The 144179-nt window shown below is 39.9% G+C and overlaps 4 protein-coding genes and 1 long non-coding RNA gene across 9 annotated transcripts; 2 read left to right on the forward strand and 3 right to left on the reverse strand.

Annotated features, from left to right (window-relative positions):
* The first annotated feature begins 645 nt into the window (after positions 1-645).
* On the forward strand, positions 646-36729 carry LOC120324718 (collagen alpha-1(XXVIII) chain-like). The gene is made up of 8 exons (XM_039388605.1): positions 646-652; positions 10513-10580; positions 19636-19704; positions 20664-20732; positions 25471-25539; positions 27442-27522; positions 27613-27648; positions 36454-36729. Exons 4-8 carry the CDS (start codon positions 20670-20672, stop codon positions 36505-36507), a joined length of 303 nt encoding a protein of 100 aa, XP_039244539.1. The 5' UTR covers positions 646-652; positions 10513-10580; positions 19636-19704; positions 20664-20669; the 3' UTR covers positions 36508-36729.
* A 46-nt stretch (positions 36730-36775) lies between these two features.
* C1GALT1 (core 1 synthase, glycoprotein-N-acetylgalactosamine 3-beta-galactosyltransferase 1) lies at positions 36776-54104 on the reverse strand. 3 transcript variants are annotated; one of them, XM_039388603.1, is made up of 4 exons: positions 54001-54104; positions 47901-48140; positions 45516-46183; positions 36776-37173 (listed from the first exon to the last, which is right to left on the reverse strand). In XM_039388603.1, exons 2-4 carry the CDS (start codon positions 48121-48123, stop codon positions 36988-36990), a joined length of 1077 nt encoding a protein of 358 aa, XP_039244537.1. In that variant the 5' UTR covers positions 48124-48140; positions 54001-54104; the 3' UTR covers positions 36776-36987. The 3 variants fall into 3 exon arrangements, with proteins under 3 accessions (XP_039244537.1, XP_027604878.1, XP_027604879.1); XM_027749077.2 differs by lacking the exon at positions 36776-37173 and adding an exon at positions 39686-44161 and having other exon boundaries at positions 54001-54103; XM_027749078.2 differs by lacking the exons at positions 36776-37173; positions 54001-54104 and adding exons at positions 39686-44161; positions 53199-53354.
* Positions 54105-64657: 10553 nt separating this feature from the next.
* Positions 64658-81814, forward strand: ASNS (asparagine synthetase (glutamine-hydrolyzing)). 2 transcript variants are annotated; one of them, XM_027749073.2, is made up of 12 exons: positions 64658-64800; positions 66542-66824; positions 69921-70158; positions 71599-71784; positions 72095-72196; positions 74293-74420; positions 75193-75319; positions 76674-76780; positions 77108-77208; positions 78561-78642; positions 78902-79057; positions 80337-80641. In XM_027749073.2, exons 2-12 carry the CDS (start codon positions 66576-66578, stop codon positions 80544-80546), a joined length of 1686 nt encoding a protein of 561 aa, XP_027604874.1. In that variant the 5' UTR covers positions 64658-64800; positions 66542-66575; the 3' UTR covers positions 80547-80641. The 2 variants fall into 2 exon arrangements, with proteins under 2 accessions (XP_027604874.1, XP_027604871.2); XM_027749070.2 differs by lacking the exon at positions 64658-64800 and having other exon boundaries at positions 66320-66824; positions 80337-81814.
* A 10155-nt stretch (positions 81815-91969) lies between these two features.
* TAC1 (tachykinin precursor 1) lies at positions 91970-98239 on the reverse strand. 2 transcript variants are annotated; one of them, XM_027749202.2, is made up of 6 exons: positions 98166-98239; positions 97335-97472; positions 97125-97221; positions 96490-96513; positions 94780-94833; positions 91970-92599 (listed from the first exon to the last, which is right to left on the reverse strand). In XM_027749202.2, the coding sequence occupies exons 2-6, from the start codon at positions 97455-97457 to the stop codon at positions 92550-92552; spliced, it is 348 nt and encodes a 115-aa protein (XP_027605003.1). In that variant the 5' UTR covers positions 97458-97472; positions 98166-98239; the 3' UTR covers positions 91970-92549. The 2 variants fall into 2 exon arrangements, with proteins under 2 accessions (XP_027605003.1, XP_027605004.1); XM_027749203.2 differs by lacking the exon at positions 94780-94833.
* Positions 98240-107577: 9338 nt separating this feature from the next.
* Positions 107578-133586, reverse strand: LOC120324727. Its single transcript, XR_005566245.1, has 3 exons — positions 133511-133586; positions 110410-110507; positions 107578-108041 (listed from the first exon to the last, which is right to left on the reverse strand). It is a non-coding gene; the product is annotated as an uncharacterized LOC120324727 (long non-coding RNA).
* Between the last annotated feature and the right edge of the window lie 10593 nt (positions 133587-144179).

The following is a 144179-nucleotide window of genomic DNA, read 5'->3' on the forward strand; positions in this document are numbered from 1 at the left end:
AAGCTGAACTTCCATTGATGTTTAGATGATTTTGACTTGTTGGCATGAATGAAATTCAGTAGCTGAAAAAATTACTACCATTGCTACCGGAAATGAAATAGCAGCTTCTAAGTCAACTCTTTCTGGCAAATATTAAAAGTAATGCCTTGATTAGTTTGTTCAACCAGTGAGGGGTTAGTGTCCAGTCAACAACTCCAGTTAGGCGTTTTTGGCTGACCATTCCTTAAGTCCTAGATGTTTGACTTGGCAAGTAAATTATGATCATATAATATTGTTCTTGTGCACAGAATAATAATCAGCATTCAATGATATTTTTACTCACTGAATAAATATAAAATTATTTAATACAAACACAAGATTTAAGAAGTAGGTGGGGAATTTTGAAAGAAATTTGAAATACTTATTTTATGAGTAGAAAATTTGATGTCTCTATAGAACAATTAGCCTACTAGGAACAATAACCTTTATTTGAACAAAAATATTGTTTATCTTTAATATTTTCACAAACTATTTGGTCCATTTTGCAGAATAAAGAATTTACTGAAGTATGCAGATATAACGATTTATTCTTCTTTAATGGTCTGATACAGGTCTGCCAGGACCCAAAGGAGAGACAGGAATGAAGGGAGATCCTGGGCAGTCAGGGAAAAAGGTAAAGAAATATATTTTAGCACATGTGAAAGGTGTATGAAAATGGTGATGAAAGAACTAACGATCATTTGCAGCTATGGAATGGTAAGGAGTTCATCCTGAAGGAAGGCACGTGCCAATACTTTTGCCAGGGATAAGAGACTGGGTGGGAAGTTTCCAACAAACTAACAGTGGTTACTATCTGAATCAGCAACTGATTTAGCTGCCCTGCCTTTTGTGGGCTATTGCTTAGTGTTAAATTTCTTCTTGGACAAAAGAGAGCTCATGTCTTTAGCCTATTCCTTATGGCCTGTTCAGATTTTTCCTGACACCAAGAAGTCATGCTCAATTTGATGTGACTTATAGCATCTAGCATGGTGGTGAGCTGTGGCTGAAACTTGTCAGCCTGGTACAGGAACCAGCAGAAACAGCTGAAACCAGAGCTGCTTTATTTTTTTTCAAGGGAAATTCTGACGTTTTAGGAGAAACTCTGCACTGGGAAAAAGGAATATAGATTCGAAATGGTAAACAGTAATTTAGAGGGGTGCAAAACAGAGTGCCCAAAATAGTAAATTTAGAGTAAGTTAAATGCAGGCTTTTAATTTTACTCTTTCCAAAAAGAATGAGCTGCTGAGTGAGCAAAAGTCAGTGATTTCTGATTTGGCTGATTTCAAACTGCTGCTGAGCATCCAGGTGTCTCCAAACTCTGCTACTATGCAGCTCTTATGTGAGGGTAGCAGCTGGCCGACATGTAGAATTGATGAACTAAACATAAGTTGGAGTAAGCAAATCAGCATTTTTGACTGTGTTCAGAAAATATCTGAAAAGCTGTGATAAATATATTTTAAGAATGCAGCTTTGCTTTTTTTTCATCTAAAAGTGCAAACACCAGTTTGACAAGCTACAGGCTTGGAAGGCAGTAAGCCTTCCACTGTGAGAAAATATGTAGCATTCTGTTGCTCCTTAATAATTTTTTTAAAGTTTGCTCAAGAATTTAGATCCCAGTGTATCAGAAGTGAAATATCAGAATTAAGAGTAAATGTTGGGTTAAAGTTACAAGTGGTTTTTGTATTTGGGAATGCTGGGTGGTTTTTTCTCTTGCATATTGCCTTCATTCTGGTGATTTACTTGGTGCTGTCACCTTCACTGTTGTATGCCATTAAAAGTAAAAATAGTAGGACTGAGCTGCTACCCTCGGTATTCAGGACTGTGCACAGAACAGCATGATGCCTGAAGTGAGTAGCATGGGGAAATTATGGCAGTTTGCAGGTGTGAAGCTGTCTCATAGAAGTGGGATCCAGACTGATGCCTATCAACAACAGGCATCACTTTCATCAACAGCTCATATCAGAAATGGATTTTAACCTTGTTTTAATCTACTTTTCACTCTCTGAATTACCTACAGGCATCCTGATATTCTAATCTGATTTACATTGTTCAAAATATTTTGTAGGTCAAGTTCCTTAATAGAATGCTCTATGCGGGCTATTTGTGAATTATTTGAAATAATGTTCCTGGCAAATATTTGCAGCCTGGATTGGCCATTGGCTACAGGCTTGTCTAAAACTACTGCTTTTTAAAAGTTGTTTTCCTTAGAATTGGTCAAGCAAGACCTTTTCTTATTGATGCAATTGCAAATGGTACTGTCACAAATGTCTGTGAAAAAAAGGAATATGGATGCAGGAGAGCAGAAGGGGCCTAAAAGACAAAATACTTTATTTTTTACAGGGAAAAAAAATTAACTAGATCTTTACTGACATTTTTGAGGAAAGTGTTTATGCAAGCACTGTTTCTTGTAAGTCTGTTGATTCAATAAAATTAGCTACATGAACAGTAATTAAGCACTTAATATCTCTTAGGGGGAAATGGGAGATCAAGGTCCAAGAGGCCCAGAAGGACCCTCTGGCAAAGGAGATGTAGGTCAAAAGCTATGGCTTGACATGCACACTGGAAAAATATTACAAACTTTAGAAGGACCTATTTTACAAGAATTTGGATTCTGACCTACTTTTTCATTCATTACATCTTAAGTAGCTACTCTGTTTTAACTGATGATTTAATAGGATTTAAGACAGAGCAATGTGTTCCATAGCTTGAACAAGTGCAGCAAAATCAGACTATAAACATAGAACCTAAAGTTAATAGGGCATTGAATCATTAACTTCCTTTTATAGTATTTTGTGAGTAAATATCACTCTGCATGATAAGGAAATTGAAATAATGCAAGTGTTCTGGTTATTCCATTAGCTTTGTAAGATGGACACAAGAAATTAATTAAAGCTAAAAAAGTCAAATACACAGTTCAACCAATAGTTATTTAAAAAATGAAACTTGGACCAGGTTTCACAAGAACAGTAAGTTGATTTAAGTTTTTTCCCCAATATTGCCTATTTTTCAGGTAGATCTATATGTAGATATTTTCAGTTCAGAAAGTGAAACCGTCTGTTTAAATCTAGATTATACCATTTGTAACAGGGTGACCCAGGAGAGAGAGGACCCCCTGGACCAGCTGGATCATCTATTCAGGGACCTGCTGGACCAAAGGTGATTATCTGATATGCATTTCCTGGAGACCAGAGATTGGAAAGTTTCTAGTGCACATTTCTATCAAAATTAAAAGAATTTAACTTTAAAAAGTTAAAATTCCATGTTGTAGTCACAAAAAGATTGAATTTCAGAAATAAGAACTAAAAAGCAGTAAAAATTAACGAAGAGTGTTTGGAGTCCATTTAACAGCATGCTGAACTTGATGCATAGTTATTGTCTCCTGAAGCCGTTTGTTTAAAATAAAAGATCCTGATTAGATTTCTGTTGTGCAATGAATCACTTTGAAGTTTTTTTTTTCCAAATTTACTATGCATTTTTTTTCTTAGAATATGGCATTAAAACCCTGTAAGAATGTGTCTGTGTATAGTTCTAAGGAGTTATATGCTGAACTAGATGATTTTTTTTTTTGGAGATGGATGTTTGTATGTTACTTCAAGGGAACACCTGTAGGTACTGCTTGAAATGAAATGACATATAAAGATAGCTAGGGCTACGTCCATCTCATTTTCTCTATGGAGAAAATGTACCTGACATGAGTGGGAGTTGGCCTGCTGAGTAAAATAGGTGGGTTCAGCAACAGTAACTCTGACTTTGAAGGTTTTAAAAACGTTTGAAAATTCACTGCTATTTTACTTACTCTTGTTATAATACGTCAGGTAACTTCAACTTTAAGTGATGCTTTTCAGCTTTGGCATTAGTTTTTAGAGTGGATGAACCACTAACGTACATCCTATCACTCTGAAGTAATTTCATCCCCATTTTTCTTCTTCCTTAAAAATATATGTGCACCCACACACAAGTAAATGAGGGTATTGCACATACAATATACTCAATCTGGCTATAGGACACCACAGAGGGCTATGATGTGGTTTGTGCTTGTTTGTGCATGGAGGAGAAAGAAAGAAGGGAATGCAAAAAGCTCAGTGTACACCTGGAGTAAAAAGGCAAACACAGAGAAGCAAGGAGACGTGGGGTGCTCATATCTCCTATAATGGTTTCAAACCATAATAATGTGCCAAATTTTATGTGAGGAAAATACAAGTGGCATGCTGTAAGGCATGACTTCTGTGAAGACAGGTTTCACTACAGTGGTCTCCCTTCTTCACATTTTTCTGGTTGCTGTGACATTTTTTGATAGACCAGTAAGCAAGTGAAGATTGTTCACTGATAAAAGCCATGCTGAAAAATAACAGCTTTTCATACTTTATTGCCTTTTTCACTATGATTTTATTCTGTTCAATACAGTTCATATCACTTTTATAGCAGATGGACCATGATCCAAAATTCACTGAGGTCTGTAGGAGTTTTTCCAAACCCTTTACTGAATTTTAGAGCAGTGCTTATATGTGCAGTGGCTGATGAGAGAAAACAAGTGTTTTGGGTAATTATAAAATGCAAGTTGATTTTTAGAAAATATTCAAAACTTTGCGTCTTTAGCTCCATAATAATTTCTCTGTTTAGACAAATATCTACTGTGTTTCTGTGTTGATAGTAATAGGCTACACAAGTTTGTTTTCTCTTTCCACCATGGAAGTACAATGATAAGTAGTAATTGTGTTCCTGAAACATCCCGGTATGTGCAGCAGAAAAGAAAGACATTGTAAACTTCTAATGTGAGGAATGTTTTTCAAAGCTGGGAGTTACCATGGTCTGAGGTCTTTTTTGGGGACATCTCTAAGTATTTGAGGTAGTAGTGGGTGATTGCCAGTGGTTTTAACTCCTGGACAGCCATGGTCCAGGAATGGCCTGAAGTTGTGTCAGGGGAGATTGAGGTTGGATATTAGTAAAAGGTTCTTCACCCAGAGGGTGGTTGAAAACTGGAACAGGCTCCCCAAGGAAGTGGTCACCACACCAAGCCTGACAGAGTTCAAGAAGCATTTGGATGATACGTGGTGTGACTCATGGGGGTGGTCCTGTGCAGGGTCAGGAGTTGGACTTTTTGATCCTTGTGGGTCCCTTCCAACTTGGCCTGTTCTGTGATTCTGTGATTGGAAGTTTATTTATTTTAAGCTACACCCACATTTGGGGGCTGGAGTTTTATTTCCCTTGACAACCATTATGCTGTTACTAATATGGAGATAGTAACATTAGAAAGCTCTTTTTTCTAATATTTCTTTGTCATGGTTACAGCTGCTCAGTGATTTTGATAGAATATTTGATCTGCATTCTCTAGTGAATGTTTCCTGAAATACTGCCTGTCCTTCTCACTAGTGTGAAAAATTGCAAATGTTTCATTGAAAACTGAAATTTTCTTCGTAAGATCCTTAATGTAAAGTGAAACATCTGTTGCCATAGATTAAACACTAGAAGGAGACAAATTTTGCTCTGTGAAGGGATAACGTAAGGAACATGAATTCTAAGCCAGATTGCTTTCCAGGAAAGCCACTGACAGAGCTAAGATTACCAAACAGTTGTACTGGATAATATTTGAGGAAAACTCAAGTTTCTCCCTGAATCTTCAGACTGTGGAGCTTGCAATTTTGAAATGCTGCACCATTGCATTTATAGGCTTTCTAAACATACTCTGTGTCAGCACTTGTCTGAATTTCCTTGCTGTTCTCTATGTGCTTTGGTAGAAACGAAGTTGTGCAGCCTTGCTGATGTGAGCAAAAGCAGGCAGAAGCCACAGGTGCATCTGGCCCCTGAAACTGAATTATAATATTCAACCTTCAGTTGGAAACTAAACCCATCAAGTTATTCATCAAGGCAGAACAAAATCTTTGACATAGTTGCAGAGAAACAAAAGTATAAGACAGGTCAGAATCAAGGTAGTAAAATATTCCTCTAGAAATACTGATTTCATATTACCTAACTCAAGAATTGTCACTGTCAGAAACAATTGAATACTCGTTCTTTTCTGTAAAACTTTGGAAATTAAAGCTGAATATAATGAATATAATTTTGAATTTGTTTCTTTTTGGATAGGGGGATCCTGGACCCAAGGGGTCACGGGGAGAGAATGGACTTCCTGGAAATTCAATAATGGGACCAACAGTAGGAGTTTTTAGACAAAAGATGGAAAGTAAATAAACATGAGACAAATGCAAAACTCTTGTGAAAATATACACACCACTTGAATGACTTTTTTTAGATAGGAACTCACCAATTCTTCAACTTTTCCATCACTCCAGGTTAAGTCTGTTTTTAAAATAAACTTATTATCTTTTCAAAGAAGAAACACAAAATAGTTTAAATGACTAGTCCAGTATACCTCACCCTGGAAGCTTCCCACAGGAAGTCTTCATTAGGAAGGTAGTTCTTCAAATTCATCTCCACCTGTCATTATCTCATGTGGTCTTTTATAGCTCTCTGTGGGCAATATGCTCTTTACTGAGTATAAACTAAGAGATAATAGTTATTTTAATGGTATTTCAGTATAACAGTATTTCAGTATTATCAACCTTGCATATTCAAAAGCATAAGTAAGACCTAATGTAAAGAATTTTAAAAATAGATCTTTTGAAAGTACTGCTTTGTATGTATATTACAGAACAGGATTTACTTGGTTATCTCCTTACAGCCTTAACATCAACACCAAGAATGAAGTACAGTAGACTGTAGCAGGATTGCTGTGCTCACTGTTCTAGCCTTTAGTGGTTAAATGACAAGATCAACACACAAGTGAAAGACCAGAGATGAAACTGAGGATCCAGTATTAACACAGAGACTGCATGCTTTACAAAAGTAGGAGAATGAAAAGTTCTCTTCTGTAGTGCACATGAGTTTGTACAAAGGCTGCTGGAAGAATAAGGTAAGATCAAGGACCATCCTCTTGCCATTGAGAAAAAACTTAGAATTTAGATTAATTTACAAGAGAATGACATTTATGGTGTTTTATCACTGTTGAACAGTAAATTGAAATTTTCAAGGAATGGTTCTCTCTCTCCTGTTTCTTAAGTGGTAATAGTAGTTCAGGGTGATTTTTAGGTACATAAAGTTATGACAGCTTTTTCTCCTTGAATAATGCATTACAGTTAGCATGGAATTTGGCTGATATTTTAACACCAAGTTACCGAAACCCTTAAGTAGGATTTTTCCTTGACTCCTTGGAATTGCCTTTCATTTAACTAATCAGAATAATAAGGCAGCATTAGACAACCATGCCCCTCACCTTTCTACATTATTTAAGAGCAAACTGAAAAGAGCAGTCCCTAGAACTGATCCTAAGTCCTCTACTGCAAAACCTGAATATATTTCCTTTTACTTTGCAGCTTTCACCTCCTCCCCTTTAACACAGTTTATATCATATTGTATTTCTATCAGTTGTGATCTGGGTTGGAACTTTCTATAAGCCTTCTACCACTTGTCATAAGAGAATAGTTCAAGGAAAGGTACCATTCTTGTGATCTCCTTTCCAGACTGAAACCAGGAACTTTCTTTGTAAACCTAATTTTTTTTTCTTTTCTTTTCTTTCCACATTTATCATGTCTGCATATAAAATATTCTGCTCAATTCCACTGTTTCACTTTGTGGAAATATAGATGATAGACCCAAATTCAGAAACCAATTAGTTTATGTGTACCGAACACAATGTAATTCAAAATAAAGCACTTAATGCAATAACTTTTTTGTGATAACATCTTAGGAATAGCAATAGTGCTTTACGCCTGGTTTGCCAAATTTCTATCAGTACACCTACACCTACCAGAGAATGCTGCATAGCACACTGAATCACACACACTTACTAGCATTCTTTTTTGATTTTAAAAACCACTAGATTTATTTACTATGTCTATGATCTAGAATATTAAAGTGTTTTTCTTATACAAAGAAGTGATGAACATGACTTAATTGCCCAGTCATATATTTAATCAATTAGGTTTTGTTATGGCAGCTGATTTTTTCTTAGTAATGACCATGGACGCAAGATTTATGTTTGCATACTTTTTTTTCTTTGAAAGAGTGTAGAAGCAACTATCTCTATATTACTACTTTAGAAAATTACTTTAAAACCTCCCTGGAAAGGCTGAAAAATAGATGAATTCATTCAGCAGGCCATCTGCGACATCAGTGGCACTTGCATTTTTGCCAGTGCACCAACTTTGAGTCACTGTGACTGTCTGTTCCAGACATCACAAAATTCTTTGAAGAAGTAATCACAGAATTGCTCCTAGGCCCTCTCTTGTGTATTTTCAGTGTAACTATTAAAAAAAAAAAAAACTAACAAAATAATCTGGACTAGAGAACTGTTTCTTACATAATATTTGGGTGTAGATTTGACTTAAGTAGATTTTTAGCATTTATAGCTATAAATGGCAAAACCAGACACTTGACAAAATCCCAGTTCTTACAGAAGGGAATGTGTTAACATGTATTTGGTATTTACAGTGGTCTCTTAAGATTAAATGAAAACATCTGTTCGGCCATTTCTTACTGTAGTGAGATTAGAAGTAAAAGCAGATATGAACCCATGGGCAGACATGAGCCCATGATCCAGGTTTTCCTTTATTATTAAATAAATTTTTATTAAACATTTCTAAAACATTTCACATTTTATCCAGAGTTTAAGAACTGTGGATATTAAGAATCATGAAGAGGTAAAATTGACTTTCCATTATAAAGTTAAACCTAGAAGCACGCTCATTGTTTAAATTTTCACAGAGCTGGACCAGAATTTCATCATTTGAAAATTAGAAAACATGAAGAAACATCTTCCAGGGCTGACACAGTTTGAATCTCGTGGTCAGGGTCTGTTTAAAATCTTCCAGTTAAATGATCCTGTTGGATTTGAGAATAGAAATGATTCATACAGGAGTGACTTATTATGTAAAATTTTCTTAAACATAAGGCATGCTTGCATCCCTATTCCAAATCTCATCTTAAGGTAATTTCAAGGTTTCATCTTAACCAGAACATTGGGTCTACCTTGTGTTTCTTCATTTACCTACCTCCTCACCCAAACCTGCAATATATATCTTTAGAAGACCCAAAGCAGCTCTTCCATTCTTCTGACAGGACTAAATTGGTTAATAAGATCTGATTATTTGTATCTATGGTAGAGACATTCATGGGACAGGAAATTTGGACCCAAAGTCTGTTTTTGTTGGATATCTAACTAGAGTACGAGTTGATTTATTCTCCAGCTATGGACACTGTATTCAGACAGACCAGCTGCTAAGATCTGAGCTGCTAACAGGACTCCATTCTTGGTTTCTTGAAGTATTATGTTGTTGCAGAAATTCACAGATGCATTGCAAGGATGAAGCAGCAGTTTCCAGTCATTCATAGTTTCATTTTTCTAGTTATTTACTTTTACTGGAACAGACAGGGAAATATTTGCTATTGGTATGTAATTATTCTTGAGGGTATATTATGTGTATGTATATTGAAAATAGGAGTTGTTTACAACACTCTACAACACGCTTTTGTAGAGTCTATTAACAGTTCTTGGCTCTGTGGGACTGAGTGAAAGGCATGCACTTCTCTCTGTATGGCCATATCCATACCATGCTTAGGAGTGAGGTGGATGTGTGACCTACAAGCATCAATAGGGATTTCTGATTGCCAGTGCTGTCATGTGAACATCTACAGTACAGACCAACAGCATATCTTGACAGATGCCTGAAAGTAATGTTTTCTTTCTCGGTTCTGTGAAGAACAGTCTATTGGAAGCTCAGTTAATTTTCCCGTAAAATGTCAGGAAAACAATCAGTGGAATGAGGAAAGAGGAGAAGTTTGCTGTTTGCTTCTCTTCTGGCCATGAAAGGAAGCATTGAGGTTTTGCAGATGCACAAATCTTTAGTGGAAGTCAGTAGAAAAGTCAACAGAAGGAGCGACTGTCTCTTGATACAGAGCATTTTAGGCTGAACTAAGAGAAATTATCTCTTTATTATAACTGGTTGTACTTCTTTCTTTTACTATTTTCCCTTGTCAAATGCAGTTTTGCATTACTGTATGAGAGAACCAATGTGATTACCTGTAAGTGCAAAATATGCAACATATAACTTAAGGCTGCTATATAATGTTTCAGTATTGTTCAGTTCATTTCTCAAATGTTAGTACTTACCCCCAAATTCATAAAAGTTTGAGTTTTTAAAAATGAATTTAGCTTTGTACTGGCTGAAGATAAAGTCAGTGTTCTGGAGATTTCTCTCTACAATTAAGAATCTAGAAATTAATAATTTCCTAATAAGAACTCCTATTCTTCTAAGATCTCAATTCAAGCAATTTAAACAATTAAAAAAGCACAAACATTCCCAGACTTTGCGAACAAATTGCAAGAGCTGGTAACTGCTAGTCTATATTTCCAAAAAGATGTTAAATAGTTTCCTTACGTATTTTTAATATTTGTTACATTGTGAAGATCCATTTACTGGCATGATTTCTGACTTTAAGGGAACCCAGGACTACCTGGACCACCTGGACCCCCTGGAGCAAAAGGTGATTGTCACAAAGGTGAAGCTGTAAGTACAATTTTAATTCTGTACTTTGTGTTCTACTAGAAAAAAGAAAATTACTATGTGATAACTCAATATTTATCTGCTTAGATTTAGTTACTTAACTAAGTGCAATTAATCTTCCTTTAGCTAATTTAAATGCTTTATGTATATTTTGAAGTCCTTTCCTGTCCTAGATACAGTGCCAGTTCTACAGGCAGTCAGAACTGGATATAAACGTTCTCATTTCAGCACAATGAAAGGTATACCATGTAATTCTATGAAAATCTTTATGACTGCTTATACATGTTTAATATAATCAGTGCTTTGAATTCTTTTCCCTCCCTCCCTTTTCTTTACTGTTTTATGTTGAAGATTTCTAATACCATCTGCTTGGTCAAATTTTGCAGTTTCAATTCCTTGGGTTTTCAGCTGCTTTTCATACTGGGAGGTTAAATCCTCTTATCCGAAGATTTTCTATCTCTTGCTTTTCTGATGGTTGTCTCCAGAGGGGGTTAATGCAGCTGTTCCAGCTGCCAAATTCCATTACAAGGACATATCCTAAATTTCAGCCATCCAAACTATACGGACGTGTTTACCAACCTCTCACTAGAAAGTGAAAATACTGTTGCTGTCCTTCAACCACCAAGTCAAAATTCCACTAGCATTATTTTTTTTTGTGTCTCTAATCCAGCTTTATTTCAAACTACAATGATGCAGGCACTCACAAATGCACTGAGGTGGGGCCTGAGTGCTTTCAAATAAATCATGACTCAGCTCCAATTTCCTACCGTTCAAACTGTTCATGGAAAGATCTTTTGGGATCAAAATTAGTTCGTAAGGCACTCACTCAGAATTCCCGGTGTAATGTCACATACCTGACACATGTCATGTAATGAGTAAAGGTTCTGTTGTGCTGTAACACACATCTTTTCCCTGCTGTTCTGTGCCCAATGATCTGGAAAGACCAACTTCATAAACCACTGGCCAACATGGACAAGATTTATGTAGCTGTCTCTGTAGCATGGTGGGGCAAAGACATCTGCCTTATGAATGCTGAAAGAGAGGCTGGGAGTGCCTCCAACAGTGTGAAAGGCAGCTGAAGGGGCTGATGAATTGAGCGGGGAGTTCAGGAGAACAGACTATCAAACATAAATGCACCCAAGTCTGTTAGGGTGTCGTGACTTAAACCATGGAAATTAAGCACCATGCAGGCTGCTTGCTCAATCCCTCCTTTCTTCCCCCCCAACCCCAGTGGAATGGGGAGGAAAATCAAAGTAAAACTTGTATGTTGAGATAAGAACAGCTTAATAATTGAAAATAAAGTAAACTACAATAATAATGGTAAATAATAATAGTAATAATGATAATGAAAAGGAAACAAACGTGGTGCACAAGACAATTGCTCACCACCCACTAACCAATGCCAGGCCCTCCTTCCCGAACCCAGATTGGCCCCAATTCTAGGTAACTCCCCCCAGTTTATACACTGGGCATGACATCCTATGGTGTGGAATATCCTCTTTGGTCAGTTCAGGTCACCTGTCCTGTCTATGCTCCCTCCCACTGGCAGAGCATAAGACAAGGAAAAATGTCATTGACTTGGGATAAACATGATTTAGCTAAAAACCACAACATGAGTGTGTTATCAACAACATTCTCTCATGAATCCAAAACACAGCACTGTAACAGCTACTGAGAAGAAATTAACTGTACCCTAACTGAAACCAGGACACGGGGTTACTTGACCCCCAAATTTAGGTGGGTTAGCTCTGGTATTCCAGTTGTCTGATGTCTGCAGTGTATGAATCATGGAGCATTGTCTGCTTTCTCGCTGTTTTCTCTGAGCTGAGAACAACTCAAATGTTCTTCAGTCAAGAGCTGTACTTTTTTTCAGCCACTCTAATAGTCTTTTTATGTTTCCACCTGGGACTGAGGACGGCTGTTGCTCAGTACACATCAGAAATGTGAAGAAATTCTCTTCTTTGTTGAAGCATATAAGTACTCTTCCCTTAGGACAACTACTGACATGCTTTATTCCTCTGCTGTACCAGGGACCTCCAGGACCAGCAGGCCCAAAAGGTGTGGGAGATGCTAGACCAAAAGTACTTGTACAATAGTAGTACATGCATCTGACTCATAGACAAGGTAGACAAATATCTTCTAAAAATGCAGTAGATTAGAATAAAAAAATATGACACAGTATAGCATTCTCATTTTTCACTTTCCATTTCAGTTAGAAGAAAAGCTTGTGATAAACTTTTCTGCTACGATAGAAACTAGTTCTTGCTTTATCCCCAGACTTGATGCAAATCTGCAGATTTTCCATGCATCCAAAGATCCAGAATGTTTCTAGATGCTGGTGTTTCCATGTGGAAGTAAGATTCCAACACAAGCATGGTGTTGCCTAGTAATTATGCCCTTCCTTTCTCCTGCAGAAGTGCAAAGCACGAGGCCAAAAGGGAGTCAGGGGTTACATGGAACTAGTGAGATATTTTTAAAGTTCCTAGAAATGGATTCCTACGAGAAGACTATACATTTTTATCTAAAATTAATATTTGTTTAGAGACAAAACTCGACAGAGAAAACAAACAAACAAAGAAGCTGACAAAGGGATTAGAAATACAACACTGAAGCACTTCCAAGATTTTTCATAAAACACAGGATAAAATGTTATAAGCAGTATGTCATTCACCTAAAAAGTCACATTTTTACTACTACACTATAAAAAGTCAGAAAAAGAGACTTAAGACTAAAATCATCCAGCAAATTGCTTTAAAATAACCCATGGAATGGTTTTATTAATGATTTCCTCATTACTTATGTGAAATAGAAAACAAGCATCAGGAGAAAACAAAATAAATATTGCCCAAAGAAGTTTTTTCCCAAACAGAAAGAACTTTCAACTTCAATTCCCAGAACATGAGAATTCCTGTTTAAAATAAATTTCAATAACCTCTTAAAAATATCCATAATAAAGGACAAACTTAAAGACATTCATTCTTAGAAGGACTTGACCTTAGAATTACCACAAAGTGGGATCTAAGAAACCTGGCTTTGTGCTTCTATTCTGAATAACCGCTTATCAATATGAGGCATTTCACATCAAGTAATGCAAGGTCCATGACACAAGCTACCAAAGAACTAAAAGTAATGTCAATTATATTATTCAGGATAAACTTATGGAAATGCATATGGCTTAACTAATTAAATTTTTCTGTATGAGATTGTATCTTTTCCAATTTTAGATATCAGACTTTATATGATATAGTCTTATAATACATTTTTGTTGGTACTACAGAAAAATATTTCATTAAAATCTTAGAATCTCATATGAAATTATTATTAATGTTGTTAAAAATGTAACTTATGACTACAAAATGTCTAGGGGCATCATTTTGTCTGGAATTCCTCCTTATTTCCTAAATGTATAATTCTTGAAGGTAATGTTTCTCAAAGAAAAGGAATTGGAAAGTCGTGTCAGGTAATCAAATAAGATGATCTCCCACTATGATGCCATGGTTTAAATATTAAAAACTTCAGAAACATAAATCAGAATTTCAGTGGGACCATAGGAGGCTAATATAAAGAAATTTGACTTAAATCTAAAATCGAAATAAAAGATTACTTTTTAATTGAAAGGAAACCACTAGAATAATTGCAGTGAAATTTCTCACAACAGTAAGTTTTAAAATCAATGCTTGTGTTGTGTTTCTGAAAAATATCACAAATACACAAGTATACAGGAATGCACTGAGGAAAATAGTAGTGCCTGGCTTAAATGTGATATCAGAAAGTGGGCCACAAGTTCCTTTTCTTCTTGTAATCATGAATTCATGGAATTCATGGGCTGTATAATTATTAGAAAAGTTCCAGCTCAGATCATGAATGATGGAAGTACAATAGGGTATCATAAAATGCATTAGAAAGGAGGAGGTAAAAGCTGTAGAGTAAGAGAAAATGTGTCCAGTTTTTGCAGTGGAGGACATGGGATCTAGCCTTTTTATCACAGTTGTTCTTAAACCACTGTAAGTCTTCTGATGAAATGTTGAATATATTTAATTAAATCATAGGTTAGCTATTATAGTACTTACAGTTTCCAATTTTGTCTCTAAGTAATGTAAATTATTGCCAGTTGAAGAGAGTTGGTCACATTCCTTTACAGAGACATCAAGTCCTTGCTTGTTGGTCCCTTCTCCACCCATGAACATAGAAAGTATTACCATTCCTCAAGATCTGCGGAGTGAAGTGTATTCATGGTACTAGTAAAGAGATTTATTGGTAGCATATTTTTATGGAGGAATATGACCTGTGTTGAGTTAGTTGAACATTATCAATTAATAATAAATTTGGCAAAAGGCCTGTTGCTTTGACCTAGATTTGACTGAGCAAAAGTGAAATAGCAGGCACCAAGAGGCGAGGCTCATAATTTCATAGTATTTAATTACAACAGGAAATAGTATAATGGAATATCTAGTAGTAGAAATTCTTATCCTTATCTTAGGCAAAAACAAACTGATAAATAGTTGTCACTATTCTCATGTGCTCCCCATCAGTTCTAAGTCCATCAAGTCATCTCCATTGTCACAAAAACTGTCAGAATTAGGTTGCTTGAAACTAAGAACCAAATTATTGAAAAGCATGTGTTGGAAGGAAGCTGCATTTTCAGGTTCATAGAGCAGGGCCTCCTGTGGCTGTGGGAGCTGGGTGTGATGCAGCCTGAGGAGCAAACCCTCAGCATGTGAGTCAGTTTAGTTTGGACACCACAAGTACAAACTCAGAGTCTTAGCTGATCTGCGTGTGTGTTTTAGGCTCGATTGGAGATGTGCTGTTGATGAGAATCTCCTAATGGACCTATTTACTGTGCTTTGATTTCCAGACCAAAAAGGAGTTTCAGTGGTCCCACAAGCCAGGAAGTGGATTTCCTTCAGATGAAGCTAAACTAGATGATCTGATCTGCAAGTCATGTAGGGTGGAATGTATGTTGTTCTATCCATAGTGAGCAGCTGTAGCTTTTGCAGTGTATGACTGCTGCACAAAAACATGCATTATCCAATGAGATATAACATCTCTGATTTAGTTCTGTGTATCCACACCAGACATAGTATAGAGTGGACTGGAAAAAAAGAAACTAAATATATAAACTTCTCTTTCCCTGATTTTTTGCTTCTGTTCGCCCATATTACATTTTGAATCCTTAATCTCTACATAACTTCTTGGTGTCAAAGATTCCACAAGGAAAGAGAATTTACCTGAATTGCAAGAATTCCACCAGAACTTAGTTCATAAAATGGATGATCTTCTGTTTTTTTCAAATAAAATATAAGTGCACTGGCTACCTCTTATCCCTCCCACATAAAAAAAGTGAATATAAGAACAGCAAAAATCTCTGCATATAAAAAAGAACATTTATTTGATAAAAGAGAGTCATAAATTTACACACTAGTTAATTTGAAATTCCTTTGAGTATCATTATATAGGAATGTTTCACTCATTTGAATCAGAGCTCTGTTCTCTCTGCTTTCAGAAATGGCTCACATATGTGCACACTGCCAGATGGGAATTTTATATATCAGAGGTCAAATTCACATGAAAACAAAATTGTAACATGTGGGATGCATTCAATCCTGGCAGCACCCTATTTTCTGTAGCATTAAAACGGAAGCACATAATGTCAGAATACAATAAAAACTTTGATTTAAAAGCACTGTTGCCAGCTAGGAGGTAGGTTACAGACATTCAAGTGCAAGAGCCCAGCACTAGAAATAGAGCAAATAACTAGACAGCAGAAAGATTATTAAAATCCCTAGCACAGTCCCTAGTGCACGAACATTTGGGCTGGATCCAGTTGCAATATAAACAACCTTTGCAGCTTGGGCCCTGACTATTTGAACTAAAATGTGGAAAGTAGAGGTGTAATATCTTTTTTTATAATATTTTTGTCTTACAAGTACTGTTATATCCATTAGCTGTCACTGCAGTATTGCAGTGTCTGCTGTAATTTTGAGTATCAAATACCTATGCTTTACAGTAAATGAGGTATATATATTTGGAAGCCAAGATTTACTTTTCAGTGACCATTAGGTCATTTTTCTTGAATAAATGGTACAGAACAGACATAGGAATCCCATACTTTACACTGTCTTGACTCAGCTCTTTATTTCTTATTTCAGTGGTGTTTTTCTAGTTCACTGTTTTGCTGATGGTGATAAGCTTGTCTACAAGCACAATGCAAGAAATAAATTAGACCTCATCAAAAACCAGTACTAATCCTTCTTGAAATGAATTCTATGGAGGACAGTTTAGTGTGACACCTTAGAAAAAAGAACTGTTCCACTTCGCAACTCATAAAGCAAATAAAAGTCTTTTTCTTTAAGCCAAGAAATACAGAAAGTTTGAGGATTACTATAAAGCTCTACAAAAGAGCTTTTCAGTGAGACATCTGTTATTAACTAAGCATGTGAGGATAAAATTGGATCCTTCACCTGCAACGACCCTGTGTAAGACTGCGTTACCCATGGGAGGAAGAGTTGGATGACTTCAAGTCACCCTTATGCTCTTTGTGGTCTAGGCTGGTCTAAGAGCAGGTTGTAGGTATATGGAATACTGGACCATAAGGAATCATTTATGTTTGGTAACCTCCCATTCAGCTTCCATCACAGCAGCTCACAGTCAGTCTGTTTCTCAGGGGAGCCCAAGATGCCCTAAAAAGTACTTGTAATGAAAAGTCTTATCTGTATATATCTCTTTGTATCTCTTAGCTATGGCACTTCTAGCAGGTTTCAGAGGGAGGCTTGGGCAAGGAAAGCTTTGGCTGCTCTGTGCAACTTCTGCTCACAAAGAGTTCCACAAACAGCTTAAGGCTGTATTATGGTTGTGGAGACATTGAGTACCAATAAATACTCCTTTGATAACAAATGGCTACATTTGCCTAAACTCTCAGTATTTCCTAATAATGAGACAATCTCAAGGAAATTGTAAGAAAATGCATTACATGTGGAATTGAGAAACTGGACATATTTTAAAACATCAGAAATATCTACCAGTCATCCCACTGCAGAGGGGCATTTCACATCACCATGTACCAGACTAAAGAGCTACAATATTTACATACTTGAGATTGAAATCTTTAAGAGTTTATAGATAAAATTTTGGAAAAAAAATTCAAGGGCATTGCCAATGTCTTGGCTCTTTGCACTGGCAGGGAAGGTGTGATATAAAAACCTTAGGTCATCTGAGAGAGAAATTTCCTCACAACTGAACATGGCAGTCAGTTTAACCCAATCAGCCTGACACAGCAATTTAAAGCTAAGAGCATCCATGTCCCATGCTTATGTCCTGACTCAAACTGGCCAGTCTCCAGTGCTTTGGAAGAAAGAATGGAAATGAAATTCCAAAGCCAAGCGTTGCATCGACAAGGAAAGCATTATAAGCTCAGGGTAGGCCTTAGCCTTTGTATTCAGAGTTCTCACCTCTCCAAATCCCTCAAACCTGAGCATAGTTTGGGCCCTGGTATATTTGCATAAATAGCATATATGTTGGGACCTAGCATGAGAGTATCATAGCCATATATAAAAAAACTCAGATAGGAGTGATGTCTTGCTAGAGATTGAACCTTGGGAATTTCACCTAAAAGCAGCCACTATAATGGCTGTGCACATTCTTCCCGTGAAGTAAAGAAAATCAGTAAAAGATTCTGCTTCTCTCCTTCCTTTTTTATCTGTTTCATATGTTGTTTCATTTCACCTATCACAACTTAAGTGGCATCTGTGATTTGTGTGATTTATACTTGCACCTCTCTCCTAGATCGAATATTCCCTCTGCAAGGCACAGCCCTTTCTACAGTTTTTCCGACTGCAAAAATAAGTACAATGAAGAGTTTTTATAATTTTTTTTATTATTATGTCAATAAATGCAATTTCTTCTGCTCTGTTTTTAATATATTGGATGATCAATAGCTTATCAGTAAATTTCTTTCTTTTGCACTTGCCTGTGCAGTCATAGGTGTAGGGATATCCGGCTAAGCCTGATCCAGAATATTCTGCATTTATAACTCATCTGTTAGGAACTTTTTTTTTCTTTTCAAACTCATGGGAGTTTTCCAGTGATGATTTGTCCAGTGATGATTTGTACAATTATGGACTGAGGAAAACAAAACTGCCTCTTCTGTCCCTGTGCATTCCCGCTATCGCCAGTGTCCCTTGACCCTCATCTCCTTTGCTGGGTTTGTCTGCAGCACAAGGCTCAATGTTACACTCATTTTCCCCTGACTAGACAGCTGCTGCCTTCTCTCTGCCTGGTGGTTAAGGATGAGTCCCTTGTGGGTTTTCTTTGTTTCTCAGTAAAAGCATAGATTGATTCTACTGCCACTACCCAGCCTCCACCTATCACCAAAACTGTTGAGAATGAATATGCTCAAGGTCCATACATTTCTGATGAATTTGGCTGAAATCAACTGATGACTTCTTAATATACTGGAAGAAAAAAAGAGGACCAACACAGACAAGCAGAAGCACAGGCAAAGTATCTCTCAAGCCTCATTTCCTAAAGAAATCAAGCTGAAAGTATTTGTATTAAGGCTTTCTAAGAAAACAAAGGCTATTCTTTTTATTCTTCTATATTAACTCTATTAAAATTCATTTAGTTTTCATAATTGCCTAAGTTTGACAGTTCTGGAAATTAAATGTTTCTAGCGTCAGAACGAGCACAAAATCAGTAAAGGGCATGATCACTATTGTGTCCCACTGGTAAGTTTCCAGTCCATCCTGGTAAACCGCTGCAAAAGATGGTATTGTTTCCAAATGGGTTTGCTTTTCTTTTTTTCTGTACCTGATAAGTTTGCAAAGTAGAGTCCTAGCTCTGTTGGTGATTTTGATCACATGGACCTTCACGTAGAGCATAAATAATGTTGGTGCTGTATTTTGGGTGCCTTTTTTATACCTATCTATGAAGCAGCTGTTTATTCATGTAGCATTTATTTAGCTTGTTTTTTAAACTAATTAGTTTGACTGCTTCGTATGTAGATGGAAGATGTAATAGTTATTAGGTGATAAATGACTGAGATTTCTGTGACTATTTTCAGGGACACCGTGGAATTAGAGGCTGTCCTGGGCCCCTGGGGCGACCAGGAATCGGAACCATTGGTCCCAAGGTTTGTACGATGCTGTGTTGAAGTTTTTGTGCTGTTTTGTGATGCTGGCTGCCAGACTCTGGTCTTTCAGACACCAAAAGATCTTCATTGGTTATTGATTTACATCCATAAAACTGCAAGAGGAATCAAGCATAAAAACATGGTCACTGACCATACACTTCTACCAACTGAATTAGGAAGGGATACCAAGAGGATAAAAATTGCATTTGCAGCTAAACTTTATGAGATTACAGCTGGAAATTGAACAGAGCCATTAGACTGGTTAATCAGTTAAAAGATGCATCTCTTCTGCCGGTATCTATCCTGTTTCCAATATATTCTTTTGTGGTGGAAAATACATTAAATGTGAATTTTTTGTTGCAATTTTTGCTCAATTAAATCAAATCCAATTATATAATTAGTAAAACCATTAGGAAAGAAACATGAAAATAAATTGCTAATTTTATAAGCAAAAACCATGCAACATCTGGGCAATTTTTTCTCCCTGCACTAAAGTGATTTATAATTCAAAAGAGACATACTGAGAAGAAAAGAAATTCTGTACTTACCTGGATTTCTTTATTGCAGGTGTATCCATCAATTATTTTTACAAAGGCAATGAGGAGAAAGATTGTGTATATTTCTCTGCTTTAATTTAATTTAAAAATAGATATGACTTTGTAACTTTTCTAGAATTAGCAGAGTAACAGAAGTCTCCACTGCCCTTTTGTATAAACTGGTATCTGAATTAAGAAACATTGCTATTACCAACCCCTTACAGAAATGCAATAAGCGACAGAGCATTTTCGGATGTGACTGATTTCCTTTGCAATTGCTGCAGCAATTTCAGTACCTTGGTAAATTATACTGACACAGTCTGTTTAATAATAGTAAGTTTGGACTGAGTGTCAAAATGCTACAAATGTGTGACACCCTGTGCTGTTTCCACAAAGCCTTCTTTTTTTGCCTCACTGTTATAGGGTATTATGGGACGGAAAGGCTTGCCTGGTCCACCTGGACTCCCTGGCAACAGCATACAAGGAAGCAAGGTAATACAGCTTAATGTGATATCTATCCAGTTTCTTCTTAAAACTGACTCTTAAGGAGATTGATTGTCTTTTTTCCTCTTTGTCACTGAGTAAGTGAACACCTGCAATATTTCATTTTACTCTTAAGTTTCCTATTAATAAATTAATCTCCCACATACTCTTAATCAGATTTTTATTCACCCAGTTCAAGCAGTCATAACCACAACTTCTCTCCTTATAAAGAGAAACACAAACATGACAACATATTCTGGACATTCAAAGTTATTAAATTGCCTTGTCATAAATGCGTAGAAAAAAATTATTAAAACTGGAGGCTCTAATGAAGAACAACCCAAGTTTCTCCTGTTTTTATTAAATCAGTGTGCTTAAAATTGAGCATATGATGGAATATGTTCCTGGTCAGGGGTGTTGTGCTCAGGTCTTCAAGTCTAGGTTGTCAAACCACCAGGAAGTCAGTAACAGGGGCATTGTTCTAGGCGGGCTAGAAAAAGTGTCTCTCTATACTGCGATTGGCTGTAGACACTAAAGCCTCTGGGGATTTCGTTGACAAACAGGTCTTCAATGGAAAATAATGACATTCTGCAACAAACAAACAAATTTATGAAAATGTATATTGTTTGAAAAATCATCCAGAGGAGAATCTTTCTTTGGTTCTTTGTAGAATTACTTCATACAAGCTTTACCAGAAAAGTACAGATTCCTTTGGAATTTATTTTGTTCAGGACTTGCTTTGATTCCATCTTTAATGTCTTCCATTTTTATATTTCTCTTCAATCATTTCCCTTTTTATTCTGCAGAGACCTTCCTTTTTTCACTATGAGGTGTTTCATAGCACAAAAACATACTTTATTATGTTCTTTCTTTTCCCCTTATTGTATAAGTCACTTTTGCGGGTTCTGATTTATTTTGTTTCCAGGCTTTTCTAGACAGAGATCTCTATGCAGTTAGGAGTCACGACTGTCTAGACATTTGTTTCTGATCCATTTGCAGTTTACCTCTATATTAATTGCTAACAGTAACCACAAAGCTATTATGTATTTTAGTGTGAGAACATAAAATACTTCTTATCTTCTTTTGTCTTCTCCCTTTGTTTGTTGAATCTCTGAAGGCTCTTTGCTTTATTCTTTTGAAAACCAGAAAAATTTCTGTCATCTATAGGAAAACTATTTCCTGCCTGTCTTTAATAACCATTTCTGCTGTATTTCCAGAATCTAATATTTGGGATATATCTTTGTTAATTCTATGAGTATGTGAGGCTATTTATAAAAGCATAATCACCATTCTGAACAGAAATGTTTCAGCAAATGCATCGGATGATACATGAAAAAATAATATAAATAATGTAATATCTTTTCTGTTTGTGAGAAAATATAAACATTACCCAAAATATGCTCGCATCTCTCTATCTACCTATCTATCTATCTATCTACATACGTTTCTCTCTATGTGTTTAGATACACACAGATGTATGTTTGGATGCTATGTTGGCACTTCTATGAATACATATCTAAAGCATACTTTAGAAGTATAGAGACCTCAGTTTCATTATCAAAGTTTTCCAGTGCCAGAGTACAGTTCACTGACACACAGTCAGACAAACGTATGTTTGTAACGTAAGGATGTGGAATTTAGGGATGTTGGAAAGTAACGTGTTCTGGTTATGGAAGGTCTTTGTCATTGGGTTTGAAAACAGAACTGTGATGATGTGGTGGATGAAACTCAGCTGGTGTTGTTTCTGTAGCATCTCATGAGTTGTATGGGTACAGTCTTGCCATTTCAATTTTCTTCCCTTAACAACTGCTTTTAAAAATTATGATTATTTTTATATAATTCTTAGGAATAGCTTATTTCTGAGCAGCTTTGGCAAATTGCTCTAGTGTACCTGTTTCCTCCATATACTGATGCCTGTTGAGCTTCTATCTGTCTATTTTGTCTTTCTGTATCTTCACATGTCAAGATTCATTCTTTTTGGCCACTCTTCATCAGCTTAAAGGTACTATCGTCCTGCATTTGAACTATCAATATCACTCCAAGTATTTTTTTATATATAGTAAGAGATCTCAGTGTGCATATGGTAAGAATGGAATGCCAAAAATGAGATGGTTTTTATGTAACTTTATGTTGATAGCTACTTTTACAGGTTTTCTTTTTTTATGCTTGGTTTCCTTTCAAAACCACAGTCTAGACATTCTCAAATCTGCACTCTGTTTATAGAATGACATTTTTGTGTAGAAGACTGATTATTGATCCATAATATAGCAGGATATTAGGGTCAGGAATTCAAGGGTTTGCATTTTTACCACTTTTTTTTTTTATGGTAAAGCTGATGGTCAAGTTTGAATTTAATTAGGTACATGGATTGAACTGACAAAGCTATAAATATTTTTAAATTAATACAGCATACTTTTAGGGTTTTACTAAATGTTCTGTTATGGCATCTATGGTAAATCCTTCTAATGTTGATTGATTGCACAAGTAGTGGAAGCAGGATTTGGTTCTGCAGTTGACATTTTAAAGGATGAAACTCATATGTGTGTTTGTGAGAAATGTCACTTGTAAAGGCATGAATTTGTTTAGAACAGTAGGTCTGATTCAGTTTTCACTGTCTGAACACCCTCCTAACAATGTCAAATGGGCAGTAACAAACAGCAGCAATAAATCTATAGTTTTATTGGATCTGACATTTATTATTAGTGAAGGACCACTGGAATAAACAGCATATCCTAATTCTGGTTCATATGTATGTGCTCTGCAGACCTGCAAAGGTGTTGGTCAGGAAGCTGTGTGATGGCCCTAGTCAGGAAAGATAGTCAAAGCCACTGCTGAACAGCAAGCCTTGAAACAAGCTGGCACACTGTTTCACTGTGTTTAAAAGCCATTTCCATTAATCCCTAAATGAAGGGCCCAAGAAGCACAGTCCTGCTAAAAAGTGACTTAGAGTAAATTAGATTAAATAGTCACTATGAGTTCCTACAACAGTGCAAAAGAAATTGCTTTGTGCATCCCATTGCCTTAGGAGTATTTCCTATTTGCAGGAAATTTGTTTTTTGCCCCTGGTGGATCAGCTGTGTAAGTTAGTGCACCATAGTTTGTTTTCCAGTCTCCAGAGTCTCCATAATGGTGTCTGAATTTTTGCTGCTGTAAGAAACTGGGGAAAGGAGAACAGGAGTGGTTCTGCTTACAGAGGCAAGAGGCTGGCAGTTAGGAGGTCAGTGATACGTAGCCTGTCACAAGCGGAGTGTTTTAGCTCCCTGAGTTAGGGCTAGTGGACCAAGAGGCTCCCACAGGGCAAGGCTGTAAAGGCAGTGCTCCAGCGGAGATGTGGAGTGTAGTGGGGCCTTTCTATAGCACAAGGTGAGACCACAATGCACCCCTGTGCAAGCAGAAGCTCCCACCTCAGCAGGATCTCAGTCAAATCTGGAATTTGGACAGGGAACACCATCCACGGACGTGACTCATAGTACACTGTGTCTTCAAGCAGCTGCATCTCATTGCCTGACTCTTGGTGAATTCACACATCATGGGATTCAGAAGCCTTTAATGCCAGGAAGAAAAGGTTGACATGGCTGTGCACGTGCAGCTGCTTCTCTACCTGCAGAAATCTGTAAGCCCCTGTCCAGCACACCAGGAATGGTCAGTGGCCAGTCCTGCTGCAGTAGTGCACCTTTGGTAAAGGCTAGAGTCTTGATACTTGGAAACACTTTTGTAATTCTCTGCCCATTAGGAGCAATTCAACCCTTTAGGCCCATCTGTGAGCAGTAATACAAGTATTAGTAATAGATGCTTTAGTGGGACAGTCTGAGAGCTCTTGACTGAAAAACAGAACTGACTAACCTTGGACTTGCATCTCATGGAGTAGGTTTGGTACAGGTGATAACTGCTCCTGACCTCATTGACATTCTCTGGAGTTAGTTTTGGTATCTGCACCAGGCACTGCTGTTATGTGAATTATGTATGTAATATAAATTACGGTGAAGCATTTACGTACCAGGGAATATAATCACCTCTAGCTGTACTTAAAAAATGCATACAGCAGTTGATCTGAAAAAAAAATTTGTGTTACCCTATTAAATAAAGCAAGAAAGTTTTGGAAGCCAGATGCTGTGAAGAGTTTTCTCTGTATTTTATATAACAGCTGTGTTTTATAACGTTGTGTGACCACACTGCTAGCATGGACATGCTTTTCAAGTCTGTGTGCATGCAGCAGGGCATGTGTAACAATCATTACAAACAAATTTGAGCTTTGTAACTAAACTCATACTGTCTTTTGAAGTATCAGCAGAAAGATGTTCAGCTCAGCACACTGTGAAAAGCAGAGATGTCTTCTTATTTACTTAAGAGCAAAAAAATGAAGTCTGGGTGAGATGCTGGATGTGTATTTCCAGAGAACCTTTGTGTTGGATCTTGTTTTACTGCTTGTAGACAGAATGAATAACTGTCTGAGTCTCAGTGAGGTTACTTTTGTATTTCATCTGTTCTAGTGAAATGACAATTTTCATTTAGTTAATCAGGAATAAATTCTTCATTATATACTTTAAAAGGTTTCATGTACGTTCTGAATTATAGCCAATTGCTTATTTCTCCAGTTTCAGACCAATTTTATCTTGAAAATTGTGTGCTTCATTGCACAATACAAATATCTGGCTTTCTCTATGATGCACAATGTTCTAAAGTAAATAGAGACAACATAGATTTTACTTTAATTTTCATTTAAAATTAAATTTCATATTCTGTTCAGGGAGAAAAAGGAAATCAAGGTCTTCAAGGACCGAAGGGATCAATAGGAATTGGCCTTCCTGGACCAAAGGTAAATCCTAGGTTTGTGGTAAGGAAAAAAAAAAAAGGGGGATTTTCTTCCTTTATTCATCATTTGGTGTGACAGGTCTTTGAGGATAAACAGAAGGCAAAGACATTTCCTTGTATAGCTAGCAAGGTAAGTGCCTACTACTCACTGTCAGTTTTGGAGTCTGTGAAAATCCTAATTGTCACTAAGGACCACACTCCAAAGTAGGATCTAAAACAAGGTCATACCTGTTAGCAGGAGAATAATTTTAGTCAAATTATTTATTCAGTTATTTTAAATATTTCTCAGGTATTACAAAATGTCCTTTTATTTGCCAGGCTTTGAAAAAAAACCAAAACACAAAAACTGCTTTTTGACTGTCTCTTACGGACTTTGTTTTGTTTGACTCCTGTTTTTAACTACAATGATTGAAGCCCAAGACTGAATCTTTCCTTACTGAACAACTTTCTTGTTGATATAAAAATTGTGAGAATTTTCTGCACTTACCTATTCACATCTAACAAATTTTGAGCAAAGAGAATTTAAATACTTCTTTTATTTATTAGTGATTCTCAGATGTGCAGCTTCTGAAGGGAGCCGTTTATATTCATCTTGTATATTGATTAGTCTTTGTGATCCAATGTAAATCTCTCCAAGTACTCACTTTTCTGTTTGTTATTAATACAGCAGACTTGTCACACATGAAAAGGAATGGTTTAGTTCAGCAGGAATTTCATATGTATGCCAAATACCAAAGGGATCAGGTTTTAGTATATTTATGTGTAAGAGAGTAGCAGCACCACAGCAGTCAGCAGATTGTATTTGCTTTCCTATTATAATTAATGCTGACATTAACTTTGATGAGGTTAGATTCATGGACAGGTAATGGAAAGTGATATCCTTTGCTTTTGATATTATGATTTTGTGAAATAGAATAGGAACTGCCTTTCAAGAGCTTACTTAGTTGAGACTGGTTTTCTTAAACCAGCTGTGGAGGAGCTACGTACAGTTTTCAGGTTTATACCAGTTTGAATAAGATCAGAATCAGACTGAGAGTCAAAAGAGTTCCTTAAAATAGGTAACAATCACCACAGTGAAGGCTATAACACAGGAGCTACCTATGTGATTCCATTGGCTGGGTAATAATGAGGAATAATATCAACACGGACAGTAATCTAGATAAATTCCTAAGCTTTAAAGTTTCGAGTGGAATGTAAGCTGGTTAGTAACTTCCAGAGAGAAGTAAAAAACCTGTCCTGAACAACATCCTTCTTGAAAAAATGTCTGATTTAGAACCTAAAACTATTTACAGGATGTTTTATACCTGCATCATGTGAAAACTGTCTCATAATATGGAACCCTCCCAGGTTTTGGAAATCAGGAGGTATAGTCAGTTGAGGGAAAAAGTGCAGAATTGCTTCTAAATGTGAAACTATGTATTTTCCAATGGATGTAGCAGTCCAAGCATGCCTTTTCCTTTGTTCTTTGCAAGCTTGCAGTTTTTCATTTGGGTTCTCTACAGAGCTGGTGTGAGTTTCAGCACATTGGCTGATCTGAGGCAGTGACATCTCTCCATAGGTCTGAATCAACATAGGTCCAGTATAAACATTGGTTTAGAGTTCAAGAAAACCAAAGAACAGTAAATATTATATATTCTTGATATTTGCACAAAGATGTCTTTAAGCCCCCCTGCCAAACTGAGATAATTTTCCATAGAAATTTCTTAAAGATTTTTTACTGCCCATTTTGCTTTCTATGAGAGCCTGCTTTCAGATATTCTCTTCATAATACATGAAAGATAAACCAGCCACACACGCAAAAATCAGTAAATTCATCTTAAAAGCTTATCTTACCTCCAGCTCTAACAATCACCAAAACTGTAGTTATGACTGAGTTTATGAGTTTAACACAGTTGGTTTAAATTAGGGAGACTATAGAGATAAAGGTGATCCAGGGAGCAAAGGAGCCAAAGGAGAAATTGGAGACTCAGGACCTCCAGGACCAAAGGTAAAAAGTATTTTCATTTAACTAATTATACACAATAGAAATTAGACAAATTTGGCTTTTGTTAATTTATCTCACTGTACACATTTTCAGGGAACTTGGGGAAGAAAAGGTGAACCTCGTCTTATGGTAAGTATGTAAATGAATTACTTTAACAATTAATTAATTTGAATCAATAGGAGTTTATTTGGGGAAAAATGTTTAAAGGTTATGTGGGCTTACACAAAGTTGTTTATGGGACAATGCATTCCCTGCATTTTTGTAAATAAAGAAATAAATAAATATTTCAGCATTCGTAAAACTAGAACACACAACAAACTACTACAAACAACTACAACACACTACTTCTCTTTTTCAGAGAGAAGAAGTAGTTTAAAAGTTTTAAATTTTTTTTCCAAAAATCTGGCCTTGTTAAGTGAGTTTTAAATTCGAAAAGAAAAAACTGACAGCAGCCCCAGAAAACATCTTGTTCTTATTATACTTAGAACTATTATGATGCTTACTCAAAAAACACCAGAGGGCACAATTAATTTCTGTGAGACATGGAACAGTAAAACTGAAAGATATCACCTTGTACTATGTGTACTATGATGATCCACTTCATTTTATACCTACCAGGAATATTTTACCTTTAGCTGCACCTGGAAACCACAGTAGCAAAGCCCACTGGAATTGCAAGGAAGTCTAGGAATCTGCAGGATTTTCAAATCTGTTTTAATCTTGTGTGCCTGGGCAGTTGCTCTGGGGATGGGATTAGCTGTTGTGTTCAGCTACAGATCTCCGGACAAGGACATACATCTGCCTAAGAAATACTGGGGATAATGAGTTTGGGAATAAATATGAAGATGTAAGTTATGGGTTTGCAATATCTTTGATAATATTTGCTGAAAACCTTTCTGGTAAAGCTGACAAGCTTTAGTAAGTACTAATAGCAACAGTATTTGCTACTTAACAAGGTTTCTAAAAAAAGTTACTCTTTAACATGCATACAAGGAATCTTCTTAATGCAGTTAAACCAGTGCTATAGAGAAGACCACTGCTTTATTTTCCACTTTCATGCAGAGTTGACTAAACTTTCTGTAGCGAAGAGGTAAAAGCAAAGGTTATAAAGCTATTTAAAAGTTGTATGCTGTTTAAATCAGATTATCTCGAAATGAGCATCCTTTTCTGTTCAGATCTTCCTGTGTATCCCCAGACTGCACACTCTTTATATATGCTCTGATATTTAGTAAATCACGAAAAAGCACATAAGTCCCTGCTGAAAGGACCAGTCTTCTCTAAATCTGCATCAGCTGTGACTGGCAGCATTGGCTCCTGTGTCACTCACGCAGCTCTGACTCCTCAAGGGTGTCATGGAGGCAATAAACCAGGAGAGGGCCCTGCTTGCCAAACGTCTGCTTTATTCCCGAGTAGTGTAAAATCACACATCATCATTGCTGAGAGCATTACAGTTTCCACTGGCAAACAAATCCTTTATTTATGTCAAAGGCGAATTTTAAAAGTCAGAATAGTTTAACCATTAAATCCTTACATCTTCTGCTAGACCAGGCCAAATGGTATAAACCACAAAAGCTAAAAGAAGTGAATAACATAGATTTTCCTATAGAACTGATGATTGTAAGATGAATTATTTTTTTGACATCCTTGATTCTAAGAGTTCAGAAGAAAACTTGGAAAATTAACAGGAAAATAGTACCCTATCTGCTCATCACAGAACAGCAGCAGCTTTTCACTTTGAGAAGCTGTACCAGTCTCCTGCTAACAACTATCTAATTGAATTCATCTCCCTTAACCCAGTTCAGTCACTGTCTGTCCCTAGGGCTCATTCAGACTGTTTCATTAACACTGCCTCTGTATTGACCATCCTGCTGTCTGCACTCCTCTATTTCTTCTACATCTACAAATTTCCTCTGTCAGCCTAAATTGACTGAAGGTATGCAACATTTCCTGCACTGCAGTTTTAAGCATCCTTGGAAAACTCTTACCAAGTTTCCTCATTTGGAAGTGGCTGTCAAACACATTCTTTGGAGGGGAAAAAAATTTAAAAAAAAAGAAAAATGCTACTGAGAGCATGACTGATACCAACACTTACATTTTGAAAGAAAAAATTTATGGACAATATAGATTTATTGCAGCATTCCTGCACTTTCTTGTGTGGTTTCTTTCTTAACTTTTTTGGTACCATCTGTACATACAGCACAACCTTCTCAAAGTAGAGTTTAAAGCAAGTTCGCACAGGTAACCTGATGAATTTTTTTTTTTAATTTTTTTTTTAAAGCAAACCAAATAACTCCTCTTCCTCCCTCTCATCATTCAGTGAGAGGGCCAAAGTCTTCATGGGCAGGTGCGTGTGCTGGGACACCCCAGCTCTACCTGCAAGTTAGAGCAACTTTTCTAAGTTCTCTTGATATGAGATGCTGTAGGTCCAGCACTGAGATCTTTGACATCCCCATTACCTACTGTTATTCCTCCTGCAGCTACTTAGCAATCATTATTTGTAATGATTTCACTCTCCTTGGGCTGACTTGCCTCCTGACAGCCAACCACGTCCTGGGGGCCTTCAGGCAAAGCATCGCCAGCCGGTCAAGGGAGGGGATTGTTCTGCTCTGCTCTGCACTGGTGTGGCCTCACCTTGAGTACTTCATGCAGTTTTGGGCACCAAAATATTAAAAAGATATTAAGCTACTAGAGAGCATCCAAAGGAAGGCCACGAGGATGGTGAAGGGTCCAGAGGGGAAGCCATACGAGGAATGGCTGAGGTCACTTGGTCTGTTCAACCTGGAGAAGGGAGACCTCATTGCAGGCTATAACACCCTCAGGAGAGGAAGTAGAGGGGCAGGCACTGATCTCTTCACTCTTGAGACCTGTGACAGGACTTGAGGAAACAGCATGAAGTTGTGTCAGGGGAGGTTTAGGTTGGATATTAGAAAAAGGTCCTTCACCCAGAGGGTGTGGGGCACTGGAACAGACTCCACAGGAAAGTGGTCACCGCACCAAGCCTGACAGAATTCAAGAAGCGTTTGGATGATACTCTTGGGCATATGGTGTGACTCTTGGGGATGGTCCTGTGCAGGGCCAGGAGCTGGACTTGATCCTTGTGGTCCCTTCCAACTCAGCATATTCTGTAATTCTGTGACATTTTACCTTCCCAGTTGCAGAGCTTATCCCAAATCTTCGTTCGCGAAGCCTAGCCATGATGATGATGTAGAGCTTTTCCAGGTGCTGCTGAAGCTGATCTGTAGCAGAACAAGGTTTTGAAATCCCACAGGCAAATATAAGCAGATATCTCAGCTACCATACATGATAGCTCAACAGAGAAATATAAATTATATTTAGTTACTAAATTTTTTACTTGAGACTGCCCTAAATAAAAGGTCTTTACTTCCAGAAGTGGTAGTATATCTTTTCGTAGGGACAGAATCAGATCTAAGCTTCAGGGATAAATGAAACCCAAACTTTGAGCCAAATTCTACTTAAGTGTGACTTTTATTTTTAACCAGGAATATGCAGAAATTCAGCCAAGTGGGTAAGGCTCTAAAATGTAATTCATAGACTTTCTATTTTAGCTTTCTAACGTATATAAGACCTATTTTAGAGCAATTTCTAAGATGAAAGGAGGAGAGTACATTGTCCCACAGTCCCTGCTTTTAGGAGCTGTAACCTCCCTACATATGGACAGGGAGGGAGAAGAGAGATTTTTGCATTTTATTGGCTTTGTAAAAGGGATCCCCAGTTTCTGGCATGGTTGACCCTGGGACACAAAGAAAATCATTTCTTACTGTAAAAATAGTGGTTAATAAGTGCTCTGACAAAACTAAATCTGGCAAGCACAAGGCTCAACATGTGAGTAAGCCCCCCAAAAGAGTTTTGGATTAGCTTTAAAATAACTCAGATAATCCCAGATGCTGCTGGGAGTTTTTTGGCTGGTGCTCTTCTCTCAGCAGCTTAAAGCTTTCAAAAAAAAACCCTGCCAGAGCAGTAAATAAATGAGAAACAATTCATAAAAAGTCCCCAGGATGTGCCTGAGTATGTCCCCTCCCATAGCAGGGATGGGGAAGAGGGGCTGCAGGGGAGAGAAATGCTCAGCACCTGGAAAGCATCAATTCAGAGAAGGATTTCACAGATTTTGTTGTCTAGTTGCTGCCTGCTGGCCCAGGGGTGTCTTGGCCTGGCACACAGGCATGAGTGTGGAGAGCAGGGCAGAGAGGCTGGGGACAGATTTTTCCATGGAAGGCAAATAGCTAGCAATTCTTCCGAATTACATTAATGACATAATTGGCAATTTCAGCTACTTCTTACTTCATTCAGGGCAACTCCCTAGTGCATCATGTTTTCTCAAAGGATAGCTTCTACAAGTCTTAACTACATTGCAAATTAATAGGTAAGATATATTTCTGCTGACCAGAGAGGCTGCATTTTCCAATTAATTAATGCATAATGAGATTCACATATAAAATCTGGGTTTGAAAATCAGTATTTTCATTGCAATGTCCCTCAGAGAACTACAACTGTGATGGCATCAGACCGCACACCACATAGTTGTGCAGATCATAAGTTACTTAAGACACAGGCTGCCAAAATACACAAATCTCTGTAATAAGCAGAAAGTATAGTGATGAGGGTGGTGCCGGAGGCAGCACTGAGCTCTGCCTGAAGGGAATAACTGTTTCAAGTAGAAATTTTAATTTTTCTTATGGATGAACTGTAAATATAGTCGACCAAAAGTCACAGTACTCACTGGATATTCTAGAGCACACAGGTGAACTTGTGTGAGTGAAAACCATCCTTTGAGCAGAGTTGTTGAGAATTTAGCAGTCGTACATCAGGCTTTTTTGAGATTTTTTGACACTCTCAGTGTCGCGTTGGATTTTTTTACAGTTCATAAGCTTGTTGAAACTTTCCTTTTTTCTTTGAAGAGAAAATCACCCAACAAAAGTTCCCTTAAGTAAGTTAAAGTCCACATCAGTAATTTAGGTTATCGTGGAGAAAGGATGTTGTCATGGTCCTCAAGTCAAGCGTTACAGCAGTTGTTGTGTCAGTAAGATATGCTTAAATGATGCAGCTGTAGTACAGGGCCCCAAGGACCACGGTGTTATCCTGCAGTGCCACCAGGAGGAAAACAACAAAATGCCTCTATAAAACAAACAGCAAGACATCAAGAGCTTTTTACAAGCCATATTGCAGTAACAACTTCCAAAACCCTGCTCAGCAGCAGTAGCAGGTTGAGGACTTTTTAAATCATCTCTTAATTCATCTCACAAATTACATTTTCTACCGGCCACTGTAGATACTTCATGCTCCTCGGTCTTCTTGACAAATTCATAAGTTGTCTTACAACTGGTTTAACCTGGACATTGTGTAAACAGGATGTGCTGCAAACCAGATTCTGAGTATTGTAGGCCTAAGATATTTACATAAAGGCAGGAAAACAACTATAAAAAGGGCCTGCATGCACTATACCATACTATTAAAGCCAAAGAGCAACATAGCCCATAGTCACCCCTGCAGAACCCCACTTTGTGTATAACCATTGCAATACTGCTGAATCTAGCAAATCAAGAAAAAATTCTAAAAATAAATAAATAAATAAACAAATAAATAAACAAATAAATAAATAAATAGCTAGCTAAGGGCTCCAGAGTTCATGAGCTGGTGTGCAGGAGGTCTGAGACAGGAATAAAGATTTCAGTCTCTGCTTTTGGATTGTGCCTCTACAGCATGATCCCTCCTGGATACACCCTGGGACACAAGCTGAACCTACCACTCCAATTAGCTCAAACGAGCAGTGCCCCAACACACCTGTGATTCTATGATTCTCTGTAAAGCTTTGTTCTCTGTTACAGCCCTGAGAACAAGGCTTCATTCTGGGAACATCATTTCACTCAACTCTTTTGTTTGTTTGTTGGTTTGTTTTTAATTGGTATACTTTGCACAGGGAAATATTTTTATTTCAATGTATCTTAGACTGTTTTCCATAGCATCCTGTTGCGTAATGGGAGCCCACTCCAGCAGTGCCTATTCATCACACAGCTGCAATGGGAGAGGGCAGCATTAATATCAGATCTAGAAGTTGTGATATAAAACTCATTCCAAAAGTCACATCCGGATTATTCTTACTCTCAGGTGTATGTTGACTTTTCACACTTATGACATGTTAGTAGCACATCTTGGTCTCCAACTTCTCGGTCTCTCAGCTTCCTCATGAAGGGAAGTGGAAGGGCAGGCACTGATCTCTTCTCTGTGGTGACCAGTGACAGGACTTGAGGGAATGGCCTGAAATTGTGTCAGGGGAGGTTTAGGTTCTCCACCCAGAGGGTGGTTGGGCACTGGAACAGGTTCCTCAGGGAAGTGGTCACAGCACCAAGCCTAACAGAGTTGAAGAAGCATTTGGACAATACTCTCAGGTATATGGCGTGATTCTTGAGGCTGTCCTGTGCAGGACCAGGAGTAGGACTTTGATTTTCCTTGTGGATCCCTGCCAACTCAGGACATTCTATGATTCCATGCTCTCCATATCTTTCCAGGTGCTGTATTTGCCAGCTGGTTATCATAGGGTGGCAAGCATTTGTTTGGACATTTCTTCCTGTGGGTCTTGGTGGTTTTGGGATACTGGCTATGTTTCTTCAACAGTGTTTGCTTTAACCAGCTTGCTTCCTGCACTAATAGGAAACAGATGTATTCATGAAACAGCAGTGAAATGCTAAATATGAGCACAATGCTGCTGAACATCAAGGGAAAGTGTTTCTTGCCTTGTTGCATTTGTTTCCTCTATGCATTTGCTTTTTAAGAGTTACAACAAGTAATTCATAAGCACTGGGTTCAAGTTAGGCACAGGTTCTGCAGGCAGCACAGGCCCCACTTTATTACTTCCAAGAAGGAAAAAACATTTTTGATCCTGTTCTCACATTGCCTATGATTGGTTTTTATGGCACTTTTAACAGCAGCTACGTCAAGGCTGTGAGAGATTAGGGGCTTTTGTAACGTAAAAGGGAACTGTGCCAATACCAGGGTTAACCTTCTAGCTCTGCACACCAAGGAAACGTGATCTCATCGTTCAGCAATAGGAACGGTGATTGCACAGGAACAGAGAAGGGGACCCTTACCACCATAAACTCCAGTATGCATTAACCAGGATACAACACTGGAAGGAGGGCAAACTCATCGTATAGTTAGTCACACAATCTAGCTGAACAGTTCCTTTCCCACATGAAGGAAATGGCACTGAGGCAAAAGATAGTTTAATCTTCCATAAAATGGGACAGAAAAGAGATATTTTGTGTAGTACTACTCAGAATAATAAGCAGAACTTTCACAATACCACAGTTCCTCTGGAAGGAAAGGGAGAAATGAAGAGGCATGAAGGGCGAGAGGGGCACCACCCAGCCCTGCTGATGGTCAGGCAAGGGTGCTCTGGGCTGCAGAAGGGAGCAGCATGGACCAACAGGACACAGAGGAGCTGAAGGTAAAACATGCAGGTGCAAAACATCTCCCTGCACAGCTGACAAGACATTTTTAGGATTGTAGGATAATTCAGGTAGGAAAAGATCACAGGAGTCATCTAGTCCGTCCAGGATTCCCACTCTCTACTACTGACTAATTATTAGCATGGGACATTCCCATTCTTCATAACAGCATTTTCTTACCTTATGCTCATCTTAGAGACGATGCAATTATTTATTAAAAAGTCAAAGGACAAGTGGTCCAGCTGAACGTATGTAATTAACTTTGTCTAACTGCAAAAGCCAGAGGACCAGCTAATATTTTTGGTTCATTTATATGCTGCAATAGCTTTATCAGTCTCTCCTGGGCCCAGACATGTAGCCCACAAATATGTTTGGCTAATAGGACACAGCAGCAAATATGTCCTTTTTCCAACCTTGCTTTCTTTTTCTTTTTTTTCATGCTGTTAAACATTTGTAATAGTTTCCTCATTTTACAGTTATGTCAGGAATAAAATTCCTAGATGCCACATGTAAGAATAACTCATGCTCCCTCCACTTCTTTGAGGCTCACAGAGACCAAGCATTCAGGGTGGCAGCTTGCCACCAGTATATATGGATATTTTTAAAAGCCCTGCTTTTTTTTATACCCATAAAATCTACAACTCTGACTCACCAAAAAACCACAAACATGCAGCAATATTGGAACTCTTTGCTGCAGGACTGATCAGTGTGGCAAAGATTAGATCAAACCAGAGAGCCACTACACATCTGCAAGGTACTGGTTCTCAGCTGGTATTGCTAAAAGTTCCTTGATCAAGAAGTGCTGGCCAATGCATGGACTGGCACAACTGGGAATTTTCTGCAATTACAATAAGTTTGTATGAAATAATAAAGGGTCTTGAATCTAACTCTCCTGGAGAAAGTATTAGGAGTTGTACAGTTACTAATGAGATCCAAATGTACTTTTGTATGGTTTTAAAGCAAGAAGATACAGCTGATGTGTGAGACTTCTCCCACTGGAAACAGTGTGAATTTGTGAACACTCAGATCTACATTTGATAAGACAACTTCTGTGTTTGATAAGACAACTTCTGCATTTAAAAATCATGAGGCTTAGCTAAAATGAAACATGGCCAATGACTTTTGGAAATATTTACTTGAATCAGTCTGAACGTAATTTATGAAATTCAGCTTTGGAGGCTGACAAAGATAAAGCTCATAAAGCCCAAGCTTGTTGACAGGGAAATAGTTTAAAAGCAGGATGCTGTTGATTAGACTGACAAATGATGTTCTAATCTTGGTAAACAGACACCGCCTATTCTCTGCTAAAAAACATGGTAGCATTGACAAGTAGGAACAAAAGCTTCCTTGTTCCCATGGAAGGACTGCCAGCTTCTGAACAGGAGAGTTTGCTTTTCTAAACCGTGTCTGAAAATTTGGTTTAGATTTGATTACCCTACCTGTCCTTGAAACACTAACCATATTTCACTAGGATTTCAACAGAACCTACAGTGGAATATGTAAAGCCTGCTGTTTCCAATGGTAAGTGTTCAAATGCTGGTGAAGCACTCTTCTGTGCTGGGAAAAATTTCAGATCCTCAGGTGTGATTTTCATATGATTTATGATTAATCCCTGCAGACTGCTCACCTGGACTACAAATCTAGGATGAATATGGCCTCCAGTTTACAGCCACATCCTCCACTTGAGAGAGAACAGTCAGAGAACAGACATTTAACAGTACTACCATATTTAGTGTAACTTGATTAATAAAACATTCATCTATTTGTTTTGATTTCTACCAAGTACTCAGGATTTGGCCATAAGTTAACATTTGTCTTAAATGTCAGACTCTCCATCTCCAGGGGCAGGGACCAGCATGACAGTACTTAAGAGCACAACATTTGGGTGATTCCCAGTTAAGAATTCATGTGGGACAGTGGGAAAAAAAAAAAAAATTAGTAGTCTGAGGTTTTAAAGCTGTAGGGTACTCATGCACATTAATATCTAAGTCTTTCTGATCAGTTCTTAGACAGAGGAAGAAGAGTGAAAACCTTGACTACCTGAGACCATGCAGGATCCAGCAGCTGTTGGGGAACACTGAAAACTCAGGATGGAACTAGGAAACAGCAGCACCAGGAGGCTGATCTGGTTCTTCATGTGATTGAAGCTATTGACTAAGCTCCTTTCCTTGCAGTCAGTTAGGATCTTATCCTAAGAGCAGAAAAGAATCAGAAGGCAAGGCATTGCTGGAAGCCAGGTTAGAAATTCAAAGCAGCAAAGCAGCCTTTTTGGCTCTAAGATGCCAAAGTGATGGCTACACACACACACACACACACACACACACACACATACAAACCAGTTTGGTTTTGTACAACTCCAGAATAGTACTGCAAACTTGCATACCTACTCAAGTAAAGTTTTAGAGTTTAAATTAGAGGAAATAACTTCTTATTTAAAAACTTATCAACTTCTTATTTAAAAACCATTACTGTGAAACCCCCATCTCGAAATGATAAAACCTGGTTCCAGCTCTTGCTTTGGAAGTGACCAGCTTTAGGCTGATTTTAAAACCTGCTGTAAGTCCATAAGTTTACTGAAGGCATTGTACCATCTCAGGTACAGACCTGCAGAGCTGCCACCACTCCGGACTGTGAACATGACAGTGCTCCAGCTGGTACCACATACTCCTCAAAAGGCACTTGGCAGAGCAGGTGGTGGAACTACTGACAGGAAAAGGAAAGGAAAAAAGAGGAAGGGAAGAAAACACCTCCAAAGAAGGTTACACCTTAGATATGGCAAAAGAATTGACACTTTCTCACCCCCAGCGCTGTGTAACACATGAGAAGCTCCGGGTAGAACTGGGACACTGAGGCGTGACGTTTTGGTCAGTACAGTGCAGAGTCTGGCACTTGAGGCTTCAGCCTCCCTAATAAACAGAAAAGCATTTTTGGGGGAGGAAGGAAAGAAGGGACTGTACTTCTGTCTTGTACTTTCACCACGAAGGTGGAGTGTTATACACAACAGAATTGGGCTGAGGGAGTCTCAAGAGTTAAAAGGAGAGCCTGTGGATCACAGCTCAAAACCACATCAGATCCAAATTCCAGTGTTAACAAAAGCATACATAAAAGTAGCCTTCCTGCCATGTTTTTTTACTAACCAGTGATGAGAGCATCTTTACAGTTTGTTTTTATTGGTGTTTTAAGCAGTCTTGCAGGAATATATATTAGAAAGCTGAAAAAATGAAGAGCTCAGGTTACATTTCTGAATGACATATTTTCCTTTATAAATGCCAAATATCATCGTAACCTAAAAGTGAGATCCCACGATCCATCTGTTTTGCCAAGTCTATGTTAAATTTCTTTATGTGTGGAACAATGAGTGTTCACTGCAGGGCTCTGATTTTCTCACTTACTCCTCATATAGTTGTCAGAATAAGCCCCTCATCACCAAATTTCTGGAACTCACGGGAGGGCCTCATGAAGGTGAAACTGTCAGAAGGGAAGAAAGGCTGCTAAACATTCTGCAGCGAGAGCCAGGATGAACAATACACAGGCTTATCTTCCTTGCAGCTTAGAACAAACTTAGCAGTTCCGGGGTGTAAGATGTTTACTTAAATCACCTTTTAGTTGGCACTAGTGCACAGGGAAGAACTCTAGGAAAATTCTCTTGAGCCAGTTAGCTTTCTGTAAGTGAGCTGGCTACAGGAGCTCACTTTTAAAGATATATGACTGTGTCTACAGCTTCTGGTAATCAAATAGGTGGTGTCTGTTACATATGAATATAAAAACAAAAAAAGCAAGCAAAGCAAACCCACACTTGCAAAACACTCTTTGTCCCGAGTAGCAGCTATAGCTTTTGCTCTGCCCTGCAATGCACTGGGTGTAGTTTGATCCTGAGAGTTTGAAAGTTACAGCAGCACCACATAAAAACATAACCTGTGCCTGAAACTAAAGAGGAGCTTTTATCATCTATTCAACTGGCTCTTGTTCCTTAGCTGAAATATCCCAGCTTTTGAGCACAGTTTAATTGGTTGTCACCCACTTCCTGTACTTTGAAATGAAACAGCTAATTAATTCAGGTTAATAGTATTAACAGGGTCTATTGCAGTGCTTAAGGTAACAACACACAGCTGTACTGTGCTTGTGCCTACACCTTATCCAATAACCAGCATTCTGGATGTCAAGACACCTCCCATCTGCCAAAGTGTAATATTCTTTACTGCTGAATACTATTCTGCATGAACATCTAGGTTAGAAAGCACAACATTTAAATCTTAATAGGGTTTTTTTCAGAAATAAGAGGCTCACTGAAAAAATAAATCATTTTAAAAAAGAAAAAGGTGGTTAATTTTGAACAGTTTTGCTTTTATCTTTGAGGTATCAGCTGTAGTCAGTTCACTCAGGACTCTGGAGTGAGTGTCTGGAGACACTGAAAAATCAGGACAATGCAGAAACAACTGCCTGCTTATGCGAATCTGGGACTAGCACTTAAAAAATACTTATTTAACACTTAAAAAAATTACTATCTTTGTTTTGAAGGTAGCTTGCTATTTGTTAATAGCATAAATATAGAATCACAGAATCATAGCAAGTGTGAGAATCTTTTTTAATTTCCTGTACCCACCCAAAAAAAAAAAGTAAGAATGTTTTTATTAGGCTAAACTGTGCTGCTATACCACACAGCTAGCATGCAGGAGGGGAAATGAAGACAGACATGAACTGTGTATGAGATAACTTATTTTATTTATTCAATTCTCAACTTAATTTTGATGCTAAAAATTGGTCAAAGGCACTTCAAAGAAGATATTTAAGAAACAAATCCTTATGGTGATCATTCCAGACAAGTCACCAACTTTTATCTACCGTTAGGAACACAGCTACCCATAACTGCAAAGTGAAACATTCACAGGTTTTAAGTGGAGTATACTGTCCAGCAGCAAGATTCAATTCTTTTAAACTATTAATAACATTTGTGGAGTATTTTAAATACAGTATGGTAGAACAAAGCAAATTACACTTTTAGAGTTCCACAGAAAATTTCTTGACAGAAAAAGGACAAAACTGCCTTTCCCAGTGGTCCTGTATTGAGGAATCCATTTTCATCTGTGCGTGCATTATCAGTATCAGTAGCAGGTACAGCAGAGAAATAACCCACACTTTTCTGTCGTACAAAGGCAAAACACTCTGCTCAGATAACAAACTGTTCGTAAGAGCTACTCTATCAGCTACTCACTGAAATTTATAATTCTGGAAGCAAAACAGAACAAAGGGCAACATGTGAAGAAAAAGTAATTTTTAATATACACCCCCACCAAAGCAAAACAAAGTGTCCTTAAAGGCAAAAGGTACTGGGAAAAGAGCTTCCACAAAATGAGAACAGGTATTAACATCATCAGTGTGTAAACTCTTAAACAAGACCAATACAGACTGCAAAAAATGAATTGGGAGTGAAAGAAGATTAAAATTGGTCTTGTTCTGCAAACCAAGATTAATCTCCTCTGATTAAGAACAGTGATCAGGAGGTAACTTCTTGGCATTCTCAATCTTTGTGAACTGAAAAGCACTTAATACAAGGTTAAAATGTTACTCTGTCACACTAAGAGACATTTCCACGTCCACTGCCTAGTAATTTCAAGAAAACAGTTCCAAATTTTTAAATGGATCATTTAAATCACTACAGTGCCAACAGAAGCTTTTAGTTTTTATAAAATGAAGAAATCTCTCTTAGAAACAAAACCAAACCAAACCAGAGAGCAATAACCTGCATGGCCTAAGTGAGTCCATGTTCCTGTGCTTCAGAAAGTCTCTCCACCTGAAATACAGCCTTCCTTGGGCCGCAAAAATGCTCAAACTCAATAAATACTTTCTCAAAGCATAAAGATCTGAGAGTGAAATAACAAAGTACTAGTAGTAGCATAGTATTGTACATGAAAATTATACTAACTGTTCACATTCCAATCTTGTCTACTGAGGCTTCTGAAGGCAGTGAGATAGAAACCAATTATTCCAGAGGTATCAGCTCATGGTTATGGCAATACAGTTCAACAGCGAACAACAGGCCTCTGTTATAATCACAGAATGTAAAACCCGATACTTTTCTACCTTGTCTGGAAGGAAACAAAATTCTTTGTAGTGCTGTTAAAAAGGCAAAAGAAATAGATTCAGAGACCTATGTACAAGGACACTTTAAAACAAAGCAAGAATGGACATTTCAAGAAAAGGCTACTCGTTTCTCCAGACAGGACACCCACTCACCATAAGGTAGTATGTCCTTAGCCTTATTCCCTTCAGAAATGGAACCTGTCTCTTTATTTTTCCAGTCTCTCTGAGGTCCTGCATGTTTTGTGGAAAGGGATATTCCTGCCCTGCTCTGCTAAATTTACAAGCCCCAGCTGGGCCGCAGATAAGAATTAGAACTGCTGCTGAGAAAAGGCTTCACCATGAGCTCAACAGTGGCTGGTTTACCTTGTCACCTCAGCAAACAACCTGCGTGAAGCTCAAACATCCCACTACCTGCTTCCTCCTGTCCACTTGAGACTTATGTAGGATGAAACTGCAAAGCCAGAGTCGGGATAGTCAGGATAGTAAGGAATATGAAGAGAAAATGATGTTGTTTCATAAGGCAGCATAGGGCAAACATATGACAAAAATCTGCAGAAAATATGCAGGATTAGTTCTGCCTGTTGCGGTAGAAAATATTTTAATCCCCACAGATGAACTGAGAAAGAAATCAGGAATAAAGGAACTGTACAGTAGTTCAGTAGCTCTTCTACATGGGCTGAATTTACAAAGAGATTAGGTTGGGATCTTGATTTCATTTTATACCTTCCTTAAGTATTCTTAATATTTTAACTGCATGTTTGAACAGTGCCACTGGAGTTACCAATTCCATATGGATTTCACAATATGATTGGTTTGTGCTGCACATGGGATAAACATTTAGCTCACAAAAGGAAGCCCCTCTCAGCATGGTAACATCCACTGTCCTGTGGACAAACATCCCTCTGACTAGAGCAAACTGAAAACTTCTTCCTTTTTTAAACCAATGCAGTTATAATTTTCTGCTAAAGTCTATGAACATAAAATAAAGCTCATGTCCCTATCAGTACTTCAGAGGCAGTCCTGCTTATGAAAGACCAATAGATTTAACCCTGCAAGAACTACATGTTTAATTAATACTATATGAATTCAGCCTACATTCAGGCAGAGATGATGTATGCAGCATTTCAACACCATGAGCTGTTTCAGTAATTACCATTGTTGCAGAGCAATGGTCAGAAAGGAAGTCATGACTTTACTGTTGGACAACATATAGAACCTCAATCTGTACTAGAACTACCTTTGAAAAAAAAAATTCCAGTACTTTATGGTAACACCTTCTTCCAGGAACATCCTGAAGGACAGCAGTAGTAATTAAGGCTGTCTGCTACCAGTATGTGCCCTTTCCAAAACAATGACTGGAGGTATTTAGGTTATGTCCAAATTCATCAATATGATGAAGGTGAAAAGTAATAAAAACATGAAGAAACTTTTGTTCAAGTGTGGAATAAAGAAACATTACATGTCATGCTTAATCCCATCCCCCCCTACTGCTATTCACTCAATTTGAAAAGGAGAAAACCAGAAAGTTTTATGTTAACTCTATAAAACATAGGTTTGGCCTCTGAAAAAAATTCAGTAATTAAAACACCTATTTTGTCCCACACCAAGAAAGTGTTTCCAGTTAAGAGGCAGAGATACTTATGAAGTAGTGGAGAAAGTTAATGCACTTTGAAAGATTCCTACATTCAGGCTGGCTTACCTGAATTACTATATGCTTCAGCTTCAGAAAGAACAAAATAAGGATCATTTACCACTTTGTACTGAAAAAGGGTACAAGAAGCAGATACAGAAGAAATTTTTTAAGTGGAGAAAAAAATATCCAGAAAAGTGCAATTAAGTACTTCAGCCAAATAAACTGGCTTTCCTGCAGTTTTAGAACAGGACTTGTTCGTATATGAAAACTTTAATCTCTAAGTACAGCGATGTGAAAATTAAACAGAAACAAACTAATTATAATAGTGGCTGAAACCAGGTTGTTACAATGGCACTGTAACTTTGCTAAGATACTATTCTTTCCGGTTTACCTAGAAGGTGGGATGGAAGACAGACTTCTATTTCAAAAAGCATCTACCTTATGTTAAGAAATACTCAGATTAATTTTTATCTCCATTCAACCAACAGGATGAGTTAATAAGAGAAAAAAAAAAAAGCCACAGGCAAATATGTAAGCAGCTTGCATCACCTCAGCAACTTAAACAACAGTAACCATTTCTAGGTTTCTCCTTAAAACAGTAGTGATCCAACTTCATATTGTTTTGTACAACAGAGACTTAAAATTTTTAAAACTAACTCATAGCAGTGAATACCATTTCTGAAACAACGCAGATTAATCTTGTGTCTGAATTTCTGCCTATTCATAATAACCAGTCTGTTGTTAAGGCAAAGCAGACTTGAGACTCTTACTATTGTGCCTCTCCCTTCCTTTTAGGGCAAGATACACAAAGTATCTTCAAGATGCTGGTAATACTAGAGAAAGCCATCATGAAGTGTTTGACTGGGCAGCATCCAATTTCGAGTATTAAAACTGACTGAACAGAGAGGAAACAGCGGAGAACAGAAAAAGGAACAGATATACTGTATGATTATCTGTGAACCCACCCACTATGTTTTTTATACAAATTCTTCCAGGTATTAATGTTACAGAACAATCTCCTATTTCACAGCTTTTGGGCCCCAAATCTTTGTAAGCGGGGCTCCAAGGTAACACTCTCCCAAACAGTCAGAGCCAGCACCAGACTCTATTGAACACAGTGTGACAGGAACTTCTGCCAACTTGATTTTTGAAATAAGAATTGCCAGGAGTAATTTCAGTCCACAAGCTTCATGCACGAGTTTGAGGAGACTCTTACTCATTGTACTGGCTTCTTTTTGGTTTCTTCAAAGTCTAATTATCTCTCAGAAATTTTTTGCTTTAGCTTTTGATTATCCTCCAGTACTTCATTTTTGCTCTGCTCTTCTGGATTCTTTGACAAATCAGGATTGTACCGATACAAATACCCATACGGACGAAGATGATAAATCAAATATTCCAAATGATACATAGTCATAGAATCAACATAATGGAATGAAACTGCTAGATCGGAGCAGCATCCAGGACCCTGAAACACAAAACAAGGCAAAATAATCACCAAGAAATGCAAAGCATGCCCTGGACCATGGATTCAGGGAGAATTCAAAGAAATACTTGATTTAATGGTAGGAAATTCACTATCATCAGTTACATATATACTTCAAAACTTAATGTTAAGCAAGCAAAATGTACCAGACATATCTGCCACAGCATCTTTTCAAAATAAAGCTGACAAAGTCTTTTGCTTCCGTGATCAAGCCAGTGAAAAAACTAGCTGCCCTCATCAATGTCAGAGGCTTTGATATGAGACAAATATGACAGGACAAATCAAACTGGTGACTTCCATTATGGATCAGTTACAGATGGAACTGTCCACAGCTCAGCTACCTGTACACTGCAGCCATAGCTAAAGCTGCTGCATCCTGGCACACTAGAGTACATCATAGCTGGTTTAAGCTACAGAAATGCTCTAGCTCCTGAATACAAGTATAAAAATAGATGCTGCTTTCCAATGAAAAGAATCCACTAAAAAAACTAGACTCTCTTTTTCAGCTTTAATATGTAAAAAATCCCAAATCCTGTCCTTGAATTTTTCCACCTATGCTGATCTCGAAGCTCTCTGAAAAAAATAACTGCTCCCCCACCCATGCTTTTTTTTTTGACCCTGGAAATTTCAGATGTGGAACATAAAGGAGAATCCTGATGTTCTTCCTGTAAGAATGTTTCCATTTGTAAATGCTATTTTTGATGCTACAACAAAAGAATTAAAAAAAGTTTTGCCAACTCTTGTGGTTGCCTTCATTTCTACAGAAGGGAGTCAAGTCCAATACAACTATACAAGGAAATCTGATCCTATTTCCTTGTTGGAGTCATGTTTTTATTTCTGTACCAGGCAATGTTTATTCTTCTGCATTTTTTTAAATGCAATTCACTTACATGTACATTTTAACAACTTTCAATAAAACAGTGAGGGCAGGGCAGGTAGTGCAGTGCAGAGTTCAAGTTGGGTTGAGAAGCTAGGAACACTTTGTGTGAGATATGGGGGAACAGAACAGTAACTTTGCAAGGACAATACTAGTGGTAACACTTGACAAACGTGTCAAAAAGGTTTCACAATTTTTTGCTGTCCATAAAACACAGCAAAACAGCAAAAGTAGTTTAAGATTCACTACCTCTTCTGGAACATTAACTTTTTAGCATCAACTTCAGTTGATTAGTGTATTTAACACATCTACACACGTAGATGTCAGAGGATGTCACAAAAAAATCTTTATTTCTAAAATATATTGAGCTGCTATTAAACTGCTAATTAACACATCACACGCTCATACACATCCTAAGATACACTTCACAGAATGAGTACCAGGTTCCTAAGGACTTACCTCTACAGCAGGATAGTAATTGTAATTCCAGTACCAGAATGTTTTTGGTAGATATCCTCTGATTAAGTGATGTTCTGGAACAAAGGGATGAAAGGTTTCTCTACCACTTGTATCCCTAGAATCTCCTGCTTCCACATTAATGATCTCCATGCATTTTCCTAGTGCTAGATCTTCAATAGAGGAACTATGAGAGCATTTATTCGTTTTAAATGCAGCAACAAATCTCTTCAGAGCTTCTTTGCTCAGAACATACCCTGCTCCTCCACTCATGTAGCCCTGCTTCACATAAGGCTTAAATCTTCGTCCAAAGTATATTGGTTGTTCTGGACTGTATTTTGAAAGAAGCCATCTCAAATTGTCCAGTATAACATATGTATCATCATCTGCTTTCATAAACCAATCAGCATCATCAAAATAATGGTCATATACATATTGAAAAGCTTTAATAGTCTTCCAGTACAGTTGGTCTCTGCCTTCTTTGGTTTCTAGGCCCACAGTTGGGAAGTCTTTATTTTCTTCAGAGCTCATAAAAAGTACTTTATTACAGCGTTGAGCCCAAGTGGCCTTAACATGCTTGGCTTTCTTTTCTAGATTTTGAGGTCCAGTCATGACCCAACACAGTATTTTCACCTTCTGATACAGCCCCTCTGCAATATTTTTATCCTCATCTAAAAAAAAAGAGGAAAGTTGCAAACCAGTATTAGACTTTATTGCAAAACAAACTAGGAGCAATCTCCCCCCAGATATTCTGTTTCCAGATCAGAAAAAACATGTAGACAGAAAAGAGGCTTTTGATTCCCAAATGTACCAGTTAACAAACTCACTGTTAGATTTCAGAAGGAAACAAGCAAGACTAAAAGCCAAGACACTAAAATTCTTAAAGTTACTTCAACTTCACAGGATAAAGGACACCATAAGAGTCATATCAAAATGAGTATCTGTTCAGGGAAGCGTGGCTTTAGCAAACCTTGATTTCTATATAAAAGCTGTTCAGAAGCAATCTCTTTATGGTGTTTGGAGGCCTAATCAAAATTTAAAATATTTTTGCTATTCACAGTGAACACTACTTAAAGATTACAACATAGAAAGGCCAAAAAGCTAATAAGCTTTTTTACATATATTCACGTTTAACTAACTAAGCCTAATGAATATTTCTAAAATAGCAACATATTTTTCAAGAACAACGCAGATGGTAAGCCAGAAATAATTTATTACCAAACCAAATTAAATCTTATTTGTAAAAAAAAAAACCAGATTAAATAAGTTAGGATACTATGAAACTAGTATTATTGTTGTGCTAAAATGTTTTTATTTGCAGACAGTCCAGCAGAATAAACACAGTTACCTGAGGTGTGTAATATAACATTTTTCAAGCTGCCAAAGCATTCATTTCCGTCAAAGAAACATTTTCACTAGATACATACAGAAAGATTTTAACTCATGTAAAAGAATATTCCATGGAGAGTAAGATCTGCATAACTGGTATCATAAAATATTCCTGCTTACACTTTATGCAACTACAGATCAGATTTCTTCGTAACAATGTGCTACTCACATTTGTAGCAATGTGAAACTCACAAACTCCTCTTACAAAGTTCAGAGTTTAAATATGTTTAAATAACCAACTATTTACTAACATCTTCAGCATATGCATTACAGTGCAATTTTTCTCATCCAAGCTGTCCCTACTCAAAAACTATCTGTATTTAGGATTTAGAATGAACTTATTTAATGAGAAATGTCAAATGTAAAAGTAGTCCTGAAGTATCTGAAGGGTCTACCTTCTCTGGAAAAATAAAAATAACCAGAGTGCGAGAGAATTTCTCTGGTTTTGACTGCAAACAGCAAAGTGTGCTTGGACTGCTGCAAAATCAGCTTGGCAAGCCATGTCCACAGTGACTCCCTCCGTCCTCCCTCCCAGCCCCAATTCCATGTTTTACTAATCACATCAAAAAGTGAGTTTCTTTTTTTATAGCTTTATCTTAGAGGCTAGATCAAAAGTTAGAAGTGGTGCAAAATTAGTTCCTTATGGCTAAAAAGCAATTCAGCCAGATCTATAATGCCAGCAAATATATCTGCTCGGTAAAACTGTCATTTGACATCAGTATTTCATTTCAGAAGTCACTGCTACACACAAGTCTGGATACAGAAGTTGGACAATCAGTTGGACTCGCAGGAAAAAAAAATCACTCCTGTAATAAAAATGTGAACAAAGAAAACGAGGTTCAGTAGAACCTCAAGAAAACAAAGTTATTTAGATACAACCTGAACATGGGGAAAGGAAAAGAAAATTATTCATATAAATCCTTGGCAGTGAAGAAAGCAGCATTTTGCAATGCATGAAAAGGGAGGACTTTATCTCATTAGGTAGGTGTAACAAAATACCTTTATGCTGTCCAGCATCCGCATTGAAATTCATTTGTCCTTGCAACTGATTGTTATCAATATCTGCTGAGTGTTGACCATGTGGATCGTTGTGAAGAACATGAGGCTGGATCTTAACTTGTTCTTCTAGTATAATGCTAAACAGAAGATAGCAGATGAAAAATCCTATTGCTGATCCAAAAGTGAAGGTTAGAAGGTTCATCAAAGACTTAGAAGAGGCCATCTCCTGAAGGTAAGACACTGTAAAAACCAAATGAAAAATACACTAAGCTTAAAGCTTAACACAGAAATCAAATCCAAAAAATCAAGGACTAAATCTCTGAAAGCAGCAAACTCAGTTCTAGCTCAGATTCAGCTCCCGTAAGCTCGCACAGAAGTTTAAGCACATCCATTGTACATCCATTGATAAGTTTAGTGCAAAAGGCCTATCATATATTCTTTATCTTAAAATTAGAAAGGAGAGTAATAAATCACAGTAGTGGCTGTACATTAAAAAAACTACACATTACATTTATACGACATTGATATAAGAATGTATACACTGAAGTAGCTTTATAAAACTGTAATATATGTTGACTTTTTTATTCTCTTCATCCCACGAAACTGTGCTTTAAAATGTAATACCCAAATCTTCTATGAGCTAAAAGATGATGATCTATAGCAATTTACAGGTCAAGATACAGCATGATCATGAGGTGTTCTTAAAATTCCAGGAGTAAGTATATTACAGGAATCCTTTAGCAGATGTCAATCACAAGTAGGTTTTGAAGATTATAAAAGCAAATCTACTCCCAAATTAGGGCAGTTTTCCTTAAACTTTTAGGAAGTAGTGAGGATAGACTTTCAGAAGAAAGAGTAAGATGACATCTGAATTTTCATACAGAAACACCCATTTTTAAAATGAAGAGAAGAAAGTGCATCAGCCTTAAGGCCTCTTTTACACTTCAAAAACTTGTATTCCAGTAATAAAAAAACCCCTGCATTTCAGCCACACCCTTGCTCCTCAGAAACTAAAGGATTTGGGTGACCATTTTTTATTAAACCAAATCAGCATGTACGTCTGCATAAAGGGAGCTTTATACATCCAAAATAAGTATGAATTTTAATATATTAAACGCTTGAAAACCAATTTCTAAGGCCTGAGGTTTTTTCATCTTTGCAAAGAGTGGAGATATTTTCTAATAACTCATGACTAAACTACAAAAACATTGACTGCTAAATATATACTGGATTCAAGCCAGAGCCTTGCAAACAAGTCAATGATGTTCCCTCCCTTAGGATCATTATTAATGACAGCAGGCAGAACCCAAATAAGTGCATTAGGGAGCCAAAAAAAGAAAATTATGGAACGTACAGAGCATCAATGAAAACCATCGATCAGAGCAGAGCTACAGCCACCAAAACAACTCGTTTAGCCTGCTCCCCCCTTCACTCATTGGCTGTACGGTCTATCGGAAACAGGCTGTCCCCAAGCAAGCAAGAATGAATCACTGTGCAGTAACATGCATGCCAAAGTCCAGCTGTCTGTCTGTCCTTTCACCCTCCTGAAGGAAAAGTAGAGAGGACGGAATGCAAGTGTGCACGTTGCTAGGTTGGCACTTTCAGAAATCCATCAGATTTACTGCATACATGCAGATTAAGATCATTTGAGAGTGAAGCGGCTCTAACGTGATAATGCTTTTCTTTCTGCACTGCTAGAAAAAAGAAATAAAACTGAAAACACAGCTTGACACACAAAATAAAAATCAAGAAATGTAAAGGCTGTATAAAATTCACATGATTATAACTGTGGTTGATAAGGAGCTCTGAAAACACATCATACAATTTGTTAATCGCATATTGTCTTCCGTCACTTTAGTGCTACATCTTGGTGGAGATGAATGATTGCCTTTAGACAGCACATCTCAAAGTATAAAATGGACTGTATAATCATTTGTGACCCAGGCCTTGAAAAAATTACTTGGTTTCCAGCTTTATTTCTATTCTTTTATGCCACTAAATTGAGAAGAAAACATGAGGATTTTGAGCAGCCTTTGAGAATGCAAAAGACCAATTGTAATAAAATTACTAGTTTTTTGGGTTTGCTTTCCACAGAGTCCCCTCAAAATTTGCAATACACAAAGGGAAATGGCCACAATAAAACAATGCCTTCCTTCAGCATATTAAAAGAAGGAAAAAAATAAAAACCCATGCATGCACACAGTGTAGCTACAGCACTTTCTCCATTGTTCTACTTTTCAATATTAGATGTCTCTCTGCCATACGATTTCAGCTATCTGCTCTAACAACTCATTACTCTTGCTTGGAGAGGAAAAAAAAGAAAACCAATTGAAAATAGCTGCAGCTTATTTAACCATGGAATTAAGTTAAATGGGATTCTTCAGAAAAAAAAAATGTATTGGAAATGCTAAAAAAGTGCATCACATTAGATGCTCTGTCAATCAGAAGCTGATTTGGCAGTACTTCACACACAAAGAGGATTTCTCAGAGTAGGTAGGTAGTTGCGTTTCATATTTGATATGAAATGCCTCTAGTTACAGTTTTCAATCTAAAATAATCTGCTTATCATTCTATCAATTTTATACCAACAGACTGGATAACTACAAATGTGTGTGAGTGTGTATCCATATGTTTATAAACTCCAACAGTAAACTGGACAGAAAACTTAATTCTGTCACAACATAACAGTCATTTTAGATTTGGCTCCAAATTTATGTTTTGTGAATCAATGGTTTCTACATCTTCAAGCTTACAGAAAAACTGCTGAACCCGGCAGCCCACCGAAGACAAGGCTGCTGCAATTCCATGTCCCCAGATCCAGCCAGGCTGAGGATGTATTCCCATAGTTATGCATGCAAAGATGGATATACACATGGCTGACCACACAGATTAACACAGCTAAAAGAGGTGTTCATGCAAACACAATCATGGTCCGGCCTTATGCTGCTCATCGCCTTAGCTGACAAGCACAAAAGTTTGTTAGTGGGTAATACACACACATGTACAAGGTGGATACCTCCAGTAACTGGCCTCAGACCCTCAATCTATTCAGGAACCAACCTGAGATCCTCAGCGTCCCCAGAGCCCTACTCTGTTCTCAAATTGAAGACTCTTTGATCTTACTAGCACTTGTCCCACACTTTCAGTTGCCTCAAAACCTGGCTCCCAAGCCTCTTAATTCCACTCACTGGCTAGCTCTGAGTGGCATTCACTAGCAATCACACACTGGCATACTTGCCAAGACAATACCCTTGCACCCCAGTGTCCCCAGTTATGAGCACTCCCAACACACCAGCCTCTGTGACTTATGGTCTCCACTCCAGCTGCTGGCATTTAGACCCTCACTCACTCCACTGTCTCCAGTTGCTGGCACACCAGACACAAGTCCCTACTTATTTATTGTATGTGTTACTTACTGTGTGTCTCCAATTGCTGCACTTAGAGTTCAGTATGCACACATAAATGCAGCACAAAGTCCTCCCTTGTCCAGAAAAACAGTTGGAAGTGCAGCTTAATGAGCAAAGGCAGGGCACAGTCAAACATACTGACCAGCCACTTGTTTCCAACTGACCAGGCCTTTTATCTTATCCTTTCATTTTCCTGTACTTGTTTCCTTCCTTTAGACTCACCCTTGAGCACCCCATAAATTCTGTACAGTCACAAGATACTTTGCTCCTGAATCCCATAATATGTCCCTTATTTTCTAGGCAGTTAGCCCCCTCAATCTTGTGAGCTGCTTGAGACAGCCTTCCTGGTGACTTCTCTTGCTCACGTCACACCTGGGCAGTGGGGCTGGTGGCTCTCCAGTGACAGAACCAGGGGCTGCTTCCTCTGATGAGACTGAATCCCTCCTGTTCCTGCTGTGCCTCTGTGCAGTCCTGGTGACAAGCTTTTTAACATGTCAATCTAAATTACTGCTCTCACTCTGCTACAACAGTGTGTTAAAGTCACCTTCCCAAGCCATTGGAAACTTAGGGAACACCCACGCAATAGGAATATATGATACTGGAGCTTGCCTCATTCCCAAATGCCCAAAAAGAAACAACTCAACCACCTCTAAAATTAATACTTTCACACAATCTTTGAACCATGTAACTTTCTGAGCTTGTTTAAAGGGGAAACACATTCAACAAAAAAAAACCCAACCAACTAACCAACCAAAAAAAAACCCCAAAAAACAAAAACCCACAACCAGCCAACCATCAAATCTGAGATTTTGAAATTTACAGAATGCAGAACATAACTCTAATTTTACCCATATTTATCCCAGTATCATTCTGTAATCACTTTAAGATTTGATGAATCAACAATGAGAAATGTGGTTAAAACCATATACACAGCTAGCTCTTTCTTGTATCCCTTACTTAGGAAATGAGGGGGAAGCTCTGAGGCCCCAGGATGAAACAGGACCTAAATATACTCTGAGAGCTGCACAAATAGCAATGAAATTGATCTCTACCACCATGTCCTTAACAGTCACATCAGAATACTTTAAGTCAAAATGGAGAAAAAAACACAGTTAGCTGTGCAATGCATGAGAAAGGTCTTTTGCTAAGCAACGTTTATTGCTAGGTGCTTTATATATTCACATGCTTCTAAAATGAAAACATATGCACAAGTTGTACATAATGTTGCATGTATCGAGAATTACTGTGAGGTGCTGCAGTTTCCCATCGACTAAGCACAGATTATACTTTTCCACTTAAACAAAAAAACTAAACCAATGCTGTGAGCATTTCTTTGGAGAGGAACTCTTCACATTAAAAAAATCCTGCTTTTTCTACCAAAAAATACAAACTAAGTATAGGTGGACAACAACTGCACTGAAACCAGACGCGTATCAATCAATCCAAAGCACAGGTGCGCGGGAAGGAAGATTTGGTGACCTCCTTCCTCATTCCAAAAGCCCGCGCCCGCGGCTTCCTAGACCTCTCGCAGCCCAGCCCCTGCCCAGGCCGTCAGCCCAGGAAGTCGCGCTGCGGGGGCAGAAGCAGCGATTCCCCCCTCCACAAGCACCTCGCTGCCTGCGCTGAGCTCCGCGGCACTGGCGTTGTTCCCAGGAGACCGCTCGTCCGGCGCCCCTCCTTCCCCGGTGGGCGGCCGGGCACCTGCTGTCCGCGCACCGCGGGTTCCCTGCTCGCCGCCGGCGGGACACGCCGGCCGCACTCTCCCGCCCTGTCCCCGAAGGGAGGAGGCCCCTCCGGTGGTTCCCTCCGCGTCGCCCCCGCGAGCGGGACGCTGCCCCCCGAGGCCTGACCGCCCCCCCCGGCCCGGCCCGGCGCCCGCTCCCCCCCTCACCTCGCAGGCCGGCGGGGCCCCGGCGCGCGATCAGCCGCGCGCCGGCGCGCGGGCACCCGCTGGCCGCGCGCAGGGCAGGAAGCCGAGGGCGAGCGCGCCGCGGGACCCGCCGGACCCTCCGCGCCGCGGTGCCGGCGCTGCCAGTGCCGGCGGCCCCATCCCGCGGCCGCCCCGCGCCGCGCTGCGGGCCGCCCCCGGGGCGGGCGGAGGAGCGGCACCGCCCCGCCGCCCGCTCCTCGGGCGGAGAGCGCCCGGGAGGCGTGGCCGGCCCGGCACGGGCGCTTTTAACCCTTCTCCCGCCGCGGCGGCGGCTTCGCCGCGTGGCACCGCGCGCGTCCCTCCCGCTCCGGCGCGTGCGGGGCCGCCACCCACTGTGTCCTTCCTTCCTTTGCTCCCTCCGCTCCCTCTGCGGGCACGGGAATGCGCCCTTCCTTCTCGTCCGCCGGCAGTGCGGCCACGTCGTCGGGCCGGGCCGCGAGTGGCAGCGGCGCCTCCCGTGCGGGGAGGCCCCGGCGTGGCGGCGGCGATGGGCGAGGGCGGGTGACCCGAGTCGGGGCCGCAGCGTGAGAGCGGCGGGCAGCTCGGCTGCCGCGCTCCGTGGCTCGGTCACGGCTTCGAGCAGTGCGGGGAAAAAACGTGCCGGGGGAAGGGGAGGGTCCGGGAGGAACGGGGGAGCTCAGAGCGGCACCTTCCCGGGGCGCCCAGGGGTCGGTGAGCGGCGCGGCGCTCCAGCAGTGCATGCCCGGCACGGTCAGTAGGGAAATGCCCCGGGCACTGTCCGCCCACCCTTCCACCGCGTTACCTTGCTCTTCCCTGCCTGGGAGAGGCTGTGCTAGGCGCTCGGGCCGGGCTGCGGAGCTCCGCTGCGCTCCAGCCCTTCATTCCCTCACTTCAGCCGGTCTGGAGCTGCTGCTCTTCCGAAATACCATTAGGCAACTGCAAGGGGTGTTGCTAGGATACCGAGCCCTCTGCAATCGCTCCTTATCTCCCTGTGCTAACGCTGCCTACCTTTCCAACATCTCTGACGTTTATCTCTCGGTATCTTTCCGTAAGAAAAATCTCTTAAATAAGAGGGATTGCAGATTTAAAAGGTGTTTTTCATTATCATGTAACTGAAGGATAGAATTTTTGCTAACAGTGGGTAGTTAGTGGATCTCTGTAGTTAATAGGGAGAGTATTTGTGTTGTAGTTTGTTTGGGGGTTCGGTTTTTTTGGGGGGTACTGGGTGCAGGTACGTGCAAACAAGAATTGGTCCCTCCTGAAGGCTCCTAGTGTTTCTGTAAATGGAAATTGCAGAGTCTGTGAAACCAAAAAAAAAAAAAAGTCTGTCTTCTTGTTTCCCTTTTTTTTCATCCCCACCACATTTTGATAGGAGTACTGTCCATCCCATTTCCAGAGCATGCATTAAATTTCTGAAATAGATCAAGTGAAGTTTTCAAACTGTCTTATACTACAGATAATGCAGCATGTCTGAGTTGAACGCATGACTTCCATTTTGCTTGGTGAACTCTAAAGCCTGGTCTTGCATCACAGGAGCTCTACTGTCAAGGACTATATCCCATGTATATTACGTACACATATATTTATGCATGAAGTGCTACACTTTTTTCATACTGATGTGTTCATTGAGCTGTTTCAGTCTCTGTTAGGCTAGTTTGAAAGGAAATTTTCAAAGAGAGAAGGTGGAATGTATTGTAATTTAACAAAAGTCTCTCACGGCTTGCCTATTAATGTTGGTACATAAAGTTTGCTTTAACAAATGTGACTTTTTTGGCCACGTTGTAATGGCTGTGTAATATTTTAGGGAGATATTTACATACCACACATACGAGCAGTTTTTGTTTGGTTGGTTTTGGGGTTTTTTTCACTCAGGGATAGGTGAGCAGTCTCTTACAGTTCAGAGTAAGGAAATGTGCCCCTGCAAGGGACTGTCCTGCATATGCAGTGGTAGCAAACAATTCCACACCTTCTACTGTTCAGCACTGCTTTGCATAACACACTGCCTGTGGGTGGATACATAGAGGGAAAAGCCATTCTTGTTCTGAGTCAGAAAGGGGAAGCAGGCCTGGTGCTCTCTCTTGTTTGCAGGGTGTTCAGATCTGCTTGACCACAGTTACTTTCTATATAAATATACTACTGCTACAGGAGGCTCCTCAGGTGCTGAGAATGCCCAGCAGAGGTGGGGGACAATCATATCATGATAATATGTCAAGGAGATTCATATCATTACCTTCTGGCATGTGTGGCTAGGAACAAATGAGAGGGAAATTAAATTTCTAGTATTTTAATTTAAAAGGAAATCAATCACTTTGGTCTTCACATCAGTAAAGAGAAAAGAAGGAGATCTGTCTTTGCCTAGGAGGGCCAGCCATATTCAACATAAAGACTGTTTTGTGCATGATTCCAAAAGGGGCAGGGTAGCAGGTCCTTAATCCCTCTGCTCATCACTAGGTAGGTCTTCATGAGATAGTTGTCTGGGCATTTTCACATCTACATCCTCTGGAGAGCACTCTGTAGTATGGACCAACCATAAAAGCCCACTCACAGATCAGCTACTGCTCTCGACTCTCCTCATTTCCATGCACAGGAGTCTGGGAACACAGGTTTCTAAATAGGAAAGCTGACACAAAGTTAAGGTGGAAGGCAAAATGCAACAGCTGCTGTGGGGCTCTGCAATTTGACAAGTCACTGACTACATACATAACATTTAAATATTTAACTGGATTTCTAATAAATATCTACAGTGAAACCATGATTTCCTTCTGTAGCTAGCTTTCTACAAGCTAATGGGTGATAAGTAATCAGCTTTACCAGATCAAAGTCTACACACCATTTTGTTTTCTTAACACTTTGTTTAATTATAAATGGTCTTATATTGAGTCTGTTTATGCCATTGCTTTTATGGATCATCAGCAAGACCATGAAAATATTATATGAGTAATTTCCATGTATTTTGACTGAAAGCTACTTTTGTGTTCTCTGTTCACTCCTATTTGATCAGACAACCAGATTAAATTGAATACCTTATTTGCTTAATATTATTTATAAAAAAAACCCCAAACCTCACTAACTTGACCATTCACATTTAGTAAGGCCATTCTTCTCTACAGAACCTATTATTCATTCTGTGCCCACTTGTGAACCCACAAATTGGAGGCACACTGGACCTGGATCAAGTTATAAAGATCATGTTACACATACCTACCCTAATTCCTAAACAGAACAAAGGTCTTTAGGAAAGTACTGTGGTTTCCTGGAACAGTTAGAACCACATATGGAGCTGTAAGAATAATTTATTTATTTACCGTGATCTGATTACTGTGTGAAATAAGGTATAATATAATAATAAACCCTGAGACTAGCTCAGTTGATTACAGCATGGTGCCAATAACACCACTGTGGGTTTGATCCCTGTACAGGCCATTCACTTAAGAGTTGGACTTGATGAGCCTTTTAGGTCCCTCCCAACTCAGATTGTTGGGATTCCATGAGTGTATAACCCCACCTTTCTTTTACGTGTAAGAACACCAGGTGGCTGAAAGTCTGACATCTTGTTACGATACGGAACTTTATTCACTGTATTTCTTGAACAAACAATAGTGGAACTGCCAATAGTGGAATAATACACGTTACTGAAGTTAGAAGTACTGTCTGCATTTAAACAATTGTACAATCTCTATGCTGCTGTTTGTGCTAACCAGATCTGCTTGCAACAAATACTTGTCTTAAAACAAGCCATTGTGAACTTCCAGATCAATATTCAGTGTGTGCCAAAAAATTCAGTGATACATTTTGAATGGCAGAATAAGAAATTAACTACTGAATCTTGCTAAAAAAATGTGAAATTTAAAATAACATTTTTTAAAAGTTTGAAATAAAGGGCTTTTTTTCATTATCAAAACTAAAAAAAATATTAAACGTCTTTTATTTTGATGGGAAGTATCAGACAAAATGTATTAGGTGGTTGTTCTGGAAATTCTGCAAGAAAAGCACTTGTCACAATGTTTCTATCCTGTTTACAGACCTATCCCAAAACCCACTTCAGAACGGTCTGGGCTACATCTATGTTTCTATGGATGAAACAGTGCCCGGGACCATTCAAAGTAAGTGTTGTGGCTGTGTTGCAGACCTCGAAATGAGATTTTTATATCATGAAACTGAGAAAATCACACTCACTTTCAGTGCTGTGGAAGGTGATGGGAAGGCATGCAGGAGCACTGACAGCTTAGGAAGTCTGCTGGGATTCCCCCGGAGGGCTGCATGGTGGGTGGACAAAAACGTCAACCCTGTCCATATTGCTCCTTAGAAGTAGCACTTGGCAAGTGTTACTCTATTACCTTGCCCAGGCATTTTCTCAAGGAATGCTACTTAGTGGGACATAAATCCCACTAATCAGTGTGCTAATAGTCAGGCTCCCATACCTGAATTTACTTTCTCACCCTCATTTATTTGTAGAAATAGCCTCACAAAACCTTCTTTAAGCACTTTAGAAAAATGCATCTTTCTTTATTCTTATTACTGATATACTTCTGTATAGATAAGTATATTTCCGTTTATTTTACATATGCATGCAACTTAAAAGTTAGCTAGGGCAAGTGCAAATATTTTCTCTGCCCAATCCTACAATAGCAATAAAATAATATATTCCCTAATAATAAGAACTCTGATAAGAGAGATATATTTCAGAACAGATCAAGGAGTAGCCAACCCTTGCAGTTAGATTATTTTATTTGCCTGTCTGGTACCTATCAAAAGCAAAGAGGTTCAGAGGGTTGTAGTGAACCAGGACTCCAAGTAATGCTGCTGTAAGGTATCAGTCTTGTATAACAGCATTTCTATGAGAGTTGATAGAAGATTTTTGTTGACTTGTGTTTCTTTTCTTTGGTAAAAAAGAAAGCTTAATAAAAATGTTGGAATTAATACCGGAAACCACATTGTTACCTGGCATCTGCAATAAGAGATGAGATATTGTTTAGTAAGAATTGGAATGCAGAACTAACTCTCCTTTGCAATCATCCACTGTTTAATTCTTTTAATCCTTTTTAATTGGTACTGCATTTTGAGTTCCTTTAGAATTGGTTTTCTTCTCTTTTTTTGGTTTTCTATTTTTGAATCAGGAAGAATCCTCTTTCTTCTTTTTATATGTAAAGAAACAAAGCTATTGTTATGAAGTCTGTTGTTAGTTTCTTGTTACGGAAGAAACAGGAGGAGAGACACTTGATTTTACTGTTTATATGACAGCAGGGACAACAACAGACGTTTTACCTCTGTACAGAATTCAGAATTAATTCCTAGGAAAAAAAGGAGAGTAAGTAGCTGTAATAATTATGTAACATTTGAAGGGTTCAATGCTGCTGGATTTAACAAAATTGCTAAGACATACTGTGAAGTGAGCTCTATTTTAGTGTGTACTTGTATGAGAAAATGGGGAGAAATTTCTTTCATTATTAGTTTTTTTCTTTACAGAAGTAATTGGCTTAGTACATGTGGTAGTGTAGTTTTTTGTTTTCCACATTGCAGTGTTACATTTGCCAGTCTGGTTATTTCATTGCAGACCTTTGTTGCATTTGTTCCACACCTCTATTTCTGGTAACAACAGTACTAGCAGGGTGACAGTTTCTCATTTTGAGGTAATAGCTCGACCTAGTGATGAGAAAGAGCTGCTACAGTCGTATGTATTAGAATAGTTCCTCAATCTTTTATAAACCAAAGACTGCCTAACTTTCTTTAAAAATAATTCTCATGCAGTGTTCAATAACTGTTATTATTCTTTCTTTATTGTTCTTAAATTTATTTAAGAGAGCATATAGGTTCCTTTTTAGCACATTTTACCAAACACTTCTTATGTCCTCGAGACGCAAATCACAAAATTAAATACAGTGATTTAAAAGACTAAAGCAGCACAACTGAGGGTGTCAAAATAACTTTATTAGAATTATGTCCATTTATTCCAGCTGAAAAAATACATTTTAGTGTATTTTAAAACTCAGTTATATATAGTCAAGCATGAATTTAGCTGTTACAGCTTTATACCAGCAAACTATGTCTCTTACAGCTGAAGTTAGTTGTATTCTAGGTGAAAATAAATCTTGTTTGTATTAAACAAAACATCTATTGAACAGGGCAAAATCTCACAATGGGCTAATTACAATGTAAAAGTGAACTGAAGATTTTAGTATTGACTACAAGAGTTACTTTAAATGCTAATTCAGCTGACACCCAGTCTTTACCACTGTATAAAAAAGAACCAGAATTTAAATTAGTTCTACTATTATGGTTCTAAAACTCTAGAGAATTATGCTGTTTTATGTTGCAGAGTCAATATCAGACAGCTAATTTTTCTTTCTTAATCTGTAAGTGGTTAAAAAAGCATATGTATAGTGCTTTGGTTTTGTGGTTTGTTTCCCTCTCCTCCTCCCCAGGAGGAGAATAAATTACACTGGATTCCTTCTCATTAGCCAAGACCACTATTGAGTTAAAGTCAGCAATGTTTCATTCCTCTGTGGTCCTGGGCCTTCCGACAATAGAGCCATTGGTATGCCATATGCCGTGCCTGCCATGTGCACTGTATGGCCAACAGCTCTTTCAACAACCCTTTCTTGTCTGTGCTAAGAAACATGAGGGATAATGGAAGGGCTGGGATGTTAAAAAAAGGATGCGGCTGTAGGGAAAAAATGCTTAGTCTTTTGTGCAGGCAATAACAAATCACCTCACTTTGTGTTCTCTCTTGCTGCTACAGTAGACGTGTCTTCCTAGTACTTTACTGAAGTCCTGAATGCCTGGGCTCTAGAAAAGATTTTCTTTTAACACTTCAGTAGCACTGTGACCTTTAACTCCAGGGTCAGAGCAAGTCTTATTTGTTTTGAAGCTTAACATAATTAAGCAGAAAGGAAAGAAAAAGGATTAAATAAGAGAGACTATAGCAATAGGAACTCCCAGTGGGAGAGACAAGTACTATTTGTACTATGAGAGAAAAGATTTTGTCTGGAGGAGAGACAAGGAGACTGCATGTCCTTTAAATGTCTTCAAAAGGAAGAGAAAAAAACAGAGAAGGAAAAAAAAGGAAAAATAAATATATTCAAACTGTAGGAACAAATAGCTCTGTTAGGTTGATAAGTTATTTAAAAGCTGCAAGCTCTCTGGCATGTGGTGTATTCCACTGGGTAAAAGCCAGACTAAGTGATACAAATGGGAGCCTACCTTACTTCAAACTACAGATCTTCAAACAGCTTTTGAATTTGACAGTTTGTCTTTTTTTTTCCCCTCCACTCAGATACAGAAATTAAAGTACGGTTCTGCCTGAGATTTTGAGTGCAAGCACTCCAACTTTAAGAGCACACAGTGTTACTAGTCTCCTGGGGACAGAAAACCAATATAGGCAAAGATCTTTGCTCTCTGCATATACATGTCCTTGACATGCAAACACGTTTCAGATGTCAGATGTGTTGCCAGAACACCTGGCACTACAGTTATTGCCTGGTGAATGTACAAGTATCCAATAAGCCTTTATATTTGAAAGACAGCCAGGGTATGAGTTATGCTATTTATATCAACCCATGAGACTGAGGAGGAGGAACTGATCTCCACCTTCCCCTAGGTCCTGCCCACCACTGATCTGTCCCAGTGTATAACAGGCTGCCAATGCTGCCATGGTATATGGATGTTTCTGTGTGGCTCCATAAAGAGAAACAACCTTCTGCTTTCAAGCTCAGTCCCTGTCAGAGAAAACAGTCTAGGCTGCTTCCAGAAAGAGCATTTGCCACTTCATTTTCTGTTATTGCTACAATGCTGGATCATGTAGCAATGCCTGTCTAAAGTCACTCTTTCCTGGTGGAAACGAAGCCATACACTAACTCCCTGCACCAAGAATGGCATTAGATTCTTCTTACAGCACATTCAGGAACAGATATAAATACACAAAGTAAAGTACAGAGACTTCAACACCAAAGTAAATTGTAGATGCTGACAATCACGAGCAAACCAATAGTACCACATGCCATTCAGTTAGGCCTGTAACAATGTGTGGCAAAGTTTTGTGTAGCAAACATATCAAGGAAAAAATTCAGACGGGAAAATACAGGATTCTTGGTGATCTTTGCCCAGCTCACGTCATCAACATTCAGTCACTGAGAGCTGCAAAAAATATAGTTTGAGGTATCTGGAAACTTGGAATTGCCTATTCCCACAACTCCATTATTACACAAGTTGGGATTGGAGAAGAAAAAGCCAAGTCTTGGTACTTGCTACTCTCCATCTACCAGATGGAGAGTCCATCTGGTCCAAGTAGTTGGTCCAAGCTAAAACTGGATTCTGGATGCAAAGGGAGTCCTAAGATTGTAGACAAGATACATCTTTCTCCTTCCCACAACCACAATCTTCAATTTCTATTTTTCAAAAATAGAAATTGTTTCAGCATTGTCCTTTTTATCTCTCAAATTGTTGGTGATGAAGCATCTTAAACAGTCCATGACTACATAGATGGTTTGGTAGGGTGCAGAATGCCTGTGTTCCACTGCTACTTACTAGTAATTTGTGTGTAAAGGGCTGGTACAAGGCTGAGCTGATCCATACTAATAGAATTTCTGATGTTTTACAGTCCTGCCCATCATAATGACCTGGCCCATGAATCCACTTGTGATAACCTTGACCATCAACAAAAGGTCTTCAATTCCTGCCTAAGAAACTGCAGAGAATATGTATTGGATGCTGACAGAAAAGGGAAAGTCTTTCTCATATTTGAGTCTGGCCATTGTTTTTAATTCAGATCTTGTTTTCTTGCACAGCTCCACTGAGAGCAAAGGATAAGAACAGAGAGCTGGGAGAGCCACCAATACAAAAACAGCTGAAATGTGTTCTCTCAGGCAAAAAGCCAGAAATCATGAGGGTTACCATCAGGAGGCTACTCTCTGTTAACCACAGTGAAAGCAAAAGGCCTTCACTGTATGTCTCTCCTAATCACAGTGTCTGACTTCTCCACTTCCCCTTCAGCTCTGTCTCCTCTTCAAACAGATTTCACCAATCTCACAAAACTCACGTATTTCCAGTCTTCCAGGCATGTTGATGGCACCATATCCAATGGATGCAGCAAAGATGTGTATATTTACTGGGAAAAAATGAGGAGCACAGATTTCATTAATGAGCAATGTTCAACTGAGAACTGAGCTGACAGTGAAAAGCTCAGTGTAAGTCACGAGGCTGCACATTCGTTCTACATTATGGACCTTGCATTTACTCATTTACCTGTTGAGAAACCTCTTAGCATTTCATTTCAGCTGATTAGAAACAAAACTAATGCAAGCATTTTCTAACTAATTAATCAGGAACTTTCTTACAGTGTTTTTCAGCCATTCTTAAATGGTTTTAGTCTGTAGCCAAGTGGTTACTCTCAGATACTAAACAAATGATATCATGAGTGCAAAGTCTCCTAGCTACTAATGGTACCCAACATTTACATTCAAACCTGTTCTCTCCACCCATCTAGCATCAATTTAAATTTCTCTCAACAAAAATAGAGGAAAAAATCAGCTTTAAAGGAGAAGAGTGGAGAAGACAATGCTTCAGTAAAGCTATTACACATAGTAATGTCTGCAGGAATGAAAAAACCCAGAGGGTTTCTCATGTGACTTGAGAAGAACAGAGGTGTGAGACTGGGATGTAATTACAGATATGCTGGAATTAATTCCAGATATGCTGGAAAAAAAAAGATTGGATATTGAAGAACAACACAATGTAAACAGACTATAATGGGCTACTTGACAATAGTAGAGAAAAGGCCAGAAAAGGCCAGGGACATACCAGTTATTACTTGCACCATTGTAACTACAAAACAGTAATATTGCCAGTGTTTAAAAACAAATCACATGTAGTATTTCTACCATTAGTCCCATTAACGCCATTAAAATAGGGAATTTAACATGTAAGACATAGTGAAACGCAGCTATCCCCGGTTTTTAGAGGTGAAAGTAAAGGGGAGGATAAAGATGTGACTGTTACCCAATGTGCCCTAATGATGCAGACATTAATGAGGACTTGGGAGGTTTTGCTCTTTCCCTGGCTGTATCTGCCCAGCCTTACTGGACCACTTTCTGCAAGTTGCTTCTCACTTCCCTGCTTCAGTTTCTCCATGAAAATATTCTTATTTTAGCAAATGTTTTGTGACTTACTATCATAAAGCACTATATGAGATCTAGTTATGAACTAGAAATTGTTCATTGAATGAAAATGTCCAGGCAACAACTTAAACCTAATCTGACCCATCCAAAAATCTTTCCTGTGCAGAGAAAAGAAGATGTAAATAGCAATTTACAAAAGTCTCTGGAAAACAAGCAAACACCCTAAATACAACCTAGGATAATACAACATTTGTCCAGTATTTCTTGTATCTTTTCAAAATGCAGAGTGACAATTAGATATACGGGAAAAAAAAATCAGAACACTAAGATATAAGGTGTTCTCCAGCACAACCATTACTCTTCTATGCACAGTGACTCCATCTTCCAGTCAGTGCACAGCTCTGAGAATTGCACACACGGCCTCTGCCAAGGCCAGTCCTGTGTTCAGGTGAGGCTGTGCTGAACACAACTATCCTATATCTATTCCTGATCAGCACTGGAGTCTACTTCTCATGCACAGGACACTTCAACGCATTTTTCTTTCTAAAGCCTAAAAATATCCTTTTAATGGCTTCTTAAAAGTCCTTTTAAAATTCTACACCCAGACCACACTTACTGCTGACAGTCTGCATGACCTGAAGAACTTTATGCACAGCACTGCAGTTTTACACTAAGTGCATTAAAACTAGCTATGAAAGCATATGCATGCAAATTACTAATGGCTCTCTTGAAGTATACATGGAGAATTAGGGGGTGTATTTAGCACTTCACATCCTAGTCTTCAGAGTTGAATTGCATTTAAGGCAAACACGCAAAACTGTCCAATAACGGAGTTCAAGTAAGTACCAAAATCCTATTTTACCCATTGTGTCTATGATTCAGAACTGAGTTTTGCACAGCAAAATCATACATCCTCAGCAAACGCTTCCAAAAGTGCGAGCTTTGCACGCACTCCCTCTCCCAAAACAAATTAAGCGGCTTTAAGGCAATGCAGGTGTCTAAGCTCTTTGCACTGGACGCCACGCAAGCCACACAAGATCTGCAGAGACAGGATTTCTGATGGCTGCGAGTCGCCCTCATGAGCCCAGCGACGCCCAGCGCGCCCAGCAGCGCTGCTGGTGCACGCTTTTCTTCTCAGCGCTCTGGGGAAGGAGCCAGAGCCAGGACTGCTCGGCCTGCGAGCTCCTGCCCTGCCGCGGGGCGGCCCGAGCCGGGGCCGCCAGGAAGGGCCGCTGTGCGGGTGCGGGTGCGGATACAGATGCGGGTGTCAATGCAGATGTGCATACGGGCCCCGGCCGTGCTTCCCCCCCGCTTCGCCGGCCCTGAGGGCAGGAAAAGGGCGGAAGGGCAGGGCAGGGAGGCACATGATGAAACTTCGCGGCGTGTTTCAACAGCAGCTGGCGGCGGGGGCGGAGCCGGCGGGAGCCGCCTCTTCCATCCTCCGGCGTGGTGCGGACGGCGGCTCTCCGTGCGCCGGCGGCCGGGAGCGGGTGAGGCAGCGGAGCGGGTGAGGCAGCGGGCCGCGGGGCTGTGCCGGGCAGGGCCGGCCGGGGGCCGCCGCCCCCAGGATCGCGGGCCGAGCAGAGCCGCACAGAGCGGCCTGCGGTGCAGCGGCCGCGGGGCCCGGCTGGCGGGGCTGACGGGGCCGGCGGGCCCGGAGAGCGGCAGCCGCCGGAGGGAGGGGTGGCCGTGCCCGGGGAGCCCGGGGCAGCAGCGTGCGCCGAGGGAACCTGCTCCCGGTACCCGCGGTCGCACGGAGACCGTGCGTTCCCGGGAGGACGCTCCAGCTGGTGGGAGAGCCTAGCTCCATGTGCTGAGGGTGAGGTGCGGAGCGCCATCACTTGTCCAGATGGGAAAGATGTGGAGAGAGGGAACAGTGTGGTAGTGCCGTGCTCGCATTGGCACGCCTTTTACAGCCTCGGAGTCCCTGGGCTTTGTAGGCTTTGTAGGCTTTGTGGCTCTCTGAACCCTAATCTTAATGGCCCCTTCGGGTGGAGGTCCCCAGCAACATCACTTGATCTGGAGGTCCCCAGCTGCAGCCCACCTGTACTATTAGAGACCTCTACTGTTACTCTGACAGCTATGAGGCTTGTGTATATCTCCAGGGACACTGGGACTGCAAAAGGCATGCCGGGGCGAGCACGGCACTGCAACAATTGCTTCCTTCACATCTTTCCCATCTGGGGCTACCACGCTGCTGGGGAACTCCATCCTCTTTTGGATTGAAACCATTCCCCCTTGTCCTGTCACTACGGGTCTTGCTAAAGAGCGTCTGTCTTTGTTATAAACCCCCTTTGTATGTAAAGGCAAGAAACTGAAAGGACCATTAATGTTTCTGCTGAGGTGATGTTACTTCAAGAGATCATACAGTAATTACTTGTTCTGTTTGTGCTCTATGAAACAAATCATAGACAACCTTGCTGTATCTAAAGGTAAAAATTAAACCTCATTTCTTGCTGTCCATAGTTTGTTTATCATACTCTGGGCAAGCCAGGTTTTACTTAGTAAAGTCTGCTATTCTCTTGATCAGTCTTCTTGGCAGTTAAGTGATTAATAACCTACATTTGTTATCTGTGTTTTGTAGGTATGTTGTGGGTTGACCTTGGCTGGATGTCAGGTGCTCACCAAGCCATTCTATCACTCCCCTCTTCAGCAGGGTGGGGTGGGTGGGGGAAGAAAATATGATGAAAAAAGCCCAACACAACCTCATGGGTTGAGATAAAGGCAGTTTACTAAAGCAAAAGTGAAGGTCATAAACAAGCAGAAGAAAAAACCCAAAGATTTTACTCTCTCCTTCCCATCAGCAAGTGACATCTGGCCACTTCCTGAGAAGCAAGGCTTCAGCACACATAGTGATTGCTCTAGAAGGCAAACATCATAAATAACAAATGCCCCCCTTCTTTCTCCTTTCCCTTAGATTTTTTTATCTGAGCAGACATCATATGAAAAGGAATATCCCTTTGGACCATTTGTGTCAGCTGTCCTGGGTATGTTTCCTGGCTATGATCAGGCAACATCTTGCCTGCCTCCAGCCTGCTGGTGAGGGGGAATTGAAGAGCACTGATGCTGTGGGAGCACTGCTCAGTAGTAGCCAAAACCCTGATGTGATACTATCACCTCGCTAACTACCAGTACAAGACACAGCACTGAGGGAAAAATGAGCTCCCTCTCAACCAGACCCAGTATAAAGTGTCAGCTCTTGCTTGTAATGTTCGTATCTTTATTGAACAGGTTCTCCACTTGCGCGTACAACAACAGCCTCACAATGTGCGGGATCTGGGCCCTGTTTGGGAGCGATGAATGCCTTTCTGTCCAGTGTCTCAGTGCCATGAAGATAGCACACAGAGGTCCTGATGCATTTCGTTTTGAGAACGTCAATGGTTTCACCAACTGTTGTTTTGGTTTCCACCGCCTTGCAGTTGTTGATCAGTTATATGGTATGCAGCCTATCCGGGTGAAGAAATTCCCGTATCTGTGGCTGTGTTACAATGGGGAAATCTACAATTTCAAACAAGTAAGTATTGCATGGATGATACGGCTTTTTTTGTCCTTTTTTTTTTATTTTTTTATTTAAAAATTAGTGGATATTCAGAAAATCTTTAAAATGTGGTAGACTAGAATGTCAGAAAAAAATTTAAAGTTGGTAAAGGAGTAATGATGAGCTGTGAATCTGGTGGCTTAGTAACATACTTAGTCTTTAATACTAAAAAATCACTTCTTAATTGACAAGAAGGGGAATAGGTATTTGTATGTTCAGGTTTGATCAGTTTTAAATAAAGATACATTCTTCATTATCTCTTGGGTCGGGGAATTTCAAACTTCTTTGTCCTGTTTTCTCTTCATAATGCAAATGCTTTTAGACTGTCTTGCTCTTCAGTTATTTTGGGTCATCAAACTCCAAGTTGTTTTCATTATGCTACCAAAGTCCTTAGATGTCTGCAGCAAAAGCCATATTCTTTGTGGGGTTTTTGAGAGCCACCTAAGTAAGTCCCTTAGGCACAAAACTAGCAGCAACTTTACTTACTTCCTGAAATGTCCGAATGTCCCTGATGGGCTAACATTGTCAGTGGGCCTTCGTCCCTTTGCTGAGATGTCCATGCTGCCTGTGTTACATGGGAAGATGATTCAGATAATCCAAATTTGATGTATAAAGCAGCTTAAAATTGTGTCTGATTCCAAATCATGCTGAATGAATGTGTAAAGTGTATCATATACCAAGTGTGGTAGTATCAGAAATGTATGAATAATCTGAGATGTCATAGTATTTCTAATATCACAGTTTTGAAGTCGGACTCGGGATCCTGTTAGTCATGTCAGTGACATCAGTAGTGTCATTGGGAATTTGACTGAATAGGCAGGAGATTTTATCTTTTTTCCCAGTCTTCAAGTATCTGGCTGTTTGAAAGATGAGATAAACTGTGCCCTGCAATAGATGTGAAATGTACCAACAGTCTGTAATACTTGCAGTGTTTTGCATTGTGGCTTTTCTGCTGTTGAGAGCAATAAGAATTACTCTCCATCATGCTACACACAGTCTCAAACGGACTTTAATTATGCAAAACTTGCATTGCCATCTGCAGGAATTTGTTCGGTCATTGTCACTACATTATGTATCCTCTTTCTTTATAATGAGACTTTTCTTTCAAGCTTGTGGCTGAAACCTATCTAGGAAAGGATCACTGGAGAAACAGGTGTCTTGTTTAGGGCAATGACTTAGTTATTTTAATGTTGGCTCAATTTGACCTAAGACTGTCCCATAAATAACAATTAAAACCAAAGAACTTGAGTTAAAATGCTAGAGTATTGGTTTTGTGGGGTTTCTTGTCTTGTTAGTGTTATATTGAAACCCTCTACTTCTCTTTGTCTTGTATGTATTGAAAGGACTTTTAGAGAAGCACCACAAGAACATGAAGAATATTTGGACTGACCTAAGTCTGACAGCTAATTGCTTCCTCCCCCATTCCATCTGCACAGGCAGAGTGAAAAGGCTAGTTTGAAGAATGGAGGAAGATTAGGCAGAAGGACATTCTCTGTGCATAAAAGAAACACTGAGAAATTGCAGTGACTGCATAAGTAAACCAAAGTTTCTTTCCTAAATACTTTACCCTGCAGAGATGTTGCAAGTGTCTATGTGTTTAGAGTTGTTGTTTTTTTTTGAGACAGTGGCTGGCTAATGCTTCTGAAGACTGGGGTCATGTGTTTGCAGCTTCACATCCTCAGATAGAAGTGTATCCCTGAAAACTTGCCATAATGTCAATTCCTTAAGACTACAGAGACAATCTCGTTGCCTAAGAGATCATACTGGATAATACTTTTGTAGTGGGTTTACCCTCACTGGATGCCAGGCATCCACCAAAGCCACTCTATCACTCCCCCACACAAGTGGATGGGGAAGAGAAAATATAGTGAAAGGTTCATGAGCTCAGATAAGGACCGGGAGACATCACTCACCAATTACTGTCATGGGCAAAGCAGACTCAGCTTGGGGATATTAATTGAATTTATTGCCAACAAAATCAGAGCAGGATAACGAGAAGTAAAATAAGTCTTAAAAAAGAAACCTTCCCCTCACCCCTCCCTCCTTGTCAAGCTCTGCCTCCTCCCCCCCAGCGGTGTAGGGAGATGGGGCGTGGGGGTTATGATCAGTTCATCACATGTTGTTCCTGCAGCTGCTCAAGGAGAAGATTCCTTCCCCTGCTCCAGCATGGGGTCCCTTGCACAGAAGACAATCCCCCATGAACTTCTCCAATATGAGTCCATCCCACAGCAGCAGTTCTGCGTGAACTGCTCCAGCGTGGTTTGCTTTTCCGTGAAGCTGCATTCCTTCAGGCACAGGCTGCTTCAGCATTGGTCCCCCACAGGGCCCCAAGGAAACCTGTTCCAGCATGGGCTCCCCTTTCTGCAGGTCAGCAGATCCCGGCCAGGATACTGCTCCATCATGGGCCTCTCGTGGAGTCACAGCCTCCTTCAGGCACCCACCTGCTCTGGCATGGGTCTCCTCCATGGGCTGCAGGTGGATCTCTGCGGCGTTGTGGACCTCCATGGGCTGCAGGGGCACAGCTGCTTCACCATGGGCTGCACCACGGGCTGCAGGGGAACCTCAGCTCTGGCACATGGAGAACCTCCTCCCCCTCCTTCACTGACCTTGGTGTCTGCAGAGTTGTCCTCTCGCATATTCTCACTCCACTCTTCCCTGGCCACAATTTCATCTGCGCAAGAACTTTTTTATTTCTTCTTAAATACATTATCACAGAGGCATTACCATCATTCCTGACTGGCTCAGCCTTGGCCAGCGGTGGGTGTGTCCTGGAGTTGGCTGGCATTGGCTCTGCTGGACATAGGTAAAGCTTCTGGCAGCTTCTCACAGAAGCCGTCCCCTGTAGCTCCCCCACTACCAAAATGTGACCATGCAAACCCAATACAACTTGGAACACCAAAGTATAATTTCCTTCTTTGGTGGAAATATTTATGTAACTTTTAAAGTGTGATTTTACACAAAAAAAATTTGTTTTCTTATTAAACAATTACATGAATGGTGTTGCTTTTTCAGTTAGTAAGCAGGCAACGTTTGCAAATGCTTATTCATGTTTTTCTTTATCTTTTTTCTTAGCTGCAGAAGCAGTTTGGATTTGAATATCAGACATTAGTGGATGGTGAGGTTATCCTTCATCTTTACAACAGAGGAGGAATAGAACAAACAGCGTCCATGCTAGATGGTGTATTTGCTTTTATCCTTCTGGACACTGCAAACAGAAAAGTGTTTCTGGCGAGAGATACCTATGGAGTCAGACCACTGTTTAAGGTGCTGACTGATGATGGATTTTTGGGTGTCTGTTCTGAGGCAAAAGGTAAAACTAGTTGTGTTTAGTGCCTAAATAATCTTAGGTATTGGTGTTGGAGACAACTGCTTTGTCAGGCTTTTCTTCTAAGTGTGAAGAGAAAATGAACTGTAAGTTCAGTAATATATGAACTATATTTACTAGTATAAGAACTACACATCATTAAAACAAAAACCTCCAAGATGTTTAATTGTCCTTAATATCTCTAAAATCACTTGTTTATTTAATTTTAGAATTCTGTGTTCTGGAATTATGGCAGTATTGAAATCAAGACTTTTTTTTATGTTACCCCAAAGTTAAATTCAGTCTATAGAGTTAGAGTAGATTTATGCTGCAATAAATGTATTAGACTTTGTTCCTGATGTTCTATAATGAACTGGGAAATAATGCCACAAGAACAGCTAATCTGTAAAAGCCATAATTTTGAAACCTTACTGAAATTGCCTGCAGCATTGGGTAATTTTCCAGTATCACTTATTTTATTTGATGACAGTTTTTTTCCTTTGAGAGGACACATCCACTGCTCTGTTTTTTAAAGTAATCTTGGCACTTTCATAAACGAATCTGAACAGTGTCAAAGGGGAATTTATTGCCTAAAATGCACTTTGACTAAAATTTACTTTCACGATTGCTTGTGTCTCTCCCATTTACTGTGTATCTATTTCATTATCAGACTGCAATAGAGGTTGACTCCTCTAATAGTACTGTGTACTAGTACTAAGAGCTGTACCATCCCTTCTTCTGTGAAGGAAGAAGGGAAGTGAATATTCTGGAGACTCTATCCTACAACTATTGCAGTGAATTACCAGTCCCTCTCTAACACCAATTCAGTATCTCTTTGAGGACTTCCTCAAGGGGCATCCAGGTCACCAGCAGGTGCTCAACATCCTCTTTCACAAGAGGAATGTAGATAAAGTTTGATTCTTGGCATTCAATACCAGTGGAGTAGATCAGTCTGGAACCGATGAATTATGAAATCACTAAATCAGTGTCAATTAAGTTATCACGTCAGTGAGGTTATTTTATTTCAACCCCCTTGTTAGCTTGACTATACTTAATTTTAAATACAATATCAGTTCATAATTGTCATTTGAATTTTTATAAGCATATTACACCTTGACCTGGACATCATGTAGTCATTTAGAAAAGTGATCTTCTTAATGCTCACAGGGATAAATTGCTACTTGCCAATTAGTAAAACTTTCTGGTTTGTTTTCTCTGTTGTCTGCCTCAGCTTGAGACAGCTCAGTGTGTGCATCCTGCCAGAAGCAGAGTCACGCTATAGCCAGGACTGACTCTGACTTAAAAGGGTATTTTTTAATACCAGATTTAGGATCTGGAGAAAATATTTGTATATAGTTTTAGTACAGAGGCTGTTGAGTGAGGTATGACTTAACCATCCTAGGTCAAAAACGTTGACATCTTTCTTTTTTCCCATTTCATGTGTAGGACTTATCAACTTAAAGCATTCAACATCCTTATGTTCTAAAGTGGAACCGTTTCTCCCGGGTCATTATGAAGTATTGGATTTAAAGCCCTCTGGCAAGGTTGCATCAGTGGAATTAGTAAAATTTCATAGCTGTAAAGATGAACCGCTCCATGTTGCATGTGATACAGTGGAAGCTCTGCCCCCAGGTAGTACAGCAAAGATTTTACTATGTATTCTGATTTAAAAGTGGAAAAATCATAGTCTTTGAATATAAAATTTGTACTGATTGGTTTAAAAAAGTACCATTTAAGAAAAAAATACCAACTTGGAAGAACTTTTAAAATGTAGGGACTTTAAAGTTGTTCTTGTAGGCAGTTGTGTACAAAGATGGACTTGAATGCCTTTGTTATCAGAGGAGATTCAGACAAATATCTTTGTTTCCTATTAGCATAATCCATTAAAGTCTAAGTAACACTTTTTGGACTTTCTTCCCCTTCTCTTTTCTCTTTTGAGCAGGCTTTGACCTTGAAACGGTGAAAAGCAACATCCGTATTCTATTTGAAAATGCTGTTAGAAAACGTTTGATGGCTCACAGAAGAATCGGTTGTCTTCTGTCGGGTAAGTAACAAGAACCACAATGATTCTGTATCTTCTCTCTCTTTCACCCATCCTCTGCTAGTTAGAGGAAAGTAAATTGGCTCTTCAGCTGTGATGCATCTGAAGTGGTCTGAATCTTCATTTGCTTTTTATCTTCATTTGCTTTTTAGAACAGGCAACAGAGAACTTGTTAGTTTGGGATAAAGTTCTCCAGTTTACAAATATCTTGAAAATCTTATGCTTTTTAAGTTTACTCTGGGCTGGGATCTTGGCTTGTTGAGACACCATTTTTAAATAAGAGGAAATAAATATATTCTTATTGAAAAATCACTCAATATATTCTTAAATACTTGAGATTTATGCTTACATTAGTGTCTAAAAGATAAATGTAATTATTATGTTCACTTTGCACAGATTGAGCCTAGAGAAAAAGGCTTGGCATGTTTCAGATAGCAGGAGGAATTGAAATTTTTACTTGTCACCTTTGCTATAGTCTTCATCCTAAACTCCCTTGATTTACCAAATTACAGGAGACCACCTGGACCAAAATTATTTGCTGCACTCTTTTGCAGATGAGGTAATAGCATGTGGTACAGGAAGTTGTTCACTGACTTAGCTGATCACTATTGTGATCTGGTGGTTCAGTGTCACAGAGGTACTTTACAGAGCTAAAGCTCTGTAGCCATGGGACTGACACCTTATTTCCTGTGTTTGTGTAGCACTTTTTACTTATGGTTAGAGTTCATGCTGTTCATGCATTCATTGAACATCAGTAATTACACTCTTTTGTCATGAACCCTAATAAATGTGCATCTGAATGAGAGAGAACTGACCAGAAGATACTGTTGGACCATTTCCCTACTATGGCATCGTAAAAAGTAGGAAGGAGGTAAATTAAACAGGAAGATACGGAGAGTTGGGGATCCAAATCTCAGTAAAAAAGCTTGTTTAAACCCCAGATTTCAGATACCGAATTAGAAGGCAGTCAGCAGCTCCTCAGATGCACATGCATAAAGCTGCAGTAGCAAAACTAAGTGCCTGTGCTGGCATAATACCAGAGTATTTCAGTGCTTCACAGTTTTGAGTATGCTTGGCACATCATGGTTAGAGAATTGCTTCTGTTTCCAATCACAGAGGGAGTTCTGCAACTTCACAGTGGAAGTTCAGTTTTCCTGATTTCTTCATCCTAAGCACTCAGTTTGTTTTCTGTGCTCTCCTTTTATCAGGTTCTGCATATAGTTTCAACAGGATGTTTTTTTTACAAGATAGCATGCCCACAGAGTGGATCAGGGTGGGAATTGATGCTAGTGCACTCAGCTGAAAAAACATGTGCAGATTGTAGGAAGCAAAGAGAAGAGGGTTTTGCCTCATGCTTGTCAGAACTGCAGGCAGATGTGGGCAAACAGGTACTGTGTTTTGCTCAGTACTTCAAAGGGGAGTAGCAAGTAGAACTAGTCAAGGACTAGCAGAACTAGCTCATGAGAATAAGAAGGTGGAGCCTTAGAGTATTGGTTTTGTTGTATTAGAGTATTGGTTTTGTTGTATTAGAGTGTTGGTTTTGTTGTATTAGAGTGTTGGTTTTATTTTTTGCTTTTCCAAATTGTTCAAATCTTTTCACTGTCCTCTAGAAAGACGAGGAAAAAAAGAATGATTGGGAAATGCTTACACTAAGTATTTTGGTTTGTTACTTAATTCTTTTTTATTCAAACAGAAGAAAAAACTTCCGTAGTCCTGTCAGTAGACCATCAAATGTGTAGGTAAGAAGAGGATAGGGAGCAGTTTTGAAATGAAGAATAAATCCTATTTTGGCAGAGTTGAGAAGGAGCATGTTCTCTAGCAGTACAATGTGTTCAGTATACTTTCTGTGTATCTTAAAGAGGGATCTCCACTGATGCTTCTGACACCAAGTAACAGCTGTTACTAAAGACGTTCTACTAAAGTTGCCTGATTCTCTTGTTAAGCAGAGGTAAAGGTACACTTTTATGAGAAGTACCTTGTATTCACACAGCTTAAAAATGAAGCCCACTCATAAGATTCCAATATCTAGATTCAGTGTTCTTAAGGGGGAAATAAAACATCATTCAAAAGCCTAATCAAATAATTTGTTTTGTTGGCAGGGGGCTTAGATTCCAGCTTGGTTGCAGCTGTTCTTCTGAAACTGATGAAAGAAATCAACATCAGTTATCCATTACAAACCTTTGCAATTGGGATGGAAAACAGTCCTGATTTACTGGCTGCCAAAAAGGTATCCTAAGCGCTGCTTTCAGTTTGTTCTGAGCTGCTGAATGCTAAACTGTGTATTAATGCTTCTAACTTCATGGTGTGGCATTTACAGTAACACTGAATACTCATTTATTACTAGAATGTAAAGCAGTTTGCAGTAAATCATTTAGTACAACATTTGCTGCTTAATCTTACAAAAGAGACAACTGAACCTTATCTGTTTTCTCTTGAAATCAGAAGACTTTCATGACACAGTCCCATTGTGTTGTTGCCAAAAGGACAGTACTTTGGACTTGTCTCAATTCTGCCTCTGGGTTTTAGGGTAGATCTCCATTCTATAGTTCCTATACTATGGCATTTGTATATGTGTTAAATATTGCAAGTTAATCATCACTTTTCTGAATTAAGTTCTTTGTACAAACTGTTTGGCATGTGGGTTACCCCTTAAGTATGCAGGCTGTCATGACTTTTGAGCTGCTTTTTCTCTTAAGGGCGAATATCTGGAGTATTTAGGGCCTCTACAGATTTGGTTATGCTTTTGGCAAGCAGCTGGATGGTCTCTTGCAATCATAATTGAACACTGTAATCAGGGAGACTGTGTTCTCTCTGGTGAATGTACCACTGCAAGTCAGAGTGGCTGCTAAGTAACATCTTTTCTTGGCCTAATGTCATAATTGTCACTGTAGCAGAAGGGAGCTGGTGCTTTTGCTCAATTTGTGTGTTTTAAACACAATGCATATTTATAAAATGTTCTAGTTGAAAAGGGATACATGATTGTAACCTTTTACAAACAGGTGGCAGCACATATAGGCAGTGAACATCATGAAGTAATACTTAATACTGAAGAGGGAATTCAGGCAATAGAAGAGGTTATCTTCTCGTTGGAAACCTATGATATAACAACAATAAGAGCTTCAATTGGTAAGATTTTTTTTAATGGTAATCTTTGGTTTATATCACCCAAATAAAATTTCATGCAAAACCATGTGGTCATCTACTAGATCCCTTAGCTGACACAGAACTTGGGAACTGTGACTCTGAAGGTCTGCTTCCCAGTCTGATCTATGATACCACACTGAGGCAAAAGCACTTACTAGTTTCCAAATCCCTGACTGCAAAAAACAACTGTCAAAAACTGTTCCCAAAGCTTTTGAGAGGAAAAACAAAAGTTATATGAAGAAGAAACATTAAATCAGCAGGTCTAGGTTTTCTGCTCTGATGAGTAAGAACCTTGGAGAAAGGGGGGAAATTTATAAGTTATCTGAGATACTGAATGTTATGATAGCAGAACAATTATGATTACCCTTTCCTTGCATAATTTTTAAACTAATGGGAAGTATTTCTTGTCACCCTTTAGTAACACAGATTCTTATAATGTATGTTTGATTCTGAGAAGTGAAGGAAGTCACCAGCAGCTTTTTACAAAGCATTGCCCGCCTGATTGGAGTCAAAAACACTAATCCAATGCAATTCTGCATAATGCAAGCTACAACACTTTACCCAGTTAATCTTGTGTCATCCTAAAGTGTTGTAAAGTGTTATGAAACCAAATAGTCAACACAGTTTTCAAGGCTGAGCTCCCTGTGTGAAATCTGCTCCAAGAAGATAGGATTTGTGAAATACTGAATTTGTGAAATGTGAAATACTGAATGAAAATTAAAGCCAACTTTTCATCTGTAATTTTTTCTTTGTGATTTGCTGCTTAGCATAAAAAATAATGAACTTGATCCTTTTCATTAGATTTGTAATACTTACGTTATAAAAGCATATTGTTCAGAAAGATGCATTGAGGGGAAGAAATAATTCTGTTTAATAAATAATTCTTTAAAAAAATTTTTTTAAAAGGGCTTTATCCAGTTCAACCCACAGTGGCAGAGACTTAAACAGCAACTTTTAGTGGTAACTTTGTTCCCTAAGGCTAAAGGGTTTATTCAGCACTATACTGGAATTAATCACATGCTTAATTTCAAATTGAGTCAAATCAGCTCCTCTGTGTGTTTCCGTGGGAATCCTTCAGCATTCCCAGGATCACAAATAGACACATCTTTCTCATATTTTGAGGGCTAAGTGTTTAGATACACAGTTTAGATGTATTTGCAGCATTTAGCATGGCTGATGATGGCTTTGAATAGCAAGATGTTATTTTACATTAGTTGTTTGCTACAGAAGGAAGTGGTGTAGGAGACAAACTTCTAAAATGCTAAATTTAAAACTACTAGGTGTATATAGCATCATACATGTAGCTGTACTTTAATATACTTTTTTTTTTTTTAAGGTATGTATCTTGTCTCCAAATATATTCGGAAAAAAACAGACAGTGTGGTAATTTTTTCGGGAGAAGGATCAGATGAGCTGACACAAGGATATATATATTTCCATAAGGTAAGTATATTCACTATACAGAAAGCCCTCGAGCTGCTTGTTCTCCCGTTCAGCAGAACATCTCCGAGATTTCAAGGTGTGATGTTTGAGAGTTGTCACAACTGTATATTTGCTGGTTTTTTCCTGAGGTGGCATAAAATCCAAGGGATTTGATCACCTAAAAAGTGATTAAATCTTCAGCAATTCCTGAGACTGTTACTTCTTGTATGTAGTTTTTGCTAGTTCTGAGATCACTCTGTGATCACTACAAACGCAGGACAGCAAGCAGTGGCTCCCTCAGTGCAGCTGTGTTCCAGCCATGTGCTCTATGCATGTGTTTGGTTTTAGGCACCATCTCCCGAGGAAGCTGCAGAGGAGAGCGAGAGGCTTCTGAAGGAGCTCTACCTGTTTGATGTACTTCGTGCAGATAGAACTACTGCAGCACACGGGTAAAATGTACTCTCTTGAATGGTGAGGACTCATGGGATTTGAAAGCACAAGAAGATCTTAAAAGTTCTGCTGCTGTTGAGGAAATTACAACAGTTAACTGTTGGCTAAATAACTAAGTGATTCAGAATATTGTGCTGATAATTTTTTCAGGATAATTTTACTCCTGCAGTCTAGGTCTAATCTAATCTAAGATAGTCATCAGTCTTCTGAATACTAGTAACAAATGGGGTGCACCCCATGTTCTGCTTGATCTCCCTATCTTAATATAACTGAAGACATGACCCACTTTGGCAGAACAGGCATTGCTAGTGTTCCAGGTATGCACAGGCACTCAGGTCCCTGAGCTCTGAGTGTGTGGGAAGCACGGTGTATGAGGGCAGGCAAATCTGGTCATCAGAGGAATCAATCGCATTTCTGTTCTAAACACTGTGAGACAAACTTGCTATTGCAATTGCTACAGACAACGTTTTATGAAAGAAAGTTTGTTGGATGAGCAAATAGAGGAGAAATAAAACTGAATCTAATTGCAACTGCTTACAGTACCTCTCGATTAATTGCATCTGCTTAGAGTAGCTCTTGATTCTTAGAGTAGCAGGAAAAGACTGCTGAGGATTTGTATGCCAAGGTGAAATTGAAGATGTAGCCTGAAGGAATTTCAGCAACAGCAAAGCACACTGCGAAATTTAATCTGGTCTGTGACCATAGGGCCCACTCTTGCCGACCAATGCAGGAAATATCTTTTGTCTGGGACTGTGCTGTTCTTTACAGAAGCAGTGAATTAGAAATACCAATATTCAGAGCTGAGGCGGGAAAGTGAGACTGTGTTTGACTTTGGGCTTTTTTGAGGTTTAGACAAAGAGGAATCTTGAATCTGATTATCAGCATGCATATAAAGAACTAAAACAACATACTGAAAAGAGAAAAAGTATGTGTATAGTCAGGTAGCTGACTATAATAAAGAGGTAGTAGGATACAATATGTGTGACTGACACCTGAGCGACTAGTTCGTTCTCTGGGAGCAAGAGGATTTTTTTAATGTGTTTTTGCATAAATATTGCAATGGTTGTTGCAAATCCTACAGTACTGTAGTCTTTAAATTCAGGGTACTAGAAGCTGCCCAGCATATGACATCGTAAATCATCATGGTCTTTAATCTGCATGGGCCATACACCTAAGTTTCCAAATTGGTGAATTAAATGCACATAGTCATAAATACGCAAGAGAAATTTCTTCTAATTAAAAGCAGAAAACCTAGTGTTTGTGTGAAAGACAGGAAAACTGTTGTGGAATTTGTAAGTAGATGACTTATGGGATTTATTCAATATCCTTTCTGTTTATTCCTCCTGTTTAGCCTTGAACTGAGAGTCCCATTTTTGGATCATCGATTTACTTCTTATTATTTATCTCTACCAGCAGAATTGCGAATTCCAAAGGTATGTAAAACTAGGGTTGGACCCAAGTGTAAGTGTACAAATTCATTGATACGTGTTCTAAGCATGAGCAAATTGCTGAATTTAATGGTTAAGTCCTCTACCCAAAGTCAAGCACACTCTTAAATATTTTGCTGGATCGTTGGACTACTTGGAACCCTTTTCTGACTAGACCTTCTGAAAGGAAATGTTTCATAAGTTTTTAAATCCAGATTTTTGCACTTCCTCAGACTCATGACATTTTTTTTTGTTCTGCAAACAGAATGGAATTGAAAAATACCTTTTAAGATTGTCCTTTGAAGATTCCAATTTACTTCCCAAAGAAATACTCTGGAGACCCAAAGAAGCTTTCAGTGATGGTATGGCATCAGTGAAGAAATCCTGGTTTTCTATTCTTCAGGACTATATTGATCAACAGGTACAATATCACTTTTTTAGGTCTTTCTCATTTAAGTGTATTAGAAAAGGTTGCCAAGGGGAGGCAGCTCACATGCTTAGTTAACAGAATAAATCTGGGTATATACCATTTAATGTGAAGGAGCAAGGTAAACCTTAGTCAATGCTCTTCTAGGTATCTGAGTTGGTTGAAGGCGTTTGTAATGCTAGGTACAAAGAAATGCGAGAGCCTGACAGAAATGATTGTGTAAGGAAATGAACATCATTTAAGTGTCTGCATTGCAAATTATATTATGTGTTGACAAACACAATTTCTGGGTTACAGGCAAAGCAGCTGCTTCAGCTGATGGCACTTGTATGAACTTTGCTGCTGAGTAACAACATAATGACTTTATAATGTACTTTTTCGTTTACGTCATTCGTTTTTCAAAACTGTTCCTAGCTAAGCCATTTTGCTTTTTAAAGCCTCTGCTTGCATTGCTAACCTGCATTTTGGCTCTGGACAAAGTATAATCCTCTCTGGAGTACAGAGGTAGTTTAATCCCCAAGAAAAAAGAATAACACCCTATTTACACCAGAGCTCTGTTACACAGAAATATGTGTAATCAAGCCTGTGGATGGGTGCTTGTCTGTCCTACCAGCATACCATTTTCTTTCTCTATATCCACAAGCAAGAAAGTAGTTGGGTCAGGCAAGTGTTGTGCTGCGTGTTCTGAGCCTGTACTGTTGTAGGAGGAGCAAATTTATTTCATGGCCGTGAAAAGTCAGACAGCCTCTTAGCAATGGAAGTTGCTTTAGAAATTGCCTCAACTGGGGCAACGATTCATCCTCCCTTTCAGAGCCAACTTAGCAACTGCAGGTGTCTTTGCCTCTGCATCCCAGGTCTTTTGTTTCTAAGAGCTTGGTTATACAAACAGAGTCAACAGTTCTCCAAGTTGAAAAAAAAACCTAGGAAGCCACTTACGTGGCAAAGTGACTGCTTTAAGATTTTCCACTTGTTTCACAGCAAAGGAAAGGATAGGAAAGAAGTTTTTGTGAGTTTACTAACAAAGGTGGTTGTAACCCAGACAAATGGGCTTCACGTGTCATGCAGGAGAAATATCAACAGCACTGGAAATACAGTTACATATTCATAAAGATCAAGGGAGTGTATGACAAAGGTTTGACCTGTCAAACCTCTGCCTCTGGAATAGACTTTTTTTTTTGTAAACCTGTGGGCATTTAGTGGTTTGTGAATTCTTGTCTATCTTTAAAAGTTAAATGTATTTGCAGCTTAACTTGAATTTTGCTTGTGTCTGTAGGTTGATGACCTTTTGCTGGAAAAGGCAGCGGAGAAATATCCTTTCAATCCTCCTAAAACAAAAGAAAGTTACTACTACCGCCAGATCTTTGAAAAGCACTACTCAGGGCGAAGCAGCTGGCTGCCCCACTACTGGATGCCAAGATGGGTTAAGGCTACTGATCCTTCTGCACGCACATTGAAACATTACAAGTCGGCCACCCAAGAATAGGCTGTTGAAATAATCCCCCAAATGAAAGTGCTGCAAGCATTTTGTGTGCACTGTTTTAAGAAAACCAAACAAATTATGCAAACCTAAAGCTTAAATCGTCTTTAAGATGTATTTTGAAAACGCTATTGGAAATGAGAGCTTTCTGTAGTTAGTGTACTATTAAAGATTTACCCTGCTGTACCAAAACTTTGTAATTCATGGGAAAATACTTTATGGATAGAAAACTACATTATTTGACAACTCTGTTCCTTATGTGACCTCCATTGTATTCAGTTGCCTGGCAGTTATTTAATATATTTTAGTGTGAGCTCTGTTACAAGGACTTGAATCAGGCTGAGGGATGCAAACTGCTGAAGGCCGTCTGAGCAAAGGGGAATTTGACTGTAGCTGTTTAGTGACTTGTGTTCCTGGGTGTGGGACTTGGATAGTCTCTATATTATTCTGTTCTGAATATCTTTCTACACACTCCTGAAAACCTCAGTGTAGTTTTCAAAAAGTATTTAGATATTCATAGCTATGCAGAGATGCTTACTAGAGATTATAATAGGTGTGGTGCTGGGTGTTAATTAATTAAGTGAATGGGAATCTTATTTGTTTCTGTGAAGCCACTGGTTGGCTGTTTAGAGTCTTATAAATATACCATGAGTCTAAAGATATTGTGGCTGTTACTGAAGAGCAAAACAGATGAGGGAAGCCAAGTTATGTCTTTGTTTCTAACTCAAGGACTTCAATTTTTAAATTTATTTATTATTCTTGAAAAAAAGAAAGGGTGTTAACTGGATGATATGTGTCAGTCTGATGGAAATTGCATGAGTATTTTAAGAAATTTTTTACTTACTTTGAGAGTTTTTCCACCTGTGTGATGAAAAGGTAGACTGTGTTGCTGCTGAACTTTGCGGTGAACCAACCTTGTTAACCATAGATTTTAGTCAGACAAAGCGTCACTAATGACAGAAGGATCAGATGCCTTGCTTGGAAGAATGGGAAAAAAGCGTCTTCACAAACTGCAAGAACTTGTAATACTCTGTTGAAAAGCACCTGCGTTTTTCTCCAGGACAACTTTTTATTAACTACTTAGTCATGGAGGCTGCTTTTTTAAAGGTAACTTAAAGGTGGTCAGGAGATAGATATGTGTGCTACAGATTGACTTGATTAGCTTTGTGCTCTTTGTGAAGACAAGTCTGCTTTATTGTCCCTCTTGACTAGGAAACCAAAGCCATTTTTTATTTAAAAAATAAAATATATGCTGTTCTGATTTAAAATCTTCATGAAATGACTGATGTCTATTTGTTACTGCACCCTAATCCTACATGTGTATTCCGGAAACTTAACTGAAACCTTTTGGTGGCACCAGAGCACTCATGAACTGCCCAGTTATGGCCAATAGTGGTAATATTTTGACATAAACTTGCACGTATTAAGTTACCTAAGGGCCATCCACTTATCTTTTTGGATTTCTTTGAAGCAGTAAAGTATATTTTGAGGGAAGAGAGGAGTATAGATTATGTTGACTAGGTGCTGATGTGATAAGATTTACTACTTACTGTAAACTTCCCAAGGCTGAGATTAAAAAAATAGTATTTGCCTGAAGTGAAAATAGGCTAAACACATTTTTGGGTCATTACTCAAATGCACTTTCTGCTGCAACATTGTCAGGCATTCAAGGAAATCCACCTAGTTTTTTTTAATTCCTAATTCATTGGGCATATACATATCAAGGCTATATTCTAGATAGGTGATCCAGTTATTTTAGCTTTTTAATGATGTGCAGAGGAAGAATACGGTGGTTGCTGCTTTATTCTTGTAAAAACTAAAAATGCTAGGGATATCAGGAGTGTAAAATCTGTTCATTCCTTCTCCATTCTACAGCCTTATTGGGCTTCCATGACACTGAACTTCCTCTTTTCTTTTTTCCTTTAAAACAAAAAACAAACAAACAAACAAAAAAAAGGAAAAAAACCCGAAAATGTAAGACAAAAAGCTCCAGCTGTGCTGGGTCATCTGCGAACTACATATGTGTTTGTAGTTTGTCACAGAAGGGAATGGGATGCAGGTCCAGTGTGTAATGCTGTCTTGTCTGCTCTTCATCTTTGTTCCTGCTGTGGTTGCCTCTTTTTCTACTCCATTTCTTTTGGGTAAAATTAAGCTGGACTATTCTGACAGTAAGTAAGAGCCAGGGATCACTTGACGGGACTTTGGAGACCCTTAGTCCATTGGTCAGAGGTTTTTTATGTGGGATGGTCTGAAGCTATATAAAATCTTTGAAACTGTGTTTAAAATCACAGTCAAATGTAAAAGCATTTTATTTTAATAGAATATGGGGAGTGTCTTTGTGAAGGACCTTTGGTGTGGGAAATATCATCTACAAGGTGTGTAACTGTCTTCACCAAGAATAATAATAATAAAAAAACTACAAAACTAGGCTGCAGGAACCAATGTTGAACCTTTTCACAGTAGTGCTGTGGAAGCTAATTCCTCAATAAGTGTTATACTTTTATTCAGGCTCAGAATTAATATCAGTCAAGGTGGTTGTTTTTCTCCACTCAGAACTGAAGTAAAATTGTAGCTAAAACCAAAAAATCACAGTGAGCCTTTGGAGAGGTGGACTTACTCTTTTTTTTTTCTGATACAGACCTAATGTCTGATTCCCCTTAATAAATGACAGTCTGTCCAAAGGAGAGTGGGGCTGAAATGTGGGAGGGGCTATTTATTTCTGTAGTAAGGTACGCTGTCTGTTCCTCAGCCATTTTCCTAGGGATAGCCAAAGCACATCACCTGCACCATGCCTGTCTTGGTTCCTCATTTTGGAATTCTTTCGGGGTTTATTGTTTTTTATTTACATATCTGCATAGACATTGTGGTTGACAAAAAGGCTGCAGTTAGGAAAGTCTTAGTTTTGTATGAGCCTCTGTTTGGATGCAGGTAATGCACAGAATTTTAATTATTAAAATTTATAATTTCAATTTAAAATAGTAATTTAAATTTTTTATTTACAAAACTTGAAGAAGCAGAGAAGGAGCAAAGGAGGATGGAGCAGAGAGGTGGTCTGTGCTACTGTGATACCCTGTAAGTTGGTAGGGGTAATAGCTAGGGGTGGTGATACATTAACAGGGTTTGTGCATGCTGCTTTCAAAGATCTTTTTGTGGTATTTCACCCACTCCTCTCTGTAGTGCCACTTTCCATCTTTTTGTTACCTGGAAGCTCTTCCAGTAAGAGAACTTGTAGCACCTGGGCAACTAGTTTTTTTTCAGCACTGTATGCTCAGGTTTGGGTCTTCCAAGCATCCCCGGAGCTACAAAAAAAGATGTTGACGGTACCCTGTAGTTTTTACCTGACTGTCGTGTTTCTAACATGCAAGTGGGCTGGAGCTGGCTCTGCTCCTTGCACTGTGTTCCAGGAAGCCAACAAACCGACACATTTCCTCCCACGTGACAAAAAGTGTCTGTCAAAGTTCGAATTCAGATTGAGAGGTTGCTTCAAGAATGATTTCCTATTTTTTTACTTTTTTCTTTTTTTTTTTTGTAGCCGGCAGATGGCAGCCGCTGTCAGTACATCTGTGCAAATGAGCTCTTCATCCCTAGGGAAGGCTGCTATCCTTTCTGCTCTGCTTCTGCTTTTAGTCTCTTCCTTCACACACACTTGTCACTGGGATTCGTGCATGAGCCTCGTGGAATTTAATAAGTACATGATTAGAATAGGGATAAAGCCAAGCATAAAGGAAAAATGTTTTTTAATTGATCTTGCTCAAGATGTTGTGCAGAGCTTCTCATGCTGGTGCTGCAGGTAAGAAGGCAGCTGAAAGTTGAACTGCATTAGTATTGAGGACATTGAGTATTCAATTTAGAGGTAATTCAAACCCAGTTATATTAAAAATTAATAATGTGACTTGGAACCCGTATACAATGTCAGTTCTAGGGAATATGGAAGATAATTCCCAGGCTAGGGGATAAGCAATGTTAATTTTACCTCTGAAGTTGTTAGGCTTTTTTTTTTTATTTTCTTCCTTTTTAACATGTGGATCACAGAATTTCAGATAGTCCTACAGAGAGAACGCTATGTTAGAATCAGAAAGATTTGGGTTGGAAGGGACCTTAAAGATCATCTAGTTCCAACGCCCCTGCCATGGGCAGGGACACCTTCCACTAGACCAGGATGCTTAAAGTCCCATCTAACGTGGTCTTGAATGTTTCCGGGGACAGGGCATTTGCAGCTTCCCTGGGCAACATGTTCCAGTGCCTTACCACCCTCACTGTAAAGAATTTCTTCCTTTAATCTAAATCTATCCTCTCTCAGTTTAAAGCCATTACGCTGTGTCCTATCACTAAACGTCCTAGTAAATATCCCTCTCCAGCTCTCTTGTTGGCCCCCTGTGTATACTGGAAGGTGCTATAAGGTCTCTCTTCTCTTTTACAGGCATAACAACCACAGCTCTCTTAGGCTGTTTTCATAGAAGTGCTCCAGCACAGATGATCCTCTGATCATCTTTGTGGCCTCCTCAAGACTCTCTCCAATTGGTCCACATCCTTCTTATTTTGGGGGCCCCAGAACTGGATGCAGCACCCTAGATGGGGCCTCACCAAAGTAGAGTAGAGGGGGAATCACCTCCCTTGACCTGATGGTCACACTGCTTTTGGTGCAGCCCAGGATATAGATGGTTTTCTGGGCTGTGAGTGCACATTGCCAGGTCATGTTGAGCTTCTCATTCACCAACATCCCCAAGTCTTTCATCCCAGGGGTATTCTCAATCCGTTCTCTGCCCAGTCTGTATTTGTGCTGACCCATGTGCCTTTTTGAACTCCATGAAGTTCACATGGACTCACCTCTGAAGCCTACTAGAAAGTTTTACAGATGCACATCAGAAGGGTTTAAGGCCTCTTTTCTCTCAGCAGCAGACTCCATATACCTGAGCATCTAGACTTGAACCCTGTCAGAAAAAAGCATCACCCAGTCATCATCAGTGGTGTAATGACAATGGAGAGCTGGCTGTCCAATCTGACACACAACCCCTTGCCTACTCCACGCTTGCTCTGAGGCAGGTCTTCTGCCTTTTGTTGTTTTTGGTACAGGGTGCTTATGAATTTTCACCAAGAAGAAGATAGAGTAATTGGGTCCAAAATAGTCCTTTAGAAAATTATAATCCTAGGTAAATAAAATTATTGGAACTGACCTCAATTCTTACACCATAATCAACTTGCAGAGGCCAAGAGGAGACTACAATGATCTGGTTGCAAAAGCAGCCTTCCTGCTACGATTGAGGATAGAAGTAGTTGTCTATATTAATAAACTGCCCAAAACAACATCTCAGCCTTGGCCATATTGATCAACATAACTGGTCTACTCTGGCCTCCAATCGGGAGGTCTGGAGACACACCATCTATAACGCTGCTGATGCCTTTGAGAACGCATGCAGGATCACTCTCGAGGAGAAAAGACAACGCAGAAAGAATTGTGTCTTGCAGAATATACCACCTAAGGAGTCTTTCTGCTGTGCCTTTTGCAGTCGGATGTGTCTATCTCGTATTGGCCTTTTTAGCCACCAGCGCACTTGTAACAAATGTGAGTAGAGCCCTTCCCAAATCTTTGTTCCAAAGCCTAGCCATGATTACTTAACATCTCTCACCACTGCTCTTGAAGACTGCCTTTAACACCTGGGGCAAAATGTATATTAATACAAATTACTTTTGATTAAAACCATTATTATTTTAGCACAAAAAGGAAGGGGGTGGTAGAAAGGAATGTTCTCTTTTTAAATATTTAAATACTCATTATACCAAAAGGATACAAATTACTGGCTGACTGACAACTTGCTAATAATAGCTTAAAAATGCAAATAGAACTATTATCTCAATTGACACTAATTGGAACTCCTTTGGCAGCCTGGGAGGGCAGGGCAGGAAGGTTTGATTGTTTCCTAGAGCTGGAATTGGGTTGGCAAGGAAGTGTGGGGAAGATGTGCTGTGGATAAACAGGTTGCTATCTGCAGACATCAGAATTCATTATGTTATATTTCAAGAAACTGTTCTGAAGTGCTGTCTTGTGCCTATGTACAATATTGGTGATGACTGCTGGTGCCCTGGGCTGGTCTCACTCATGCTCACATGATGCAGGCCTTGCCTGGGCTGAATTGACGCAATGGGAATCCAAGCTGCAAATGCTCAGGTCTCACAAAACAACTCTTACATCTTTTGGGAATCATAAAAATTCACTGCTTTAAAATTCACTGAATTATAAACACTTTTTAAATGCAGTCTTAGAGTAGCTACACCATATGTATATATTCCTTCAGTAATTAATGTGTATATTCTCCAAGCAAAATTTGCTTCCAGAGGGTATTGCTTGAATTTTAATGCTTTGGTGCACAGAAATACAATATGCCTATTGTTGTCTGAGTGTTATAACAGTGAAAATAAAATGCACTTCTATGTGCCAAAATTGAATGTCTGTGATTAAAGGTTTCTTCTGTTACCCAGCTAGATGTTTTCAATGCAAACTAGTTCATGTAGAAAACAATGTTAAAATTATATCAGCATATATTGGCACTGAGGCACTCAAGCTCTAGTTGAGAATATATAGCATGAATTTATGCAGCTCTTTACCTGCTCCACACAATTCTGCCCTCTCTTGCCTTCAGATGGTGTCTCTAATGTTAACATAATGCTTAACATATGATTGGAACTTGATGATCTTATGGGTCTTTTATGATGTGTTGGTGCACATCTTATACCTCTTAAATCTCTTACAGCTACGCTTCTGAAATAAGTGTGAGAAATGGTTTAGATAGGAAAAGAAAGGCTTTTTTTTTTTTTTTAATTTGCAGGAGTTTTTGTAAACATTCAGTGTTCTCTTTTGTAATTTCCTAAATTTCTTTGCACTTAGGTAGCACCTTGCAGAAGTGACTGGTTAGGTACAGGGTGTGCATTGCATTTCTAGCTCAACCGCTGTAGTTACCTCTTGCCAAGCCATCTCACCTTGACCTCCCTCCAGGCTTCTGGGAGAGCATGAAGCACCATGACAGATGAAGTGTTTTGTTGTTTAACAGTCTGTTCACATTTCATTTCTTCTATATGCAGTAAGTGGTGACCTTGTTTAATTTGGAGATGGATGAGAAAAGAAGAGGTGGTTTGTTGCACACGCTCTGCATACCTCTCTTTAAAAAGGAGTTTCTGAGCTGATGAGTTGCTCTTTTATTCTGGTGGAAACCAGATATCTATCAGAGGTGGAGCAGTGATAATTTTGAATTAATATCATAATGAATTTCATACAGCTTCTCCCGTTGACAAATGTTTTAGTCTATGCTCTGTCAGTACCATTAAAAGAATAATGCAAAGAGTGTGTTGGTCTTTCCTGAAAGATGTTGTTTGCAGATATTTGTACACTTGCTAGCAGTGAAAACAAATTTAAAAAATCCCTACTCTTCCAGTAAAGACTATTTTCTGCAAAGGTGAGTGAGTTATTTTGGAGATATATGAGGACATTCGAGTGTATCTGGAACAGCAGGTGGCTGCATCCTGACACAGTACAACTCCAGGGAAGCAGCTGCTGTGTGCTTTTGTCCTGTCACCCTGGGAGATGTTTGCTAATGCAGTCTGTGATATGCTGGCTAAGGGAACTGTTTGGGCTCATCAGAAGAAAATTTCGTCATTACCAAAGTTTGCACTGGGACTTGCTCGATATCTCTTAATGCTAAAGCCACTATCTAAGCCATAGTTTAAGAGACATAGTTTAAGGGACAAAGTCTGTATTTAAATAATGGCTCTTGGTAGCTCTGAAGGAGCTGCTACTGACATACTCTGAATAAACAGCATTTTAAAGAATCACTTTAATGATTTACAAAAACCTCTTGATGTTGTTCTGCTCGCTAGAGGGGGGCTGGATTCCTGCCAGATCTCTGTGCCTAAACATTTCCAGATTCTTCCTTTTCTTTTGGTTAAGATAATGATGAAAATCTCCAGCTTCCTGATGTGAGTACAGCGAAGGATTTGCAAGTGCTGCAGAACCTGAGCTCCCCTGGTGAGATGCATACGGTGGAACCAAACCCCCCTCTCAGCTCCCCAGTTCATGGACCGGGTATGTGTGCCATGGCTCTGGCTTCCCAGGGTAAGTTTGGCTGCAGCCTGCACCAGGGATGGCCAGTCTCCATGCAACAGCAGAGAGATGGAGATGCTGGATGGAGATTATGTCCTCTGGGTCATGCTTGGGCAAGGCAGGCTGCCGAGATCTTGACTTTGGCATCCCCATCCAAGGGAAGTGAAGTTTCTGTGTGTGAGGGAGATAGTGCCTACCAGAAGAGCAGCCACTTGTCAGGATGCAGACGAATTATGTGTTTCTGAGGGAAAAAAAAAACAAAAAGGGGGCTGAGTATGTTGGAGGTGGACTGTTACATCAAACTGCCTGTAGCACCTCCCCAGTGGTGACCATTACCAGCATCACCCTGAGTTCACTCTTCGTGCTGATTTCCTAGGAAGATTTTTATTGCTTTATTTAAAGCTCACTTGCATTTTGCTGACAGATGCCCTTGCTGCAGTGTTATTGATTAGCTTTTGCAGCCTGAAGGGTGTCAGACTGTTGCCATCAGAAAGAGCTAAGTCTGTGTCACAGTCGTGGCTGGCTGTTGTAGAGACAACGGGGGATTTAGTGAAAGCCTCTCCAAAACCTGCAATGGCTCTGGAAAGATGGCCCTGCCCAGCAATTGAAAGCATAAGTAGCCCAGTGGCCCAGGGCTGCAAACAATGCTGTCCAATACATAAAAGTGTTTAAAAGCTGAAGAAGCCTTAAAAGGGAGATTAAAGACCATGGAAATTATTTAGAAGTCCCTTTGAATTACTCAGTAATGTATAGACTATATTGCTTAAGACTAAAGGCAGATAAAAGATATAAGAATAAGAATTCCTGTGTGAGTCTCCAGGATCCCTGGATGCCTGTGAGGACAAATGTTCGGAGTGAGCCCATGGTAGGGACTGGTAGCTGCTGAGCTGGATGCTTGCAGATGTGTTGTTTGTGCATCTCCACATCTGCCCTAGGCCTGCTGGGCAGGCACAGCCCCACAGCTCCAACATGGCACAGCTTGACCAAGCAGTCCCTGCCAGCACTGAAATGTGATGAAGGGCTTTTTTTGTATTGTTGGTAGAGTCAGTTGGAACGTTTCAGACAGTGCCTTTTGGTGTATTTGCTTTATTTCTAAGTTGGAATAGATATCTATACAAACATATAAAACAATGCCAATTTTAACCTTACTGTTCAAAACCCAAATTAGCACAAATCTGACATTATTTTACCACCAGAAATTAAAATGAGTTGTTTCCAAATGCCAGATTAAAACCACTGATCAGAATGACAAGTAAAAGGAGACTGCTTTGGTGCCAGAGGCTCAGCCTTGGCAGTGGAACAATGGTAGTAGTGCCATGACACGCTTGAGGGAAGGGATGCCACCAATAACAATTTTTACAGGCACAGGGAATGAGCCTGTGTGAACTTCATGAAATTCAACAAGGCCAAGTGCAAGGTCAGGGCAATTCCAAGCACAAATACAAGCTGGGCAGAGAATGGATTGAGAGCATTCCTGAGGAAAAGGATTTGGGGTTGTTTGTAGATGTGAAACAACATGATGCAGCTCATAGCCCAGAAAGACAACCACACCCTGAGCTGCATCAAAAGCAGTGTGGGCAGCAGATTGAGGGAGGTGATTCTGTCTCTCTGTTCTACTCTGGTGAGACCCCACCTGGAGAACCGTGTCCAGCTCTGGGGTCCCCAGCACAGGAAGGGCATGGATCTGTTGGAATGAGTGCAGAAGAGGGCCATGAAGATGATCAGATATTTGAACTGAAAGAGGGTAGATTTAGATTGGTTGTAAGGAAGGAAATCTTTTCAATGAGGGTGGTGAGACTCTGCAACAGGTTGCCCAGAGAAGTTGTGTCTGTCTCATCCCTGAAAGTGTTCAGTGTCAGTTTGGTTGGAGCTCTGAGCAAACTCATCTAATGAAAGATGTCCTTGCCAATGGCAGAGGGTTGGACTAGGTGATCTTTAAAGGTACCTTCCAACCCAAACCATCTATGTTTTTTCCAGAAAAGTCAGTCCTATCTATTTACTGGATGCTGTTAAATAGTACTTGTGCTGTCCTGCAAACGTTTAAAGCCCACTCTCTGTGGCTTTCTCTGGATGCAAATATGTTTGCAGTGGTTGCCTCTGCGAGGAAGTTCGTGAGATGTGCAAGCTGCAGGGAGTGAACAGTGGAGCTTTCGCTTTACTCTCTGCATCTCACAATTCAGTGCACTTGGGCTGTGAGCTCTGGGAGCACTGTAGGCTCCCAGGGTAGAAGAACAGCATTTTAAATTTTTTTCTCTTTTTTTTTTAAATTTTGTTTTTCACTAAGCATTATTCAACATCCATTTCCACAGTCCTTCTGCCATGTTGTTAGTCAGTTAGCTTCCCCTCCTCACATACAGAAGTTTATTAGTTTGAAAATTAGCGCTGGCAAGATGAAGAACTGGCAGAGTACCAGTACAACCACTCTCACATGAGTGTGGTCCCTGTTCAGTTTTCCTACCATACACCCCCCCACCTAGCTAGATTGCCTCCTGCTTAGCTGAAAGTGGGATCTGTTTTAAGCATGGGCAGGCTTAGGTGCTGCTTCTAACCTAGCAGGAGAGAAGTCCTGCACCCACCCGCTTGTAATGGGGGCAGTTCTGCTGATGCCTTAGGTAGCCTTGAAAATGGAGGTTGTTGAGTTCACTTCCAAAATGGAAAAAAAAAACCAGTGAATCCCTTTGTATTACTTATTACTTGGTTTGTATATACTGCCTGCTTTCATTGCTGATTCATCTGCGATGAAAGCTCACATCATAGCATCAAATGGAGAAGTATAGCTTTTAGCAGGGGGAAAGAAGATAGATCTCCAGATGCCCTGGCATCTGGTGAGATGTATGTAGCATTTCAGGACTGTCCTGCTTATATAGTAACCAGAGAGTTTAATTAAAAAGATAATTACACTCACTTTTTTTTTCGCTTATATTGCATGGATTCAAGTCAACAGGGGCTTTTATTGTGAATCTGAGGGCTAGAATTTATTAAAAGCTTAGCTTTCAAATAATAAACCTACAATACTGGATGAATTCCACAGCAAATTATTCCACTTGGAGCTGGGGGGTACACCACGCCCTTTTCATTCAGACAACATGCTTCTTGATTTCCATCAGGTTAAGGATGGATGGCACCTTGTGTGACCTGGAGCAATCTCAGGAATTCCTGTCTTCCAGTAGCATATCCTCCAAACATTCACCAAACACACATGAGGAAGCTCACAGCCTCCCTGCAAAAAGAAACCATTAATTTGATATTTCTTTCCAGTCTCAGACCACTCTTGCTTGGATCTAAATCTCGTTCCAGAGCAACGTGGGAAATAACTCCATTACTATCACCAAAAGAATTATGTTGCAAAAGCCCCAGAGTAGTTTTTATTTAAAATGTTACTGTCATAAAATTCCAGACTATGAAATGAAGACCTTGGATTCCCATTCAAACATTACCCACCCCCTTTTTAAAATATATAGATACATAGTCACAGAACATAAAACATGCTGTAATGATACAAATATATTTTTTGATACAGAAATTACAGTACATTATAAACATGAAAACAAATTGAGGCACTAGACTGAACATCAGCTCTGTTCTGCACTGGCTGTGAAGCTGATAGACTCGCTTTCAACGAACAAAAGAATATTTGCTTGGTTTAGTAAACATAACTTTATGGGTCATATCAAATGATGTGCTTTGTTGTGAGACATCACCAGGGTTGCTGGTCCTTTCAGAACCACAACACACCTACACAACATGTATCACTGCCACAATATGAAAAATAATAATTTTATTGAATGTACAACTCAAAAAAACCCAAACCCCATCAGTTGTTAAATAAATAATTATTCCATACAGTGGTTAGTTTATATTACACTGCATTGGCCATCAGAACAAATGAAGTTTAGTAAATAATGCGCAGGAATGTCTCATTTACGCCTCCGTTCATAATTCTGTGCTATGCTCCCTTCAGAGGACCCTGCAAAAAATGAAGCAGAATGAAGCACACAGTGCAGCCTTGCATAAACCCCTGCAAGCACAAGAAATGTCAGAGACCTGCAGCCAGCTGGGTCACTGCTGGACCTCAGTGGCATATTTGGAAGAGAGGCGAGGCCTCCCTGCCCAACCCTGAGCTGCTTTGATTTGGTTTAACCTCTCAGACTCCTGGAGGCTGAAGGTCTGAGCAGTGTTTTCTACCTATCGTCTGTTGAGCTGCTTGAAGTACCATTAATTCAGAGCCCATTTACCTCCCAGTAATCCATCTAATTTATGGGATCTTAGCATTCAGGTCAATTTGTGGGTAGAGGCTTTCTGCATGGACATGTCCACCTTTGTTCCTGCACAGTCAGCTCTTCGTCAGGTTTAAACCCTCCCTGTCCCCAAGCCCTGCACACAGGGTTAACTTTTACTAAAGACTATGGCAGAAACCAAGCTCCTCAGATTGACTCAGACTTCCTGTGGACTAGCTGCAGCCTAAAATAGTCTTCAGTAACGTATTTTGTGTTTAGTAGTGGTAGATCTCTCCTTCTTGCTCTTTTAAAATGAGAGTGAACCCCAGAGAGCCCCTCTTGGTCAGGCCTGTCCCCAAAACAGGGACTGAGACATCAGCATCCAGTACCCTGCTTTGTCACACAAGACTTTAAATCAGCACCCCACTCACACCCAGCAAGACAGCGTAAACTCCTGCACATTGCCAGAGTTCTCAGGGGCTTTCTGCAGAAGAAAACCATAGCACCAGGTAAAGATCCTGCCCAGTTAAACATTTTCCAGTAGGGAAAAATAAGGATAGTCCTAACGCTTACTATTCCTGATCTTGCTCTGATTACACAGTCCTTAGGGGAAGCAACTTCTTACCATTTCCCTCCCAATGAATCAGGCAGAAAAGCAGTGAATTCTAGTTTAACCTGTCAGGCAGGTATTACATAGCCCAACAGGGTAAAACTTCATTATTCGCCTTTGTTAGAAATACCACATAATAGTAGCCTGACTACTAGCAATTTGAAATTAGGGCAACAAAATCTTTACATTTTTTAAAACATTTGCTGTACTTTATATTCTCATATTAATGTAAATGTAATCCCAGTGGAAACCAAACCCACTTTATTACTTCCAGGCTATTTACTTTTGTGATAGCAGATATATTTACAGGTATCGTGCATTTAACAGCTATTGCCACCACAGATAAAATTGTATAAAATTATTCATGATACATAGCAATTTGTAAAATGATGCAGAGAGCAATATTGCTAGTTTTAAACGGGGTTTAATTGAAAATAAAAGTTACTGACAACCATAATTGCAGAATGTAGATCACAGCATGTATCCACATAATATAAAGGTGTCAGCTAGTAATTTAACTTTTATCATCCATTTAACAAAACAGTGGGAACTATTTCAGAGATGTGAAATATATATTAGGGGTTTTATTTTTTTAATTCCCATTCTGGAGAATCAACTGATACTTTAGTTCACACTGAGGGATTTCCTCAGTACAACCCTATAGCACAGGGAAGGTAGAGCTACAGGCAATTTGCAGATACCCACAGGGGTTCTGCACATTAGAGGAGAGGAGAATCCTGCCCCATACGGATGCTATGGAAAATAATACAAATTCTCAGTATCCGCTCAAAGCTTAAAATGCTTTGGGTGAAGTGAAAAGCTGGAAGAGGCTGGGAATGTTTAACAGCTTGATCTGCAGAATGAGATGCTGTTCTTCCACCTTCTGCTCCAGGTTTTAGGAATAATGATCTCCAGAGACAATGAGGATATTCCTTTACCCGATGAGGTCTGGATTTGGACCACAAATGTAAATGAACTTTACATTTTCAGACTCTGAATTTTTCTTGGCATGTCCGTAAAATTTAGATTTTTTTTCTTTGGGGACCAGCAGAACATGCAAGGACAGGGCAGTAATGAAAGTGTCCTGGAGACTTTTACCTGAGCTCTCCTGCAGCTCAGACCAGCCTGACTAGCTCAAGAACTGGAGTAAAGCAAACCCTGAAATATCTTGGGTAACAAAGAAAATCCTGGGTCTTTTTCAGAGAACTCTGAGTCTACACTACATAAACACTGCTTCTTCCATCCGCTGGGAGAGAACAAAGAGGCAACGGAATGAAGAGGCTGTATATCACCAAGTATCAGATTTAGTCATATACATACCAGAATTTAAAGATCTTTTGCCCATAAGTCCAACAAAGGAGTCTGTTTTATGCCCTGAAAAAATATATTTAGGGGTGTTTTAATACATTTTAACTAGGCAGGCTTCTAAGATAACGTGTTTTAGCGAGGAAGGAAGATAGGCTCCAAAACTGTTTATCTCACAGACCAGTTGTTCACATCCCTCTCAGACAACAAAAAATAAACATCAGCCTGACTAATCAGACTGCAGGTTAGACCAAGGCACAGGCCAGTTAGTGGACATCTTCTCATTAGTTTAGACAGACTCTTCGTTTTGCGGATTTGTTTCTTTAAGTATAATGGAAAAACAATGACCACTAAAGGATTCTTATTTCTCTCCCAGTACAATTCCTACCGATTTGAGAAAATGCACAAGAAGGCAGTGTCTTGGTATAGCCTGCATCTGTGTGAGGCATCTCTTCTATCTGTTGTCGTTTTATTTCTGTAACGTGGAAGAAAAATCTCCCTCAGAGGTCAGGCAGAGCCCTTACTGGAGAGGAAGCCAATGGGACTCTATGTCTGGACACGTCTGAGCTAGACAGTCTGGCTTTGTATTTGGAATATTTATGAGTTCAGGTATTACCTTCCTGTCCCATTAGTACTTCTCAAGGCACTGGATGTGCAGAGGATAAATTACTCCAAGTTTTGGCCTACAGCATATATCAAGATATAGTAGCTATAGTTTCAGATAAAGAAGAATGGCTCATTTTCATTCCTTATCTAAACTGACTTTTGAGGTAAACTTAGAAATTTCTCTTTGGAAAGAATTTTGCTTGGCTAATTCATCTACAAAACAAGATCCTCAGACCTCACATGTATTAATTCAATCTGAAGCAGTTTCAGAAATCTATAATTTTTTTTACTTTTGTCAGCAGGTTATTTGGCATGAGCTTTGTATCAAAGTGTTTATTGGTCTTCAGAGACATAACCCTAGTGAAAGCATCTTATGGATAACAGAACACTGGGACAGTTGTTGATCTCTGTGGACAGAGGAGGTGTCACAGAATACAAGATCATTTTTACTTACTAAAAGTCTTCCATCTTCTGTTTAAACATCTTCAGATAAATTCAGAGAATAAAACTGTCACTGCACAGAACAAAGTAACACCACAGTGCTGATACCATCTCCTGCTTGGTGTTACACAGAAGCAGAGCAAAGCACACTATTAATGGGGCAAGATAGGCTTGTTCATATGGCAGCACATCATCAATCAGCCCCTACTGTGAGCACGGATCTGATTCCCAGCCAGACAATGCTGAGAGCACAGATACAGCATCTCGCATGTGAGGACATGGGCTCTCCTGTGAAAGCATTCTTGGGGATTTGGAAATTCAATACTCTAATTTTCCAGATTTTGTCATCTTAATTGCTCCTCTCTGAGTCTGGCAGTAAGCCTGCCTTGACTATAAGAAAGGCTTACAAAATTCCCCCCCTAGGGAAATAAGTGAGAGCTGCAACATCCGCACATTAATATGGATTGAAATTTCAAAGCTTGCGGCAGCTCAGATGAGATACAGGCTCACAGCGGCACTGGGGTGGAGGTTTCAATCCTTTAACAGAACATTTCTTCACCAGAAGTGCTGCCATTCCTTGGCTGAAACCAGTCATCTTCTAACTAATCCCGTCAAACACACTATTCCCTATTTAATATCTTCTAATAATTACTTATTTGCATTTTTTTTTAAACTTACTTTTGTGAGAGATCTGGCCGTATCCTGATTGGAAGAGAAAAGGAAGAGAAAAAGCGGAAAAAAGAGTTGTCGTAAAAGGATTGGCATACACATATGATACTACTGCAATGTTTTGAAAAATCAAATACAAAAACTACCCTACGCATATTCCACTTAAGGGAAATTAAAGTGATGGTTTACAACTGCATTTCTCTTCGAAGAGACTGCAAAAACTGGTTTTAGCTAAGCCCACATAATTTAGATCAGTTTAGCTCCAGTTTCTTAGATCAATTCTTGGATCAGTAAACATGGCAATAATTGTACACAGAACAGATTTCCCTACATGGGCAATTCAGTAGCATGTATGAATTATCCCATGAATCGTCATGATATTCCTCACCGGGATTTGCGTGCTGTAATTGGTGCGCATTTGGCACTTTAATGTGAAGCCCTCTCTTTTCCAACTGGTGAGTTTATCTGATACAAAACTTGAAATAAACTATCAAACAAAAAACCCCAAACACCCCACATGGCAGCTTTTGAAAAAGACGTAACACACTAAACCCGAGCGACAACCGCTGTGGAGTTTGGGGAGGCACTAGGAGAAGGGGCGAGTGGAGAGGCGTGAGCAGCAGCCGGCCCCCCACCCCGCTCACCGGCATCCCGCTTGCCCATGAGGCCGAAGAACTGCTGGGGCCGGGGTCTCCGGGCCATCCTCTGCAGGAAGTGCTCCAGGGGCAGCGGCAGCTCCTCCTGCGGGGCGACAGCGGGCGGCGCTCAGCGCAGACCCTCCACCCCGTTTTGCCCAGGCAGTGCCCGGCACCGAGCCCCTCGCTTCCGCACCCCGCGGGGCCGCCGGGGCTCACCTTCGCCTGATCACTGTCGGACCAGTCGGACCAGTAGCTGAGGTCGTCGGTGGCTCCCATCTCCTCGGCCAGCGCCTGCGCCGAGGCCAGGAGGAGCACGGCGAAAGCCAGCGGGAGCCTCATCGCCGCCTCGACGTCCTGCGGGGGCAGAGGTTGGAGCACCGGCACCCCGAGCCCCGGCGGAGCGAGCACGCACAGCCCTGCACACACACTCACAGCTGCCTCCGGGGCACACCTGGGGACGCGCTACCTCGCACGTATAGACTCCACAGGCGCCGAGTCACACCACCCTCCCTTCCCCCCGACTGCTACAGTCACCTCTGGACACCCGCACCCCACACATAATAGACTGGCACTCAGCTCGTGTGCACACCAGTGCACAGTCACACACACACAGGCAGAGGTACCCCTCCACACACGGACATAGAGGGTTATACATAAACACACCTTCACACGTCGAAGTACATCAGGTATTCACACCTTCTCACATAAATACACCCAGCCAGGTACATCCCCCTCATACACACACCCAGATACACATGCATCCACTTACAAACTCACACAAATAGCTACACACCTTAGATGCTCACACCTACGTAGGGATGCAGCTCTCTACACACACGCAGGTGTCCAGAGGTACACCCTCATTCCTTCACACATCAGGACAGGCACAAAAACATGCCGGCACATTCAGAGGCACACAAGCAGGTATAGGCACCCACCCCATAGAAGTACACACATACAGACCCCCCGCACCCACGCACACTCCTCACAACCATACGGACAAGCGCACCCTCACAGACACGGACGGACTCCCGGAGGCGCACGCACCGTCAGCAGCGCGGAGGGTGGGAAATGCTCTCCGAGCGCATTGGCCGGCCAGACGAGCGCTCCCCACTTTATATACCTGGAGACGGGGAGGGCCGAGGCAACCTCATTTGCCTAAATGTAATTACCCCCGGTTTTGTGGTCCCAGCCCCGTGACAGCCCCCCCCCCGCCCCCCCGGGGCGAACAGCTCCCGCCCCCCTCTCCCGCTCCTGCGGGGTGCGCGGCGGCCGGGCGGCTTCTCCCCGACATTCCCCCACCACACTCCCTCCCGCTGCAGCTCCGCGCCCCCGGGGCCGCCCCGCACCGCCGGGGCGAGGGCGCGTCCCGGCGGCAGCTGCGGATGCGGGTGCGGACGCGGGATGAGGCTCTGGATGTGGATGCGAGATGCGGGCGCGGACCTAAGGCTGCGAATGCCGCTTTTCACTTCTGCCCCCCCGCCCCGGTCCCCCAGGGCAGGGAGAGCTGCTCTCGCTGCGAGCGGCACCGCCGGGAGGGAGAGAGGGGCAGGAGCCCGGGGTGAGTGGAATGAGGGGAGCGAGCTGGCTCCCGTGCCCGGGCAAGTTCCTTCTCCCCAGGTCTGCCCTCCCTGTGCCACTGCTCGGGCGGCCCCGGCCCGCTGGGACCAGAATTGAGGAATGCACGAAACTGAGAAGCGCCTGGCTGAGTGACTGCACCCCAGGTCTGGCGTGTGCGTGCTTGCAGACGGGCTGCCGGCACAAGGCAGCAGGCTGGTACCGCTGGGCTGGCTGCTGTGACAGGCGAATGCCTTTACTGGAAATGAGCCAGTCTCTCTAGCAGCACATCCCTGCCTGCATCCTTCCCCTACGACAGGTTTACACTGCTGCTGGCATTTGGCTCATATAATTACTTAGGTTATCTTCCCTTTCATGATTGTTCCATCTTATTTCTCCAAGGTCAGCTGTGCATGAGGCTTCTCAGCTAACCTTGGTGGTCCCTCAGCCCCCATGTTATCATGGTGCACGGTACCACAGCCTAAATCATGCAGTCTGGGCAGAGTTAACAGTGTTTCTTTTGATAAAGAAGGGAGTACTCAGGAGCTGTAGTAAGCTCCTCCGTACCACACCTCTGCTTGCTCCAGGATGCTACCATTGAGGTGACAGTGGTAAATCTCCTCTCTTGTGGATCCAAGGAGGACTTGGGCCTTCGTTCTCTAAATAAAGGCATGATTAATACCAGACCTCTCTGTTAACCAGAAATGCTGCTCAGAACACAAAGTATTCCCAAGAGCACGGCCAGGAATGAGACTCTTCCAGATTCTGGAGGTGTCTACTCTTTGTCTATAGGACTGCACATAAATAAGAAAGATTGTGACCCAGTGAGCTGAGGGTTGCTCTAGTCAACAGGGGCTGCTTTGACAGGGTGGATGAGAAAAACGGTGGTTTGGAAAAGCCCAGTAAGGGACTTTGTGCAGTACCTGATGTGGGCACCTCAGCTGAGACCACAAGCGTGAGTGATGAGAATGCTTCTCATTCTGCCTGTCGAAAGTTGGCAGGAATGGCAATGTTTAGCAACTCTGGGAACCCAAACCGTCAGATTTTCATGCTGCAGCTTTGATAATTCCCTTTGATGTGTGAACTTTGAAAACTCTTGAAGGAAAGTTGTTTTCTTGTGGGTTTTTTCACTATGTTGTTTCTGTTAACTATAGTGACAATAGAGCAAAGGTCGTATATATCAAACTAGGCTTGCCAATCCTACAGATGTTGATGAAGCTCATGTCTCACAGAAATCCTGAGAACTCCCAACTTCCTGTGAAATCAATTTCTATCATCCAGGAGTCCACAGAAAGTTTTAACTAAAAGTCTCTGTTCTCTAATTCAACATTTCACCAAAATGGATATAATCATAACTTGACCTATGAAATTACAGGGATTTTCTTTTTTTGAGAGAGCAAGAGAAGAAAAATTAAAAAGGGGTTTGTTCTATTCTTCAGAAACTTTAATGAATTCAAGTAGTTTATCTAGACTTATTAGACTTATCTAATAGTTTTGTGGAAGAGAAAAACTGACTAATAGGTCAAGCTCACTTTTCTCTTTCTCAATTTCTAAAATAAATTGGCTGTTTAATCATTCTTAGACCTGCAATACCCAGATATTGCACTATGAACTTTTCAGGAAATGAGCAGATTTTATGGCTAATGAGCAAAGCTGATTCCTAGGAAGATTTTCTGAGTTCATTTTTTTTCATGTGGAAAGGAGATAAAAGACTCAAATAAGAAAGCAAGAGCTACACCTTGACCTGGAAGCAGCTGAAGCTACTACTTTTATGCTCCCCCGTCACTGCCCTAGGGATACACTAGAGCATGGTAAAATGTCCTTTGTACACAAAAAACAAACCACGGGTTTACCAAAACTGCCTCTTTCTCAGACTTGTTATATTAGCATATATCTATCTATGAGTAACCTTGTGAATAAATATGTGAGCTTGCATGTAGATACAAGGTGTCTGTGGTGAATATACTTGCTCTATCCATGCTCAGGGCACAGATCCCACCCTCCTGTTACAGTTAGACCATGTGATTTCTAACAACAGGGTGAAGAGTTTTGTTTACGAATCAAGAGATCATTAGACTCAAAGTAAACCAAATAGGGATTGACATTTCCTGTGAGGGTGACAAAGAAAGACACTTTTTGAGTTCTTATACAGATATTTCCCTAATCAAGGTTAGGAGCTGAACAAAAGGCACTTTTTGTAGCTTGAATCTCAACACTAATGGAAAACTATTCGGGAAGCAATTGCCTGCGAAACACACCTCAGAGAATTGTTTTTACAGTAGGCTTAATGTGATACCTCCTGTGTGATGATTCTTGTGAAATGTTTATTTGAATTTTATGATGATGTTTTGGTTTCCAGTAAAATGTCCGGTAGTTTAGTGGTAAGTCGCATTGGCTGCTACACTGTTATCAACAGCAAATGTACAATGGGAAAATAGCAAATTACATATGACTATGTAAGGTTTTGTGCAGAATGCAGGTCTGAATATTCTGAGTATGCACAATTTCAGAGCACTTGACATGAAAAGAATGCATCTGGTATTGTTCTTCAGCGGCCTTATGCTATACAATTACATGCTATGTATTTAAACCTAGACCCTAATTCTCATGTATTTTGAGATCTCTTCGTCACTTTACCAAGGAGCTACAAATAACAGACAGCCCGAGAACAGTTATTTTATATAACTTCAAAAAATTAGGGATGAGATGCAGTCTACCTAAGTACAGTGATCCTGCCTGTAAATATACCAGACCTCAGCTCTGTTTTCAATCATGGCAAGAAGACTGGAAATGTTCTTATCCAAAGATACAACTTTATAAACATTGGAAAGAGAGACCGTGATTGATGACCTCCTAAATTTTTCATAGATATGTGTCTCCAGGGTAAATAGAATGATTTTGATCACAGATGAGGGCTCTTTGTAACACAGCGATTTATTTTGGCACTGTAAGATCATTTATTGGCAAAGCATACGAGTGGCATTGGAAAAATTAGCAGAACTCACAGTAGCATCTTGATTTTCTAAGTTCAGACAGGTTATTGAATTAGTCTTTCACCTGTATTTTAATTTTTGCATGACAAGTTTGTAATCTTCAATTTTTCCTTTAATGAAGGTTTACATTTTCAGAGCATATGCTTGTACATATAAATGCATATGAAGCATATGTGATGATTATACATCTCTCTCTCTCTTCCCCCCTCTCCATCTATAAAGAATGAGTGATTATTCTTCTGCCTGTGCAATAAGATATTATAGGTTCAATTATGTTGTGCTCACAGACAGGCAAGGAGGGGAGCAGTGAGAACAGTATGCCATAGGAATGCCCTTTCCTGAGCAGGTGCAGGCAGAAGCAAGGCTGATCTCGTGCTTACTGATTCATCTGGTAAGGGCTGGAAATGCAATGATGGTCTTTGATTCTCACTTTGAAAAGTTAGTGGGTTTCCCCACTCTTCTGATCTCTGTCATCTTTTACACTCTCGTCGCTGCTCTCCATCCAATAAACCATTATTTTCACTTGCAACTTACCCAGAATAAACTTCTTTAACTCCAATCTGAGGCCCACTTTTGTCCACACTAAATTAGGCATAAGGGTGGAACGTGAGACCAACCGAAATAAAAATAAATATCAGGGTGTTAAGATGCTGAATGTAAACATACAATATAAATATTGCAGAGGAGGCAATCCCCCCAACCTAGTATCTCTAGAGGCAATCATGTGAAAGGGAAATAATTGCAGTCCTGTCGAGCTTCTTGAGCTACTCAAGAGAGCATGTCCTTAGAGGAGAAAAAGTATTGATTCTCAGCTGTTTGGAGATCTCTGAGAGAGAGAAACAAAGCTGTGCAAAGACATCTGTACATCTGCAGAAAGTGTGGAGGAGCAGGTGAGGAGAAGGGCCTCTGTGGCATTTCTAGATCTGTGTTATTTGAAAACAGATGTGAGAAGAACTGGACTTGCAGCTACTTGGAAATGCCTTACCATAAATCTCCAAACAGTTTTCACAAGAAACATGGAATATGCAATGTTTGCTAATTTTGGTAAAAAAACCTCACAGAGAATGACATACTAACAGCACACTTCAATAGCAGATACAGGATGGTATTCCTCTGTTGCTTTTAACCATGAAACGAGGTGGGTTTTTTTTTTTTCACATTTGCCAACACTAACAAAATGGCCGGGGACAACCACAAAATGTGGCACAAAATATTTCCAAAAACTGAGGCAGATTGTGGGCATCACTGGTCTGAGCTTGACCAGGAAAAATCTGAAATATGAACTCTCCTCACAGAGAAAAGGACTCAGAGAAGTAAAGGAGCAGATGCTTGAGATTAAGTTCGTCACTCTTGGAAGAAAATTGCTGACATCGCATTGTTCTGATGCAAATAAAGATCCTGTTTTGTCTCCTTAATACTTATTAGATTACAAATATATTTATAAAACGGTTGATTTGATTCAAACCAAACCTTCTGAGTCTGGAGCTCACTCTCTAAGGCTTTTTGCTTCAGTTGTCCAAGCTTATTTGCAAACTACCTCGCAGTGATCTGTGAGGGTAAAGGGTAAAGTAAACTTACTTCATCAAGAGGTGAAAGCAAAATCCTGGCTTTTAATCTACCCTTAGAGCACCTTCTGTAAAGCTTTTATGTAGGAAGGACAATCTTTTCTCAGAGATTCCTCAAAGACTGACCTTGGTCTTATTAAATTTTGCAGATGGATCATCAAAGCCAGGTCCTTGCCCTGTTTTCAACACCCAAGGATCTTCTATCTGATCCTGTCACCACAACCTGTCCTCATTGCACTGACCTCTGGTTGGCTCCTATTGCAGACAGTGGTGGTAGAGGAGAATGGTCAGGCTGTAGTGATAGCCCAGGAGGAGGAACAGTCATGGTCTCATACCACGGGAATACACAACAGCACTACTTGGTTACCTGGAAAAGCAATGGACACATGACTGTTCCACTCACTCTATTTGCACCCATGTAATAGCAGCTCTCAGTGTTTGGGCATGAGCCTGGGTAACCTTCCCTCCCACCCCTACTTCCAGGTATTCTTCTGCAGGGAGGATGAGGCTTATTTTGCATTGGCTCCTTCTACCAATTCCCCACAGTTTCCCAGTGTTCCTGGCAATGGCAGAAAAGGATTAGCTGTTCATGGCTGCTATGATTTGTGCTTAATTGAAACACTTTCTTGAGATCAAACACTGATGAATCATCCTCTTTTCTATGCTGTTTTAGAAACTAGATAATTTATATGACTATACCTTCTTTGAATATTAATATTTTTCTCGCTAACACAGTACATTCGAAAAATAGATTCAGAAATCAGCAGGATAAAAGGGCAGAGTTTTGGCAAAATTTAAATGGATTCTAATATTACTATAAGTACCAGTTTTTTATTAGTTATGTTAAACAGCTTTTACAAACCCATAATAACACTATCTTCTTCATTATTTGCACTTGTTGCATCTCAGTATATCTCTCTCCTTCCTCACTTATCTTCAACGCAAATTATAACATCTCCAGAAGTCTGAAGTTCTCAAAAATTTTTCTTGTGAATTTTCTACTTTGTGTTTGCTTCACAATTTTTAGGGGACTTCATTCTAAATCCTTAATCTGTATTTGAAACCCTGTGCAACAACTTCTAAAAGCATATTGGCATTTTTGGAACAAGCATCCACAAATTTAGTCTTGGATGTATGGTGAGGTAAAAGTGAAGTAAAGAAAAAGAAATAACTTGAGGACAAAATCATAGAATCAGAGAATCATAGAATCAACTATGTTGGAAAAGACCTCTGAGATCATCAAGTCCAACCCTTACATCTCAGTGGGAGATGTAAGGAGTTTAGATACTCAAATAAAGCAGAAAAAAAAAAGACAGTGAAAGGGAGAAAATACCAAGGACAGTTGTGCTGTTTTGATAATCACTTGAAGTAAAATATTTTGGGGGGGCTTGGCTGTCTTCTCTTCCAGTTTTGAATCTTATAGCCATTTTTTAAAAAAATCCCAAGTTCTAAACTTACGTTTGTGACAAGTTAATTTTTAAGTATGTCGCTTCCTGCCAAATCCTCCATCTGGAAAGATAACAAAAAGTGTCAAATTAATTTATAGGGATTGTTTATTACACAGAAGTTTTACAAAAGCAGCTGCCTAACCAAAAAAGGGCTATTCGTGCTGGAATTCAAACGTGTGTTCTGAGGAGGAAGGTGCTGATGGATGCTATGGAAACCTGAGTCTTTTTCATCAGATTGCATTTTACCTGTTTGTCACCGTCACTCTTTCCCACTCACTCCACTCTGACTTCTGAGTGATTTTAAAACCTTGTCATGTCTGATGCAAAGGCTTTAACAAGGGGCGAGGACTCACCAGTGTTGGCAGATAGAGGGAGGGGCAACTTCTCACAGCAAGTCTTGGGGGGCCACCTCCATGCCCAAGGAAATCAAAGAAGCTTTCTCTCACCCTGCAGCTCCCACCGCTTGATGCAAAGTCTCTGATAGGGTGGGATTCATGTTTAGATAATTTGCATCTATTTCTTCTACTATTCCTTTTGATGTGCATGATGAAAGACTCAAGAGTGCTTTGCCAGGGGCCAGAGGACAGAACATGAGCATCACAAAGCCTTGGGTTGAGCTAAGGAAAGGGGACTCCCTGTTGAGTGTTTGGGCCCTGCCTGCTGTGCCCTGTGGTGCCCTGAAAGTCAGAGTTCTGTAGGAGCCCTCGTCCTCACCGTCTCTTTTCACTCATTCGCATCTCACCCACTTCTATGACTTTGCCCTGAGAGTCTCCCTCTGGTTAATGGACACCAATGAACAATGGTAAATGAGATGTTAATCTGGGATTGCATTAATCTGAAATGAGATTACTGGACTGGCCTGAGGCACTTCCTGATTGCTGCCCAATTAATAACTCAGACAGTCTTAAGAAATTATTTCTTTGTAAGTTTGAGGTATAAAATAAGAAGTAGTCAAATTAGGAAGGTGACAAAATTGAGTCTTTTAGGTATATCTGTGAGAAAACATCGCTTGGTCATCATTTGACTAGAAATGAAAGCTTTCATCTCTTCAAGGAGTCATGCAGCAGAGGGCTGTGTCATTCCCAAATTTAAGGCCTGATTCTGCACACCAACCAAACCTACTGAAAAAAAGGGCTGAATTCCTGAATTCTGCTGAATTCCTCCCCTTTCTGTGCACTTGCAGCAACAAGAGGTGGGTCTCACCTAGGTTCATACCATTCTTCATTAAGACAAAGTTGTCATTTTAACAAATCAAGAGATGCATGAGGACTTAGACTGTGCATTAAGGCCCGCGCTCTTATTGCCCTCAGTGTCAGTGCCCTCAGTGTCAGTGCCTTCACAGATGCACTGTACTATGTGTATGCAAATAGTTCTGGCAGTTTGTATTCATTATGAAAGTGTACCCTGAACAGTTTCCCAGAGAGTTGATTTTCCCAGGACATCCAGAATAATGAATTCAGGCAGAAATTATGAACAAATTTGCAGCTGTGCTGACTCCCACATAACCTACCAACCTGCAAGTCCTCTTGGCTCTCTTCACCCATAGCTGAGCATGGAGCTGGGTGTGTTGGCTGTTCTGTACACAAGCAATGTTGCTTGTCTGTGGCCAGGAATGTGACAGAGGAATGGTTATTTAGTAAAATGTACTTCAGTTGGCACAGTGTTTACCTCTAAACGATGGAACCATATCACATGCCTTGCTTGCATTCCAAATTATGGAAGAGAGCTCTTCCCGCATTTTCCATATACAGTTACTATTTGTTGTTACTACTATTATTAAGGATTTAGATACATAAAAATCTAAGGACTGCAATGTTTAAGTTTTAGCTGCTTATTAGAGCACTTAAAGGAATGAAATTCAGTTTCTTTCTTCTCCTGACCAACACCAGAAAGAATAAGATGCTTGAAAACAGAGTTCAAACATCCAGTGCACAAACAGTGAGACCACCTGGCATTAGTCAGTAGAAAGTGTGGAGGTCTCCTATCCTGCCCATCTTTGAGTTAGTCATCTCATCAGCTGTTTGCTCTTACCTGAAAGCAAAGAACTACAACTACTCTGCCAAAGGGCCAAGGGGAATTGCTGTGGTCTTTTAAAATGGCAAGAAGGATGCTGCTTATTTTAACTAATAGGAGATGTAGATTACACATGGATCTACCATAACTGGTGCACATTCACTGTGCAATGCATAAAAGGCAATGCATATGCTGAGTAATTTATTCTTAGCTTTAGAAAAAAGAGATTAAGACATCAACCTTCAGGTAAAGCTCTGGTTAGGGAAAATAGACTGAAAGGTGATACTGTTTTTAGCAGTGATGGTAGAATCACTGGAACCTCCATTGCAGCATTTCTAAACCACATTTAGGTAAAATTCTTTGTTAATAATATTAGAAGGATATAAGATTTGTTCCAGAATAAAGATGTCTGCTGTAAAGAAACATGTGGAAAAAATTCTCCAGGTGAAAGCTAGAGTGGTGGACAGTTTCCTGTCCATGGTAAAATGAAGATAACTTGTGCTTATAAAATGTTCACATCTTTCCACATAAATGTGCTGATATATAATTCATAAAAATACTAGTTATGATATTTCTAAGTCTGAGTAGCTTACCACAAGTTTTGTGTAGCAAATAATGAGAAATGTTACATATATTTGGACACATCAAAGATAAAAATATTACTCATAGATCTGAGGTCTACTACCTCAGGACACATTATGTATTCTGGTTTTCATATGTTTCTCAAGTATTTCATTAAACATTAGTAGTTCTCTACACTTTTTATACTTTTCCCTTGATATTTTGCCCGAGAAAAATGGAAGATGACTGCATTTGGTTTCTGAATCAAACTATTTTTTATACTAACTTTTGAAAGCAAAGGTTTGTCTCTGGCAGACCGTGATTTGATTACATGTCTTTTATTAATGTACAGCCAAACTCTATACACATGGTCAAATGTACAACATGGAAAACAAACACCAGGTGAAAAAAATCCTTTTCTCTTAAAAACATCAATAAACACATTTGCTAAGGGCTAGAATACTTTTGCCATCACTGTAACTATTACCTCTACTTTAAAGGCATTTTATCTCTTTTGTACCTTTTTGAGAGCATAAATTATTTTGTTGTGACTTTTCAGAGAAGTAAAGCAGTAATTAGGAGAGCATGCATAAGCACCATTTTAATCCCCTTGATGTCAAAACATGCATAGATTTATCTGGTACTTCCTCTTAAACAGAGATGAGTCTGTAATTTTTTTGCTATAGCTGTGCATCATGAACAGAAGCTCTGATACCGCAAGCAGTTCTGGGTCTTCTGCACTCCGAGGGTCTTCATAAAGTCATATTTGCCACGTGCTCCCAAGATCTGTGGAAAAAGATGTGAGTTCTGAGGAACAGAAGGTGGCAAACAGAACTAAAGCATGAAGATGGTCATGAAGCAGTCACATACAGCCCTGTATACAGACAATATCTTACAGAAATTTTTTTTGGTTTCTAGAGGGAAGAAGACGCTGGTAGGGAGTCACCAAAATGACAAAAATCACCTATAAATGAAACCACTTCAAGTTACTCTCAGTCACATGGCCAGTCCTGAAGACCAGTACTTCCACTAGATTGGTCTCATTATGGGAGAGGGGTTCCCACCCTTTGAGAATCTGAAAAGTGTTGAAGAAGAGGAAGAAACAAGCGGAGCAAGACAGGGTAAGAGCTAAAGATAGAAGTGCAGCTCATGCTTGCATGCAGGAGGTGATACTTGCTTGGAGGAAACAGAATAGTTTGGGACTTGGAGAAAAGTTTTTAGAGTTGCTTTAACTTACACTGATTTCATGATCAGAAAATACACTGTCCCAGTTGGCTAGCTGAGTGGAATCTTTGCTTGGAAGATGATCCCCTTCCATGTAGTGATATAAATAACTTCTTGAGATACAAATAACTTCTTGAGAAGCAGAAGAGTGTGTACTCTCAGTCTGTCCATGACTAAGTAGCTCAGAGCAGCCTTGTTATCCCTGGTCTAACTCTGAAGTTACCCTAGCATTGAGAAGGGATGAATTGGATGATGTTCAGAGGTACTTTTCAACCTCTTCTCTGGTGGAAAGGGATGCACTTGACAATGAGCAGCAAGATCAGTGACACGGGTGGAGTTGGTTTGGGAAACACGTCTCAAACTCTCTCTTTTCTTGCTATTCACATGCAACCATTGCCCCACATGTCCCAGTCAGCCTGGTGACTGCTGAGTGAAGAATATGCTGTTTTCAACCTGGATGTCTTCCTGTTACAAAAGTGCCCTGGTCTAACAGAAGGACCTGTTTGTTGCATGTCAGAACTGGTGCTGCAGTTGTTGAGGTGGTAAGGATCTGCTGCTTGGCTTAACATTTTAGCACATCAGCAGAGAATCAGTAAAAAAAAAAAAGAAACTCCTTTTAAATTAAGGTATTTTTTGTTTGGGATAAACAGAAAGATGATGCATGAACAGTGGACCTGAAAAGAGCTCAAAAAAGATAGTGCTGTCTTTCCTGTGCAAAGGGAGACGTGGGGGGCAGGGAGTGCTTTTGCACTTTGGGTTTGTGACTTAGGGACACATCTGTGTTCCACTAGTGATCAGGGCTGCTGTGCTATATTTACACAGGCAAAAAGAACCATTGCTTGTCCAGGGCTGCTAGTACAATAAAGAGAGAGAAATGGTTATGGTGACTATTTCTACTCACAAGGGGAAACGGATTATTTGAGTCGTTTATCACTGTCTTGTACATAGTAATTTCCTTGAAGTTGTAGATGGTCTGAATATAACATAATATAGCAATAAGGTAATATTAAAATATGATTTTTTTTCTTTCTTTCCAAAAAGGAACTATTATATTTATAATTGCATAGAGCAATAGTACTTTTCTGGTTTCTTGAAGATTCATGATACAAATTTCCTGCTCTGTTCTCATCCTTTTCTGACTGGCTGTATTTCACAAATGAGCATTTAAAACTGTTTTTGCCTAAGGGACACTCCAGGGTGCGATTTGTCCTGTGACAGTAGGGATGAGCTACCTTTCCAAGGAGCCCTGAGTTAGTGTCTTGAGTCACCTTCTGATGCACACTGTGATATGCCACGGGACTGCCATCAGTTACATGCAACCTATTTACATCTTCTGTGATTCCTCTTGCACATCCTGGTGGTGAGCACTTGAGTTTTGCTGTGAGACAGAGCTGGTATGTGGCTAAGTTTTGTACCTGAACTCAGGAATCTGTCTGCATCTCAAACCCAGTAATATAGACATTGCCTATGTGATGGCATTTTACCATAATTAAGTATTATATGGATACAGTTACACAGCTTTATTCCTATCACTAGGGTGCCTCAAGCATCCTACAGAGAAATTAATCAATATCATGTTGACTATGGCATTCAAACACTAGAGAATGACTACATCTTCTATTTTCAAAATAAGAGAATTACAAATTCCCATTTTCACTGAATGCTTCAATGCCTGGCCAATTTGCCCTCAGGGATGTACATGAGAATTTTCAGGTTTCTAGAAGGAAAAGCAAGCTCAGAATTATATTTAAATCAGAGTAAATAGGAATAGTGAGGATTTGATCCCATTAGTTCTGAAATGTTTATCCTTCATATATTCCACCTTGTTTGGGTAGAAAATAATGTTTTCCAATGCAGTCATATATTACATTACTCTGTCAGAAACCCTGGTTTTGGTCTAAGAAGGTTGTGTCATGTAAAATCACCTTACCTTACTCAGTAGAGAGGGCTTTATACACTACTCTGTGAAGCGCTGACAAAATCATCTTCCTGATAGTTCATACAAGCAGGATGTGGTGGATATTCTCACTGGAAAGGTTTTATTTTAATAGAGTAGGTAAAAAATGGAGAGAAAAAAAAGAAAATCCATTAAATCATGAGCAGACCGCCATGTTAGGTAAACTGCGCAGTTTAATGTGCTGTGATAGGACATTATAAAATGATACAATAGAAGCACAAAATATGTAAAAAGAGTTTTTTCCACTCAAACAATCTGTCTTGGTGAAGAAAGTTAACTGATCTTCAAAGCTGCATTTGCTATTCCTAAAACATGTTGCAGTTTCTTCCTCTCAGTGATGGGCTCTGCAGTGTCTAAGCTGCCGATGCCATCAATGTGTCTCAACTGACTGCAATCACTGTTCAACATTTTAGAACAAATAAATTTTTCAAGGCCATATATCACTGCCAAGATCGGGAGCTGCTCAACAGAAATTACGCCGTGAGAAGAGGAATGGACAAGAAATATGACAAGAAAAGTGGTCAGCTTCCATACTACTTCAAAAGCACCTGAGCTGCTTAAAAATAGGAAGGATATGGGAACTCATTGCAAATGTGTTGAGAGTGTCTGCATAATAAAGATGATACACAAAGACAGTAAGCAAGCAAGCAAGCAAGCAAGCAATTTTGGATTCTAGCCACCAAATCATGTTTGGAAATAAGAATGCAGAGTGATGCTATACTGTTGTGATTAAATACAATGTGCCAAACGTGCCAGTACGTAGCATAAGTTTGCTTTGTCAAGGGTGGACCCAGTTTCATTTAAAGAGGATTTAAATTGGGGGCCTGGAAGGCCTTTTCTCTCCTTCACCTCTACTGCTACCAAACAATCATTCTTCTGCTTTGATTAAACCATTCCCTCCATATTAACATTTTATATGTAGAATTTCATTCTCATCCGTTTTGCACCAGCATTTATATTTCAAAGTAAAGTAATATGCAGGATAATTAATTTAGTAACTAACTCATTCTCTAATTAATTCAAGATTTTTCTGCCTTTGAATCACTAAAACAATAGAAAAAAAGAGAAGATAAATGCTTTCTTATTAAACTGGTTAAAAGACCTTTCATATGTAAAATAAAAACATTTTTATGTTAACAGGTCTGTTATCTTGTCAATGAATAAAGGATTTATGGGCCTAATATCCCTTTCTGCTCATAAAAGAATAGATCATATGAGAAATGTGATTTGGAATGAGTAATAATTTATTAGTTCATTGTAAGCTTTAGCTCAGCTTCCTAGGAAATAAGGCTTAGATCATCATGATGTCTGTATGTTTCTGCATCAGTCCTTCAGCCCACTATGAGCATTTTTCGACATGATAGTCACAATTCCAACCAAATTTGGTAAAAGTAATGACCCCTGAAAGATTTTCCTTAAATTTTAGGAAAACAAAGTGCCTGTTTTAACAGCAAGGCTGAAATTACTGCTCCCTGTTGGAAAGAAGGCCACAGGATGTGTCTGTAGAAAACTAAAATAAAATAGAACCTAAAGAAATCAAATGCATGTATTTGCCTGCTCACTGAACAATTTGCCTACTTGAATGTATCCCTGTTCTTCAGACCTCAGACTCACCCTTATTTATATATATAATAAAAATATATACAGAGTCTTTGCCATCTGGTTTGAAGTCATGGAGTTCATAATGATGTGAGGTGCTTTGGGGACTCCAGGTGAGTGGCAGGCAGAGGATCTGATAATTGGCCTAGTCAGGTAGAGAAGATTCTCAATTTCCTTTGGCAAACGGACATTTAAAACTAAAACTACTTTTGTTCTTTATTTCTTTTATACAGAAAACTGGGCCTTCACAGAAATGAGCTGTGGGCAAATAATAATTACTGGTCATAATATGTAGAGAGCTGTGTCATAATCATATTAGGCAGTCAAATAAAGGTTAAATAAAATCTAGAGGCATTTCTTTCAGCACTTCAAAGTGAAGCAGTATGAAGAATGCTAATACCTGTTGGCCATGGTTTTATCCAGTGCAATGTAGCTCTAAATGTGAGGAAGGAGAGCTCACTTTGTGTGAGATTTTTCCCTGAAAGCTATTACTGGGCAGTAGGGTGTGGAGCAAGCAGATGTGGTTGTGAGGCCTCACTGTGGGAATGAACTTACTGGTGTGAAGATGATTACAAATGAGTAAAAGGACAAGATGAACAAGGCTACTAATATCTAGAGAGGAAAAACCAAAAGGGAATTACATGGTGTTTTAAGAATGTGATCCTGTATAGTAGCATTATATAAAGATAGACAACTATATCTTTTTTGTTTGTTTGTTTTTAGGTATTAGACTAATCATGAGACCATATCAAAGAGCCCTGACTCGATTGTCAGTTTTTCCCTCCCATACAAATAGACACAAACACACAGAGACTCACGAGTGATGGTGATATTGCTGATGAATGTGACAAACTAATATGCACTAATACGAATTGTTAATATATAATAGACAATTACATCTGCATGAAAAGTATTTTAAAAGTATCAGTATAATGCAATTGTTTAATCCATATCCTATATACTGAAGCTGTTCTAGACAGTAATGTCTGGAGTAGGTATAAGTATCCTTAACACTAATGAACTTTTGGATGTTAGGATACATTCCATGCTTTAAGATAGAAATTCATTTACAAATCAACAGACTTTATCTGGATTAGAAATTTTTACAATATCCCCAATTTATACAATATCAGGCAACCTAAGAAATTTTCCTGCTAGGATTCAAAGTCTTTATCAGAAAGTTTAGTCTGGTTAAATTGGCACTTCTCAAGCAACATCATGATATTATTACAGCCTGTTTTCCACAGTCTTGATACAAGAAACTCACAATTTCATACTTGTACTTTAAAGACAAATCTTCAAAACCACTCATTTTGTTAACAGGTTCCAGAAACTCGTGGATCTATTACCATTGTACCCCTGGAAGAAAGTTCAGTAAAGACTTTTTCTTGCATTTTTTCATGCTCCTTTTCTTCTGTCAAAGTGTTATATTATTGGTACTATAGTTAAAACTCCATTTGGATTACAGTAATTTTCTAAAGCCATTTCTTTTTTAATAGAAACACTCTGAAAAAAAATTGCCATAAACTAAAAAGAGAAAGAAAGACATGGAAAAGACATGTTCAGTGTAGTTTTGTGATTGTTACAGAAAATGTAGGCTTTACAGGAACTGAAATAAAGATAGAAGCTATGTCATGAAGTCTTGGACAATTATTAGAAAATGTAGTTTCATCTAATATTCATTACTGGAGATCTAGAAATAGCTGTGTTTACCTAACCTCTCAAACAAAAGTCTAAAAAGGAAAAAGAAATCTTGAAGAATTGCTTTCTCATTTCTGATGAAGGTGAGAGTTTGCAGTTCCTGTACTCCTTTTAATGCCCTACAATACCTCTTCTCCTAATTCAGATCTCTTCTCCAAAATTGTTTCTCTTGGTAGATTTTCATAGAATCATGGAATCATAGAATCGATTGGGTTGGAAAAGACCTCCGAGATCATCGAGTCCAACCCTTGGTCCAAATCCAGTCCATTTCCTAGATCATGGCACTCAGTGCCACGTCCAATCTGCGTTTAAAAATCTCCAGGGATGGTGAATCCACCACCTCTCTGGGCAGCCCATTCCAATGCCTGATTACTCTCTCTGTAAAGAATTTTCTCCTGATATCCAACTTAAATTTTCCCTGGCGGAGCTTAAGCCCGTGCCCCCTGCTCCTATTGCTGAGTGCCTGAGAGAAGAGACCAACCCCCACCTGGCTAGAACTTCCCTTCAGGTAGTTATAGACGGTGATGAGGTCACCTCTGAGCCTCCTCTTCTCCAGGCTAAACAACCCCAGCTCCCTCAGCCTCTCCCCATAGGACTTATGCTCCAGTTCCTTCACCAGCTTTGTTGCTCTTCTCTGGACCCGCTCCAGCACCTCAATATCCTTTCTGATATCCATTCTTGCTCCTTCTTAAAAAAAGCCACCAAACGTAACAAGTGTGAAAGCAAGCATTCGCTACCCTCTTCCAGAAGCTCACATTCCTTCCCTGGTTGTAGAAACTCAATGGCAAATGTACAAAATAAAGGAAATTCAGTTCCCTTGAAGTATTAGCCTGTCCTGATTAACTGCTCGTAATAGTAGTCCTCTTGAATATTTTTCATATCCCCAGTTTCCCCATTCCAGTGGTTTTTTTTCCTGGAAATCATCACATTTGTGTCTAACAGCACAGCACTGGAAAGTTCATAAATACAGCAACAGTATGAGTCAGCCTGAGAATCCTTCTGTAGGAAATGTTTACACACACTACATAATCAAAGAGGATACTGGAAGACTAGGTGGATTTTCAGGCTGCACCCTACTCTACCACTGCACTCACCCTTCCATAAGCTGCACAGTAGGAGCTCTGCCCGATTTACACCAGTAATTGCACGGAATTGCCAGATCAGATCTGATGGAGCACCATCTGAGGCTTCAGAGGGGAATGAGGGCAAAGAGGATGCTGCCCTCCCTTTGACATGCAGGGATGGCCCATGGCCTCCCTGCAGCACTGATAGAAACAGATGAAGAGAAAACCTGAGCTGGGGGCAGCCACACCAGAAAACTCTGGGAAATGTTAGAACAACTGAAACCAAAGTTTTACAATGGGAAGCAGTGGGTAAAGTTAAACATAAGTGCTGCCATCTGCACTGCTTATAGCGCAAAGTACAAGATGTATGTCTGGGGCTGCCAAAAGTTCAGCGGATACATCCTCCTCTAAAAGCCCTGAAATGCAGCACCGATGGTGGGACTGAGACAGCCTTTGGCAAACAGAGCTGTGTTCGGAACTGTTAAATGGAACTACCTCACGGATTTTGGATGGACATGTTTGTCAAAATACTGTTTTATTGTAGTAGCAGCGGAGGCTGAGCCCGTTGCTTTAACCCCCATCAAAACACTGAAGGGTGAAATATATATAGTTGCTTAGAAAAGAGCACAAGTCACAACTAAATAGGCTGTCTTTTCCCCATCATTGGTATTTACAGTTTTACACCTAGTAACACCATTCACAGCCAAAACAACTGCTCACCAGACTTCATTAATATTCATAGTGGCAAGCCAAGTAAACTTACAACTGCTGTCTATTCCCCACACTTCATTAATAGAGCTCTATAGGTGATTTAGCTAGCTTATATATGTTCACAGTGGTAAATCATAATACTAAGGCTAATTTGCACAGTGACCTTTCAGGCTAAGAAGAATCTTAAAATAAAAGCTGGGTTATGAATTAATGATACTATTTTCAATAACTTCCATTCTCATAGTATTTAGCCTTGTAATTCAGCTTGTATTGAACAAAGGTTTTTCATTTGCAGCATAAAGACTCTGAAAAGTAAAATTGAAGCAAAGTCATGTCTATGGCCTACTATGGTAGCAAGACTTCTACCATAAATCATCAGCATTTTCATTATGAGTCCAGGCATACTTAGGAGATGCTACAGACTGTATCGTGTAGGAATAATAAAATAACAAATCACTTGTATGGTTAATTAATATTGGATACAAACTTTACTGACCTACTTCCATGTATCATTATTTGACATTGGACATTTAGTATAAACTAGTTCCTAAAGTCCCTCTGTACTCAGTGGGGATAACCCAGCACCTCCGTAGGATGATTCATTCCCTCTGCCTAAACACCGTTTAATTCCCTTGTCAGAAACTAAAAGGCTCATTTCCCAACTGTTTGAGGGAGCTGGAAGAATGACTGTGTGGGATGTGGGATGCAGACTTGGGGACAACCATAATTCATGTGAGGGCAAAGTCAGTTTCCATATATATTTGCATATATATATTTTGGCCTTCTAAAAGTGGTTCACAATTGTTTTACATTAGATGTAATTAGATTACATTAGATCTAATGTTACCACATTAGATCAATGTGGTAACAAGCAGATGTCTTATTGTTTCTGACAAAGTGAGTAATGGAGCTCTATTTCATATTTATAGCCTTTATATTGCATCCAAGGAATTTGGTCTGCAAACAGGCAGACTTTGATCATGATCTCTAACAATTTCGAAGAATCACAGAATAAATAAGGCTGGAAAAGACCTCTGAGATCATTGAGTCCAACCTGTGACTAAACAGTACCATGTCAACTATACCATGTCACTAAGTGCCACATCCAGTCTTTCTTTAAACACCTCTAGGGACAGTGACTCTGCCGCCTCCCTGGGAAGCCCATTACAGTGTCTAATCACCCTTTCTGTGAAGAAATTCTTCCTAATGTCCCAACCTAAACCTCCCCTGGCACAGCTTAATACTGTCCTCTTGTCCTGTCACTGGTTGCCTGGGAGAAGAGGCCAATCCCCACCTGGCTACAACCTCCTTTCAGGTATTTGTAGAGAGTGATAAGGTCTCCCCTGAGACTCCTTTTCTCCAGGCTAAACAACCCCAGCTCCCTGAGCTGCTCCTCATAAGACTTGTGTTTTAGACTCTTCAACAGCTTTTGTTGCCCCTCTTTGGACTTGCTCCAGCATCTCAATGGACTGTACACAGTACTCGAGGTGTGGCCTCAGAGTGTTTGAGTACAGGGGAAGAATCACTTCCCAGTCTTGCTGGCCACACTATTTCTGATACAGAAAATTAATATTTCAAATAATTTTAAAATACTTTTCACACACTGAAAAACATGTAACTTTGTGTAAAAGATTCCTATTCCCCATCTTTTGAAAGGCATAGACAGAAACCACAAAAAACTTTATCTAGTTTCAAGATACTTTAGAACAAGCCATGGAGCACGAAAGAAACCTTGCAGAAAAAAATATGCTGATGCAATCTTCATTGTTGGCAGGAGCTCAGCAGAGGTTGGAGATGCTGTTAAAGGAGCAAAATGCAGCTGATAGACCAATGATGTCTCTTTCCTTTCAGGGAGACAAAGATTTGCAGCACAGCTGGTCCCTTCTGCTTACTTCAATGCTCATTTCTTAGCCATGCCCACTCCCAAAATCTGCCCAAGTGCCCTCTTTGGTGTGACATAAGCTGTCAAATCCTGCAGTAGCATAATGACGTTTAAGCTACTAGGCACTTTATGGTGCATAAAAATAGGTAATGGAGCAGAAGCTACTAGTGTTCATCCTTTTATACCAATTGCTTTCAAACTGATAATGTAGCAGAATCCATTCTCCCACCCACCCTTACTCCTGGGTGTAGAAAAAAATTTCCTTTTCTAGGAAAAGGAGTTTTGGGGCACTAGCTAATAAATCCTAGTAGGACGAGGATTGCTTCAAGTGCCTAGTACTTAACTGGGGAAATAGAAGGAGTGAGATAGAGAAAGTAGAAAAATAACAGTAAAGGTTTAAATGCAAGGAATGAACGGGGTTTCTCAGCTCAGAGCTGCTCTCTCCTCACTTGTCTAGAAGGGCTCAGTAGGGTCTGATCTACAGCTCAGTGTGGTGGGAGTGTCCCAGCATCTACCTGTGTGGATAGTGCATCTCTACCCCAGCCTTAGTTACAGAGACATATGAAAAATACACTTGTAAATCTCAAGTGAATATTTAGAATTTTTTGGCTTTGTTCCATTAGCTAACATTTACATTAAATAAAGAACTCTAGCCAACTACTGAGGCAACTTTTATCTCTCTCTGAGGTGCTGCTTGGCCTGAGAAACTGTCCCAAGCTCTGGGTTTGTTGTTTTTTTTTTAGACTTTCTCTTTCAAATGTGGGACAATCTTGAAGGGTGATGGAACATATTCTGAGGGTGGAGTAGAAGTGTGGAGAAAGGAGCTTTTTTCTTCAAAGGATTGTTTGAAGACTCTCCCAAGCCAAGTCCTATCAGCTACAAGTGTCAATGAAATTATGAAATGTATGGAGGAAGCAGTGAAGAAGAATAAACATTTCTGGCCACACCTGCTAAATGGTTCTGCCCATAGGCAGCAGGCAGCACTAGAGAAAAGCAGGAAGAATTATTGAAGAATTATTCTAATCTACGAGCACACAAGTTGTGCAATGAGGAGTGCATCCCTTGATATCATGAGAGGAAGGCTTTTGGTTTTAAAGATTAAGTCTAACTTTTCTGAGTGCTGGGGAATTGCGTCTGTTAAATAGGGCATCAGGCACATCCATGCAGTCTTGTGTGCTTAGGTCCCATCTCACATCACCGCTCTGTGTACACTGTGGTCTCTTTCTTGCATTGTCCCAGCTGGGTACAAGGTGAAGAGTCAGGACTGGGAGAAAAGCCTTGGTGTCGTGTTGCAGTGTGGAGTGAGTCTTGGAATGGGACACCCCTTTTGAATGGCTAGATCCTCAGCCTTTGCTTTGTGTTGCATTGCCTCTGTCCATTATGCAATGTTACATGCTTGGAGGAGGTTGTGCCAGGAGAGCAGAGGTTTGAGAGGTGTGTCACTGGCATATTTGTTGGCTCTGAAATCTGAACACTACACTCCCAATGACACCAATAACTGCTAATTTCCTTCGCAGTTACTCCACTTTGCCTTTCATCATAGATCATAAATACATTGCAGACGTAAGATTTTGCAAACCACTATCAGAAAGCAAAACAAGAGTCTGTGTGGATTTGGGGATGGAGATGAGTGACTACAAGTGTACAGCAAACCAGAAAATGCAGTAGTGCATTAGTTTATCAGCCTCTTACCCTTCCCTGTGGCCAGGGCAGAACTGATCAACCTGTCAGGGCTCCTCCACTCCAAGTGCCGTGAGCACATAGCAGAAAGCTCGGGAAAGCAAGAAGGGAAATGCTCATAATAAATAATTTTGAAGTATTTAATGAGCTAGAGAGAGGTTTTCTTGAAGGATGATTTATTCTCTGTCACCTCTCCTGTTTACTTCCAAATGGTGTCTCGATTGCTTTTCTCATACTCATCCCTCAATTAAAGCCTCTCTTCACTTTTGCCTTCATTTTCAGTACATCACTTAATTTTCCTTTTATTTTTAATTAATGATCTGGCACTTTTTGCCTTGTGTAAGTTCATTGCCCTGAAAATTCTGTCCTTCATTGCTGTTTCTTGGGAGCAGGGAAATTAAATTTGTTTGCTCCAGACAAAATAAATTTGACTCCTTATTTTGTTTCCTCTCTTCTAATGAAGCCAATGTGATTTAAATCACTGGCAGCATAAAATTATTTTCTGGGATCAGATAACCCCTCTTCTGTCATTTTTGGCAATGCAGGTATATTAAAATTAGTTCTCTTTTGCTAACAGTATTTTTTTGCAGGATAAATCAATATCTGCAATAATAATTTGTGGGATTTAAACATATTAGTATTCTCTACTATTTCTCATAGATCTATAATTTTTCCAATCTCTTTTCTGAAGGTGCCCCCTTGGCTGTCTGCAGCAGATGTACATGTAACTCTTGAATTGCAAAGTGATATAAACATGTAATATATATATGCTCACTGAAGAACCAGCCATGTAGAAAAAAAGGGTAATGCACTCATTAGCATGGCTGTTAAGCAGATGGAGTTTATTCACTTCCTCATAGGTCTGAATCATTTATTTGCTGGGATTTTTTCAAGTAGCTCTCTATCTGTTAACTGTATCATCAGTATGTGACTAGGTGAAGGTGAATGTGAATATTGTCACATAGAGAATACTAGATTTTGGATTCCCAGGGGCAGAGTCTGGCCCACCACTGTGAACAAATTGCCCCTCTCTATTACAAACTCACCCTGTCCCAAGTCTCTCTGCGTCAGTAAGTGGGGCTGCTCGTTTCCTCAACAGGGAGGAATGTGTTTCAGTGGCCTGGAGCATGATCTTGTGCACTACCTAACAGTGTGGGGAAGCACACAGCTAATCAGTCAGTCTCCTGGGGCATTGTGTTCTTCTGCAGACAATTGATCACAACACAGAAGTGGACAATAACCTCCTGGGAGACCAGCTAATACTGAATAAATAAAACTGTGTTTAAATGTCTGTGTTGACAGCCAACTCCTTACTAACCAGCTGCTGATACTATTGAAGTTCAAGACCATACACAGCTCAAAGAAGAGTGAACAGGAAGACTTGAATTCTGTGGAAATGAAGATAAATGTTCTTACTTTGTCATTCAAAGTTGTCAGTAGCATCTCACAAGATAAGACATACAAAGGACATCCCATATAAATGATTTATCCTTAGTGCAAACCAACAGTCTCATGCTGCTGAAGGTAGAGGTAGTTATTTGTGTTCAGCCACATGATGAAAATTATTATCTTTTATGTTTTAATTTTTGGTGTATTTGCCAACTGATCACCCAAGCAAGTTCAGTCCTAGAAGTACATTTTACTCGTTGGTCTTACCAGTTGCTTAATACCTCTCAGCATCTCCAGGATATCTTTGTGTGATTACTAAGGTGCATGTTTGTGATATAGTTTCATTTGACATTAATGGAATGGTATAAAAAATAAAGCACTAATAGCTTTATGAATATTTATTATAAAGTCACACAGCTACTATTGGTAACATATTATTCTCTTTTGCAAGTGCTTTAATGACTTGTTGTTTTATTCATGCAAACAGTTGAAACTCCTGGGTGTTTCACAAATACTAGAATTCGTACCTCCCTGTCCTCCAGAACTGTAATTAGAGTCAGGTCCCACTTTAGGTTTGCTTTTAAAAAACATCCATTTGCAGAGCAAAAACACACAACTGGAATATATCACTGAGATGCTTTACTTAAAATACATTAAATGCTAATCAGTGACTGCTAATCAGTGACTACTAATCAGCCCGCAAGCTAGAACTTGGTGAACCACCTGAAATCAGGCCCGGTTCACAAAAAAATTCACAAGGAGGAATACAACAATTCTTCAGATGAGCATGCAAGTCATTCACACACCGCCTGGGAACTGGTTTAGCTACAAAGAATGTGCCAGACCCACTCTGCTGAATCCCACTGCATCCTCAAGTCTGGTCACAGTCATTTCAGTCAGACCAGCACCACTTTGTTTACAATTTCCACATGCACATTGTAGTGTGATCCTGGGGATAACAGAAATAGTTTTGAAAGGTGGAATAAGGGTGTTCACTAAGCTGATCTCCAGATTTAAGGAATGCGTTAGGATGTCTGCTAGTGTGGTGATTTTTTTTTGGTTTTCTGTAATAAAAATAATCTCTGCTAGGATATGCTGAATTCAGGAATGATCAATTACAAAAATGCAGTTGTTCCAGAAGGAATAATTTAGAAAATTTAGTCCATTTAAAAAAACTTCTATTGGTTGCCAATGATGCGCATTAACAAAAAGAACAATGAAAAAGGTGAGTTTCTTAGCAAGATTTTCAGCTAAAGTGCTGATTTCTCATCCAAATCTATGATGTCAACAAGTACAATAAAACTCTTTCAGTGTTTGGATGGTCTATACACCCCTTCTTAGAGAATAAGAATGTCTCAAATGCATTGATAGTTACCATACTAAATGAAAAGTAATATAATTCCCCAATCTGCAGAATCCTGTGAGTTATCCTGCACTGCAACTTTATGCAGTTCTTTAGGACTGTTCTCTATATTAAATAGTGAACTATGATTTTAGTCAACTTCCTGTTGTGATACATTAGAAGGAACTGTTGCAACATTGTATTGCTCCAGAGCAAATAAAATTACTATGGTTTATGGAAAACTGCATATGATCCATCTGAGTAAACAGCTGATCAACTGGGAAAATAAATAAAATAGAACAAAGTATATCATTACACTGAACCTTCATGTATTGTTATTACTGTTCTTTACTCTTACTGAAACATAACACAAAGGCAAAATAAAAGCTCAAGGATCTTGAAGAAAAAGTACAGACATCAAGTAAAAAAAGTCGTTGCCCAAAAGATCTAAAAATCTTGGTCTCATTCTCCAATGTCATGTCCCAAAGTGGGGCACAAACCCCATCCCTGTCTGTATTCCACCTCAATAAAGTAAAAATTACAGTCTTGTAAACTCGTGCCAATGTATGTCCTCCAGCTGTACCCCTCTGGCTCACACTCAGAGCCTCAGAATTGTCCTTACAGGCACCTAAAGTAAGTCCACATGTCTATACTCTGTCCCTGTGGGTCTGACCCCATGTCCTGAGCTGGGAACATAAGCCCCAGCATTGGCAGGGTCCTAGCAGAGGGTGTTGTACTGGGATAACTGCCTCTCCTGGATTTAGTGAGCATTGGTAGCTGCCTGTGTCAGTAGCTGCCTGTGTGTATCTGTCAGGGAAGTCCCTTTACTACAGCCATCACTTACCCCTTTGTAAGATGCTTTCTGTTCTACCAGCATTAGACCTACCCTATCTTGGGATCTCCTGCTGCTGACAGAGACAGGTCCATAGGCTTACACAGAGAATTTCCTTCTTTCTGTAGCTTCATGGAATGAAAAGGAGGTCTTTTCCTACTGTAAAAACAGAATGAGATGGCGAGGAGGTGAAGTACTGTTTGAACAGAAGAACCCATTAGCTTCATGATTAAATTTTTGTAGCTCTGAGAGTAGAGCTCTGTCTTTGCAGCATAGACTTGCAGTTTTCCTTGTTTTCATTGTACCACCCCAGTCCCTGACACTACACTGGTACAGATCTTCTAGGGACTAACATCAGAGAATCCTGTGATATGGTATTTAAAGCAAAATATGGCAATTATTTCCAAATTCATACTTGTCTGTACCGCAAGCAGAAGAAGAACTAATTCTGAATGAACCTCCCTCTCAAGATGAGAGGCATGGATTGAGAGAAGATCCTCGTCAGCAAAAATCCCTAGATGATCCCTAAAATGCCTCACCAATATATGAACTAGTGTCCTTGTGGGAAGAAATTGTCTTCAGATCTAATTTGGCTTACTCCTTCCAGTAGAGAGAGATTGCAGACCTGCAGTGATTGGAACAATGGTTGCACTTCAGAAAACAACTGGTGGGAAGGGAAGCTGGCCCTAAGAAGGTTTTAGGAACCAAAACAAGAAAATAGACTGCGTGTGGACTCAGCATGTGCAGCAAATACAGCAACCATGACAAGTAAAACCTCTTCCCTAAAGTGGTCTTTCTTCTGGCCTCCTTGGCTCCTTTGCTAGCTGGGCAACTTAGAGTTACTTTCAAGAGATTTCATTATTAGGTGAGAAAATGTTATCTGCATTGTAACTTGTTTCTTGCTGAAGGGGAAAAGATTGCCATGACAGAAAGGGAAGGAGGAGTGTCAAAACAGTAGCTGGACAGAAATCCTGCCAGAACCAGTCTCTATAGAGAGAGGAGATTGGGGATGTGGTTGGAGATAAAACTGTAATTGCTCGGGTTAAATCCATGTCAGGAAAGGGAGTGGATGTCAACTAAGGTATTACTAATAAACTTTGTTTTATTAAAGTGCCAGAATCAAGGCATCTGACAGAAGCTTGCTTCATTTCTAGTATGAATCCATCCTGATCAGAACAGGGTAGCATGATTATTCATACAGCACTGCAACTGCTCCCAGATGCTTCAGGGCAGACACCCTTACCCATAATGTTTTTCCTGTTTCTTATTTCACTGCTTGCAAGAAGAGCTCCCAATAATTTTGTGAGATCTTGATGGGTTGCTATGGAGCTGCTCTTCCCCAGGGCACAGTGGTCTCAGTGTCTTGTTCCCCAGAGTTACTGACCACACATCTCTTAGGGCTCTGTTGGTCATCAGATGGCTTGTGACCAATTTTCTGGGCCAACGGGAGAAGCTTGTCCTTCTGACAATATAAACAGCTAGTATTCAATGAAGCCTTCTGTCTGAGACTTGACCTGAGAAGTTTTGCCTGTTTCCTCACAACTCTCTGAGATCACAGAAAGCTCTGGCAGATCTTGTTCATGGTACTGCTCAGGGGAGCTCTGAGAGAAGTACCCAGGAGTGCAGTGCAATTCCACCTTGGAAAGCACTGACTGTGGGCATGAGGAGTTCTACACCCATGCCATGGAGGCTACCATTATCACTCTACAATAGTGCCATCTTAGTTAATGGTCTAGTTAATGGTAGGTGAGCATGAAGCATCCTAAAAGACTCTAGTCCCTTTCTGTCACTGTTCTGCATAGGGATTTGGACTAATCCTGTTACAGATAACTTTGATGCTTGGGGCACTGAAGATATGGGAAGATGACTTACATGGTTGACTTGCATGCTATTGTTTACAAGAAGCAACATATCTTCACTATGTGCTTTCCATTCCACTTGCATGTCTTCACATTCCCTTTTAAGGATGCACAGAGCCCTCAGTATTTCTGTAATTGCTGTACTCTGTGCCATAAAAACTATTCTGGAAGAAGATACATCCAGTAAACATAGGCATAATGAAGCTTTTGTTGTTCTCTTGTCTGTTGGGGAAGAAGAAGTGGTGCTTGGAGAGTTGCAGCAAGTTTATGTCAGAGAGCTTTTTAAAAGTGTATTTTCTTATACTATGAAAACTAGTTTCACAATGTGGGAGGTCGGAGTAGACTCTTGACTTGCTGCAGTAGCTGAGAACTTTGCTTACTGTGGAAGTGATTTTACTAAATTGAAGCAAATTTCTTTTGGTTTTCATCTTTTGAAAGGCAATTTTTTGCACTTTTGCCATCAAAACATTATGGTGCCAAGTGAGATAGCACCTTGAAAGAAAAGCTGCTACTGATCTGCTTGACAAAGAAAGCAGAAAATCCAAGATTGCTAGAAAAGAATTTTCATTTTAATTCATGTGAACTCATACTGAAACACAGTGCTTCAGTGCTAGAATATACCCATGTGATAAAATCAGTTAAACTAATTTTTAGAAACAAAGAAAAACAGGTAAAGGCTCTAATTTATGTCAATTCACCTTTGCAGAATTGTCAACTTGAGTGGAACATTTACTTCAGCTGTCTGAAGAGAGAATAAGATATTAGAATTTACTCTAAATGTATAAATTTGATCAACTAGTTCCATTAAACAACAAATTGAATTGAGAATATGTGGATTACAGCTGTGCTTGAGATAGAGAATTAAAAAGTAATTCCTCAAGACAAATGGGTTTGAGTAAGTGCTTCCTTCAAAGAATCATTTTAAGGGTTTCTGGAGAGATTTTGTTTGGCATTATGTCTCTTTTCTGAGAGGAATGATGATGCCCTAAATAGCATGTCTTCAGGATTGTGCAATGAAGTGCTGTCATTTGCTAAATGATAGAGAAACGTCAAAGTTTCCTTTGTTTACTTTAATGTAAAAAGCTTATAGCAAAAGTGTTTAAGCAGTTAGAAAGACATAAGTCTGCCATGTTGCAAAATGTAGAACATGTTCCTCAAAAGTTAAATAGCTGTGAAACCTTTAATAATATGGACATTTTCACTGTGACGAGCACTGATGTGGTAATATGTATGTAGCTCACCCATCTTTAGGGGTGTACTTCCAGGCTTTGTGCAATGAAGAAGCAGATGGAAAGAGTTTTAAAAGCTGGAGCAGTAAGAAGTTACAAATTAGTTGTGATCTCTGCAATTACAATGCCTTGCATCAGCTGTCTAATGGGTTACTGTGCATGGTTTTCTCTAGACTAATGAAGTGCCCTGTGTTTGTTTTTCGCTAGTTGATGTATGGGTCCAGATCCTCAAAGAAACTTCCCTGGTAACCTTATGGCACATACCATCAATGTGAATCTCACTGAGCCCAGCTCAGTGTACCTTCTTATCTCCATCAGAGATGTATGGATCCAGACGTCCTCGAGGAAATGAATCTGATTCTCAATGGCTAAGCAGTCACTGAAGTGAAGGAGCACCAGAAGAGCGTCAGTGTGGAGTGGGACACAACACCTGGTACTTCTTTTGTGAGAGCAGGTGAATGTGGAGTCCCAGCAGCTCAGAGATAGGAGACGGCTCTGTACTGCTCCACCTGAGATGCCTTTCTTTTGGAAAGAGATAAGTCTTACAGACATCCTCACGGACATTTCTCATGAGGTAGCTGAGAGGACTTGCAGCTACAGGTCCTAGTTTCTCATGGGCACAAACCTGTGCCTGCTCTACAGAGCAAGGAGAGTACAAGGTAATTCAACCATGGCTATGACTTCTCTAGGAAGATGGAGGCCAGGTCCTATACAACTGAATCTAGGAGAGTTTATGTTCCATGTTGGATCCAGTCCTTTGTCTAGAATAATTTTCTAGTATAATTTTAATTGTCTCAACTTTTTACTTGGGAGATATTCCCAGAGGCAATGACTTTAATAGAGGCATTTTTTAATCTACAGGCGACCTTCATTGCACAGGTCTTATTTAGAGAAGTCAGTCTCTGTAGAGAGGTATTTATTTTTAGTTTATATTAAGTATGCTATTTAAATATACTATAATGTGCTTTTTATTTCCCCCTCAAATACACTTACAGACATAATGGCCACTGACATAACTAATACATGTCATGAAAGTCTTCTAAAATGTAGAGAGTGTATTAGATTCTGTGAAGCAGTAGGAATCTCTTTGCTTTATTCGTAATACCAGATATTACTGTATTGAGCAATGACTGTATTAAATTATTACTGTACTTTATTACTTGTAAGAAATAGTTTAATATAATTCAATATATGATTTTAAAACCAATGGATATGATGTGGAAAACCTTTTAGATGGAAAAGTGTACCTTGTACTAAGAGAGAAAATGCTGAAAATAATGCCAGGATTTTACAATAGTGTGTCTGTCTATTGCAGAAAAAGTGTGTAGGTGTGGAACACAAGGCTGCACAGTTACGGACTGTAAGCAAGATAAAACCTGTTTCAGTATGAAAAGCCATTCACAAATCTAATTTCTAGACTCACTCTGAAGAACTTGAAAACCCTCCTCCAAAAGATGATTTGCCTTTAACCAGTCTGAAGGCACAGACTCTTACTGGGATGCCACCAGGAATTGACCATTCCCAGAGAAGTCAGTGATATTTGGGCAAGAGGCTCCACAAGGCGGGACAATGAGATGACTACCCTGTGGATCAAGGGAAGTATTCCTTTAGGAACACAGAGGGTAGGAATGGAAAGTGCAGGAGGAAAATGTCCCAGGACAGCATCTTCTCTCTGCAGATCAGGCTGTCAGTAGCCCTGGTTGCATAAAGGAAGGCAGTATTAAGTCCCTATGGGAATGTAGAGTGGTTTATGCTTTCATCTCTGAAGATTTTCTTCCTGTAAAATTCATCTAAATGCAATAACACTTGTCTTCTCCCTAATGATCAGTCTTAGACCTCGTCTTCAAAACAGGACATCTTTTCTTCAAAATTTTAAAATGAGAATAACTGAGATAGATGAGACTCTCAATAAACTGGGACATGATATTTTGCAGGGATTGGTGGTGCAGAAGTTTTTCTGTATATTACTAAGCAAGGCACAGTTACAGATGCTGTAATAAAACAGCTGTTTTAATTAGGTAGAATAAAAAGAGGAATATAAATAGTGAGCAAACCTTACGACCCTTCATATACCAGGGATCTCACTTTCGTGAAGCCTCGGACAGACCACGTCTGCATTTTCCCATGGCACACTCTGTAGATCACATCCATGGAGACATTCGTCCTCCCTCCCATAGAATGGTACCTTTTATTGTTTGCAACAAACGAAATCAGATACCTTCTCCTGACAGGTGTCTTTCATTACACCCACCAGAGTAGAACACAGGCCAGCACTGGATGTTCCAGCACATTCCCTTACAGCATCTACATAAGCTAACTAACATTTGGGCTTCTCAAACCCTAAGTACAAGGTTCAGTAGAGCAGCTACAGCTTGCCCAAGATCACTCACTCCTTCAATACAGTGTCTTCCACAGTGCTCCTAATGTACTGTCACAACATCTCCCAGAACAGTACTTAAACAGAAAGGAAATAATAACTAACATTCAATATAATGAAACATTATTTTCACTTAGGAAAAAAACCTGTGTCATACAAGTTACCCTAAGAGATAGCTGAGAAGCATCTAAATGTCAGGTTTTAAGCCTACAGCACAACAAAAGATCAATTAGAACTCATGGAAGGATGTGGTGGTTTTGCATCACTCAGATTTTTTGGTAGATTGAATAACTTCATAAAAACTAAATCATAATCTAATTAAACTTCTTATGATATCTCTGATCATTCATCAATCTGTGCTCAACTTCAACAAGACAATTGTGGAATTTACCTAAAGAAATATTCCACTGAATTCCAGCTTAGTAACCTGAGCAAGCCTACGAGGGCTTTCCATGTGCTGCAAGAGTTGAGTTCATCAAGTTGCACATGCACTTGAAAAATTCAAGCAAACAGTAGTGAGAGACGAGTTTGTGTCTTTCCCTGTGAAGATCCAGAGTTACTATCAGAAGATATTTTCATGAAGTAAAGAGTTGGAGCCCTAAATGAGATCCCAGCATATGCGCTGAGGTAGAACTGGGTTAGGCTCCGTGTCTGACATGAGCAATACAACCCATGTAGTTGTATGGGAATACATTATCCTTTAGCTTGAGTGTGTCACCAATTACTAACTTGCAGACAGTGTTTTGTGAACAGATCTTGGAGTACAAGCCTATTCCATTTTCAAAACCACCAGAACAGTCCTATCTTCAGCTATTTCCTCCAGCGTTATGTGATTCAGAGCATGACTCTGAGTGGCCTCTGGTTAGGTATTAAAAGAACAAAAAGATTTTCTCCTGTTACAAATGGCAAGAGACAATCCAGCAATTAAAGCTTTTGTTCTCAAAAAAGCCAGTTGTTATTTGAAGAATTTTGGATGATAAAATGCCTTTAAACTTACATCTCTTCAGGTTTACATCTCCTGTGCAGGTCCAGGAGTTGGACTCAATGATCATTGTGGATCCTTTCCAACTCAGGATAACCCATGGTTCTATAATTCTGTATTCTATATGTTTTTGTTCTTCTCTATGAGCTTTTGTTCTTCCATTCCTGGAGTTCCTGCTGAAGTAATCAGCAGCATTAGCCACTTGCTGGGGATGAGTGATTGTCTGTTGTCTGCAGGTGCATCACAAGTCCTTTCCTGTGATGCTTTTTATTCTCAAGCGCCTGTTGGGAATTCCTGAATGCCCAGGGGGCTGGACTGAATGGAAGATGGAATTAGGTGAAAAGCATAACATCTCTGTCCTCCTTAACAACCTGAAGTGAGGTCAGTGCAACAATAGTTTACTGCTATTTCAGACCTGCCAGATCAACATTCTCTATTGTTTTATTGGTAATAATTCAGATTTCCTGACAAACTGGTAGTAGGGTGATAATTTTGATTTTTGCTAGAAGCTTTCTGCAGTGTTAGGCAGTGTCCCACCTGCTCACAACCAGCATGCACTCAAGGGTGGAGCACAGTCTGTAGTTTGACTGTTATTGTATTTGTTAAATATCTGCGAGGAGGCTTGAAAGCAGAAATGTTCTGTTCTCTGAGGCCTGTAAAGGGGAACAAACTTGCAAGGCAACCATTCCCCTATGTGGGAAAGAACAATAGGGTTCTAAAAAAAGGCCTTGTTTTCTTCTTAGTAAATACTGCATGAAGGGATGTTTTCCTTAATGTAACCTTTAGCTTCAATGTGCAGCGATGCTTTTACTCAGCTGGCAGCTTTTAAAGTTTTTGGCTATGCTTTATAAATGGCAGGGATGCACTTGCCAGAGTGGTGGGAGACTGGCATTAACTTCTGTCTGGAGAAAAGAAAATGGTTTGTCTATGAGAGGTGCTCCAGTACCACACAGTGCTACTGTTTAAGTAGGATGATTATCACATCATTGTTGGGACAGTCATGAGGGGGTATTAAAAAGCAAACAAAAATTGTGGCCGTTGCTTCCTGATGTGAAATGCTAGCATCTTTCTATTTAAGGCTTTGAATGGGTCTGTTACTGAGCAGCTAGAAGCGCAAGTGTTCACTGAAGCCCAATGCTTTAGCAGAACCTTAGACTTACAGCAGGCTGAACTGACAAACTCACACTAAAAATTGTCTGGACTCTGTGTATCCCCTCAGGTCTGTAATGAGAAAGAAAGCTCTAGGGTTAGATTGAAAATAAATGGAGGACCATTCAAACAATCTTCCCACTTTGGACAAATTATGGCTTTTTTATTGACTTGATACCTCTGATTTTATTAAATTTTTTTGATAGATATTCAGTAATACTTTAGTACTTTCTTAGGTGGGCCTATTCATCTTGACATAATGTTTAACACCTTTTTTCTTAATTAATTTAATCTAGTTTTCCAGAGAGCAATAGCATAGAATCTTGGGCTAAGAAAGAAATCTGTAATTTAATAATCTGCTGATGTCATGGACTGTCATGAAAAGTGGAAAACTACAATTAAATTATAACCATTGTCTCTCAATGCAATCTGGAATTGATGACTGTTTCCATATGTAATTAATACGTCTATTCTTATTTAGAAACCTTGGGCCAGACCCATGGCAGCTGTAAACTGGTATTTCCTTGCAGACTTCAAAGGACTACAGGAGTTTAAATTGGCTGAAAGACTGGCCAGTCAGACTCTGGTGACTTATTCTGGGAACAGTGATGAAGTATAAATCCCTTAAAGAGGACAGCCAAAAATATTGGTTACAGAAAGACATACAGCCTTGCAAAACCACCTTTGTCTAGCTTAATATTGAGTTCCCCATACCTCATGCATATTTGTGTCTCCTTGTGTCTCTGCTCCTGGTACTCAGACCTCCCTTTCAGTGGTAACATTGAGCTTGTGTCTAAAGATTTTGAAAAGGTGAACACAGATGATGATGGGTCTCTTCATCCTCATCCATAGCTACAGTCCCTAGACAATCTCCATTTATTTCCTTGGAGGTTCTTCTGTTTCACTTTAGTGTGTGATGCTTATAAGAAAGCCATAATGAACTGATATTACTTTAATTTCATATTCATCTCCAAAAAAATTGAGGAAAATCACAACTTTCAAGCATGGCTAGAGAGGAAGTGAACATTATCCACTCCTACCAGAAGTCAGTGGGAACAGCAAATTCTAAGGACCTTTGAAAATCTGACCTTTTTCTCCTTGCTAATCTGTTTGTGTAAGGACATTATGCAACTGATCAGATCATGTTTCCAATTGGAGACGAAAATAAAATTTTTCACAATGGAACAACCAGGCACTGGAATAATCTCCACAAGGAAGTGGTGGATCCCCAAAATTAGATATTTTTAAGATCCAGTTGGACAGGATGCTGGGACATCTTCTCTAGACTATGCTTTTGCCAAGAAAGGTTGGACAAGATGATCCTTGAGGTCCCTTCCAACCTTGTATTTCATGAATCTAGGAAATTCTTGAATCTTTCCTCTATCTATCCCTTCTTCCTGGCCACAGTGTGTAATTTCTCCCCATGGGCTATTGACCATGCTCTACCAGGCTACCAGCACACTGCACCTGACTGTTTTTCAGTCAGGTACACAAGATCTGGGAAAAAAAAGTCATCCGCCAAAGACAGCAAAAAGGCTGAGAAGAGTCCTAGCCTCTTCCATTCTCCCTTAGCACATAACATCCCTGCAGCAGAGCATCCTATTGTTCTGCATCATAGAAAAATGAATCATTTTCCCTGGTGTAATATTCTCTCATTTGAAAATATGCTTTAGCAAAGCTGAATATTCATGTAATGAAGAATTTAATTTTATTAGTGGGGTAGCTTAACTCAATTTATTTTTGCTTGGGAACTTTTAGTCTTTTCCTTTCTTTTTGAAATGACTGCCATTTCTAAATACGTTGAATCATATTGGAAGGAATGGAAAAAGAAGGCAAACTGAAGGGAAACATTTTACTTTACTTATCTCCTATCCAGCCTTTTACTCAAATATTGGTTTCATAGAAGTTTTCATGTGGTGTTCTATTCTGCTTCAGAATGAAAATAAACTTCAAACTAGTGAAATTTACTATAAAATCAAAATTCTGATTGCCACCGTACATTACTATTTACCTGTCTCAAAATGCTAAATAAAACCTTTGAAATTCCCGGGGACACTAAAGTGAAGCAAGCAGGTCGTGCTTAAAGCAGGCTCCTATCCCTTACTAGTTCTCTTGCATAGTTAATACAGCTTTTCAAATAAAAGAAAAGGAAGCTATCAGCATCCTATAGTGGTTTTGGCACTTAATTGATGAGGTGAAGGAATGGTGTATCTGTCTCCATGAAGATTTTTGTAGCGCTGGCAGACAGAAGAAACATTTTGCAGTCAATGTGTGCTAGACAAAACACATTCGATGTCTTTTCTCCTGAAGACAAAAACTATAAATGTTATGAAATGTCCTCCCAGGTAATTTTGGTGAAAGAAGTTTGTTCATACAAACAGCACATATATCAGAAAAGTAATAAACAAAGGTCACAGTGTCATTAAGCAAGGTTTTTGTATTGGCATTTTGGGGAGTTTGTAACAGGATCTAAACTGAGACATTAGTCATTGATGGAACCATTAGTAGAAATAATATCACTTGAAGTCCTTTTAGTATTTTTTGTAACACATATAATAAGAGACCTCAAAATGAACTTTAAATCCTCATTTCCAGTCAAATAAATTCTCTTACAACTGGCTATATACCTTTAATGGCAGACTTTTTAATTTTCCAGACTTAAAACAGTAGCTAACCCTTGCTGAAGCAAAGCTGAGCTCAGCAAAGAGAGAGCTTGGAAACACAAATGTACTGCACACATAGAAACTTCCCACTGACTTTCAGCTTTACCAACTTTCCTTTGGCTTCAGCATGCTTGATTAAGACAACTTCAAATCACAGAATAAAATTAACTTAATTCATATATTGTTTCGTATCATGCTCAGAATTTTTTAGAATTACATACTATAGGGTAAAGACATACTCTGGGTGAGAGAGGACTCTCTTCAGTCTCGAGGAGCTTGGTTTACCTTATATCCTTTTACATTTTTAAATCATCTGTAATTTGATATACTGGTTTTACTTGGGGAAAAGTGGTTTTTGAATCTTACTAACAATCAGATCAAAGCTAAAATCTGTCATTGATTACCAAAGGATAAAACAAGCAGATAAAAGCAACTAAGTAACTGCTCATCAAATTGATTTTTGCTATTTCTGCCCAAGGACTTGTATGTCCCTCATAGCTCAAGAGGGTTGGTCAAAGCAAAGGCAATATAACACCATCTTAACTGCAAATCCTCACTTACTGCTTGTTCTGTTTATTCTGTGACTCACAGAGATAAGAAAAATAGGATAATTACCAGAGACCATAATGCTGTCAGCAAACTGGAACATGCTTCATTACACTGCAACATAATCACAACTTTGCACTGAAGTAGCTGTGGCAGCGCCTGTAATGAGAAGAGTTATGTTGTCATTTATTATGTTAGTCAGATTTGTCATGGTTTGCAACGTGGCAGTTTAGAGCATGTGTATAATAATCTCAGGTCATTTATTATATGCACATAAGTAAGAGTGATAGGTTTTGCACCAGGGACAGCTGAAACCTGTGTAGTCATTTAGCACTTAGGCTAGAGCAGGGCTGAGCCTTCAGCTCATGATTTCAGGCAGTGCTGCAGGTCTGAAGAGGCCTGCAGTGAGTGTGGGTAGACAGTGTGCTTCCAGGGACTATTGCCTCTGGAGCCCTGTTGGGTCTGGGTCCTTATAAAGCCCATTGCTGAACTAAGCTGGCAGTTTGTTGCAGTGTCAACAGTTTCAACGGTGAATAGTCTTTCTTCTCTTTAACTTGTTTGTGAGGTTTAGGGGGGTGATAAAGCCGGGATGTACTAAGGGCAGGAAGGCTAAGTAATGCACTTTGCAGTGCTGGCTCAGAAGACATGGCATGACTGGGTTTGGTGAGGCAATCACTTGTTTTGCTAAAGTAAGCCTCTCAGCATCCAGGAAAGTGATCCTTCATCTCTCTTCCCCTCAGTGAGACCATGCCTGGAGCACTGGGTCCACTTTAGGGCTCCCCAGCATGAGAAAGACATTGCCACACTGGAGCAAGTCCAGTGGAGGGCACCTGGAGAGGTGGGGGCTGTGCCACATGAAAGGTAAGGAGAGGTAGTGAAATTCCCAGTCATTGTAAGGAGCTGTGGATGACAGGAGCTCACTGCTCTCTTCAGCTGTCTACTTGGAGGAGACACAGAGGAGGGAGCCAGATTCTTCCCCGAGGTGCACATGACAGGACAAGGTGTGACTTACACAAACTATGTCTGAAATTTGTAAAATAGTAGCAAATGCATCTCTAAGCATGGGGCTCAAGTCTAGGTATAAAAAGGAAATAAGGAATAAGCATATAGTCCATTTAATGCCCTACTTGGAAAACAGACCACAATGATGAGAATATGGCATATAGTGCTTAGCTCTGGTATGAATATCAACTATCTGGCTTTTCTTCCTCTCATGACAATGCTTTGGAAACCATGCCAATATATTAGCAACTGAAATAGCATTAGCATTGCAAAACTAGGCTTTATTGAAAACCACTCACAGGCCTCCCAGCTGTAGTGTGACAGCAACTTGTGTACTTTACCAGCTGGTTGGTAAGTAAAACACGCTCTGGACAATGGGAACCAACTCGTCAAGCAAAATAGTCTCTCTGCCTATGGAGACATGGGTCCAAGGGTGGGCATCTCCCCTTTACTTCCACAGCAATACACAGGAATAGAGGAGAAACAGGGGTGAGAAGGCCTAAGAAATTGTAGGAGGACACAGAAGAGCTATCAAAACCAGCAAAATTGCAGAAGACTCTTTAGGAATTGGTGTTTGTATAAATCCTGTGCTGCAGGCTGCACCTGCAGCCCAGTAAATCAGGACTGCAAGCATACTAGCCCAGTTCAGAGTGTGTGTCTGGTAGAGAGATGCTGGTTCTACACTCCTGCAAGTGTGCTGAGCTTCCACTCATCTTGAGGGAGTGGGTAGATCTGCCGTTGGGAAACAACTGGAAACAGGGAGACCTTGATTTCATTCCCTAAATGCTGTGTGGGGTGTAGCAGCATCAATTGCTTGGCAGAAGTGGGATGGTTACCAGCCCCATACACAGCTTCTCTGACAATTTCTGCTGTTCCCCCCATGGAACTCTTCTGTTTGGCAAGCCTGATTGTTGGGAAAGGTACCAATGGTATTAGGGGTTTTTTTCTAGGCTTTCATGATTAATTATTAAAAAGTCTTGAGCCACACTGAATAATTCATTCAGACCTTGTTATGTCATGAGGGAAGGCAATTGTTGCCTTGGAATGACTGTGTATAACTTCCAAAAGTCAGGGACTGGGTGAGGAGGACATGTCTGAGCTTGATCAGTGACATGAAGCAGCCAGAAATGGCTGGTGTTTCTGCCTGCACTTTTGTTGGCACCTTTTTGAAGCGGGACTACCATGTTGAAGAAAAAGGTCCTGCAATAGCAAAGCCTTTCATCCTAATAAAAAACAGCCTTCACAGTCAAGGTAGAGAAGAGTTTTATAAAGCCTAGAATTTCTGCTTTGTTATCACTACTTCCAAAAGGATTTCAATTTTTGAAGGAAGTTTGGTTTTGACAGCTGTATATATTTGACTCTGTGGAGAGAGGAGTGGTTTAGATGTGCTATCCCCCTGTGCTGACGAACACTCAGCATTGCTACCTCAGCACAGCAAAGCAGGAGGGGGAAAAATCAAGTGCGTTTTACCAAGCTAGAGGCCAGGCAGTGTGGGCTTCCTCAGAAATCAGCCAGTGGTGCTGGAAAAGTTTTCCTGACAAGTCATTGCTCTCCCTCACCTCCCAGAAAATACCTGCTTCAACCTGCACTTTGTCCGTGCCTTCCTCTTGCCTCTCTCAGTCTTTCAGCCACCACTTACTGCTGCAATACCCCTTGTACCATCTACAGTGTTTGCTGTCATATGTGAGCTCCTTTGAATGGCTCCCGATGCCTCTGCAGGCCTTTGGTGACAGCAGCAGTGACGGACAAGTGTGCTGTGATCCTTGCCTGCAGCAGAATAATCTCCTGCAAAATGGATCCTCTCTAGGAGACAACTGGGAAAAAAATTCCTCTCATATTTTTGGAAAGTAGGCAGGTTTCTCCTGGCAGTGGGAAATAATGTACCTGTAAGGATGGGAAAATCCATCACCTTGGGAAGGGGCAGGAGGAGATCAGGGTCTCTCCCAGCAGCTCTGCAGTGCATAGGCTGATCTGGACAGACAGGTCCAGAGCATTCCTGACATCTTGTTTTCTGCTGTGACGCAACAAATGGGAGCAGAAAACACTGCTGACAGACACCTCTAGAAACACTGGTGGGAAGTAAACCAGGATGTCCTCTGAAGTTCTGGCAGTAAGAGACACTTTAGAGAGAGATGAAAATGTTTGTCAAACCACAGTGATCTGGGCCAGCTGTGAAACAGCCTCTGTGTGGTCCTCTGCCCCTCTGAATGTTTTGTTTGTACCTGTTTCCTCGCATACAAAACCAACATGTGGATTCAAGTGGCCAGCACTACAAAGACTTTTTGGGGAGCTGTTCTAACTGAGGCTGGCTTTCATACATGGACAGGAGCAAAGAAATGCATTTGCAGCAACACAACAGGACCAGTTGCTGATTTCTTGTGGCTGGCCAGTTCATTCCCCACCATCCTTCCGAGGCAAACTTTGCAAAGGAGGGAAACTGCAACATTTCCATTGCTACCTCTCTTAACCAGGGAATATCTGTGAGTCGCCCTGCAGCTCTGAAGGTCAGGGTAACCAGCAACAACCAAAGCAAAATTTTAAATATCAAGTGATACTGGGGTGAATAAAATAAAGTTGAGGATGACCCAGTTCGAGAATGACACCAAAAGCCCTTGTAGAAGGAAGGAAGATATTTGTTGAACAATAGCACTGCTGAGGAACACCTCATAAACATCTATCTGGAGCAGCAGCAGTGGACAAGGCACATACCCCAAGTGAGCATCATTATCACATGTTGCACCATGAGGCAGTTATTTCCTCTTGTTCACCGCTGATGAGATTGCACATAATTGCCTTCTGGCTGAGCAGAGGATTCAGGAACAGGATACTCCAATGCTGAGAGGCTTGGGAAATCAATCATGTAAAGATCTTTTCACTCAGCTTAACATCCATGAGGCCAGATCCTCGTTCAGGCAACATTTTCACTGATTTAATTGGGGTGTTTTGCTTGGAAGACATTTTTATTATGCAGGAGACACAGCCCACTGGAGCTAGGGGACACCCCAGAGCTTTATGAGGATTTTACGAGGAAGAGAGAAAGAGCTCCCAGGACTTCTTTTCAGTCAGAAATGTGAAAATGATGATACCTTGCTGCATCAAGCAAATTGTTTGTAAACAACTGCTGGTCTGAAACCCGACTTCAAAGCCATGGGCATTGACGAAAGCCCTTTTCCTACTTGCCTGTCTGTAGTACAATTAGTTTTACAACTAAAAGCTGATAGATGCATCAGCCAAGATTAGTCAAGCTGTCATGCAAAGTGCAAACTTTTCCTGTTGGAGGAGCCTTTTTTAGCCCACTTTGCCTTTGGGAAACATTCTAGGCTTGTGTTTTTATTTTTCGAAAGAGAGTTGCACTGAAATTTGAAGGAGAGTCTCTCTGGTGCTTAGGAGCTCAGTAAATGCTCCTTGATCCTTGCAAAATATTTCCTGCAGGCCTCTCCTGCCTCAGGAGGCTTCTTGTTGAGAGCTAAATACTTTTGCATCATGGGGGGTTGGGGGGAAGGAGGTGTATTTACAAGAGGAGGCTAACTGTGCATTGTGTTTCCATACACAGTGTTTCTGCACAGAGCAGATGCCTGACCTCACACTGCCAGCTACTGAGCACGGATGTGCTGACAACTATGAGCCCTCACCAGCTTGCCTTCCCACACTGTAGGGGGCTTACCAGAGTGAGGGGCCGAAGTACAGCCTTTGAGCAAGTGTTGAAGTTAGGACTGGTGAGTGTGAGAAGAAAAATAGGTCCTGAAAAGACTAATTTTTAATTGAAGGATGATAAAGCTGAACTGTACAGGAATGTCTATACATCCTGCACTAAGCTGAAGCTTTTCATCTTCAAGGACTCTGATTTTTCTCAGTAGATGTGGAATTCAGATGCTGCATTCAGAACAGAGCACACATGCTATATTCACATTGCATATTGAAGCACTGAGTGCGTTGCTGAGCTGCACTGCTGAGGACAGGGTGATAACACTTAACCCGAATAATAACATCAGGTCATATTTTTAATGCTATGCCATAGTCAAACAGTTTCTATATTGTAGGCCATAGGTCAGCTGGCACTCAATGACACATTACGTTGGAAAACATCTACCTCAACTCCATCCTGCTTTCAAGGACAGACTTGAAAGTAAGGGATTCTTTTTACTGATGAGAACTATCAATGAATGAGACTGGCCCACTCTAGGAGGCACAAGGTAATATCATCTTGTGACCATTACTAATTTTCCCATTACATCCATTGTGCATGTAAACTGTATGCTAATATTCAAGGAGATGGAGCTTTCATGTATGATGGCTTTCATCTGGATTTGTTTCTCCCTGTGGTAGGTTGGCTGTGGCAGTGGGGAGCAAAGCATTCTTTGGCCATGACAGAGGGTTGCTCCAAACTCAACTTTAAAAGTTACACTGAAAAAGCCAATCTATAAATCCTCATCACTGGACCAGCTGGGTGAAAGCCTTCGAAGAGAGTTAGGCTGTACATGTGTGTTTCTGATACAGAAATGTCTCACTACAACTGGCAGTAAGAGTTTGGAAGGTAACAGAGAATTTAGAAGCAATAAATGACCGAGTCATTTTATGGAGATTTTTTACAGCTGTGTTTGAGGAGGAACCAGAGAGAGGGGAAGAATGTCTACCATATGAAGATGCAGACATATTAAAAAAAAGAAGTAATAAGGCACTATTGCTAGAATATTTTTCGTGGTCATGTGAGTAAGATCAGTATACATGACTTGCAAATAATAGACCACAAAATCATTCTTCCCCTCCCTCCCTGTTTTCTTTGGTTAGATTTTTAAAAATCACAGATTTATTCTCAAGTGTGAAATGCTTAAAAGTTAAAGTCCTAATGCACCAAACAGTGAGTGTTGACCAGGGTAGAGATAGGAGTTTTGCTTTATAAACTTTTTTTTAGGGGTCAGCTGTGCAGATTTTCCCAATCTGATTGATGCAGTGTCTGCTGAGGCACCTTGCAATGGCCAGTGAGCCTCTCTAGGCCACTGGGAAATGCTCCCCTTAAGCCTTTTGTCTTGTCTGGCTTATAAAGGTCAATGTACACTGACCTGCTTGAAGTGGATAGACAAGAAAATAAAAAATGTTAAAATACTCTTTCTTTTTTTTTCTTTTAATTCACAGATATTCTGTAGTGCTTATAAGCAGGTATCTCAAATGCAACCGCAGAAAGTCTGTTTGGTGTAGCATTATCTGGCAAAGGAGGTGAACACTACCAAAGCCAAGTCTAACACCTACAGTGCCATATTTTGGTAAAGAAAATCTTCTTACTTTGGGCTTACAGATGAAGGTTTTGCCAAGTAGAAACTGTTCCTTTGTTTATTTTTGTTCTGCGGGTCAGAACAAGGGACATACTCTCAGTGTTTTAAACTATCCACAAAATGTCACAGCAATGCTCTACTCTGTGCATATTAATGGTAGACTAAAACTGGATTGTCACAAAAAAAGGAAATGACAGGCTTGGTTTTATAGAGTAATTATTCTCAATTAGATAAAACATTCTGCCTAAACTTAGCATACAGATTCTCAGAGGGGAAAAGGTATAAGAGATCTTTCCTTTTCCACTTTAACACTAGTCAGTCCTAATGGGGAATGAAATTCTGCAGAACCCTGTAATTTCCCTAAAAGCTCCCTGACTGAAAATGCATCTCATACTGATGTCTTCGTGCTTTCTTTGTGCACTTGGCACAGCAGGCAGACACAGAAATGACAGGGGAGATTTGTTCCGGGCTTATTGATTAATCATTTAAACAGATACACCAGCTACTGAATTTTATTCAAAGCTTAAGGTCATTTATACTATCATGGGTATGAAAATATTATATGTCAGTATTTTCTGCTGACACAAAACACTCCATCAGGCTGTGGCTGTTGTTGCTGTAGAGCTAAGACTTTTTCACAGTCAAAAACTGTTACCATCTCTGTCACCAGGAAGCTTTAGGCAGGCAAAGTCACAGGCCAAACTAGCTCAACCTTCTTCTCGTCTGACTTTGTAAACAGATTTTAATTATTATAATTAAAAGGCCATCAAAAAAAATGTTTCATAGAGACCACATTTACAGCATTTATACATCTAGTGAAGGGTATTTGAAGTGAAAGAGAAAAAAATACTCTCACATTTGAATAATAGTAACAGAAGTTCAAATCACTTCATCTGGGGAGTTGTCATAAAAATGCCATCAGAAGGACTTCAGCCTCTTTGAACATTCCTAGATTCTACTCTTCTGCTTTTCTGAAGATGCTGGCAGTATTATCCCTGTCTACTCCAGCAGTAACTACAGGCACTTTCTTCCAAATGCCTGTGCAGAAGCTACTCCCTGCAGGAAGAAGCCTTTGGAAAAAAAAAAAAGAATATTTTTAATATTGTGAAACAATTTATGGAAGAAAATAATTCCCTTCCTCTTGTTGTGTGATTATAGTTAGCAGTTTTATTATTAGCTGATGTCTCTTTGGAGGCTTTTGTGCCATGTTTTGCAGCATTCGGGGGTGGGTATAAAGTCCTCCCTTAAGCAACTACTCTGTTGCTCTATCAAGAATCTGTACAGCCATCAAACATGTCCTAAGGCTCCCAGATTGTTCTTTTGATGTTCCATTCAATGATTTTTATTCAAAGAAATAATGAGAAACTCTGCTCCCTGAATCAAGCCAGAGCACATGAGGCAGAGTGTTTCAGAGGATTTAAGGAGACACCCTTTGCTCCTCCCCTGCTTTCACGGGACTGTTTCTCAGACCTCATTTCTGGGAGAAAACGGTGCCGTTGGGTGGGTGCTGCAGGAGGCTGCCTTTGGGCAGAGCACCACGTCCAGAGGCAGTTCTGCTTCTCCTACAATTATGTGTCAGGCGCAGCACAGGGAGGAGGGAGCTGCTGGGAGAGCAAGTGGGTCTGCTGAAAACTCCAGAGGACAGGATTTCTCACCACTCAGTGTGAGAAATCCTATCTAACTGACTGGAGTTGGAATTTAATTTTGTACAGTGGACATATGGGAGGCAAGGAAGCATCTGCCTTATTGCTGTCTGCTCTCTGTCAGCCAGGCAACTACAGCTTTAATCCAAAAAAAGCTGCAGCTGAACATTTTGAGGTCCTTATTATCTTTCTCAGGTTGGTCCCCACAGTTTTCAAACTGGAATATGGGAATTTACTCAACTGTTTCTAATATATTTTAGTGAGAGAAGCTCAAGCAAGAAGGTATCCACTTTTCCTGAAACCATTTATAGTAGAAACTGCAGGGTAAGCAGTGATGGTTATAATGTGCCCGTCACCAGATAAAGTCCCTGCTCGGAGCTCAAGCAAGAATAGGGACAGGAGTAAATACTGTATTGGATGAACCTGGGGAAAATGTGCAGTTGGCTGCAGCTGTGATTCTGGAAAAGTAATAATTGAAAAGCTGAATGAAGTGTCTTTTTCCCTCTGGGATGAAAGAAAGGATGTGTGACGGGAGGAGTGGTAAGTTATGTTGCTGTTGTCACCACAGGGCATTTACCAGAAGTAGACATTCACTCAGGGAAAAGCAGCAGTTGGAATCCAGTCATGTCATGAGCCACCAGGCTGGGACACTTCTCAGGCGTGGGGGCACACAGACCTCTTCATCCCACCAGGTCTCTGGTGTGATGCAGATTCTGCTGCTCATTCTGGAAGAGCTACACAGTGATTTGGTAAATTCAAGCTAAAATTCTTTCATTATAGCCTCAATTTTAAGTTACTGAGTACCTTCCAGACCTCCTTGCTTTATGTGAGCACAGTGAGGCCTCCAAACCCAGCTGAGTGGTGCAATCAAGGCCTGGAATTGGTGTTATCCTTATATCAGCCAGGCCTTCTAAAATATTCTGTAAAGTCTTATATTATTCATTGGGAAGAAAAAGTCATAAAATCATAGAATGTCTTGGGTTTGGAAGGGATCTTAGGGATCATCTAGTTCCAACCACTCTGCCATGGGCAAGGTCACCTTCTACCAGACCAGACTGATCAAAGTAATTTCTCTATCGGCCTTTCTGCTTTCTTGCCATTCAGCCATCACTAAATTTTAATTTCTTCAATTTCAACCCATTTAATTTGGGCATTTTTAGCCTGAAGTGATGTGACTTCTGAATTAGGAAATGACAAATTCCTGCCAGATGAAAAATTTTAAAATTCTTCTCAAGAAAGAATAAAAATCAATTGAAAGGACTTGGCAGAATTTTCTGCATTAATGCACATGAAATGTATTAACACACATTGCACTTACATTGAAAGTTTAATCATCTTCATTGAACCTATAGGGGAAATGAGTAGATATAATTTTCCCTTTTGTTTTAGGGCATCTCAACAAGATGCATCTGATGCAATACAAGTTGATATCACACAGAGGTCTTCTGGTATCTATTGTACCAATGAATAAATACGAATTACTATACAAATTTACAAAGGCAGCAAGAGCTATTGAAACTACCTTATGCAGTGAAAAGGGGAAAGGAAAGCAAACGTAAGGAAAAAACCCTATTATGAGATAGCCTTCACATGTTCTAAAATTCCTTTAGAAATAACCAATATTCTAAAGACAATAATTCAGTTAAAAAGAAAAGGGAAAAGGATAAATCCAGGTCCCAAATGATGAAACATCGATGACTAGCCACTCTGGTAACTTCAGTCAAATGAAACTAATAAATCTGTTGTGTAATAATTTATTGCAAATATGTTTTATTGTAGGTTGAAAATTAACAAGAACCAATGCAGAGTAGAATATATTCTACAGGGAGAAAAAGAGATTTACTGTCTTCTCAACCAATGAATTTAAGAAATTTCATTATGTTGAAATTGTTGGGTTTGTAGCTTAGAAAATGAAAGTGGGAGGAGATCAATAACCCCAGTGTCATGTCATAGTGACACGCTGAATTTCATAGGTCTGTAGTCTGTCCAGATGCTTATTCAAATCTCATTTAAAAAGTCAAATTTCACAAGTCTGCAAGACTAATTTGGAAATCTTGCAATTCCTTGCAAGACTCCTAGTGGTTTCTATTCATAGTTAGCATGGAACAAGGACTATAATTAGAGACTGTCTACCAGTAACAGTATTTTGCCACCTGACCCTAACAAGCACAATTGACACACACCCATACATCTTCAGTAATTTTCAGACTTAGTACTTGCTGGAACCTATTACAGAGTTTGTGACTAGAATTGGATTCTGGGGGTTTTCTGTTGGTTTTTTTTTTTAAAGAAAGAAATCAACTCTGTTGATCTTGGTAGAGATAGTGACGCCACTGCAGGGAGCCATCCTCCTCTGCCACACAGATCTAGGAGCTGCTTTGTACTACTGGATATAACTATATCGGACAAACAAACACCACTACCTTCCCAGTATTAATTGCTACCAAGAAAGAGCAATGCCTCCATAGGGAGATCAGATCAATCCTGCTGCTGTCACTATGAAATTGGTACCTATTTCCCTCTGTTGATGACAGCAAGACCCGGATTCCTGGCTCAGACTGGATCCCTAGCCTTTAGACAAGAAATGTTAGTGGAGTTGGGCCTATCTGGGCTTATCCATACAGCCACAGTTCCCACCTCCTCCTCCCATCTTGCAGTAACCAATTTCTCATCTGTCACTGTCAGGCTACATCACTTCCATGTGAACCACGCAAGGATTTACCTGTCTTAACTGTATATTAAACTTCAGGAGGCAAGGGCTTATTGACATTCACAGAGATTTCAACCTCAGGAAACTGCTCCATGCTCAAAAATGGGCACTGA

The sequence above is a fragment of the Pipra filicauda genome, unplaced genomic scaffold, assembly GCF_003945595.2.
Source record: "Pipra filicauda isolate LSUMZ 115617 unplaced genomic scaffold, ASM394559v2 scaffold66_size7647185_pilon, whole genome shotgun sequence".
In the NCBI taxonomy this organism is placed as follows: domain Eukaryota; kingdom Metazoa; phylum Chordata; class Aves; order Passeriformes; family Pipridae; genus Pipra; species Pipra filicauda.

Bases quoted from the DNA above. Each gene is read 5' to 3' on its own strand.
- LOC120324718 (XM_039388605.1), top strand. From the start codon at position 20,670: ATGGGACGGAAAGGCTTGCCTGGTCCACCTGGACTCCCTGGCAACAGC. The intron at 20,733-25,470 runs GTAATACAGCTT...TATTCTGTTCAG, and splicing joins ACAGCATACAAGGAAGCAAG to GGAGAAAAAGGAAATCAAGG. The intron at 27,523-27,612 runs GTAAAAAGTATT...ACACATTTTCAG, and splicing joins CAGGACCTCCAGGACCAAAG to GGAACTTGGGGAAGAAAAGG.
- ASNS (XM_027749070.2), top strand. From the start codon at position 66,468: ATGAGCTCCCTCTCAACCAGACCCAGTATAAAGTGTCAGCTCTTGCTT. The intron at 74,421-75,192 runs GTATCCTAAGCG...TTTTACAAACAG, and splicing joins ATTTACTGGCTGCCAAAAAG to GTGGCAGCACATATAGGCAG. The intron at 77,209-78,560 runs GTAAAATGTACT...CCTCCTGTTTAG, and splicing joins AGAACTACTGCAGCACACGG to CCTTGAACTGAGAGTCCCAT.
- C1GALT1 (XM_027749077.2), bottom strand. From the start codon at position 48,123: ATGGCCTCTTCTAAGTCTTTGATGAACCTTCTAACCTTCACTTTTGGA. The intron at 46,184-47,900 runs GTATTTTGTTAC...CTTTTTTTTTAG, and splicing joins GGATGCTGGACAGCATAAAG to ATGAGGATAAAAATATTGCA. The intron at 44,162-45,515 runs GTAAGTCCTTAG...TTTGTGTTTCAG, and splicing joins ATTACTATCCTGCTGTAGAG to GGTCCTGGATGCTGCTCCGA.
- TAC1 (XM_027749202.2), bottom strand. From the start codon at position 97,457: ATGAGGCTCCCGCTGGCTTTCGCCGTGCTCCTCCTGGCCTCGGCGCAG. The intron at 97,222-97,334 runs GTGAGCCCCGGC...GTCGCCCCGCAG, and splicing joins CCGACAGTGATCAGGCGAAG to GAGGAGCTGCCGCTGCCCCT. The intron at 92,600-94,779 runs GTATGTATATGA...CATTTTTTGCAG, and splicing joins CAAAAGATCTTTAAATTCTG to GGTCCTCTGAAGGGAGCATA.